The 144,179-nt window shown below is 36.1% G+C and overlaps 1 protein-coding gene, 1 long non-coding RNA gene and 1 pseudogene across 6 annotated transcripts; 1 reads left to right on the forward strand and 2 right to left on the reverse strand.

Annotated features, from left to right (window-relative positions):
* Positions 1–23,007: 23,007 nt before the first annotated feature.
* Positions 23,008–105,045, reverse strand: MACC1 (MET transcriptional regulator MACC1). Of its 5 annotated transcripts, none has more exons than XM_038557062.1 (6): positions 83,579–83,749; positions 60,783–60,902; positions 44,162–44,284; positions 40,668–42,706; positions 36,314–36,502; positions 23,008–23,477 (listed from the first exon to the last, which is right to left on the reverse strand). In XM_038557062.1, exons 2-6 carry the CDS (start codon positions 60,802–60,804, stop codon positions 23,265–23,267), a joined length of 2,586 nt encoding a protein of 861 aa, XP_038412990.1. In that variant the 5' UTR covers positions 60,805–60,902; positions 83,579–83,749; the 3' UTR covers positions 23,008–23,264. The 5 variants fall into 5 exon arrangements, 4 of the variants coding, with proteins under 4 accessions (XP_038412990.1, XP_038412991.1, XP_038412989.1 ...); XM_038557063.1 differs by having other exon boundaries at positions 60,783–60,958; XR_005369519.1 differs by lacking the exons at positions 60,783–60,902; positions 83,579–83,749 and adding exons at positions 24,459–24,576; positions 104,906–105,045 and having other exon boundaries at positions 23,340–23,477.
* Positions 40,142–53,165, forward strand: LOC111098789. The gene is made up of 4 exons (XR_005369520.1): positions 40,142–42,740; positions 43,566–43,660; positions 51,477–51,540; positions 53,054–53,165. It is a non-coding gene; the product is annotated as an uncharacterized LOC111098789 (long non-coding RNA).
* A 24,689-nt stretch (positions 105,046–129,734) lies between the features above and the next one.
* LOC119865828 lies at positions 129,735–131,043 on the reverse strand (annotated as a pseudogene).
* Positions 131,044–144,179: the final 13,136 nt, after the last annotated feature.

Genomic DNA, 144,179 nt, shown 5'->3' on the forward strand with positions numbered 1-144,179 from the left:
TGGGTGGCTCAGTGGTTGAGAGTCTGCCTTTGGCTCAGGTCGTGATCTTGGGGTCCTGGCATAGAGTCCCACATCAGGCTCCCTACAGGGGGTCTGCTTCTCCCTCTGCTTATGTCTCTGTCTCTCTGTGTGTGTGTCTCATGAATAAATAAATAAAATCTTTAAAAATGAAAAAAAAAAGGGATCCCTGGGTGGCGCAGCGGTTTGGCGCCTGCCTTTGGCCCAGGGCGTGATCCTGGAGACCCAGGATCGAATCCCACGTCGGGCTCCTGGTGCATGGAGCCTGCTTCTCCCTCTGCCTGTGTCTCTGCCTCTCTCTCTCTCTCTGTTACTATCATAAATAAAAATAATAATAAAAAAAAAATGAAAAAAAATAAAACTTTCTCTACCTATATATTTATTGCCTTGGAAATGACACCTACATTTTTTCAACTCTGCGATACTGCTCACCAACCCAAGCACGTATGCCTTATTCTCCATCATGTTGGGAGGACTAGACGATCATTGTAAACCCCTGACGGGAAGAGCCATTTATAAATGATGTCTGAGCTGAAAGCTGATCTCATGGTGGCAGGAGTGATATCTACAATATTTAAAAATAAGTAAGGCACAGGTACAAATGAATCAGTATCGATACCTAATGTAATGCAGCAATAACAAGGCATCTTTAAAATGATCATTAAAAAGGCCTAATGGTACATTAAACTTAATCAAATATATTCCTGCAAGCCCTGGCTTTTTTAGGGGCATAACACAATAAGACTTTAGCAAGTCTGCTAGTTACTTGAGAAGCACAGGATTAAGTCATTATAGCCACCCATTCCCCATTGGACAGGTACTCTTTGCAATATCCCTGACACTGTTGGTAGCATTTCTCCATCACAGACTTAAAGCTTCACGAGGCTACAAGAAACCAAATCCTGTTCCTGTCCATTAAGTGGGTGAATCTTAATCTACCGAGGGTTGGTCAAGTAGGTTGTCATCCATTCATTCATTCACTCCACAAAAGTTAACTGAGTTCCAAATATGAACCAGGTTCTATATCCATTTTTTAAAATTTAATGAATAAGTGAAATAATATGATTAAGTGTATGAGCAAACAAATGACTTTAGCCACTTTGCTCACTAGCTCTCTTTGTATCACAAGTATGTAATCTCAAAATAAAAAGCCTTAACACAGAAAATGGGCAGGAAACCTCCTCTCATTCCAAGAGACTAAAAGAAAGGAGAAGAGACATTTGTATCCAAGCTGCCACTATCAGGCTTTGTTTACAGGCTCAGAAGCTGTCATTACTTGAGAGGAAGATCAGGAAACAAACCAAAAAAAAAAGAGTTAATTAATGGGGATCCCGGAGTGGCTCAGTGGTTTAGTGCCTGCCTTCAGCCCAGGGTGTGATCCTGGGGTCCCGGGATCGAGTCCCATGTTGGGCTCCTTCCGTGGAGCCTGCTTCTCCCTCTGCCTGTGTCTCTGCCTCTCTCTCTCTCTCTCACGAATAAATAAATAAAATCTTTTAAAAAAAGTTAATAATGACAACATGTAAGACTATTTGACTCTTATAACTCTTAAAAATATGTGTATATACTTTTCTATTTTCAAATTAATACTGACTAGAGATCTACTGGTTTTCTACAACTTACTCCAGCCCTGCAGAGGCTGATGTTCTATTTTACATATAAAGAAACTGATTACTTTGTAGCTTGCATTATTTCTCAGGTCTTCAGTTGCAGATTACTGGCTTAGCTCAGTGAATTTTGCTGTATTTGGGCCTGGATCTGGAGCCATAATTCCTTAATCTAACACGAGACAAGTCATAAGCCTCTGAACACCTATTTCCTTATCTGCAGAGCACAGACAGAATTAATGGGACTGTGTTAGAGTAGCAGCTGTTCGTGCATTCTGGAATTTCTTCTAGAACATGAACTTCTTGAAGGCAGAAATTATGGCCATATTCACATTTGCCTGACACATGACAGGTGCTAAATAAGTGTTCTAAATAAATGAACAGATCATTATATTCTAAACTTACCTCCCCAAGAAAGGAGTTTAGTACTGGGCAAATATGTGAAAAAGAGCATGGGCAAACCACAGTAAAAGTGACAAATGCAGTGAAGAATCTGGAATTTCTTTATTTAAAATGAGGTACACTAATGGACATGTAGCCTAATGAGGAAATGTGTTAAAGTTGAGAAAGTGTTAGTTGTCTTACATGTCTGAAAGAGCTAAATATAGAATGGTGCTGGTGGAATAGGCTTTTCCCACTGACTGCCAGATCCATGAGAGCAGAAAATATGTCTCATTTATCATTATATCCCTGGTACTCAATCAATACTTATTAAATGGTAAATGAATTAATGAATGAGATCAGTTATGAGATTCAAAAGGTAGCTTTGTGCTTACGCATAGACAGACTTTATTCATAAAAGGAGAAATTGATTGAAAGTAGAATGACCTACCTTTTGAGTGATGAGTTTTTCAGGAATTGTCTGTTGAAACAGAATCTGGATGATCATACAGTGGGTTTCTTTTAATTGTAAGATTTTTTGACCTATGCACTGTATTTCCAATGAGTTACTATATATTTGCTGGGTCCACTGATTCTGATAATTATACCCAAAATGAATGTGACTGATAGTCACTCAAATTGTTTCACCAATGAGTTTATCCAATCACTCATGATATTAATCCAGAAACATCATGTGATTATATATATTCCTACATATTATATAACTTTAGATAATCCTTTCACAGATGTGCTTTGATAGTCTACAATTTCATTTGGTAGAGTGTTTTAGAGAGATATATCAAGCCTCTTGTTCCAGGGATTCTTTCCAATTACTTTATTCAATATCTAGAAAGTATTTATATTTAAACCCCAATTATTAAAATGTTTACTTTTTTTTCCTAAACAGAGGAACAACTGTCAAAGCCACATCTTCACAGTTATTATAACTAGACCTTTCTCAAGGCCTATTTCCTGTACAAAGTACTTTGTTACAGAATTATTTCTACTTAAGCACTGTTTAGTCAGGATTGTAGCTTTTCTAAGACTTTTTTAAACAGTGGAATGTTTTGGAAATACAATCTCCTTTATTAATGTAAGAGCCCTGCCCGTAAACTTGAGTTAATTCTGTTGAGTCAGGACTTACTGATAGATTCCTGAATTTACTCAGAGCTTTAAACGTTGTGTTCCAAGTGCCCTTTGCCCCTAAGGAATCAAGGAGTGCATTAATGTAGTTGTCACTGTAATATTTAATAAAGAACCTTGTGTAAGATTTTAGGAACTTTCCATTTGAAGGTGTTTTTTTTGCTCCTAAATAATACAGACACTATCAATATACAAATAAGGCTGGGAAGGCAGGAGACTGGTCGATTGTACTTACTCTGCATTCCCAGGACGTAGAAAAATGGAATTTAAGAAGTACGTAGTCCAGACAGAAGAAGAGTCTTCAAGTCCACTATTTTTACTGTGTGCAACAGTTGAAATTAACTGTCAAATGAGCTTTGAATCTAGCTAAATGTAAATATACAAAATAAAACTTATGTTAACACAGGCATGTGTGCTGTTTGCCACGAAACCACAGGGGAAGCAACAGGACTGAATTGCAATACTAGTGACAACAGATATCACTACCTTTCATCTTTAATATGTTTTGTAAGTCCTTTAAGATAATAAGCATCAATTCAAGAACTTTCTACATGTGAATTCAACCTCTGACCAATTATTTTTTTCTGCCATGTTTATAATGATTTGTTTACATGCTTAACTCTGCCATCTTAGGTAGAAGATGATATAGTAATGAAAAAATTTCCTATATTTATGCCTCATGCTATGCATAGTGCTATAGACATGGTAGACAATGAATATCGTTTTCTCAGAAACAGTTACTTCATGTCTTGTTTTGAGGATAATAGGTATAATTCCATTCTTCTTGCCAATGAGAAAAAAGAAGAGGGAAAAGAAGAGGAGGATAAAGGTGAGGATGAAGAAGAAAAGAAAGAAAAAAAATCAGAGGAGCCTAGCATTGACTAGAATCGCATAATTAATCAATTCCCATTTACATTTATTTGGATCATTGTTCATACATATGATGCCAAACTTGGCACAAATCGGTGATCCTTAAACGCTAATTGATAGGCTGGTTGATAACTGCATCCAAATTAAGTCACTGTTATGTTCTAGGTAACCCTGAGAAAGATTTCCAAAGACTCTGCAAAAATCATATTTAGATATTTAAAAGCTTTTCACACCTTCTCTATGTTTTAAGTTTAATGTGCAGATGAGTACACCTAACATTGGTCTTCACAAATCACAATAACCATTTTAGCAAATATTCTTTCCATAAATCTGCCAGGAAAGTCACAACTAGCTTGACTACTACATACTCTTTTGACTGAATTAAGTTAATAATTCAGTGTTTTGTAATCAGGAAAATTGGTATTCAAGCAATAAACGTACAGATAGATATACTTACAAAGATTATTCATATCAGCGTGGCATGAGTTTTATCAGGCCTGGTCCTCAGCCAAAATTTTAATTAGCAAGATTTGCTTTCAATCTCTCTCCTCATCAACTTTTGCACCTTGTATTTGCTTTAAACTTTCTCTTTTTCACAAAACAGCCTGTCTTACACCTTCTTGCTACTTCTCATGACTCCCTTCACTTAAAATAGCCCATGTCCCTTCATTAACATGGGTTTAACTACTTTAGTTACTCGAGGTTGTACGAAATGCCAGACAATGATTTCAAAGTGTTCTCCTTCCTAGTTGCTACTTTATTTTTATCAGTGACTTTCAGTGTTTTGCACCTGGGATGACCAACTGTCTCAGTTTATCTGGGACTTTCCTAGTTTCAACAATGAAAATCCCAAACCTCAGGAAACCCTTCAGTCCTTGGCAAACTGGGAAAGTTGTTTATCCTAACCACACTGGAAGAACTCAAAAATGATAACTGGGGAACACTTTTTTACCCTCTCTCTCAAATTGCAGTTCCCAGTTGGAGATTTTTTTCTACTTCCTCTCAAATCCCTGTTTGAAATGATCTATCTGGCCCCCTCAGGAGTCCAGCATATCCTGTCTTTCTTCCCCACCCACCACACTCTTCAAGACAAATTTCCCAGATTTGTTCAGTGTACTTTCTGGGTGATCTAAGCCTTCTATTATTTTTGTTTGCGCAATAAGAGACATTTGCCTTCCCAGGCATTTCCACGTTCACACACAAAAATAAACAAATAAATAAAAGAGTCCAGATTTATATGATAGTCCCCACCCATGACACTTAGTCTGTTCTTAGACTGTCTTCATATTCCCCACCTGTCAAAAGAACATATTTTATCTGCAGCATTCAGAACCTTTAGTGACAACAAAGGAAACCCAAGGGAAATTTTCTACAAATATGTATTATCCACACCAATATTTTTCATTAGCTCTATTAAGCAGAGTTAGATGCTATATCTTGCCTAAACTCTATGCAGTACATCAAGAAGGAAATAAGAACGTTGGATTAGATATTAAGGCTGAAGTTCCTGCTGTAAAGGACATGTTGGAGGCTGGTATTTAGACACTTACTTGGGAAAATACTGGGCTATCAAGCTGGCTACGAATGCTGCCATCACTGTCCTTAGAGTGGATCAGGTCATCATGGCAAAACCAGCTGGTGGGCCCAAACCTCCAAGTGGGAAGGAAGACTGGGATGAAGACCAAAATGATTGACTGGCTTAGTTATTTACTGTAGGTGAAGACTACATTTGTAGTAGTAGTCTAGGAATTGCCTGATGTTTTCATATTTTACTTAAGAAGTATTTTGTGTTTATATCCTCAGATGGATGATAAAATAAACATGTTGCTGTCAAAACAAAACAAAAAAAACAAAAAACAAAAACCTCTCAGTGAGAGTTTCACATTTCCAGCTTTGTTTTTTAAAGGGTCTGACATCTCCTTACAATTCCATTCATTCTGTGGCTCTAGACAACCAATCCTTTCTCAAATATCGATGGTTTATCTGTAATAGAGAAATGAGGAAGCATAATTTTTAAAAGATCATTGCAGAGGATCCCTGGGTGGTGCAGCGGTTTAGCGCTTGCCTTTGCCCCAGGGAGCGATCCTGGAGACCCGGGATCGAGTCCCGCGTCGGGCTCCCGGTGCATGGAGCGGGCTTCTCCCTCTGCCTGTGTCTCTGCCTCTCTCTCTCTCTGTGTGTGACTATCATAAATAAATAAATAAAATTTTAAAAATTAAAAAAAAAAAGATCATTGCAGAATTGTTTAAAATGCACTTGAGAGGATCCTTGGGTGGCTCAGTGGTTTGGCACCTGCCTTTGGCCCAGGGCGTGATCCTGGAATCCCGGGATTGAGTCCCCGTCCGGCTCCCGGCATGGAGCCTGCTTCTCCCTCTGCCTGTGTCTCTGCATCTCTCTCTCTCTCTCTCTCTCTCTCTCTCTGTGTGTGTGTGTGTGTCTATCATAAATAAATAAATAAATAAATAAATAAATAAATAAATCTTTTAAAAAATGAAAAATTAAAAAAATAATATAAAATAAAATGCATTTGAGAAGGTTCTGGGGGAAGATGGCATATTAAGAGGACTCTAGGCTCACCTTGTCTGACAGATACAACTAGATAACAGTCATATCAGTGTAAACAACCTAGAACATGACCCAAAGACAGGTAGAATAAACTCCACAATCAGATGTAGAGAAGAGGCCACATGAAAGGGTAGGAAGGGCAGAGATATGGTCGGGAACTAAACTCCCAAGACTGTCCACAGGAGGAAGGACTGGCAGGGGCACTGAGAGGGGAGAGAAACCGACACCCACAACAGGGAGCCCCTATGGGGAAGACAAACTCCATAACATTCAGGTTTGAAATACCAGAGAGGCTGTATTTTAGAAGTTCTTAAGCTAGAGAGACTTACAACTTAGAATTTAAAAGAATCAGCAGCTCAGCTTGAGGAGAGTGGGAAAGTGAGAGAAAACAGAGCCCCCACCCTTAAAAAGAGAGCATGACAGTCTGTGACATAGAAGCACCAGTTTGAAGGCATCTGGAATATATGGTAGGGAAATTTATTTATTAATTTCTGAGTTTGTCCAGAGGGACAGAAATCTCTGAGGAACTCCTCAGGAACAAAGGAACTGACAAGCTCTATTTCCCTCTTCCCCACACTCCCACCAGCATAAACATGCGATCACTTGCTGGACCTGATACCTAACTTGCTAGTGCTGTCACCTCACACCCCTTTCCCATGCTGTGCTTCTACTAATCCACCCCTCTGGGCAGTATGCCTCAGTCTCAGTGCTGCAGGACCCTTCACACAAAGGAGCTGCCCCACTCAAAGCTTATTAGCACTGCCACCCTGCTACCCCACCCTGATGTGCTCAATCCTGGCTACCTCAATCCTGGCACTATAGGGCCCCTCACACAGAGGATCTGGGACACACACAAAGCTTGCTAGCACTGCTAACAGGCTGCAGACCCCATCTCCCCCACTGTGCTTCATTGGATCTGCCCTCTACAATATGCTCTTGATCAAAGCCAGATATCACAGGCTTCACAGTGTGCAATCAACCCTATACAGTGGGCACCACCACTCCAACAGACTCCTCCATAGACAGACAGAAAGATAGCCACATGCACAAGTGAGATAGATGGAGGCCCCAGGAATAAGCTGGAGGCAGACAACTGGTCTGACTTCAGGCCCCACCCACCAACAGAAGCTGCACAGGGGACAATACAGGGAAAGCAACTTGCCATTTGGTGCAACTGCATGTCTGACAAGTGCCTGGTCTGACTCAATTCAAACCCAAGGAGTCCCCAGACTAGCCCACTAACACTGCAGAGGCCAAACATCGCCCACAACAGGCAAAAAGAGTCATTGCAGAAGATTGGACTGAAGGAAAAAGTGGCTTAGCCACAACAGCAGGATGTATGCAACACTCATAGGAGACACCCTTAAAGCACTAGGTTCTGGTGAACAGGGATGCTGCACAGCAGAGCACTACAGGACCTCTTTTTCATAAGGCCGTTATTTTCAAAAGCAGGAGACATAGCTGTCTTTTCTAACACAGAGAAATAGACATAGAGAATTAGACAAAATAAGGAAACAGAGGAATATGTCCCAAATAAAAGAACAGGACAAAATCACAGCAAAAGACCAAAGAGAAATGGAGATAAGTAATATTCTTATTAATATTAATTAATGTTTATTAATTAATAAGTAATTTACAAATTTACATTAAAATACATTAAACAAATCTATGTATTAATGAGTAAATTCTCCAATAGAGAATTTAAAATAATGATCATAAAGATATTCACTGGACTTGAGAAAAGAGAGGAGGACATCAATGAGACATTTAATAATGAGATAAAAAAGAGCCAATCAGAGACGAATACAATAAATGAAATTAAAAATACACTAGATGGAATATATAGAAGACTAGACAAAGTAAAAAAAAACAAACAAAACAAATCAGTGATACAGAGGACAGAGCAACAGAAAGTAATTAAGCTGAGCAGATGAGATAAAAAATTAGGCAAAATGAGAATACACCTGAGGAACTCAGCAACACCATCAACTATAATAACACCTACCATTATAGGGATCTCAGAAGGAGAAGAAAAAGAAAAGAGGGCAGAAAATTTATTTCAAGAAATAACAGCTGAAAACTTCTCAAATCTGTACAAGAGAAATCCAGAGCCAGGAGGCCCAGTGATCCCCCAATGACATTAATCCAAGGAAGTGCACACCAAGACATACAGTAATTAAGATGACAAAAAACAATGATAAAGAGAGAAGTTTTAAAGTGGTTGCATAGAAGGGAGGCTCCATAAAGCTATCTACTGATTTTCCTGAAGAAACTGAACAGGCCAGAAGACAGTAGCATGATATAGTCAAAGTGCTAAAAGGAAAATATCTGCAGCCAAGAATACTCTATCCAGTAAGGTCATCATTCAATAGAGAAAGAGAGATAAATAGTATCCCAAATGAAAAAGTTAAAGATATTCATGACCACTAAACCAGCCCTACAAAAATATTAAAGAGTACTCTGTTAATAGAAAGAAAAGTGGGATCCCTGGATGGCTCAGTGATTTAGCACCTGCCTTCGGCCCAAGGTGTGATCCTGGAGTCCCAGGATCAAGTCCCACATAGGGTTCCCTGCATGGAGCCTGTTTCTCCCTGTGCCTGTGTCTCTGCCTCTGTGTGTGTGTGTGTGTGTGTGTGTGTGTCTCGTGAATAAATAAAATCTTTAAAAAGAAATAGAAAGAAAATACCATAAGCAAGATTGAGAAAAGTAGAAGGCACAAAATCAGTAAAAACCAGTATTTGTGTAAAAATCAGTCAAGGGATTCACAAGGTAAATGGATGTGAAGTATGACACCATATACCTAAAATGTGGGAGGAGAGGAGTAAAGAATGGATTCAAACATAAGTGACCATCAATTTATTTATAATTTATAAATAATATATATAATTTATATAAATTTATATATAATTTATATTTATAGACTGCTATATGCAGAAGATGTTATACACAAACTGAATGATAACCACAAATCAAAAACTAGTAATAGATATGTGAAAAATAAAGAGAAAGGAATCCAAGTATATCACTAAAGAAAGCTAACTAATTGTGAGAGAAGATAGCAAGAGAAGAAAGGGATGGAGAAAAACAACTATAAAACAAGTAACTAGTAACAAAATAGCAAAAAATACATAATTACTTTGAATATAAATGATTAAATGCTCCAATTAAAAGATACAGGATGACAGAATGGATTAAACGAAACGAAACAAAATAAGACCCATCTATATAGTACCTACAAGAGACTCATTTCAGAACTAAGGACACATGCAGGTTGAAAGTGAAGGGATGGACGGCAATTTATTATGCAAATGGATGTGAAAAGAAATCTGTAGTAACAATACTTATATTGGACAAAATAAACTTTAAACAAAGACTGTAACAATAGACAAAGACAGACACTATATAATCATTAAGGCGTCAATTCAACAAGAAGATCTAACAATTATTAACACATATGCACTCAATATGGGAGCATCCAGATACTTAAATCAGCTAACAACGAATATAAGGAAGTAATCAACAATAGTACAATAATAGAAAGGAACTTTAACACTTCACTTACATCAATGGATAGATTATCCAAACAGAAAAGCAACAAGGAAACAATGGCTTTGAATGACACATTGATAGATTTAACAGATATAATCAGAATGTTCCATCTAACAACAGCATAACACATATTCTTTTCAAGTGTACATGTAACATTCTCCAGAACAGATCACATGTTAGTCCACAAAACAAATTTCAACAAACTCAAAAAGATTAAAGTCACTCCATGAATCTTTTCTGACCACAATGCTATGAAACTACAAATCAACCACAAGGAAAAAAATTGGAAAGAGCACAAAATATTAAATAACAGGCTACTAAACTATGAATGGGCAAACCAAGCAATCAATGAGGAAATAAAAAAATACATGGAGACAAATGAAAATGAAAACACAATATCCAAAATCTTTGGGATGCAGCAAAAGCTGTTCTAAGGATGGAAGCTTATAGCAATACAAGCCTATCTGAAGAAGCAAGAAAGATGTCAAATAAGCAGCCTAACCTTACATGTAAAAGAGCTAAAAAAAAAAAAAAAAAAAGACAAAAAACTAAAACCAGTAATAGAAAGAAACATAAAGATTAGAGCAGAAATAAACAAAACATAAATTAAAAAAGCAATAGAACAGATCAATGAAAAACAGGAGTGGGTTCTTTGAAAAGATCAACAGAAGTGATAAATATTTAGCTACACTCATCAAAAGAGAAAGAAAGAGAGAGAGAGAGAGAGAGAGAGGATCCAAATAAAATCAGAAGTATAACAGGAGAAATAACTGACATCATAGAAATACAATGGATTATAAGAGAATATTCTGAAAAATTATATGCCAACAAATTGAACAACCTAGAAGTTCCCAATCTAGGACAACCTAGATGTTACTAGAAACATATAACCTCCAAAAACTGAATCAGGAAGAAATAGAAAATTTGAACAGAATGACTATCAGCAATGAAATTGAATCAGTAATCAAAAAACTCCCATCAGACAAAAGTCCAGGACCAGATGGCTTCAAGGCTAATCCTACCAAACATTTAAAGAATTGATTTCAACTAATTAATTAATTAATTAATTAATACTTATTCTTCTCAAACTAGTCCAAAAAATAGAAGAGGGAGGAAAACTTTCAAATTCATTCTATAAGGCCAACACTACCCTGATGCCAAAACCAAATAAAGACAATATAAGAAAAGAGAACCACAGGCCAATATCTCTGATGACCATAGATGCAAAAATCCTCAACAAAACATTAGCAAACTGAATCCAACAATAAATTAAAAAAATCATTCACCATGATCAAGAGGGATTTATTCCTGGGATACAGGGTTTTTCAATATCTGCAAATCAATCAATGTCATATATCTCATCAAAAAGGGAAAAGACATATGATCATTTTAATAGATTCAGAAAAAGCATTTGACAAAGTATAACATTCATTCATGAAAAAATCCTAAACAAAGCAGGTTTAGAGAGAACATACCTTAACATAATAAAGTCCTTATAGAAAAACCCATGTGAACATCATACTCAATGGAGAGAAGCTGAGAATTTTTCCTCTAAGTTCAGGAACAACACAAGGATGTCCACTCTCACCACTTTTATTCAATATAGTACTGGAAGTACTAGCAACAGAAATCGGAGAGGAAAGAGGAATAAAAGGCATCCAAATTGGTAAGGAAGAAGTAAAACTCACTATTTGCAGATGACATGACACTATATATAGAAAACCATGAAGACTCCACCCAAAATCTGTTAACTGATAAATGAACTCAGTAAATTTACAGGATATAAAATCAATGTACAAAAATCCATTGCATTTCTATACACTAATAATGAGGCAATAGAAATAGAAATTAAGAAAACAATCCCATTTACAAGTGTATCTAAAATAATAAAATGTCTAGGAATAAACTTAACTAAAGAGGTGAAAGACCTGTACTCAAAATTATAAAAAACGAATAAAAGAAAATGAAGATGACACAAACAAATGGAAAGATACTCCATGTTCATGGATTGGAAGAATAAATATTGTTAAAATGTCCATACTACCCAAATAAATCTACAGATTTAATGCAATCCCTATCAAAATACCAAGAGCATTTTTCACAGAACTAACAATTCTAACATTTGTATGGAACCACAAAAGACTTCAAATAGCCAAAACAATCTTGGAAAAGAAAAATAAGACTGGAGGTATCATAATTCCAGACTACAAGTTATATTACAAAGCTGTGGTAATCAAAACAGTATAGAAATTAGATCAATGGAGAAGGATAGAAAGCCCAAAAAGAAACCCAAGATTATATATGGTCAAGAAATCTTCAGCAAAAGAGGTAAAAATATGCAATGGGAAAGACAGTCTCTTCAATAAATGGTGCTGGGAAAACTGGAGAGCTATCTGAAAAAAAAAAATGACACTGTACCACTTTCTTATACCATACAAAAAAGTAAATTCAAAATGTATTAAAGACCTGAATGTGAGACCTGAAGCTATAAAAACCCTAGATGAGACACCAGGTAGTAATTTCTCTGAAATTGGCCACAGCAACATTTTCCTAGATATGTCTCCTGAGCCAGGAGAAATAAAAGCAAAAATCAACTTTTGGGACTATTATCAAAATAAAAACTTCTGCACAGAGAAGGAAACAATAACAAAACTAACAGACAACCTACTGACTGCAAATGACATATCCAATAAAAAACTAGTATCCAAAATATACTGGACACCCAAAAAACAAATAATCTAATTAAAAACGGCAGAAGACATGAACAGACATTTCTCCAAAGACATCCAGATAGCCAACAGACACACGAAAAGACACTCAACATCATTCATCATCAGGGAAATGCAAATCCAAACTATAAGGAGATATTACTTCACATCTGTCAGAATTGCTAAAATAAAAAACACAAGAAACAAAAAATGTTCATGAGGATATGGAGAAAAAGGGCTTCTCTTACACTGTTCATGGGAATGCAAACTGGCACAGCCACTGGAGAAAACAGTGTAGACGTTTTGCAGGAATTAAAAATAGACTTACCCTACGATCTAGTAATTGCACTCGTGAATATTTACTCAGAATACTAAACACTAATTCAAAAGGATATATGCACATCTATGTTTATAGCAGAATTTTTTACAATAGGCAAATAATGGAACGAACCAATTGTCCAACAACAGATGAATGGATAAAAAAGATGTGATGTATATATAATGGAATATTATTCAGGCATAACAAGAATGAAATCTTGGCATTTGCAAAAACATAGATGGAGCTAGAGAGTATAATGCTAGGCAAAATAAGTCAGTCAGAGAAAGACAAATACTATATAATTTTACTCATATGTGGAATTTAAGAAACCAAACAAATAAATAAAGGGAAAAAAAGAGAGAGAGAAACCAAGAAATGGACTCTTAACTCTAGAGAACAAACTAGTGGTTACCAGATGAGAGGTGGGTTGGGGGGATGGGTTAAATGGGTAAAGGGGATTAAGAGTATTTTAGTCATGATGTATACTGAGTAACGTATAGAATAGTTGAATCATTACAGTGTACATCTGAAACTAATATCACACTGTTACCTATATTGGAATTAAAATAAAAAACTTAAAAAAAAACAATGTAAAGACAAAAATGCATTTAAACAAAGTAGTTGATTTTAGCAAATAAAAAGACAAAAATTGACCAAATCATTTTTGTTATGAACTGTGCCTCCTAAATACTTATGTTGAAGTCCTAAACTTCAGTAGCTGACAGTGTGATTGTATTTGGTGATAAGGACTTTCAGAGGTAAATTAAAATGTGGTCACTAGGATAGGCCTCAATCTTATATGATTTATGTCCTTAAAAGAAGAGATAGGACACAGACACAGGCACCAAGGTAAAACCCTGTGAAGACATAAGAAGAAGATAATCATCTCTAAGTCAGAAGTGAGGTCTGAAACAGATCCTTCCTTCATGGTCCTAGAAGAAACCAATGGTGCCAAAACTTTGATCTTGGACTTCTCGCCTCCAGAATTGTCAGAAAATAAATGTCTATTGTTTAAGCCACACAGTCTGTGGTACTTTGTTATGGCAGTGCTAGCAAATTAATATAGTTTTCTAGTAGGTAAACACAGAATATACTAAGTGGTCAAAATGGAGCTCTCATTAAAGATAGATTTAGAACCTTGCTTGAGGCAGGAACCCAGGGCGGGTGGATTGATTACTTGCAGTGCATTTGCAGCTCTCACATGGAAACAAGTTCATCCCTAAGTACACAGTAATCTTCCCAGCAATCAAAATGGAAATACAAAGTTTCTCCATCCAAGACTGTAAAAGGAGGGTTTTAGATTTTTTTTTTCTTCCAAACTATCAGTGAAACCTCTTACAAATGGCTTTAGGGATATAACATCAAGTCCTCTCTCCTAGTCTTCTCACAAATAACCTTGACTGCTAATCTCTTATTTTGCCACAACCCACAGTATTCCACTCCACCCTGAAAAACAAAAAACAAAAACAAAAAGAACAATATTCTCTCCTAAAGAGAATCTCTCCATACAGAGCAAATTTGGAATATAACTGAACACATTTTAAACAGGAACTATATATCAAGAAAGAAAATGTTTATGGGTTCCTAAAAATGGACAGGGTGAACTGTATGATCGTGTGCATTATATCTTAGAAAGCTATTATGTATGTAGAACAAACAAGCAAACACACCACTTTTGTCAGTGTATTTCTTTCAGTTGACCCTATTTTTCACTGATGTCTTGGAATCATCTAATTCACCTTGTTCATATTGCTGTTCTACTTTCCCCTTGGGCAACATTTAGAAATTACTATTGATCCAAAAGAGGAGATAAAAGTCTTCAGTGAAACATCAGATGGCTGAGAAAGATAAAAATACCACTGATCTTGAGGGGGATCCCTGGGTGGCTCAGCGGTTGAGTACCTGCCTTCGGCCCAGGGCCTGATCCTGGAGACCCAGGATCGAGTCCCATGTCGGGCTTCCTGCATGGAGCCTGCTTCTGCCTGTGTCTCTGTCTTTCCCCAACCCCAACGTGTCTCTCGTGAATAAATAAATAAAGTCTTTAAAAAATAATTAAAAAAAAAGAAATACCACTGATCTTGGGCTTGCTTTCATAATTGAATTCAGAGTATATTAAAAAGATTTTGCCATGCTGTTTTTCACTGGTAGGTAATACCATTCGATTCTAACTTTATAATTTTATCAATCTGTTATTCTGGGAACTCCTTTATCCCTCCCTCCCATTCAGCTTCTTCCTGGCAGTAGGTGAGATTTCTACTAGGTTATGAGTCCTACTTTGAGAGTAAGAAATTAGAGTAATAGAAGGCAGATCGCCCCTGGACCTCCTGGGTCAAATGAACGCATAGTTTTGATGGGGTCTTAGATGGCTCTGTCATGTTATCAGCAATTTAGAAAGTGGTATGTGGAGGATAGATATTATAGGTGAAATTCCATTTACTTAGCATTTGATTTAGTGCAGAAGTTTACAGAAGCAGGCCCATTACCCAGTCTCATAAGGACTCAGATGACTAGCTTCTTGAATTACACCAGAGGGAGAAAGTTTTCCTGTTACAGGAAATAGTGCAGAGGTTAATCTCACCTTACATTTTTGCTGTTGGCCTCTCCAACAGCCGTCTCCTTCCATTTTCAAAAACATAATTGATTTTACCTGGTGATCAAGGATTTCAGTACTCCTTGGATATACTGTCAAAGGAGGAGTATGTGACCGACAGTTCTGGCCCATCAAATGACCACTGGTTACAGTTCTCTGTGATTGGTTGAGGGATGACCACACTTAAATTGGTCCAATCAGAAGGACCATTCTTTTGGGTTATCAGGGATTACTCTCTTGTCCTACCCATTAATCAGTTTTGCTCAGAAAAGCAGAACCATCAGCAATGATGTACATTAAGGATTTATTATGGTGATTTGACCTTCCACATGTATGAGAACTGGTCAAAGTCTTGGCTGGTTCCTTCTGTCTTGCTGCTGAGCCTGAAAGTCATAGATCACGCACGCCATAGGAAAGAAAAGATGGACATGGACTGGGGAAGAGTAGATACAACTGGAATCTGTGCTTGTGGGTCACTAGCACCCATGCTGGTTTCTCTCTGACTCCAAATCTGCAGCCTGGCTGCTGATCATAACCCATGTAAGCGGGGCTCTCGCTGTTGACTGGCATTCACACCTGGCCACGATTTGGAGAAGGGGAAGAAAGAGAACATAGGGAAACTGGAGCTGCAAGCCAGGCAGTTGCCCCTCCATCCTCACCCCTCCAACAAACTGAGTCAGGGTCTGCAGTAGGGCCTGAACCAAACCCACCTTTGAAGAGTCACAGTGGCTGCTGCTCTACTGTGACCTTGCAAATATTCCACAAATTTTTCTTGAGGCCAGCCCTAACTAGAAATATTTAGTGAGGATAACTCTGAGGAACATAGTTTGGTTTAGTTGAGTTGACACACTACAAAGATAAAACAGACTGAATGTGGAACATGGGAAATGTTTGGCTGGACGTGCTGCAGCCAACTTGAATCCTGAGAGGATAGCTCAGTGTGGCAAGGCTGCTTTTGTGCAGCCCAAGGATGAAACCAATGTAATCAAAGGTACAGAAGAGGGAGAAAGAAGAAATTTGATCACATCCTTCAAGCCCTGAATACAGTGAAGCCTGAAACTGCCCTAGAGTTTTCAGATATGAAAGACAATAAATTCTTGGTGCTTAAGCCAGTTTGAAACAGGTTTTCTGTTCTGATATCAACTCTTGATAGCCTGCTAAATGACCATCTTAACATAGGGCTGCTGGGTTTGCTTTAGCTGAACTTTCTGAGTAGCTTTAAAGACCAAACTGAAGCAGTATTAAGTCTATCCTGGAGAAGACCAAGCTGCAGTTAATTTATAAGTTATTACTGAGCAGATAAAGAGAAAGAAGGAAGATACTTTCCATTTTTAAAAAGACCAACACAAAGAGAGGAAGACAGAGTTTCCATTGTCCCTTAATAGTCTCTTTTCCTTAGACCATAATCAAACTCTTTTCCATATCTACCCTCCACTTTCCTTTCTTTACACTGTAATGTGAGGTGCCTGGGTGAGCACTGAGTACATATTTTCTGGGAGTAAAAGAGTATATTTTCCTCCCACAAAATGAATTTTTCTAAGAAGTTTGTTAGCTAATTCTATTATGCCATTTAATCTAATGTGTGTAAGATTAATATTATACCAAACTTACCAATCCCAAAGTCTGTTTAAAAGACTGAGCTTGGTAGAACCAATTTAAATAAGACCAGTAACTTCATCATGACTGTTTTGATTTTAAGTACTAATCATACTTATATGGATATGCTAAATGTCCCAGTATGTACCAAGGGCTCAAATGCAGGCTTAAATTTTAGGAACTTTAAAAATCTGCTTCCAGGATAGCCTCAATTATTTCTATGAACAGAAAAAAAAAAAAGTTGTAGACCCTCCTAGTTACCCAAAGAAACAACTTAAAAAGAAAATGATGTAGAGGGTGAAATACAATACATAATGTTTAAGTGAACTTGTCCAGCTCATCACCCTTCTCAGAATCACCATCCCTTTAAATGTGGAAGTATTCAGGAAAGAAAATGTCTGGCTACCCTATTAACAAGTGCCTATAATCATTTTGGAATTCTACAATGAAAGTGATGCATCTAGATAGCTGTATTGATCAGATTAAAAAATATTTTTCCCAGTAGGGAAAATTAATTCAACAAAAAGTTTAACAAGTGATGGGTCAGTAAAACAAGGATTTCTCAAAAGAAACAAGTGCATTATTACATATATTTTGCAAAATCATCTTAACACACTGAAATTATGAATTATTAATATCAAATTATTAACCTATTTTTACTCAAATGTGTTCAAATGAGATGCAAAGTTCTCAATTATTTAAATTAGCTTTTTTTTTTAAAGATTTTATTTATTTATTCATAGACACACACAGAGAGAGGCAGAGACACAGGTAGAGGGAGAAGCAGGCTCCACGCAGGGAGCCCGACGTGGGACTCAATCCCAGGTCTCCAAGATCACACCCTAGGCTGCAGGCGGCGCCAAACCGCTGTGCCACCAGGGCTCCCCAATAATAAGGCTTTTATCAATAAGATTCACTGTGAAAAGTTCACCTGATATATAGCATTTTTGTTTTTTATTTTATTTATTTACTTTTTTTTTGCATTTTTGTTTTTTATAATTTATAATTTAAAAACTAATTCTCGGATGGAATGACACAAAAACTTGTTTATCTAAGAGCAAGTTTTTCTGGCTTAACAAAAATTTATTTCTAGACAGAGAAAGGAAATTTTAATTCACTGGTTCTCAAAAGTGGGGTTCCTGGTCCAGCAGTATCTATATCACAGGGGAACTTAACAGAAATGCAAATTATTGGTTACCACCATAGACCTGTTAAATCAGGAATTTGGGGGTGGAGCCCAGCAGGCTGTGTTCCAGAAAGTCCTCCAGGTGATTCTGCTGCTGAAATTGGAGACTTCTGCAAGAGAGGTTGCCTGGTCTAAGGCCTTGCAATGATACCAGAGAATGTTTGGCGGTGTGTGTGTTTTAGGTCACTACTCGTAAAACTCCTGCTGCCCTTCTAAGCAACCCTCATGTACCATTGTCTAGTCTGTTTGAATGGTTGGGTGGTTTTCAACTATTCAAAACAGTACATATTGCAAAAACAATTTCACTAGGTTATGTAAGTAATAGTGTAAAGTGCTGTAAAGTGCTTAGTATGTTCCTGTGTGTATGCTATGTGTGCTATGCCTCACACATAAAGGACATTATTTTGACGTAGATCATTATGTTCAAATTATTAGCCTTAGTTCACATTCTCTTCCTGTATAGCAAAACAAATAAAAACACACGAAATATCCTACTTATTATATATTCATAGACATTTAAACCCAACGGGAACTTTAGAGGTTACCTAGTTCAAATTCTTTATTTTATGGATGAAAAAACTGAAGCCCAGAGAGGCTAGACAACAAGTCAAGTCTCTTAGAGGGGCACCGAGTGGCTCAGTCAGTTAAGCAGCTGCTTTCGGCTCAGGTCATGATCCTGGAGTCCTGGGATGGAGCCCATGTCGGGCTCTCTGCTCAGCTGGAAGTCTGCTTCTCTCTCTGCCCCTTCCCCTGCTCCTGTGCTCTGTGATTTCTCTCTCAAGTAAATAAATACAATCTTAAAAAAAAAAAAAAAAAGAAAGTCTCTTAGGAAGTAATAGGCAAAGATTAGAAGCCACAGCTCTCAACTTCTAGACTGCTGTTTTACAGAGGAAGCCCCTCTTGTATTCACTACCACAACAGCAGTACTTGCTCTGGACTTTTCTCCTTTGGCACTACTAATTTTTATTCAGTACTGATCTCTCCTACACTCCCTCATATATGAACTGACACTATTATTCAGAATTGCAAAGCTATTAGGTTCAAAATGTTCTGGGTTATATAAGCTTAGCTATACATAAAGAGAAAATCAATGTAAAAAGTACATGCAGAAGCCACAAATTTATACACTTACTGAAATCTTGATGCTGAATATGAAATAAACAACAGATGCTACACCTGCACAAATTCAAGTTTCTTGTGTACACATAATCGCTTTTTATTTTGTGTTGTGGACTAATATATATGCAAGAAAACAACTTTTAACAATTATTTTATTCTGAAGAATGCCTTTGGGTTAACCGCACCTAGCATATTGGTAATATATGATCTTTGGAACTTCACTAACTAAGCTATACAGCAGTACATGGGAAATAACTTCACATAGAAGAGGGGGAAATTATGTGGGAATAAGAAGAAAACATCTATTTTAATTAGAAAAGTGTCTAGCAACATAATTTTTCATTATTCTCCTTTTTTTATATTGCCTCAAATATTCCTTAGACTTTTATTTTTTAAGATTTTATTTATTGATTCATGAGAGACACAGAGAGAGAGAGAAAGAGAGGCAGAGACATAGGCAGAGGGAAAAGCAGGCTCTCGGTGGGGGGCCTGATGCGGGACTCAATCCCAGGACCCCAGGATCATGCCCTGAGCCAAAGGCAGACACTCAACCACTGAGCTACCCAGGCATCCCAAATATATTCCTTAGACATTGAAAAAATTACAGAAAATATAATTTACAGTAGCATAGCATGAAAACTCAAGTTCTGAACCTTCTAATTATAGCATGGTATGATGTGAATGTATTCTCCCTATTGTATTTCCTTTTTCTCCTACTGTATTTTCATATCATATATTCAAACCTGTTTATTAGCAATGACATTTCTTAGACTAATGCCATCTATTAATGTTGTACATGCTGCTCCTTCCAGAAGTGTAGTTATCCCCAAGGTCAAAACTTCATATGGTATTTTCTACATTACAGGACATGAAAGTGTGCTGTATCCATTATTGGTATGAACAGTTAATTATCCACTCTTGCATGCACCTCCTTAATTGGTCTTCATATTAAGGCTTTAACAGAGGAAGTGGAGGATCAGTGGCTTACATAGAAAAATTGTTACACTGCAAGCTGAGAGCTGAACTAAAATCTCATCCTAACGCATCATTAGAGAAAAAGCCCGAGGTACTGAAAGAACTATCTATGATATTTCCACTTCTGAAATGCTTAAAGAAGTTTTAGATTAATGGCTTTTGATGCTTTTAATGATGTCAAGGATGGGATTTAAGTGCCTTATTAATTTCCTTGATTTGCTGCCAAATATTAAAGGCAATTCAAGATTACTGAGTTAATCTTTCCTGATTATGAAATCCATTATAGGAAGAAAAATACAAAAATCAGAAAAGTAGAAGTGATTTATAAAAATATTAGAATATATTTATAAGAACAGAGTGTTTGTACATGGATTTAAAATTCCTCTGGAAGGATTTGTTATAAGAATATAAGATATCTTTGTATATATTAATATTTAAGCCATTGCTTCATCCTTTAGTTGGACCTCATGTTTTTCATCTTTTAAACTCTTTTTAAACTTCCCAGCCACAGTCACAACACATGATGTGATATAAACCTGAAGTGATTTGTTTAATCTTACTACCCTAATCAGCTAACAAGATCTCTGTCTTCTCAGATCTTAGAGCCTGGAAAAACCCAGTTATTAATTCCGTACTATCTCTTCCCGAAATTCTCTGGTTTGCTGACATGCTAATAAGATTCCAAGAATGTTCTAAAGAAAGCAAAATCACCACTAAAAATGATTGTGTCCTGAACTTACATACTGTATTTTTTTTCCCTCTCTCTGAATTTATTTTCAACTAAAATAAATTCTGTCCTTGAATGTGTGTGCATAACTCCCTGGGCAGGCTATGTTCTCTTATTATCAAATATAAATATTGAAAGCCTTGAAGATTGTTCTTAAACCTAATTCAAATTACCTTTGCCAGCATAACAAATACCCCTGGGTAGGTGGATTAAAAGCTCTAAAAAGATTCTGCTTTTACTTTTTAGCCAAATGGACATGTTTTATTCAGGATCCCCGGACAAAATCCTTATTCAGCTTATCATGTTACCTTTGAGGGTGTGTCTTTCCTTCCTTCACTCCTTTACCCTTTTAGGCCCTTTCTGTTGGCTCCCTGCATTTCCAAAGCTCCCCTTCTGCCTGAGGGAGGAACTACCTCTTTTACCCTCCCAGACTAGAAGCAATGCCCCATCTCCTTCAGGCTCATCACTTCTTTCCCAGGGCAAACATGTCTGATCTTTTGGCTTCATGTGATGGCCCTCCATATAAGGCTGAGATGCCAAGGGGTCTCAGCCTGTCCCTTGCAGCTCTTATTACAGATTCAGTTTTACATTTAACTGTATAATGTTTTAAATTGTTGCTTGTTTCTATCACTTAGCAATACTGAAGTCAGGGATCATGTTTCTTTCCCTATTATTAACCTCAAGCATCTATGTGTCTGCCACAGAATAGGTACACACACTCCAACTGTTGATTAAATGACAATAAATGAATGACTGTCCAAAACAAATCAACGCTGGCAAGGTGGCAAAAGGATTGAACCTATGAGTAAGCCCAAACCATCTTTTTGTGAACTCCACCAGCAGTTAGCGTTTGTACTGAACTAAATTATTATATAGTCTCTGTTTTCCAAAAGCTTTCTGAAAAACTCTGACAAACACACTCACATACACACATATTTGCATGAACACATGAAAATTCACACACACAGGTATCAGTGTTTTGGGTGGTTGAGACTGCTACCCTCAACAGTGATAAATCAGGCTTTAAAAAATAATTTTTCTTATTAAAACTCCCTGAGAGTGAAAGAACTACTGTGCACTATGATCCTGAAGAAAAAATCCAGGTTAAGCAGGATTAGCTATGTCCCAAGTTACTGGAAGAAGATGGTGAAAACTATAGTTCATGGATACAGACAATAGATTTCTGATGATAAATCATATTTCTTTCTGGCAGTCTTTCAAAATATAGTGGAAAAGTATAGCAAGCTTCACTTAAAATGAAGTAGCTACCCTGTCCCTATGAGTTTTAATATGCATTTTTAATTTTTACTATTTTGCTATGTGCTATTTAAAAAAAATAATAAAACCAGGTTTTGCAGACAGAAAACTTAACTCCACATTGGCTATATTGCCCTGAGTGTCTTCTCCAGTCCTTAGTCTTTTCAGATGAAAAATGGGAAGAATGTTAGCAAACTCCACTGAGAAATTAAAAAAAGATTAAATATCGAAAGATTGTAGTCCTGTGCCTATCCACAGAATATGTGTTTCCTTCTCCTCTCTCTTGACCTGCCTACTGGTAAAATTCCAGTGTTCACCCTGGAAGCCTCTAGTTTATCTGGGTATCTGTGTGATACAATTATGCTAACAGTCATTTGTTTTAACTTAAAGAAATTGAATGTAACTTTGAAAAGACAGAGGGTTTTATTTTCCTTTCTCAACAATACAACAGCTTAATGTTTGCATTTGAAACATACATAAAAATACATGCTTGATTGTAAGACCTACCCTTGGATTTTGTGTGAGGCTGTGCTTTCACCAGGAAAAAAATCTTTTTCAAACTTGAAAAAAACAAGTAATACTTTTATGAGATTCTTTACACACACACACATTTTCCCCCTACCATTCTCCCTCCTCCCCAGAACACACCCTTCATTTTTATACTTCCTCAGAAGTGGAGAATGCAGTTGCTCTCAAAAACTCTAAGGAATGTATTAGTATTAAAGCTCCAGTTAAATCTCGCCACTGTTTGGTCACAGGGTTTTTCATTTTGTCCAAAGCTGATTGAAGGTCTTGTAACATGTCTCTGTAGCTGTTTCCATAGTGAGCACCCCAAGTATAGAGAAAATCATAAGCAGGTTTCCACATCATCTATAAAGAAAAAAAATTAGACTGGAGTAGAGCAGAAGTAAAACAGAAGAAAATAGATGCTTTTAAAAAAGAAGTTTTAAAAGCCTTTTAGGATAAAAAAAGGAATACCAATTATATGTAGATTTACTTAATATCATAGAAAACATGCTCTAGTAACTATCACTTCCCTGTTATATCCCCTGTTTCTAAACCTTGCGATTTTTAAAATAATGACTACAAATAGGGCCTCTTTTTTTCTTGATCCATCATCTAAACATTACTCATTGCTTTGATCTGAATATAAAAATTCCTTGCAAAATTTCTGGATGATATTTAGATGTTACTGAGATAAACTTCTCACTCTCTGAGACACTTTTAAGGTAAGGTAATGACTCTTGTAATAGTATCTGTGGTGAGCTTTACAATACCACACATCAGAGAAAGAGCTATATGGTATATTTAATGCTTTAAGTAAGTCATTTTATATGAGCAAGTCTATAAACAAGGAAAAATGTACCTTCATGATCAAGTCAAAAAGAAAGCAAAAATACAGTACTTTAATTTAAAAAGTAATTTAATGAATCACTTTATGACCGAAAGAAAGATCAATATTCAGTACTTCATTATGCTTTCCCTGAGCACCCACCCATACCAATGACATCATTGTTTCCATAGAAATAAATGGACGTCAAAGAGGAACTTCATGTTCAGGCATGTATGTAATGGTAACCTAGGCAACCAGTCTCAGGGAGAATAAAGACAAAGACCAAGCAAATAAGACAAATTGTAGAATAACACACACACACACACACACACACACACACATACACACACAGAAACACATCCAGCTTAAAATAAATTCCCTCTAAGAAAACGACAAAATGAACCATGCACTTATAACTGGAATATTTAGAATCTAAACTTTATTACTTGCTACTAATTTGAGTTCACTAAACTAATTCATTTGTGATTTTATCACTTGCAAAATGCAGGAACACAGACCGTGAGCTCAATATTATGCAAGTTGCCGTCTTAAAGTAGAGCCTCCATTCACAGTAGTAGCACATGAAGTAGGGCCTGGGATATAATTTTTCATCCTGCTTTGATGGCCTCATATACTCTACAATTGAAATTAAAAGAATGAAAGACCTAAATAAAGAGTTCCATTATGTTTCAATTTAATCTACATAAAAGGCTAGGCGTTGAACTCAAAAGATAGTTTGATGTTATTCGTCCAAATTAGCATTCCTGAGAACCCACAAACACTCGTATCTTCATCCCTCTTAAGGAAGCTTGATTCTGCAAGGTACTGAACAGAAAATAATTATCAAAGTTCTACCATGTCCAGGTGGTCATGATGCATTGTCCCAAATGATCCCAGATTTTGGTGGGTAAGCTTTACCCTCTCCAACCTGGCTTATAAAGAACGGTATCTTCCATCACTGATAGACTGTGAATGGGGTGTCCTCTCATATATTTTTCTGAATACTCACTTTGAAACCAAACCTAGTGGTCACCACTAATTGTTCAGCAATGGTGGATGAGTTGAGGCATATTACCAGAGCCTTTTTGCCAGATTCAATCTTGCCTGTGACTGCTTAGATGCAAAGACACACTAAACAAGTAGACTATTCTGTAGTGAGTATATACAAACTCTCTGTAAAAGCTTTTGAGACCTGAGTTCTATATTGCATTCATTTAAAATTCCCTGATGCTCAACTAGCTGGTACGTTATTTTTCAACATGTCATATGTTGTTTAAAATCATGATGTTTATAGCTAAAGGCTTCTAAGATTTTATGCTAAATCCCTTAGTAAGTGAATGATAAAAAGATGTATTTGAAGATATTTTATGATAAATAGCAACTGGGATGTTTTGGTACCAAGATGATGGCATAGTATCACAAAAAACAGATGTTTTCTAAAGAATCGCAGTGGGTAATTTTCAGGTTGTGCACTACTACGTGTGCAGATTCAAAGTAACTTCACAGAGGCAGCCAAAATGGCTCCACTGCTTTTCCTGATAGAAAAACTCTGCATCACATATCTTGCCGCAGCAGCACGGTGGATTGCTATGTATAGAAAAGCCCTGAGGCATATTCAATCAGGCAGCCGTCCCTTGGTGCTGTCTGAAGCAGGAAATACACCCAGGTGATGCAGGAATTGGAAACTACAGATTCAGAAGAAGTCCAATGATACACTTATCTACTCACTTGTGCAGAGAGCCACACAACGCTCTCACATTTGGCAATTTTTACTGATAGAGCATTTCAGTCAGCTCTCGCAATTCAGAGAAATTTCTGAGCCTGAACCCTAAATAAGACATCTGAAAGTATAAAAGGACTCCCCAGGACTACTCTGAATTAGTCAGAAGTGCAAGGAAGGATATTGCCTTAAACTTATTGGGGATTCTCTGGAGTCTAATCCATAAGCTACATAGAAATGGGTACAATAGCTTAGGGCAATGGTAAACATCACGATTTATACTAAAATGAGTATATATTGCATTCCATTTTTGTTTCTCTTTTCAGCAAACTAAACCTGAATATTCCTTCAGTGCAAAACCTGATCTGCTATATAAAACATCATTTATGGCTCTGAATAGAAATGACATAGAAACATTATGGAAGCATAAGTACAATGAATATATTCAAAATACATTGTTGTTCATTAATTAATTATTTCACTTATTAAATCAAGAATATTTGAGTAGCTACCACTACAAATAATTTTGTTACACAAAGGAATAAAATGGTGAATATGGCATGGCTTGATTTTAGAAGCTTATAGCATGGAAGGAAATAGATACTTGCATAAACACTGGCCCGATGCAAGAATAGACAGGATTTGGTCACTACTAACAGTTGTTAAAAACTCAAAAAATTACTTTCATATTTTAATTTAATGTAATAAAAATTATAAAATAAAAATGATAGTTCCATTGACTGAGAAGCATTACAGTGTAATAAAAAGAAAGATTGGTTTTGGTGTCAGAGTCCTGGGTTAACATCTTTAGTTATGTTCCCTGTTGGATGGGTCAATTTGAGTAAATTAATCAAAGTATCTGAGCTTTGAATTTTGCACTCCTTAAAGTATATATAATAATATAGAAAATGAAAATATAGATAATAATTTCCAGGTTTATGTCTAAAGCACTTCTTGAAGGGTCCGGCATACAGTTACATTTAATACTTTTTAATAGGATATGAGTGTGTAGTTTTGGGATGAGAGAAAGGTAAGAAATCTAGTTTTAACCCTACTGCATATGAGGTGAAGGAGGGAGTATCTTTATCTTCAATAAGATATTGGAGTAGAGATATGACCTCCAGGGAACAGTCAAGAGTTTAGCAACACTCATGCTAAGCGATGGTGAAAGCATTAGAGTGGAGGAAAATGCCAAGAAAGAAAATGAAGGGATGAAAAATTTAACCCTTAGTTAAGTCTACAGTTAGGGATTACAACTAAGAAATAGAAGCAATAAAAAGATGAAGAGAAACTGGTGTCAGAGTAATAGAAAATGGAATGGGGTACTTCATGTTGCAGAAGTCAAGGACTGATAGCATCCCAAAAAGGACATTCAGCTCACAGCAGTTTCTCAGAGCCTATTGTTCACATAGCCTTCCAATTCCATGTTCAGTGACATCACATAGAGAGGTTAAAGTCATCAATGTTAGGAGTTGTTATACCATGGAAGCTGGCAAAGTTATACCCTACAGTGTAGGGCTTTTTCTCCCTTGAAGAGTTATTGAACATTTGCCAGCATGCCACTGGCTGAGGACATCTCTTCTCTGTTATCCCCCTCTGCTACCTCTAACATCAAATAATGTGGAAGCATGAAGCAAAACTGAGAAAATCCAGAGATTTGGCAATTAGTAAGTCTTTGGTAACCATGAAGAAGGCAGTTTCAAGTGGCAGGAGGCAAACTGGAGGTATGAGCAGGTGCCAAGGAACTAGAAGCCACAGAAAAAGTGGGTCACATTTGGAATTTCAAAGTTAAAGGAAGAGAGACAAAGTGAGAAGGAGAAGCAGTGGAAAATAAAAGCATTTTTAAAAGGAAAAAATCTGCAAAAACTAGTATTTTATAATTGAAAGGGGAGGTTGGTTTGAATCCTAACTTAGTGACATGAAGAATTTAGTATTGATGAAGATTAAGGAGGTAGCATATATAAAACACTCAAGAAGATAAGTTAACTTACTTCAGGCAGAACACAGAAACATACAAATACTAAAATTATTATGGAGTTAAGATACATAATAGGGCAAATATCAAGAACTATTGAGAAGAAATGGGAGCAAAAGCATAAGCTATAATTATGTCCTTGACAGAAAAGAGAAATATTAAATTTGGGGAACTGTGTTTTAAAATTGTATTTTATTAAGAGAAATAAGCAAATCTCTGTCAGGTATGGTAAATATAACTTTTTCTATATTGAGATTTGCCTTACAAAGCATGACAAAAATCCAGCCTTCATCAATGCATCAGTTGTTGCTGTCTTTTGTGGCATAGCTATATGACATTTGACTCAAATCCTTAAATGTTTACACTTTTATTTCCTCAGCATTTCTTTCTATGTCACTGTACTTCTCTTACTCAGCAAGTGAACATATTCTATTGAAGGCAAAGACACAAAAGGGAACTTGCAAATGTTAATTTAACTACAGACTTTATGAAATTATGTCCAAAAATACTCACTGAAAGCCACAAAGGATTCTCAGCTTTGTAATAATTCAAGAGAAAATGAAGTATTTTTTTTCTGGAAATGTTTGAATGAAAAAAAAAATAAGTAGAATAAACAAATTTCTTTCCAGGATGACCTAAGTCCTCCAAAAGCTGGAAGTGATTGTGGATTGCTTAGGTCTCTTCCAGGTTTATATTATCTTCTATCTCTTCAGTGGTTTGAAATACTTCTTCCACCGAAATAGTTCTTCTGCTTGTGTTCAGTGTTATGATTTAAGGGGTGATATGCAGAATCTCTGCGCTAATGCTTAGACAAATCAAAAGGAAAGCATGCTCCTGAGAGTTTTTGTTGAATTATTCTTAATCACAAAACAAATTCTCTCAGCTTTCTCATCTCAGTCACAATTATTTGACACACAGTTCTCATTCTTACTCCTCTACTCTTATATTTTTTAATATTAACTTTATGATGTTATGGGTTCATCTCTGAATAGGAGCATGAGGCTGTCAAAAGCATAGAGTTGTTAATTTCTCAGAAATGTGTTTTGGTCTCCGTCTATAAGTGGCAGTAGCATCAGTAAGCATTTAACCTATCAAAAGTTAACAGTTTCCAAAGTTCTAGCATTTCTCTAAAAGAATTATGTCTTTGGTTTATCTCCCAGATATTAAAGGACAAAGAAAAAGGTAAAAGAGCAATAAAAGAAGTGGTGAGATGTCAAAAGAAATGAAACAGGAATAGAGATTTAAAAAATAGTTTTCCAAATTTAGAGTGCTTATTCCCAGAAGCCAGTAAGATTCATTAGATAAAGCTCTAGATAATGAAATGCAACATGAATAAAAGCAATTCAGATCTGAGGAAAGCATTCTATGTCTTTTTTTAGCTCATAAAACATGAATTGCATAAAGAATGCAATTGGTTAACTACATTTGGATAATTACATTTTGCCACATTAAAAGATTCATAACCCACCTACTTTCCTCATAAAACTATAGAAGCAATGTTTCATTTTAAGTATAATTAGCTGAAGAAATATTAAGGCAAATTTGCCTTATTAATGATTATTACATGTGTTTTATATTCAGTACATCATTTACAATATCCAAGTGGGCCTTATATCACCTGTAATTGGTAACTATCTAAATATTGTTGAAGATGAAGTTACCATTATTTTCAGAAAAGAAAGGAGGCTAACATATCAAGGGGTCCCTATTCCTTCCAAAGGGAGACGGTACTTGGTTAAAACTTTATGTAAGATTCTCTTGGAAAAGTCTCTTTGGAAATAGCCAGCTCTGTTTCCTCTAGGAATAACCACTTGGAAAATCAGGGGTTAAGCATAAGCCAGAGGATAGAGTACTCATTCCTTGCTAGTGCATCCACCCAGTCTAACATCTTAGGAGAACCTGCTGGACAAGCTGTTGTCACTACCTCACTAACTCATTCACTAACCAGTAAGAGAATTCAGGTCACCTGGCTATAAATCCAGGCTCATTTCATTAAAGTATAGCCACAGATTTGTTTCAATATTAAGAAGTTTTAATAAATGCTGATTTAAATCTTATACTTAGCTGGACTACGGTTTTCTAAAATTCCTGGTTGTTTGTGATCCCTCAAAGTAAGCCTTAATGAAGAAAATCTAAAATCTAAATCAAATATTGGTGTCTCTAAATCCATTTTAAGATACCCTTATAATATTTAATGATTATTATTATTTCTACTTGATTTTCAGATGTAACAAGATACATAATGTAGGATTAAAGCAAAGATCATAAGAATACAGTGTGCTACCCCATGAATTTCACTATGATGTCATTTTTTTCTTTATCCCATCATTTCAAAAAATTGAGTATCTTTTTGGAATTAAAGATGGTAGCAAGAAGCATTATAGTATTATACAAAACAGACTATGGTATCTAAATATTATGTCACTGTGTCAAATCTCTAGTGCAAACAATGAAGAGTTCAGAAATTATTCTACACTTTTTGCTACTGGCAGGGAAATTTCCATATAATACTTTCCCATTTTTAAAGAAATTATAAATATAGCTCTTACTCTAAAAGCCCAGCAAACTATACATTTAAGTACCATGGCTAGACCTGGACAATGCCATACCTGTAAGCAGAATCCAGGACTTACTGTGTGAGCCAGAAAACCATAAGAGTTCAAGGACATTCTTTTTATCTTTTGCAAGAGATATTTTCCAAGGAAAATGAAATGTTGTTAAACCATAAAAAAAAAAAAGCTGACCAGCCAAGATTTTTTTCTCATTTTTTCCATGCATTACCATTCTGCCATTTTCTCAGAAGAGAAACCTTGAAATCATTGCTGACTTTTCCCTTACCTACATTCTTTCTATAGTTACACTCAGTTATATTACTAAAAAATTACTATACTTTATTTCCTTTTCCAAAGTCATTCAATGTCACACAGTTGTCAAATTTATCTCTTCCTCTTAGTAATGTATATTTCACATACATTATTTCATTTAATCCTCCAAGTATCCAATAAGCAAGAAAGTATTTTTCACCTCATTTTGCAATTAAAAAAAATTATTCCTGGAAAAGTCAAGTAACTTGCTTAAGGTCATAGGGCTAGTAGATGATAGAGTTGGAACAGGAATCTAGACAAGGAAGCATAACCACTATGCTCTGGCAGTCATTAAAGGCTCTCTCTACCGACTTCAAAACACATGTATCTCTGACCAAATCTCCCAGTAATTACTAAAATGCTCTTCCCTCCAGCCCACATATTGTCTTCAGTAGTCTCTAGAAGTCATTGGTATCAAAAAGTACTGAAACGCCCTTCCAATCCTCTCCAATTATTCAAATACTATCCATCCCTCAGAACTAGGATGTGTCTTCTGACAGCTCCTCCCACTTGACCTTTTATTAGTTAATTCTGAAAGGACTTATCAATTGTGCATATGGATAGAACTGTGTCAAAACATACCTGGGTCTGGATCACAGTTCTATATTTAATAACCATGTAATTCTGGATAATTTAAATGCATTCACCCTTAGCATACTGTGAAAACTGAATAGCTACAATGTTTTCCTCACAGAGTTTGTTAAAATAAATGAGATAGAGTAAATAAAATGCTCATAATGATTAGCTGACACACACAGTAAACATGCAATAAATTGCAAACCTATTGCTATTCTCATTTTCACTTATTTCAGTATCTAATCATATACTTCCTTAAAATATAGCAACTCAAATCTTGGGGTGGCTGTGTAGCTGTCAGTTTAGCAAGTAACTCTTGATTTTGGTTCAGGTCATGACCCCGGCATCATGAAATTGAGCCCCATGTTGGGTTCTGTGCAGGGTGTGGAACCTACTTAGGATTCTCTCTCTCCCTCTTCCTATACCCCCTACCCCTTCTTAAAAAAAAAAAAAAACAACAACAACAACAGTTTATCTCAATTCCCAGGCCAAATAAAACTTGGCCTTAGGGAGAAAAAAAACAAACACATTTTTCATTCTGCTTGTGATTTTTGTAGCTCTTAATGCTCTAATGCTAAGAACTGATAGTCCTAGTAAACGTGTTAAATGTATAGACGAATTAAATACTGAGAATAAGGATTCAGAGGAAAGATACTAAATAAGTAGGAAGAATTCCATATAGAATTTTAATTAATGTATAAAAGCAAATAAAATTAGCTGTTTGAGGAATACCTACTTGTCATTTTAAATCTAGACCTAAAATAAAATGCTTGGGACACTATAGCTGCTGGTCAAAAATGAGGAGGGGCAAATTTATGTCTAGAAGATAAAACAAGGAATCAGATCCTCATTGATTGAGTGTGGACTACAAAAAGACTTATAAACACACCATACCAGTCATAAGTCTATAGGGAGAGTAGCTTCTGATATAAAAATATATTACAATTAGTAATATTGACTTCCTTAGGTTTCCACAGTCAAGGTGGCCCATTCTGGCAGGACAGTTAAAAAATCAGCATTGACAGACCTACTTGTGCCTGTGGTTGAGGTGGAGCCCAGTGGGATAGAAGGTCATTTAATAAGAAGTGACCTTTTAGTGTCCTTCATAAGTAAGTGCCCTTACTGAATAAGATGGAGAGAGCATAGTCTTTTTTGTTAGGCAAAAGCCAATGGAAGATAGTGGCTATCTATTTGTCATATATACTATTAATCCACAGAAGGATAGGTAAAGAATATCCAATTTAGACCTGAGAATATCTTAGCCCTAAAATCTCCAGCATTTCCTCTTGTAAAATCCAAATTTTTTAAATGAGCTACTTTACTAATATTTTGTTGATTCTGTTTTCTGAATTAAAGCTCTAAATAATAAATAAATAAATAAATAAATAAATAAATAAATAAATAAATATCTTCAGGAAAACTCCAACCAATTTTCATTAAATTTCACATGAAAACCTTGGCAATGATTAAACATCTTTGTATAGCATAAATGTATTTTCTTTCAAAAGAAATACTCTGACAAACGTATTTCCCTTAAAAACAGATTCCAAGTTTTGTAGCTTTGCTTTTATGTAGGAAATGCTATTTCATTAGAAAAGTTGAGTAACATTTCTTATAACTTAGGGAGATGGTTAGTTTAAAAAGTGACATTCTCAGAAATTTCCAGAGAGAAGCTTTTTTTTTTTTAACTTTATAAAAGAATAAGAAATGGCCAAAAGTACTCAAGAAAAATTTGATACTATTACTAATCTCTTCTTTAACTGGATTGAAGCTGAATAAAAAATGCTAAGTGAAATTTTGGTAGTATCATGTGATAGCTTGAAAAAGGAAAAGAAAGAGTGAAAGGAGCCCCTTACCACCCTTCCCCCCAGTCCTGACCACACCTCCTGGTTCTGCCACTCCACAGCACAGTGGATTTGGTGTGGGTGGGCAGAGTATAATAGTTAAAGTACAAGGACTCTAAGATCAAAGCCCATGCTTCAAACCTGGGTCCATGAATTTCTAGCTATAGGTGTTTAAGCAAGTTACTTAACCTCTATATATTAGTATTAGTATCCACCCCAGAAGTTTTTGTTGAAAGTATTAAATAAAGGTAATTTTTGTGATGCTCTTGGAATAGTGCCTGGCCCAGAATAAGCGCCAGATAACTGTCTTTAAGACAGAATAAAAATAGAACAAAAGGAAAAGGGAGAAATTGAAAAAGAAGGAAAATGAGTGAAAGAGCCCCATTGTAGACATTGGCACACATAGAGAGGAACTGTTGGAAAGTGTGCCCTCTGAAGAAGTGAGATAAAGGAAATGGAAGCCACATGGGAACCGCCAGGCCTCGTTATCTCCCTTCCCTGATGCTGGTTCCTTCCCTCTGCATGTCCTACCCAGAACTAGTATCAGTGTGGTTTGAAATAATTTTTTGACTTGTATATTGATCATATTTAAAAATCAACTCCTTCCTGAGAGAAAAAAAATTGTACAATTGGATTTTTTTTCAAGGGAATGAAAATTAGTATACATCTACCCTTTGGTTTAAGTGGTCTAAGAGGTAAAGACTCCCATAGATTATTTGGAATGGCTTTAGGCCCATAGACCATGCATAATTTTCCAAGCATTTAATAACACAGTTCAGAGTGGTGTTTGTTAGCCTTAGCCACAGTAAATTGAATGATAACCTCTAGAAGGACACCTAGGGATTTTCCTCCCTGCTTCTGAGTATTTTATCAAACTCAGACATAGACTTAGTCCTTTGTGATTTGGACTGTGCAAAAGTGAATAATGGACAAGTAGGCTGTTTGTTGGCTTCCATCAAGATTTGGAGGAAGACAAAATATAAACAATCACAATTAGAGAGGTTAGATGCTTAACAAACCTGAGAGAATAAATAACGCTCTGATAAATAATTCTCAAGAAAACATTTTTTAAAATAAGGCCTTACTAAGAAAAAAAGTCTAGCTTTCAATTAGGCAACTTTATAAAATAATTATTTTTAAAGTAGTTTTAGATTCACTGCAAAATTGAGAGGAAAGTACAGAGATTTTCCATATATCTCCCACTTGCACATATGCATAGCCTACCCCATCAGCTTCCACCTGAGGGGTACACTTGTTACAGTTGATGAATCTACAATGATACATTATAAGTACCTAAAGTCTCCTTGGGTGGAGTTGGTGTTATATATATACTGTGGGTTTAGACAAATGTATAATGATATACATCCATCACTATGATATCATATTGACTATTTTCACTGCCCTAAACATCCTCTATGCTCTGCCTATTTATATCTCCCTCCCGGTAGCTGGCAACCACTGATCTCTTTACTATGTCCATAGTTTTACCTTTTCCAGAATGTCATATATTTGGTATCATATAGTGTGAAACTTTTTTCAGATTGGCTTCTTTCACTTAGTAATAGACATTTAAAATTCCTCCATGTCTTTTCATGGGTTGGTAGATCATTTCTTTCTAGCATTGAATACTATTCCATTATCTGGATGCACCAGTGTATTTATCCATATACTTGCAGAAGGACATCTTGTGTGGACAAAAGTTTTTAACTCTTTTGGGCAAATACCAAGGAGTGTTATTGAGAGATCATATGCTAAGAGTATACTTTGTTTGTAAGAAATAGCCAAAGTGCTTTCCAATATGGCTGTACCATTTTGCATTCCACTAGCAATGAATGAGGGTTCTTATTATTCCACATCCTTGACAGCATTCTGTGTCATCAATGTTCTGGGTTTTGGCCATTCTGACAGGTGGTGGTATCTCTTTTTTTTTTTTTTTTTTAAGATTTTATTTGTTTATTCATGAGAGACACACAGAGAGAGAGAGAGCCAAAGACACAGGCAGAGGGAGAAGCAGGCTCCATGCGGGGAGCCCTACGGGAGACTCGATCCCAGGACTCCGGGACCATGACCCGAGCCAAAGACAGACACTAAACCGCTGAGCCACCCAGGCATCCCAGGAGGTGGTATCACAATTAGACATCTTTTTAATCAATTTCTTTGAAATATCAGAAGAGTATATCCCAGCATAATGTCTTTTTTCCCTTCTTAAAGGCCTGTTATCTTTAGCTCATTCAGCAAAAAACTGATTTGTAGACTGTAATGTCCTTTTTAGTGTATGGGGTTAAATATAGTCTATAAGGGGGAAGTAGACTATATGGGAGAAATAAGTCCTGGATGCTCCTGGCTAAAGAGTCTGTTGAGTGGAGGTCTTGATTGGACACCCAGGTTCTAGGAACCCTGAAGCTTCCACTGCAGCTGCTTGGATTCAACTGACTTGATTTGACTCTTCAAGCTTCATGGAAAGGTTGTCTTGTTTTGCCCATCTAGCTGGCATAGTTGCTTCAAAATCAGAAAATTTTCTCAAGAAATTAAAACCCAGCTCTATGTCCAAATAGGAAGTGGGGAATATAGCTTCCAAATCATCCTTTAATCAAAGAAATGACTTTTTCTTAACTGAAATATCTTGAAAATGCTTTCACTCATGTGAGAGAAAGCTACAGGACATTTTATATGTGCTCGTCACCGGAATAGTTTCATTTAAGTCAATAAAAATGGACTCTCTTTATGGTAAATAGAGAAAATATTTATCTAACTTAGGCGTAACAGTTTACATTTGTTTTAATATCAATAAAAACAACATTTGCATGGCAAATATTTACTTTATACCAAGTGTTGTTATTCTGTATTTGATGTCTATAGTTCTTACTGTATACAAAATTGTGAAGGAGGCAATGAAACTCTTAGATATTTCTGGCTCTCATTACCAGTTACCCCGCACTATCTACCTCCTTAATGCTTGTCACCAAACATTATTTATCACAAATGACTAAGTCTATGACTGAAGACTGATAAATACTTACTATTATGTCCTGTTCCTTTATTCTGATTTGGCCCCATTTCCTCCCTTCAAAGTTTATCTCTTCTCTGCCTCAAGTTCTTATAGCCCTGCCTACTGATTGACTAGATATCCAATTTGGTCCATTTATTTGAGCAAAGATCATGTTAATATGCAATCCAGTAGGAGAAACATCAATATATTTTAAAGGTTCTTGATGCCTTTAAAGAGCGATGTGTGTATTCAGATAATGTTGATGGTTATGGGTGCAGTGACTTCAGTTAGTGGATCCTCTAGGACACTCCCTTATTTAATCTCTGTATGTAGTATAGGTTTGATCACATTTGATTTACTTGGTCTGTAATTTTTTTACTATTTAATTAGACAAACAAATCTTACCTCAACAGCAACATCTCCAGCTTTTCCTCGGTGAGGAATTTCATATGCCTCCATCTGTTGCTTTGTGAGTCGTACTAACTTTTCAGCTAGTTCCCTCCAGCCTTTTCCAAGCTTGACAGCTGAAGTCAGAATAGCAGCCTCTTGGATGAGATGTGCTACTAACCCTTGGCAATCCATCTTCAGCAGAGCCTGCAGCAACAATTACATATCATAGTTAAAATCAACTAATTTGGGCTTTCTCTTGTAAGTTAAAATTTTCATTATATTTTCTAGAAACTGGCAACCTCTTTCTCACCACATATATATTTGAGGTTTCTAAATTCAAAAAGCTGATTTACTTTTAAACAAATCCAACCAGCAAAGTACAGAGGATATGACTAGACCAAAATTAGGGGAGATTTAAGCCCAACTCTCTGACTAATTATAGGGCCCTGGGTAGGCTACTCAACTAATAATGTTTCTTAATGTACTAATTGGAAAAGGAGGAAGTTGAACTAGACACTTCCAAAGATACCCTGAGATTCTGAAAGTCTATAATTTATCAACCCAGGGATGATTATTCACCCTACAAAAAATAATTCCTTTCCTTACCAGAGAATTGGCTACAGGATTTCTCTAAAGAATAAGCACACTAGTGCTGGTAAATATTATTCTACTTTTCATCCTAATGTGATCTAAAACTTCCCAGAATAGTTCCTCTTGCATAAAAATGAGATACTTCTACGACTCTGAACAAAGCTATTGATATTTATGACCTTAGAAAATTAACTCTCTCCCTTCACCATCAGTGTAATTGCGTTAAATAGAAACCACAGAGTATTAAAGATAAAAAACTTAGTCTTCAGCAATGCAAAATGGAAAACCATCAATTTTTCCCTCCTTTCTCTCTTTCCTTCCTTTCCCTCTTTCTCTTCCTTCTTTAGTTAGGCCTCTGAGCTTTGTCAATCACCATGTATATTTCAAGCAAATCTATGAGTTTCCTTTTGCCTTGAATATATTTTTAAAACATGGCATTAGGTCTATCTATATCTCTTCCCTGTTCATACAAGCAAATAAACAGGTATGGTAGTGCCTTGTCACTTAACAGCACTTAAAAGCTTTATGTATCACTACGAAACAATAAGTAAAAATGAATGGCCAAAGGGAACTAGTAAAGTCCATAGAGTATTCATTCCTATAAGAACATTAGAAAGACCACCCATGGTTTTTATACACCGACTGTACTGGTCCTTAATTTTATGGTGAGGAGTTATGAACTAAGGAAAAAGCAGCATAGAGCCAGCAGGCCCCTGAAGGTGCTTTTAGTAAATCGTGGAATACTTTTAACAATGCTTATTCCAGATTGCTGTTTTATGGAAAAGAAACCTGCACTTGGAGTTACAAAATCTGAGTTTAAAATTCAATTCCACAAAGGACTTTAGATAAATCACAAAACATCTCTGTCTAATGATTTTTTAAAGTGGATACAGAGGTAATACCATCTTCTCTAGCTGCCTATCTTTGTGAAAATTGAATCAGATATTCAAGCGCTTTAGGAAATGTCAAGTGTCAAATATATAAGGACAACCAGTCTCAATGTCTAGATAGGACTACTTTTTGAACCCACTATCTTTTTTTTTTTTTTTTAAATTTTTATTTATTTATGATAGTCACACAGAGAGAGAGAGAGGCATAGACACAGGCAGAGGGAGAAGCAGGCTCCATGCACCGGGAGCCCGACGTGGGATTCGATCCCAGGTCTCCAGGATCGCGCCCTGGGCCAAAGGCAGGCGCCAAACCGCTGCGCCACCCAGGGTTCCCTGAACCCACTATCTTTATTAGTTCCCTTCCAGCACTCCAAATTAATATATAGTTCAACAAAAAATGTACTTATTGTGCAAATAAAGTTTCAAGAGATGGTCTCTCTATACTCCACACTTCATCATCTTCTGGTCATATAACCAGGCCAAGCCCCTTCCACACAGGAATCCTGAAGCTTCCACTGAGGCACAGTAAGAGTTTTTAGGAACTATTCCCTTGAATGTGTTCTCCATCAGCACTGATTAGTTAGTTACCAAAGCCACTCAATTAATTAGCATACACCAATATAGTGCAGGTATGATTAGGTTTAAACTTCCAGACCATTTGGCCAAAAAATAACTTTTTTTTGGTCACTAGGAGAAACAAGAAGGCAATTTTCAATTCAAGCCTTCATGAGTCCATGCTGAACACGAGCTAATGCAGAGGTAATGAGATGTAATGAGCTGCTGCAAAATGCACATGCAGCTTCACACAGGTACATTAGCCAATGACTCTAAATGGCCTAGATGGAGAATTCAGCACCCCATCATAAAACTAGCTATTGAACAACTGGATATTGGGGCTTGTAAAATTTAACCCCGTCAGTATCACTGTAGAATCATAAAAATAATGAAAGAAAATGTTTTATATATACTATTTATTTATTAAATTATAACTAGTGTCTCAGAATAAATTCCTCTCCAAAAAACTCTCTCCTCCATGTGCACCTCAACACCTCAATTAAAGCTCTCCTTCTCTACATGAACCTACCTCTGTAATCTTACTCATCTCTTGGGGGGCCCCAGTCTTGCAGTTATAATGGTATTTACTACATGCTCAAAATACATATTCACACAAACTTTTATACCAGACCACATAAACACACACACACACACACACACACACACACACACACACATTCATAACTGATTTAGGAAAGTATAATAGTATTAAGTGTGGCTTTAGAACCAAACTCAGGGATCCCTGGGTGGCGCAGCGGTTTGGCGCCTGCCTTTGGCCCAGGGCGCGATCCTGGAGACCCGGGATCGAATCCCACATCAGGCTCCCGGTGCATGGAGCCTGCTTCTCCCTCTGCCTATGTCTCTGCCTCTCTCTCTCTCTGTGACTATCATAAATAAATAAAAATTAAAAAAAAAAAAAAAAGATTTTAGAACCAAACTCAAATCTACTTCTGATACTAACCAACTATGGGATCTTGGGCAAGTTTCCCAGCCTCCCAAGACTATCTTAGTAGGATGAAGCTTCTGGCTAGCTATACTTACTCCATAGAGTTGCTATGGTTAAGTGAGATAGTGTGTATAGGGAATTCAGCACAGGGTCAAACACATAGAGAACGCTAAAGGAGTGTTAGCTACCATTATTATTATTTATGTATTCATATTATAGTCACTTTAGGAATATACTCTTGATTTTTCTTTTTACTTTTATAAAATACTGAATTTCCACTTTAAAGGCAAAATAGTTCTTTTATCTATTTTATATCTCTCCACTGAGCCTTACAATGAAGTAAATGTTATGTTGAAAAAAAATGATCCTGAGAGTTTTATTAAAACATGAAGACTAAGAAGAGAATTAGATCATTTTTGGGGTTGTGATGCATTGCATACACAAGAAGCATATTAGCTTGATAAAATAAAGGACATTGACGATATGGGTTTTTAAAAATTTTAACAGCATGTTTTAAAAACAAAACACTGCGAAGTAAAAAAAAAAAAAAAAAAAAAAACAAAAAAACCTCTAAATAGTGGACCTACAAGAATGGACAAGTTAATCAATCTTGTTTCAGTTTGCCTTTCAAAAAAAAAAAGATGTTTTTATTTATTTTTAGAGAGATTGAGAGAGCAGGTGGGGAGGAGCAGAGGGAGAGAGAAAGAGAGAATCTCAAGCAGATTCCATGCAGAGGGCAGAGCTCAACATGAGGCTTGATCCCAGGACCCTAAGATCATGACCTGATCCAAAATCAAGAGTCAGACATTTAATCAACTGAGCCACCCAGACACTCTAGAGAGAGAGTGTGAGAGGGTATGAGGAGGGAGGTGCAGAGGGAGAGAATCAAGCAGACTACTGAGCATGCAGCCCCACTCTGGGCTCAATCCCACAAGGGCTCAATCTCACTGCCCCGAGATCATGACCTGAGCCAAAAACCAAGAGTCCTATGCTTAACCAACTGAGCCATCCAGGCACCTCAGCAATTTAGTATTATTTACTTCCATGTTATTGAAGCTGCTCTGATATTTTAAAAGCTATTCAACTACTTGACAGAGGAGGAGAAGAGATCTCTTAACTGCTGTACTCTAGCACAAACAGAATCTTTAATGTGCCTTTGAAACATGATCCTCAGGAGCCTAGTTTCTGGGAAAATCACACTTGAATATTAAAACTAAGAAATCAATTATATGATCTTGTAAGAAAATCACTGTATTTGCTATAAAGTGACTCAGTTTATTTGAGCCTGCTGAGAATTTTTTAACTTCTGTCACATGTTTCTATAAATATTCCCAAGTTAATAAAGTTCTCTATGGTAAACAAATTACTGTGATCAAGCAATACTCACCACAGTAAGTTCGTAAAGAAACTTCCTGGTATTTTTATCTGCATGGCAATCTTCCTTTAACTTCTTTACAATATAAGAAACTTTTTCTGATTCTTTGTCTGCTTGTATTTGATCAAAATCTTCTAGTGCCTGATGTGAGTAACCCAAGACATCAGCTAAAACTTTCCAATCATAAACTTTTTCTGAAACCAAAGTCAATACAACTGAGTAGATGTAAGTCAGTTTTTTGAAAGGTAGGGTAATTTGCTCAAGAAGATTTCTGGTTGTGAAGACATTATCTGACATAGATATGACTTGTTCTTTTGCAATCACCTTGACATTTTTGCAATGTATAAGTCCAACCTTACCTCTGAGGACTCCTACATACCATTCTTTCACTCTGGACTGCCCAATGGCTTTTACCTTACCCTCTCCAAGAAGAGCTACTGTGTCCCCTTTGAAATATTCAAGTAAGTAGTCACTCTTTTTTTGCCTTAGCACTGTCTTCAGGGTTACTCCATAGTTGTTAAAGTTCATATTTTTGTCTTGAAATGTGGGATATTTAACACACACTTTTGGTAATAATGGAGCAGACTTGATTTTCTTCTCTTCCTGCAAATCACCTGGCAGATTTGAGAATCTTTTCAGGTTGGGAGCTGGATCAGGTGTAGTGACAAAGAACTGTGTCACTGCTTTACCATCAGGAGGCTCCATCTGAACACGGAAAACACACAAGTGCATTTCTCTGGAGTCAATTAAGGAAAATAAAAATTGTTGATTAACTACTTCACCTGCTAGCAACTGCTTTTGTTTAATTTCTTTCCTTTCTCCTGCCTTTACTTCAAAATCAGGATCACATGAAAAAACAGAAATATTTAAATCTTGTGGCTTGTCAAGTAAGAACGAATGCTTCCCCCAGAGGTGAAACACAACTGGAGATGTATTTTTTCCACCTTTCTTTATATCTGAGATTGTAAGCTTTCCTGGCATATAACTGTGTCCACAAACTATGAAAATAGCTGTGAAACTGGGATGAATATATCTGGGCCCATAAATCCCTACTGACATGGTTTTGTGGATACAATCCCAAACGGTGGCAGCTGGTGACCGAGTAGCTTTAATTTGTGCAGCAACCACGAGATACATCACCTGGCTCAAGTCTATTAGCTTGACTTGGATGATGTCCTTATAAATATAGCAGTTGTTCAACACTTTGAAAGGGCCTTCTTTACTCGGGCTGTGTAAACACACCATTTCTGTCATGACTTGGCTGAAAGGATCCTTTCTCACTTCAGCCCCTATTTTCATCTCCAGCAAAATGGCTTCCATTGTGTTAAGGTTGCCTAACATGATTTCCAACAGTGGGCTTACAGTGCATGAAAGATCATGGTTAAGCATTTGTGGAGGTTCAAGGAATGCCCTTAGAGACACCTCTTGGAAGTCTCCCACGGCTACATGGCCTTGGGGCACATGAACAGTGATATCTGATTCAGGTAATTGTACTGACCCTCCTTGGTGGCTTAATTTACAAACTATCACAGTCTCTGCAACTTGTGTTTGGGCCCATCCAGGACTCTGATTAATTATATTCAAATCCAAGCAGGAACGGGCCAGCTGGCGTTGACTTAACCAAGCCATTTTATAAGCCTCCCTATCATCCTGAAGCCATTCTAAGTCTTGTTCCAGTATCTGGCCAGAGTTATGTATATTCTGATGGCCATGTGCTGTGCCATCTAAAATGTCCAAAAGTTCTGAAACACTTTTAGATCTTCCAGATGTCTGTGCAGAAGACTGCCTAAGCAACTGATGCACATCTAGTTCATCACCAGAAGAATCAAAAGAATTTCCAGTTTCTATTTCTCTAAAAAAAATAAAAGGATCTTCCTTCAAGATGGAAATATTATCTCTCTTCTGGTTATTTCTTAGCTGAGTTATGTCATCCAAAAATGGGTTAGAAGCAGACAGTTCATTCCAAAATGGATTTGTAGCCTTGGAAACATTATTGCCTTGACGTGTGAGACGATCTGACCAATTGAGAAGAAATCCTGGGTCTGGACGTTCTTGTTATTTAGACAAAAATAAAGCAAAACAAAGGTGAGGTAACATTCTGAGATATAAGCAAGACTAGTTCTTATAGCTTAAAACTTCAAGACTTTTTATTTTGCTTTTTGATCATCAGTCTAATAGCTACTACAAAATTAATGTTAAATTTTCTCAAATTGTCATGTTATAAGGGAAGAGAAACTGTTCTACCAGTTTATTTTGTCCATGTTTAATGTTATTTTGTCATAGGACACTGTCATTTACAAGTAAGTGTTCAAAAATTCAGATAATAATCATTTGAACACATTTCCTTGAAAATTACCCAGACTACATATACTTATGCCTTATTGTTTTATATTTCATTTCCACAAAAGAAAACCTCTGAACAAACAGAATAATTCAGTCAACTATCCAAATTTTTCTAAACACTAGTCAGTCTCATTATATGTAGATTGTTCATTTAATGTTTTTCTTTCCTGATAATAGTCCACATGTAAAAAAATCAAATAAAGCATCTGTTAATAGCTAAAATAATTTTTAAAAAACAATATGCCAAGAGACAATATGCCAATTAGACAGTAATGCATTTCTTAAACTATTTCCTGCTAGCTTTATGCTGATAAATTTTAATAACATAAATTTCAAGAAAATGAACATTGAAAAATAGATCACCATTAGATTTACTACTTGAAAGAATTCATTGAGCTTTTCCGAGTTTAAAATGACAAAGAACAGGCTTACCTCTATGAAATGAAAACATGTTATTACTTTGACAAGTGAATATTTTAAGAATCAGCAATACATGACTATATATCTCACAAATATTAGTGATTTTTTAATGTTTAGGGCAACTAATCCTTGGTCATTTCTCAACAGATACTGGTATTGATTCTGAGAACTTTGTGAAACTGGTACTGCTTTCATGAAAACAAAAGCCAAACTGGCCAGCCAAAATTGAAGAAGAAATTCAAGTAAACTGTCAGAGTTTTTTATTTAATATGTATAGAACTATATCTTATTTGAAATGAGTTTTAAGCATCACATATTAAAAGTTAGAAGATGTATTTGAAAAATAAAAGTTGCATTTCTCATTTCCATGTTTCTTCAATATGGTTTCATCTAACTCTCGTAAAACTTACTTTTCCTCTCAGGATCAATTCAATTCTTTTATGAAGGTTTCTTCATGAAGATTTCTTACCGACTCCAAACTCTAAGATATCTTTAACCCCAAAATTCATTATATTTACTGCATATATCATTCACTTAATAATGAATTTTTGCCTTCTCCTAAGGTTTATGTAATCAGGTGGCTATGCTATTTTATTTTGTTCATCTTTTTAATAATAGTGTAAGTATTTCTACAATAAGTTTATAATTTTGTAGTTTTAATTCTTCTGTAGCTCTTTTCAGAGGTAGCCCTCCAATAGTTATCGGTGACGGGTAAAAAAATTACATGTTATAAGTTCTCATACCTGTAATATGGAATTTTCTTGAGGATTTCTGAGCCTCCATGTCAAACAAATTTCCTTCAGATCTACTTTGTGAAATTCCTCCTAGCCAAAGTTGGGCTTTTTCACTGGTTATCATTTTTCCACCTACAAAATAAATAAGTAAATAACAAATTGTATAAGCATACACATACAGGTTGGCAGAGAAACCATACTTAAAGTATTCACACATACTTAAGTAGAAAACTGCAGAGTATAGAAGTATACTATTCTATAGAATTCTATAGAATAGAGTATAAAAATACTCTAATTGATCCCCTACTTCTATTGGGATGTTGGACTAGATATCCTAAAATATGCATTATTAGCACTTCACTGAAAAATACTCACATTCTGAATTAATACTAACAAGCAAAACTAGAATGTATTACTGATCCTATAAAAAAAGTAATGAAAATCCCAAGGATAACAAAAAAGAATAGTAAGTTGAAACTACAATAAACAGGAAATTCCTGTTTGGTGACTGGAAAACAAACATTCACAAAACTGGAAATTCTCCCCTAAATTCTTTTATACATTCATTGCAGTTCCAAGAGAAATCACAACATATCACATATATGTATGTGTTCGTAATTCCTTAAGCTATGTTAAATTTATATAGAAACATGAAAACTTGATATATGACAGAATTTGCCACACAGAGCAGTATAGAAATGATGGATTGATTATTCAATAATTTGAATGAAGATACAATTGGTTGTCCATGCTTAAAAGTATTACATTGATTATACACAAAAATCAATTCTAAGAGATTTAAAGACTAAAAAGGCAAAACTTTAAAATCTAAGAAATTACCTTTATGCTTTCTGAGAAGAATTTCTTAAGCAAAGCACAAGTACAAAATGTAAACCATATTAAAGAAGAATGAGAAATCCTATAGATCAAAGGACATCATTTACAAAAAGTAAAACATAAACCAAAAAAAAATGGGAGAAGATATTTCCATTACATGACTGAAAAAGAAAAAAAAATGACTGGATTCTAAAAGACTTCAACAAATCAGGGATGCCTGGGTGGCTCAGTTAGTTAAAAATCTGATTATTTTTTTTATTTTTAAGATTTTTTTCATTTATTCATGAGACACACAGAGAGAGAGGCGTTCCAAGAATCTGATTCTTGATCTCAGCTGAGGTCTTGATCTTGTGGTCCTGAGTTCAGACCTCACACTGGGCTCCATGCTTGGTGTGGAGCCCACTTAATAATTTAAAAAAAGTGTTAATTGGTATAACTACTTAAAAATCAATCTGGCATTATCTAGGAAAGATGCTTATACTCTAGTACCCAGCAATTCCAATCTCAATTATTTGTTCTAGTAAAACCATGTACATGTATGTCAGAAAAGATATACACAGATATGCATTATATTATATTAACAAAACACTAGAATTCTTTGGCATATGAATGGATAAGTAAATATGGCGTTTTAATTCAGTGAAGTTCCATGTAATTATGAAAACATGAATTACAACTAAAAGCATCAGTACATACTAACAGTAAGCGTCCCATTGCTGAGACTCAGCCTTCTTTACATATATGTTTTCTTTGTCCCATGACAATCCTGAAAAATAGATGTTTTCAGTAAGATTTTACAGAGTAGAAAAATGAATCTCAGCAACAGGACATAACTAACCTACAAGGTCAAATAGCTGGTGAGTGACTGACCCAGAAATAATTCCTCATGAACGTTACAGCTACTCTATACAGCCCATGCATGACTCAGGATGCCATATACCCCATCTCAGACTCAAGGTTCTCAACCCTATATTCTGAGAGTATCCTACTTTCTAGTTCAAACTACCAGTCATGCTAAACTTTTAGTTCTTTTTCTCCTTTAGGTGTTAACTGTACCTCTTTCGCCTTTGATTCTTCTTGTCATACTCTTCTTCCAAGTTCTTGACATTTTATTTCAAAGACATCTATTCTATTTTTTAAAGAAACCAAAAGCCTTTTTTTTTTTTTTTTTTGGTATCAAGAAGTAAAGAACAAAATTAACAAGGAGAGAAGAGGAAAGGGGAAAAAAGGAAAAGAAGTGGGGAAAACATGTTTTCCATACATAACGAATAAACAAATGCAAAAATTATCCCTTATGTGGCATACTTTAAAAATTCAAATGGTGAAATAGCAATTTTTTCCTCTGCTATGTGAAACGAGATGGGAAGTTTGGGTGAAAAGCCAAATTTTGCAATATGCAATTTGTACTTAAACGTCAAGTTTCCTGGCAGATCCTCAAATTTTGTGGTTGATTTTACCAAATTTAATGTCCAAAACTAAAGCCCTTGGCATGCCATATGTATCCAAAACTTTAGGACGGAAAATTAAATACACATCCTTGAGCAAAATTAAGCAAATCAAATTAAAATGAATAAAAATGTTTAAATGAAAAAGTATTTTTCAAAAAGATAAAAGTGCATTTTTAAAGATTTCACCTATCCACTCATGAGAAACAGAGAGACAGAGAGGCAGAGACACAGGCAGAAGGAGAGGCAGGCTCCATGAAGGAAGCCCGACGTGGGACCCAACCCCGGGGGTCTCCAGGATCACGAGCTGGGCCCAAGGCGGAGCCAAACCGCTGAGCCAGCCAGGCTGCCCTAAAAGTGTATTTTTAATGGAAAATCAATTTAGACAGAAAGCTCCCTAAAACTCCTTAATTTCTTGTGGGGGAAAGAGCAGAAAGGAACAAATTATATCTAGGATTCCTTTGAGGCTAATGGTCCTTGATGTAAAAAAATATTTGTAACCCAGTGAAATGCATTTAGAAGTTCTCAGCAACATAAGAATCAGAATGATGAGTTACACAGTTGTGGTCCTGGAGGGTCATAACGTTTCAGAAACAAAGGTACAGGTGGTTGTCAGCTAGAATTCTTTGTGGAGTAGCCTTCTTCTCCAGTCACCCAAGCAGATCATGCCAGTGGTTCTAAACATCAGTGGTACTAGAATCACCTGGAGGGTTTGTTCAAAGACGGTTTTGCTGGACCCACTCTGTGTTTCTGATCCGGAAAGTCTGGGATTCCATCTGAGGTTTTGCATTTCTAACAAAGTGGCAAAGTGATGTGATGTTGTGGTTCTGAGTTAACAGAAAGGGGCAAAATTTTGAGAACCGCATTCTGAAAACCACCACGCTAAGTTCTTTTCTTGGCCTAATAGATTTCTCCTTATTCTCTGGCTGTTCTCACTATCCCCCAACAAATCCTCCCTCTCTGATTCTTTTTGTTTACACACACACACAATCTCGCAGGACTTCACCCTAAATATGAATTTTTTTCTATGAATACAGGAAAGAGATGTGGTATACAGGAAAAACCTTTGACTGAAAGGCCCATGGTGGGGGCCTTGGGCGGAGGGCATTGCTTGTTTACACAGGTGCAAATAGCACTAGCCATATTTGTCATTTCCCTGTGTTTTCTTACAATTAAATGTCATGCTCAATGGCAATTGCTTTCCCAAAAGGGAATTTTTAAAATTTTGTCTAAAGAAGCATGAGTCAGTCTTGGCTAAAATGAATAAGTGGGAAAAGAGCAGCTGACTACTCATTTAATTGGGGACATATTCTTGTCAAACATGTCTTTTTAGTACACTTATTCTGATCCTACATGATCCATTATTTTTTTCTCAAAAAAAAAAAAACCCCACAATGAACAAAGTTTTGTTCTTCATTTATTTTACTGTTTAAACTAGACCTTAAGCAACTGGGAATATTTACCAACTATACAACTTAGCCAAGACCCCAGAAAATTTTAGGAGGGTGGGGAGAAGAATGTTTGCAAGAGTAGCCAGGGAAGCAGTATCATTTAAAATAATTATTCCTTTAAAATGTGTTCCTTTGTTGGGTTAAATAGGTGAGGGGGTTCAAGAGTGCCTGAGTAGAGCCCTGCCTAGAGCCCTGCATCAAGCCCCCAACCACAGAGTCTGCTTGTCTCTCTCCCTCTGTTTCTTCTTGCACTCATTCTCTCTCAAGAAAACTTTAAAATTCTTTAAATAAATACATATACAGAAAAATAAAGGAATAAATAGTCTGAGAGGCTCATACCTCTCAGAAGGTAAGGAACCATAATCAGCTGATGATTCTCACCTGGTATGATTTTATTTAATGTTACCATGGTGTGTGTGACCTTACTGGATGTTACCCCCAGAGCACCTTCTGATGGGCTTGTGGCACTTTCTCATTAGTAATTTACATTCTATAAACCAATAATTAAATAGTTTGTTATCTCTGGTCATTATGATCAAAGATTCAAAAAACCTGATAGGGAATTTTTCCCCAAGGAAAGTGGCTTCATTAGATTCTTTGGGGTGGGCAGCAGGGACCCTGATACTTTATAAGCAGTACTAGTAATGCGCAATAATTTCTATGATGCTTTCAATCTTGGTAACTCAAAATATTCCATCTTGTTAATATTACCACATTAATATGTCTATCACTTCCTCACTTCCTTTGTATCTTATTGCCCTTCCATCAATGATAGTATTGAAGTTCAGGAAAATTATGATAATTGTTCAGGATAACATATTAATGAACACAAATCAGGAACAGAGAAACAGTGATCAGAAATTGTTTTATGTTTAGTTTAATGATGTAGCCAAGGAACCTTCACAGAAGCCTCAGTCTGGAAGGGAAAACATGAAGGCTCTAAGTAGATACACTAAAAGGAATATCTCAGGCCTGTAAACTAATAATAAAAATTTGCCATCATAATGATATTCATTTTAAGGATGGGGGGGCTGTGTGCACAGCTCCCCGCCCCCATACTCCTTTCCTTAATGTAAAAAGAATTTGAAAATGCTTACAAATACTCAACACAATGTGTTTAAATGACAAGCAAGTGCATATTATTCTTCAGAAATTTAAAAAAATTAAAAACACAAGCCAGTGATTAGGGCGATACTTACAGAGAGCTGGTAGGAAACCCAAAATAAGTAATTTTATGAATACCATGCTTTTAAGTTCCATATATGGCCAAGAATAAACCACAAATCTGTCTCTCCCTTTCTCAAAGAGATCACAGCAAGGAAAATATTGCTAGTTACAAGCCTCACAGTGATCATACAATACAAATAAATCACTTAGCAGAAGCACCAGCATCATCAGGACTGCTGGGAACAACATCCTCACCCCACCCTTTACTCTATGTTCAACACCTGTTTTCTCTCATGGAACTCTTTCATGATGTGCGCTGATGGTATCTTGCCCAAGGGCAATTGTGTCAAATCAGATGGAAAGCATTGAGTCCAGCTAAGTAGCCATCTGCCTCATTATCCAGATATGGATCTAAGACTACATGTTAGGTTAGAAAAAGCCAGGATAGGTCATTTGGTCTAGTAAAACCCATCATATTTACTTTCTTTCAACTGTTTCCACTTCTCAACCTTCATAGAGTTAGATGTTTTAGCTCTTGATGAGGACAGAGAGCAGCACTTTCTCTTTAAGACCCAAACAACCGGAGAAGGACAAACATATGGTCTCATTCATTTGGGGAATATAAAAAATAGTTAAAGGGAATAAAGGGGAAAGGAGAAAAAATGAGTGGGAAATATCAGAAAGGGAGACAGAACATGAAAGACTCCTAACTCTGGGAAACGAACTAGGGGTGGTGGATGGGGACGTGGGCGGGGGGGTGGGGGTGACTGGGTGACGGGCACTGAGGTGGGCACTTGACGGGATGAGCACTGGGTGTTATTCTATATGTTGCAAATTGAACACGAATAAAAAATAAATTTATAAAAATGAATGAAAAAAGACCCAAACAATAAGCTAAGTTAAAGATGAGAATCACACTCTTGTAAAAATCGAGACAAGTAGCTCAAATGTAGGCCTTAAACAGAAGATAATTCTACCTTTGTATATGGTAGCTGTGACATAGCCTGAAATGTTCCTCAGAACATGGTTGTGCTATTGCTCCCCCACAAAAGCATATGAGTACTAACCTTATAGTCACAGAACAAGGATTTAGTACTTGCATTGTGAAAACATTTAATAAATTTGTTATCAAATGCCCACTGTTGCCGTATAAGATTCCCAGTGATGTGTCTCTCAACTTTAAGTTTTGCATGCTCCTAGATAGCCTTCAAAGATAAATTAGCTGCAAAACCTATTCATAGTAACAGAACAAGTTTAATTGTTGCATAAGTTCTTGGATACAATTTTGGCTACATAACAGTGACCTTAAGCCTTTTTTTTTTTTTCTTGCACCCTTCAGTGCAAGAAAAAACTTCCTGACTTGTATTTTTCAAAAGGTACCGATTCAAAAGGCATGGAACCAGAGTTGGGATTTACAATGTGGCTAATGAAGCTAAACCTGTAGGACCCTCACTTGCACAACCCTTTCCAAGGCCCTGAGCCTAATTCTTTGTTTTCTTGTAAGCTTCATACACTGCAAAACTCCTCCACTTTATAGAATACTTAACATCATGGGATCTGCTTTTCACCTATCAGCAGTATTGTTTGTTTGTAAATGCATTTTGGGAAAGTTCAGAGAATACAGGCTTTGAAATTAGAATTCTCTTGTTTTAAGACCCTGGGTATAAACTTGAGAAAGTTGCTAAACCTTTCTGTGATTTTATTTATCATCTGTAAAAAAGAAGGAAAAGCAGAAGAAGAGGAAGAAGAAAAGCAGCAAGTATTTCTATGTGTTACTTTTATTATTATATACCGAGCCCACAATCTTCATAGTACTGCTTTAATAGTCAAATGGCTATAAAAAGTGACACAACCAGCTGTCTCCTTTTCTTTTCTTCTGATTTCTTCCTCCTGTTATTCCTGAAAATATAGAAACAATTTCTCCAACTGGACCCACTTGAGAAGCTTGAGTTGCTCTCCCTCAGATGGCTTGAGATTCTAACCTTACTTCCTAAGAGAAAAAAAAAATGACTACTGACCAGTTGTATTTTGGAATTCAATCTCCTTTTCATCACTCTCTATAGAACATTTTAACAATTATTTGCATTATTCCTGCCAAAAAGAGTGCTGGTCTTGTGACAACAGAAGCACTAGGGTATAGTAGAAAGAATACAGGCTTTAAAATTAGACAAGTTTGAAACAAAGGTTACAAATGAATACAATGGTCTGAGCATCACTTTTTCTCATTGATAGAGTGCAAACGTATCTACTTTAAGTAGTTGCAGTGGTGGTAAGTGAATTACATATCAATAAAGTTGTTTTATTTTAAAAAGCTGTTGTGCAGATTAAATACCACAAATCTCCAATTAATGCCAATTACTGTTTAAAATGATAGTTCTTGTTTGTTTTATTTTCTCACATTTATGTCAATTCTGTTGATTCTAGCAAGAGTAAGAGTGGCTACTGACAAAGATACTTAAGGAATATGAGAAAAGAGAAAGGAGGAAAGGTATTGTGAAATTTCATCATTTTAGCTTAACTGAGTATTCAATGTCTGAAATGCTTTTTTTACCTCTTTAAAGATAATTTAAAAACACCATATTATTCCCCAACTATAGTTTATCAGTCCCTTTTCAACAAAAATCTAATGTTTTTCAGCCAATACTTGCCCCACTCTTAGTGGACAGAACTAGTGATAAGATTCCCAATATTCTTTGCCAAGAGAAACATAGCCTCTGACAGACATTTTGTATACACCCACAGTCTTTCTTGTTTTGAACTTAAACACTGGTGTGAATCATCTACATATCATCTGACAAAGTCTACCTTCTTGACAGAAAGCAAATGTCAATGTTCAGTGGCTGTTAAATGAGAACAGAGTGTTCATGGTAATTGCTGTGAGATGGAACACATGAATGAAGTTTGGTAGAACACATGAATGAAGTTTGGTAGATTTTAAAAAGGAACACTATGCCACATCATCCAATGCATAAAGCAAGAGTTTCCCCTAAGTTCTCCACAATTTATCATGTCTAATTTTTAAAGTTCCAGGGACTTACTGTGTTTTTATTTGTCAATTGTAAACTGGGAATAGTGTGCAAAGTAGGGAGTGTTTATCAAAGTACAAACCTAGAAAATTCTAATATGCGTACCTATGTGAATACATGTATTCAGGTAGATGGATGAATGGATAAATGGATAATTTTATAGATATATATGACAGATTATATATATACACACAATTTAGTCAAACAATAAATATTTTTGTTATTAATAATACTTCACTGCTCTCAGAATACTGGAAACTAGAAGATCATTTCCTTTCTGAGAGACAAATCTTCAAAATTTCACTTATTTGAAGATAGTATCAAGTAGTGATGGAGTATACAAGAAGTCTAAAGAAAAAAGTTAAAAGAAACTAAAGTTTTCCTATGTAAGAATGGAAACCAACTGATGGGGTAGAGAGTTAGGACTGCAGGTGATTGCAGCCTAAAAGGGATATGGGGAATAGGAAGATGTAACTAATGAGAATATTCTCAATGAAACACTAAGAGGTATCCATTGCTAACCTTACTATCTAGTTCTTACATATAATCTTCAGAAATCTCGATATGACTCACTGATGCAAAAAAAAAAGTTTATACTGAATAATGAGAGGTGTTGAGTTCTACTTAGAAGGATAAATAACAGGAAAACACAGCTTCCCAAATGAACATATAGGTTACAAGTAGGTAGACCAACCATCCATCTGGGTTCACCCAGGACCACTCAGTGTTAAATCTGAAACTTCTCAGCTCAGTGAAAACCAGGATGGTTAGTCACTGTAATTACAAATATAGGGCTATAAACACATGATCTCACAAGGAAGGATGTAAAATATTCAATGTAAATTCCTTCTTTCTATACAAATTTTTAAAATATTTGAAACCATCAAGAGAAAGAGAAGCAAATACATATATCTGAGCTGTACAAGAATGATTAATTTTAATGTTTTAAATTCTGTTTTATTTTTTTACTTTCAGATATTATTCTAATGGGAACAGCAAATTAAACACAAAGGAAATCATCCAGAATGGAGTGAATAGAATTTTCCATCATTGTCCTTTTTATTTCATTAAATCAGCCTGAAAAATGGAACCCTCTCCTTAGCAGCCCAAACAGACTACAAACCTTTCCAAGAACAAGCCCTTTCTCTCTCTTTCTCTCTATGCCCCCCTTCTTTAAAAACAAGGGTAATACTCAGGTTTAAGAGTTGTGTTTCCCTCTGCTGAAACCCTTGTGGGAGCCTTGGGCTCCTCACGAACAGATGGGGAAAATGGCAGGAGGCTCAACTTGTGTCCACAGCACCACCTGGTGCCAGGTCAGGGTCCTCTAGAATTTTGCTCTGGCCAGCTCCCTAACCATTTGCCCTAACCAGCTTAATGTACAACGGTGGTTCTCAATGGTTCCTTCATCAAAATCAACTTCACAACTTAAAAAAATATATATGTAGATGCCCCAAACCAATCCCAAGATCCTGGGATGGAGCCCAGTATCATAAACTCTCAGGAGATTCTGATATACAATGAAGATTGAGAGCCATGAAATCATGATGTGATAAAAATATATTTGTTTTCATTTTGTTTGTAAGGAAAACATGTTACTGGAAATAATAAAATATATGGCAGCTCAAGATGCCCCACCCCTAGAAGACAACTCTTCTAGAGGCAAAAACATGTATTAGGACATTGTACTAGACATGAGGTATCAGGGTGATAAAGGAAAACTGTAGGACTCTCTCTTCCTTGTGGGTAGCATGGCCGTTCCTGGGATAGCCTAGGAATTGTTTCTAAGACCAATTCTGCTCCAGGTTAGGGAGAAAAGCTTTTTCCTTTACACTGCTTTACCCGGGCTCAGGGCTCCTGTTTTTTATGAGAATTATAAGATCTAGATGGAGACACTTCCAGATATTAAGAAAATGTAAAAACTTGCTTTTAGCATAAGTCTAGGTTCTACCTGTGGCTTAGGAAGAGTTTTCTTGGGCTCCAGGTGGCATTTTCTAGCATTCACTCACTCTCTCTTTCCCTTACACATGTATATCCCAAAAAATATCTCTCTGATTAACATTTTCCAAGTAAAAGCTTCTTAGTATTTAGTACATAAATTTTATAGAAATGTGAATCCCTCATTACAATATTTTGACCAATTATCTTCCTAGGGAAAAAAAATATTTATTTCCCCTAAACTCAAAGGAAAATTTTTAGCTAAAGAATATCAAGAAAACTTAAAAGTTTCATGTCAAATCCAACCAAGAGAACACTGGAACAATAGTAGCCATTTCAAAATCAAGATAGTATATATAAAGGACCTGCATCTTGAAGCTACTGGCACTAAGCAATATTGAGTTTTTGATTTTTTTTTTGTTTTTATATGACTATATTAACTGTGTGGTATTTAATGTGTATGTCTGCTTTACTATTTTTGTTACATATTTAGGAAAGGAGTTGAGGGTTTGGGGTGATACATAATGCATTATCACTTTTCTCATTAAAAGGTTGGAAATATAGAAATACAGAATGTCTGAAATTAAAGGACAAATTACTAAATTCAGGTAGGAAATTTCTGAGTCCCTTTGTGTCTATTAGGTGAAGTTTTTAAACTATGTTGTTCAAGTATATTCTATGCTTATAACTATTATATAAATGGTGTTTTATAAGTTTCTGCTGGTGATATGAAAAAAATTTTCAAACAAAATTCTGAAGATGTTAAATTGTCTTGTGATTCAGTCAGTTTTTGCTTTATAAGGTTCAGGGCTTTGTTGTTAAGCCCATGCAAGTATGCAAAGGCTATGTTTCCTTAAAATGGATTTTCTCTTTATTTTCCTCTGTGTTTCTATTTATCCCTGAATACTTTTTGACCTAAATTTATTTCATGTGATATTAGTATTGCCATACCACTTTCTTTTCATTATCATATTCTACAATTTTAAGATATAAAGGTAAGTTTAATATCTCTAGAAAAGAAGATGCATATGCAACTGATGTCAGATTTTAATTGGCTTTGACTTTTTCACTATGGTATTACATAAAATAAGTGTGCCTTAAAATGTATGGTATCTTAAATTCAAAGAAATACAGTATTTACCTGGCATATCTTTTACTATTGCTGTATTTCAACTCCTCTGGTTGTTAGATATGCCACCTTAAACATCAAATAGCTGGATTTTTAAGAATTTATGCTTTTTATTAACCTCTAACTTTAAGTAGTTGAGTGCTATCCTTCTATAATCACTTAAAAACTCCCAAGTTTTACTCATTTCTGATGTAGGAAAAGATGTTAGGGTTTGAAGCTGATAGCCATGAAAGAATTCTTGAGGTGGCTTTGGTGCAAAAAGGTGATTTTATTAAAGCACAGGGACAGGACCCGTAGGCAGAAAGAGCTGCACTGGGGTCATGAGGAGTAGCCTCATAGACTTTCATGTTGGGAAGGGATTAGGGATAGCCTAAGTCTCTAAGGAATTTTGGAAACAAGGTTTCCAGAACCTTGAGGGAACTAGGTATTATTGGGAAAGGATCATTTATTATTGTCTAATAAAACCTTAGTCATGAGACCTTTCAGATATATCGGTGGGCCATATGTTTTGGGGGATGATTGCCAACATGGATCTTGGGGGCTTAGAGATAAAGGAAATTTCTAAAGGAACTTTTATATGTTAAAGTAGACTTAAAGGATCCTGGGGATTGGGCTAAGATTGCCTTTTGCCCTTTGCAAAGTATTAACATCAAGGCAGTTGAGTCCTTAGAGGAAGGTCACTGCCTATTTCAAGGACTTGTCAATGGGCTGTAGATAGTAAGGAAATTTAATGATTTTTCTTCTGCTTTTGTTTCTCACATCAATTTCTACTATCTTATGTCATATTTTACTTACTTGCTTTGATTTTTCTTTTCCTTCTCTTAGATTTATAAAATTTTCAATATTCCCTTACATTCCCTATTCCACATTTCTAAACACATATCATATTTCTCTTCAACCTCCTACTAAGACCATAGAGGGTAAATAGTTATCGGTCCTCTCTAAGAAGTAGAAAAATCGAATCTGAATCACCAAGAAATTTTATGTGTACACAGGCCTACAGTTTGCCATTATAATAAATGAACTAATAAGAGACAAAATGCTCTTTAAAATTCTATCAATATCCTAGCCACTTATCTCTTATAAGCTTTTTATAAAACGATATTAAAACATTTATTTCTCTAGCATATATCTTTTGGTATTCAAATAATAGCCAAAATGAGCATTCCAATCAAACTCACACAGACAGACATAAACTAAAATGAAAACAACATGTAATCATGGAAAAGAGGCAAGAAATAAGGAAGATTCTTAAAACTGGTTTGGATGTCCAAGCTAAAAATGAGATGGTACTTATAAAATATACAGAAGGGAATAGAAACATTCCTTAAATAGGTTTTAACTATGAATAAAAATGAAATAGAAAATAAATTCTGCTGAATTATCAAAGGAAGAGAATGAAAACAGAACAAAGTGAGAAAAATTCACTTTTAGTATTTTTAAATCATTGCAAATAAAATATAGTAATAGAAAATAAAGATACTGAAAACATGAGAAATCTGACAGAAATAGGGAAAAGACTGTCTAGTATAGATTAAATTAAATTTGTAGCAACTATGGACAGCTAGCACTCATTGGGCATCCTCTGTGCCAAGCATCTATCCAAGTATTTTGTAGCTGTTGTCTCCTCTAATCAGCACAGCTGTGCTAGGGGATACACCATATTATTGTCTTCTTTTGGCAGATGGGGAAACTTGGGTACGTAAAGATTAATTCAATTATCCAACATCATACTCTAGGGAGTAAATGGGACAGGAGCCAAAGCCCACAAATCTTGTTCCAGAGCGCACACTCCCTAATGCTATATGCAGAGTGATCCGTGGGCAATATTCCTAAAGTCCTTGATGAAGAAGACCTGGGGTAGGGAGCTTCTGATGGAACCCCTGCAAGAATTACCACCCTATGGCCAGAGCTCCTATTACATCCACAATGGGGTATCAGTTCAGGAAAGTTTTGCTCATGGGCTCCTCCAGCTGTTTTTCTTCCTTACTTCCTCATGTTCCTTTGTTGCCTCTCCTTGTAATCTAAAAGCGTCTTTGATCCTTATGTACTCAAAGGAACTTGATAATTGGGATGTTAATTTTCAGTTTTGCAATATAAGGAAGATGAAGCATTTACCAACAGCATTCTAAATGATTCTTGAACACTCCTGAGGTGGGTGGTGGGGGTAGTGGAAACTTCCAAAAATATAAAATATTTATTCCCTGTACTAAGAATAGATATAAATTATTATATTAATCAACAATGTGTGAAATTATGGCTGTGGTCAGAATGGAACACCATAAAAATCTAAAACCATACAGAAAAGTGGGTAAAATAATAAAATAAATAAACAGGAGCCAGAAATACTGAAAATATAAGATCAGTCCCAGTGGGAGAATTATTAAAATATGATGTGGAAACTTTCAGGAGATTCACATAAAAATATCTAAGGATTGACTTAGGAATTTGGATTATTTTGTTTGAAGAAAGGGAATGAGTTTATAGAGAGTCCTAAGGAAATCTAAATAATAATAGTTTAATCATACATAAAGATATTCATTACTACACAATTTCAATGCCAAAGTAAATTAATATAAATATCTTGTAATGTAGACAAAATTGAATAAATTAAGAAACATCATCTCACTGGAATATTATGCAGCTGTTAAAAATAATCTGGCTGGAAGTATGTAATAGTGTAAAGTATGTTATAAGACTACAGTAAGTCAGAAAAGCTTAAAATGTGTTCCAAAATCAAATGCATATAATTATTATTACCATGTTTTAGAAAATCAGAGAAAGGGAAACAAGATTGCAACAAACATTTTATTTTTAAAAAAATATTATATTTATTTATTCATGAGAGACACAGAGAGAGAGAGAGGCAGAGACACAGGCAGAGGGAGAAGCAGGCTCCATGTAGGAGCCCAATGTGGGACTCGATCCCGGGACTCCAGGATCACGCCCCAGGCCTAAGGCAGATGCTAAACCTCTGAGCCACCTAGTGATCCCCGACAAACATTTTAAAGTACTATCAAGACGTGTTAGAATCTTAATACCGATTTTCATTTTCCTTTTGTCTATTTTCCAATGTTTAACAAGATATGTTCTCTTCTTATGAAAAATTTTTTTGCATAATTTATGGGCCATGGTGATTAAATTATAGTTTGTTCCCAAAGAGGGACACATTTAGAGTAAAACAGGATGAAGAGGAAACCACAATGGGAACAAAGAAAATTTCTTAAATTCTTAAAATTCTATCATAAATTAGTATTTCATGCCAATCCCTTGATTCCAATAATCATTTCATCTTACAGGACTGGCAACCTAATGATCTTACTATCTTTTCACTGCCCCCCACTTGCCTCCCCCATGAACCAGTCTTTTGTATTCCAAAGTGATTTAATAAAATAACGACATCTAGGACATAGAATAACTATAAATAAGTGGTACTTTAAAGATAGAAGGATAAATATACAGTTAATAGCCAAAGGAAAAGGCTTAAAATGGTAAAAAATAAATCAGGACATTTCACGTTTATTCAAATGTATGTATACCAGATTATTTTTGTTTGCTGAATATCAAAGAAAATTACAATTATGCCAAATTAAATGTTTAATTTTCAAGTTTTCTACTTACTTTCCTTTATTCAAAACATTTTGATCCTACTATTTTAATTACTATTTAGCATTTGTGTAGTATCTGAAACCAGAAATTGGCTAATAAACTAACAAACCACTAACATAACGTTACTGGATCTTGACAATAAATAAAAAAAATTTTTGCTCAAATCAAATTTTGCAGAACTAACTAAGAATATGAGAGTCAAGGCATTAACAAACAAACATTATTCTGTTGATTCTTTTGTTTAAAAAGGAATTAGCAGTGCCTTTTCCCCTTCCCACAGACTGCAGAGATTACATTCTAAAGCATGAAAATTCTGGAGCAGTTCATTTCTTCAAATGCAACAAAGCCAAAATCTGTTAGTTTTTGTAAAATTAAAAAAAAAAAGTGTGTATGTGGGGTTAATCACAAGCTTTTTTTTTTTTTTCCTAATAATAACCCACCTTTTTTTTTAATTTTTGAGAGCCTGCTTGTGGAACTGTTAATGACAGAATGATCAGTGGACATATTACTGTGATTTCTCTGTTAAAAATTCAATTAGACGCTGACAAGAAAAACGAGTATTACTCCCAATAATATTTGCTTTCTGTTTTGTGAAAATACAGTCTTCCCTTGCAAAACACAACTGGTACTATGACACAAAGCCTATAAACAAAGGAGGATAGTAAAAACTCAGAAAAGAAAGCTTCAATATTTCTTGAATGACTCCCTCACCTTTCTTTTTGTCATGCCAGCTGCACTAATCAAAACATTCTTCCTTAGACATTTTATCCATGTCTACAAATGACTAGCAGTAACACGGCACCTACAGGTCCTGTAAGGAAAACAGAAACCATACAAGGTCCTTCACACCTCAGCTGGAGGTAAGGAACCTGGTTCAAGGTGTGTTACACATTGATCTGAAAACATAGCTGGGGCCTCTATAACTGGTACTGGATTTGCCAGGCAGGTACCACTCACCTGGAGCTGAGGCTACCAACAGGCTCTGCTTACAGGTGCTGGCAGAGCCAAGAGGAGCACCACTTGGCAGATGCTAGGATATCTGATGTGGCACTGGTCATGAAACCAAGGAAGAATTCTGAATTATGGGTAATTGGAATGGCCAGAGGATGCTGGAGTCCATAGCCTTTAGCTGCTGTGGATGGAGACCCAAAAGCTACAAATAAGAGGTGAGTCACTTTGCATCTCCTTCACTTCTCAGCCTCTTGCCAGGATATCACATCAGCAAGAGCTAACTGGAATTTTGCTGGCAATAAAAACTGTGGAGTATCAGAAGCCTATCATACATAGAAAAACATAGTAGGGAAAAAAGGGAAACTGAAGGAAAATAGGTGAATGGCTGTAACATCTTTTATCTTCTGTGCCAATTTCTCTGTAGTATTTGTTTAAAATGGTTATATCTAAATTTGCCAGTGAGAATCTGGCATCTTGTTCTTATAATCTTACCAAAGGAATAAAATGATAAACAAATAAGATATAAATAGAAGACAAGGATATAATATACAATATGTAATATATAATATATTTCTATAAACTAGTGATTTTGTTTAAGCCTGCTATTTAAAAAAAATCTGATTTTTCCAACTTTAATAAAGGCACATTTAGCCAGTTTTTGCAAATTACAAAATAGTATCTGTGTTTTCTTACTGCCATGGAGCCATTAATGTTTTACTTAAACCTTTATAATTCTGTTCAAATTCCAACATATGATGTTCATGAACAGATAACTAATACAAGAAGTAAGCAATCAAGAAATGTTTTTTAGTCTTTGGTAAATAAAGTAGTTCAATTCTTTGCTACTCTTCTCATTGAGAATCCCTACAACTTTCTATTAGCCTTAGTGATCTGCGTGACTAATAGAATCCAGGAGGAACTGGGATTGCTGTGATTGCCAAGTGTAGATCATAATAAATCTTGCAGCCTTGTATTCAGGTCTCTCTGAAAACTTACTCTGGAAAAGAAAGAGAGAGAGAGAGAAAGAAGAAGGAGAGAAGGAGAGAGGAAGGGAGGGAGGGAGGAAAGAAGGAAACTTACTCTGGGTGAAATCAGCTGCCATGTAAGAAATCCAACTGCCCCGAGACCACCTTGGTGGAGATATTACACATGGGTGCTCTTGTTGACAGTTCCAGTGGAGCTCCAACTCCTAGCCAGTCCCTGCAAGGTGCCAAACATGAATGTGAAGGCACCTTGAACCCTCCAGACCAGATCATCTGCAAACCAAGAACCACAGTCCATACAATGATGAGCAGAAAACCACCCAACCAATCCCTACCTGAATCTTACAGCTATCAAATTGTGAGATGTAATAAAATGCTTATTTTGAGCCACTAAGTTTTGGGATAGTTCATTATGTAGCAAGAGATAAGGAATGTGGTCTTTCTAATAAGCAAGGAAATGCACACTAAAGCAAATTATCCGTTTTAAAGGCAACCAGGTTATACTGGCTACCGTAATTAAATCACAAAACACAGTATTCAGGGATAAAGTGTTCTCATATCTGAGTTATGAATTTGAAAATTAATATAATATCTGATGGAAAATCTTTGACAATATGAAGTTGATACAAGTTGAGCTTATGGCCCCTTAGTGTGATGAGTTCCTTCAAAGCAATGAGAAGGCCCCTAAAAATTTATGTTTACTATTTGTATTATTTTTCTCAAAGGGTCCCCTTCCCAAGTTGTATAAATTTCAGGCCCCACAAAATAGAATCTGTCCCTCGATAATGTATATTCATAATCCTAAAACTCTTTTAGCCCTTCTCAGTAATTTATATTTTCCCCAGGAATATAACTCAAAAGGAAGAAGGGCAGCTAAGTTTATAAAACTCCTTATCAGAGCATGATATATAATAGAAAAATAAACTGCAAATAACTCAAATGTTCTATAACAGATGAATAATTGAATAAATTATAAACTATCAACTGAGGGCACAATGTCATCTTTTTAAAAACTACTTACAAAATTTCTAACAACACAAGAAGTTGTTTATAGTATGGTTAAGTGAAAAAGCTAATTTGGAAAGTTTATATAAACTATGATCGCAAGTATAAAAATGTATACATTACAGATAAAAACTGGAAAGAAATTTGGAGAAGTGAGAATGGTTGAGATGATGGTCATGAGATGCAACTTTGTCTTTAATTTTTATTCACATTTTTTCTTCTAAGTCACATCCCATTATGGTCATTGTAAGTGATGCAAGCTCTCTCAGAAATCAGCATATGAGGTTTTATAAGACATATCCTGTAAAAGCTGTGGCTAAACTCAGGGAATTTTGTACTGCCCAAATCTCAGGAAAGCAGACCAACTGGGCTGTGGAAGTCCACTTCTCATATCTTTGCAAAATGTGATGTGGGAAAATAAATTTGTCATTAGGAAGGTAAACTCAGACTCATGGGGAAGTTTGTCTTCTTTCTCTTCCTCTTTCACCTCATGAATGACAAAGTAAAACTGTGAGGGGCCAGAAATCGAAGAGCCAATACTGTCACCATCTCCACATCTCCCATCTTTATACAAAAAGGAATGGATTTAAGCGCGCAGACACACACACAACACACGCACACCTTCAAGTACACATATTTAAAGCAAACATTAACTATTATAATAATTTTTTGGATATTATGGCATGCTGGTGGGAAATCTCAAGATCTGGAAGCGAGTTCTAGGTTTGCGGCCAGCTAGTTATGTGACTGCAGTGACACTCTGCTTGCTGAGAGCCTCATGTGTCCATCTGTAAAATGGAAGGATCGTCAAGATGTGATCACCAAGATCCAGTCTGTTGTCACCACACTCCAACTCTGTCCAAAATGAAATGGGGTACATTTAAAAAATAAGGAATTTGTGGAACCACACCGTTAAGTGGGTTTTATCTCTGAAAGGGAAGCCAGGTTTGGACGTAGTTCACTGGTGACAGAAGCAAGGGACCCAGCTCTCCTTCTATTCTCCAAAACAGTGCAACCAAATCCCGCCCCCATGTCCTCTCCTTTTAATTTTCTTTAAAGTAACCCAGGGAAAGCCATTTTAAACTGAACTCGTGGCAGAAGTAAAGAGAGACTCTGAAGTAGCTCTCCCTCTTTCACTGTGCCTCATTTGGGTGATGGCCAAGCCAGCTAAACCTCTGGGCTCTTGTGGCAGAGCTTCAGTAGGCAACTAGGAAGGCAAGACTATGTCAGGTACTTTACTTCTACACAAAACATCACTGTGCTGTGTTCAAGAGCCTCCCTTTCGGGTGTGTCTTCACAATGTGAATTTAAACTCACCTACCACATCTTTTCTTTAAAAGCCATGCTGGGACTGAAAGAGGATACAGGAACCATTTACACACACAGTTCTTCTAGTCTTATCTCTAAATCACTTTCAATCAAGAGACAGTATTAAAAAGTAAAGCATTTTACTCCAGCCTATCAAAATGGCCTTTATAGAGTGATGGCTCAGCACTGACCTCCTTGGGTTTTTACTCATGGTACAGATGAGATGTGACCATATATGAAATTTCTAAATATTTTTGTAAAACTGTAATCAGGGAATTTGTCTGTGGAGTTCTCATATAAAGCCCTGTATGGCAAATTATTTTCAGAGTTTAGGGATAGGAAAAGTTTCTTCCTCCTAATGTTTTCTTTTACTAAAAGACTGCATCACCTCATGCTTTGGATTTTCCTTTGGCTACTAAGGAAGCTTAGGCTGGGCTTTTATACATTTGCAGTAATATCCCTATATTCCCACCTTTGATTTGTTTGATATAAGTCATTTCCTCTTCCAATCCCAACTAACCATACCTTGTCATTATTATGTGAGGCTTAGCTTCTATTGTTAATTGTTTTCAATTTTATTGTGTGTATATTTTTATGATTAGATATTTCGAGTCATATTGGGGAAAGGTAATATATAAATATATAACAGTGTGTATTGGTATATGTATATATGTTTCTGTTGTATGTGATATATATTATCATTGATTATCACAGAAAACATATCCTTAGAACTGAAAAGACTTTAGTAATAATTTAATTGATTAGTTCCTAACATAATTTTCTCATGCATGGAGAATCTATTTCTTTAAAGGAAATATTGTCCAGAACTTAAAGAAATACAGTTGTAAAAGAAATAAATAAAAGTAAAGCCCATCTGTTTGAAAGGAAGGAAGATAAAAGTTCACTACCCTCACCTTGCTACTGCCCTGTTCACTGAATGGGGAGCTCTGGAGTCATTCCACAGAACTTGGTTTTCCATGGTGCGTATTTAAATACTGATCAACTTCAGTTGTCTTCTTTTATAAATATGAAAATTAAAACATTGAAATTATTAGTTACCAAAAAAACTTAACCTAGTTGGTTATGAGGTCAATATCAGATTTTAGGTCCCTGACTTCCAAATGTTTGTTTTTTTCACAACAGGAAGATAAATCCCAAAATCGGTTTAACATTAAAATTGTGGTGCTTGAAAAGAGTTGAGTGATTTGGGATTTTGTTAAAAATTAAAGAGTCTGAGATTTTCTTAAAATCAATGAAGCAGCAAACGCTATTTTCTCTTTCTTCCTCCTCCCAGGCCTATCCCGCAAGGAATTTCTCTCCTTTCTTCTCAGATTTGCTGTCAACTGGTTCTGCCACTTGCCTCATCCCAATACAATCTCCGTAGAGCTAAATTTTTTGACCTTCTGAGTAAAGAATCATGTGGCCATGCATTTTTTTGTATATTAAATAAAGATAGCTAAGATAAAGATTATGTGGAATCTTAGTGACAACTCGTTTTTCTTTCTTGGGCATTAAAAGTTGGCCAGACTTTGATTTTTTAAGATTATACATATCAAATTCTTTTGTCCATTTAGAAAAACCTGCACATATTCTTGTGTAGGTACCATCAATAAACTGGGGAATGAATTAACTGAAGAATTAATTAACTTGGAATAACTGGGGAATGAATTAACTGAGGAATTAATTAACTTAGAGGCATGGTTTATTTTACAAATGTCTCCAGATGAAAACCAAGAAAGTAAAATGTAACTGCATTATGCACAACGGTTTCAGAAAAACTAGATAGACCATGGAAAGTTAAAAAACCCATATTTGAACTGCAAAATTCAAAGTCACAAATCTTCACACTCAATTTCAACTGAAGCAGTAAAAGTTTCAATCAAATTTTGATCATTTAGTAGTAGGCTTAATATCATGGCTTTCAGGAGAAATTTTTTTTACTGTATGTTTCAATTTTTATTCCATACAATATACAGGCTTATTTTTTCACTAGAATATATAGACAATTTCATTTATGGAAAAATTTATTTAACAAAATCCATTTCAACATAAACCATTTAAAGGATCATAAGAAGAAAACATCACTCTCTAGTGGTGAAACCTTGAAATAGCAAGGTCCTGAGGGCAGAAGGTCTTCCTCCTGACTGGCACTGACCCATCCAGATAGAGAAATTAAAAGAAGGGTCTGAAGAGTGGGTATTAGCGAAGAAACCTCAAGAAGACTACAACATCTGGAGGTTCCTGAGGGCATCAGATACCTGAGGCATGCAGTATGGTGGGAAGAGAAGCAAACCACTGACAAAAAGATATTGATCAAAGCAATGTCTGATCTCCTTTCAGGAGGACTGGGAAAAACCTGGCAGTAATTAAACTAGTCCCTAAGTAAAGTCCCAGGGACTTTTCTGAATCAGATTTAGCCATTGAATCCAAATGCAGCATGGGAGATCAAGAGGGATAAAGAGCCAAAAGAATCATGCTATTTCAGGATGTAAACAATGAATAAAGCAGGACTGCCAAAGACTTGAGCTTAATGGATGTTAGTCTCCTAGTGGGCATCAGAGGATGAAAGGGGATCAATTGGCCAATGTAAACACTGAAGGCTTACCCAGACAAGTAAACATTTTGTCCAGGCTCCACCTTTTGATTATCCAATCATGTCTTGATAAGCTCCTGAAGTCAGCCCCTGGTCCTAGCCTCCATTCTGGAGTTCTCCATTCAAATCTCAGCCACATTTTTAATCTTTTCAGTTTTTCTCTAATGAAACAAGATTTTTTTGAGCGTTACAAATTTATAAGTCAAGTTACATATATATTATCCAATTAATCATAAGAATTAATCCCATACACTCCAAGCAGCCTTGATATGAACAAATCTTTCAAATGAGAGACAAAATAGGGCTAAAAAATAATAATATCAATTGGCATGATGATGAAGAGTTCATGAGAAAGGGAGATCTACAGAAGACTCAGTAAATCCTTTGCCCAAAGAAGTATGATGATGAGACTATGCAGGAAGAGGCTTTTCCAAATGATTAAACATTATAAAGTACTTTTAAAAATCCAAAGCCTTCCATAAATACTAGATCCTATATGAGTTATTAACCTGCTGGCTATAAAAGGGGAGGATGGTAGTAATAATAGTAACTTGAATTTTGGAAGGCGTATCATTTCAGACACTTGTGCTTTTGAATGCCACTTTATTAATCCTCAGGGCTATCTTAAGAGTAGCCAGTGTTATTACCTCTTTTTGCAGATAAGAAACTAAGACACAGATTATGTGGCTTATAAAGATTTGCACAGGAAGCTGAGAGTAGAAGGAAAATTCCTTATCTACAAAGGTGGGAATGTAGTCCACATATAGAGTTGGCAGATTGGACCTTTTCCTGTCCAGACATATCAAGAAGTGGGGACCATCCCAAATAAAGTTATCTGAGGTAAATGGGGATTACACAAGAGAAGGGGACCTGAGAGTATGCAGTGGAGTGTTGGAGGCAGCAGTTCAACGCAAGAAGATACCAGTGAAATACACAGGTGAAGGGTTTGGCTTGCCTTGCTCAGCACAATGGACTTGTTGGCATCCTCTTGGCCTGAAACCAATCCCTGCTCTCACACCACCCTCCCTCTCCACACCCTCCAGTAACTGTAGAGAGATCATAGCATAACCATCAGGAAGCAATCACTTCAGAACCATGCTCTGAAATAAGGATTAGAATAAGGAAATAAGTACAATTGCTCAAATTAAATAGGAAGTACACATGACAACAGAGCACTCATTAACACAAGAATTAAACAACAAAATGAATGAAGAGGAAATCACAGAAGTGAGTCAAGAGTACATAAAGTGTCATCCAAAATATTACTGCAGAATTTACTTTCATTTCTACCTCCTTCTTTTAGTAAAAAAAAAAAAAAAAAAGAAAGAAAAAAACCCTAATTTTATTTAAAAATTAGTAATTCTTTAATTTTATTTTAAAATAATGCTTACGATAAATTTACAAATAAAATAAATAAAACTAAAGTTTCTGTAAAATGAATCAATTAGAAAGTCATAAATTATACATATCTTCATAAAGGAAAAAAGCCTTATGAGCAGAATTTTAAAGCAGTTGTGATTTAGCCACATGCTATACAATCATTAGCAAGATAGAGAATAAAGGCAAACAAATGGCAATACCATTTGGCATGCATATGCATACACACATATACACTCATGTAAAAGATGACTAGAAATGGGCACCTCACTGACTCATTTGGTTAAGTATCTGCCTTCAGCTCAGGTCATGATCCCAGGGTCCTGGGCTCCCTGCTCAGTGGGGAGTCTGCTTGACCTAGAGAAGGCTATGCAGAACTGGTGGGGAAAAAAACAACTTATTTAAAGATTTTTTTTTTTTTTACCTCTACATCACTGCATTTCTATTTATATTAAAAGGTGCTAGAATGTTTCAATTTGTATCTTCTGATCCTGTAAGTCCCTGTATACTTACCCACAGAAGTTACTACATTTATAAATACCAAAGATGTAACAATTCTCAAATTTTCTAGATTACTCCAATAAAATATTTTAAGTTTTCCTATGAAAAAAAAAAAAAAGACCCATAACAGATAACATGACCCCTGTGAAGAGATAGTATTTTCCAAAGAGAACCACAAATCCAGTATCTCCCATACTACGTGTTTGGGATTTTCTTAAATGTGAATTTGACATTATTAAATAGAGAGGTGGATATATCCCATACCATTAAACAGTTTGTAACAGTTTTAACCAATAGAGTATGGAAGAAGTGACATTGTGACTTCTGAGGCTGGGTCATAAAAAGTAACATAGCTATGCCTTCCTAGTTGCAATACTTATGCTTGGAGCTCTGAGCCAACAGATAAGCAGTCTGACTGCTCTGAGTCCAAGGTATAAGGAAGCTCAAACTAGCCCATGTATAGAAACCATATGGAATGGTCCTGAGACTACATTAAGAGAAAAAAAATGCCTGGGCATGCCCCCTCCAGCTGTTCCAGCCCCCTGCTGTTCCAACTGTAGCCACTCATGTGACTTCAAGTATATAAGAGACACTGAGTCAGAATGTCCCTGCTGAGTCCTTTCCAAATTCCTGATCTACAGAAACTATGATAGACAATAAAATGATTATTGTTTTAAGCTAAAAAAAAAAGATCTTTTTTTAAAGTATTAGAAAAATAATTTATTAAATCAGAAAGTTCTGATACAAAGACAAATTTCTCATACATTCTATCACACAATAAAACAGTAAAGAAGTAACAAATACAAAATAAAAACAAGTCCTGACTCTCATGAAGTTTATATTCAAAATTTATAGTCTTGTTTCATGCAGGTGAACTCTAAAATCATAATTCCCCCCCCAAAATAGGGACTAAGGTATATTAATAGAAGTTTCAAAAAGTGTTAATCAAGTTTCACTGTTATTGATCAGCTCTTCAGTGAAGATTATAGATATCAAAGCTTTCCTTATTATTTATACCTTAAGTCTACAAAAATAATTATTTCCTCAGCTACTTTCATAGAACCTACTTAAAACAGGGAAAACTACGCAAAAACATTGGGAAAACCTTTTGCTTCTGAAGCAGAGAAGTGCAGGTTCTATAGAGTTGAAACTTGGGTCCTGATAAGAAGGCTGACCCACCTGCAGGGCAACACAGAGGGTCCTGCTCCAAATGCCCTTCTCCACACTGCTTTATTTTTATATATCACCTTACTTTGTTCACTAATTAGTGAGCCTGGGGCGAGCAGTAGGTGGGGGGTGGGGGGAGTCCTTATATTGGAAGGTACAAAGTGGCATTAGGAAGGTACCAGAGGCAATTTTACCTATTTATCTACTACTGAGACAATCATATAGTTAAGAAAAGAGAGAAGGGGGTGACCTCTGCCCTCTGCTCATGCTCTCTCTCTCATTCTCTTAAAAAAATAAATAAAATATTTTTTAAAAATTACTAGAAATGGACAGCTACAGAGAAACATAAAGATGCCTCTCCATTAACAAACAGTACTAAGTTATATTTCAAAATAATAATAACAAAAACTGAAGAAAAAATGACATCCAAGAAGAAAGAAGTTACTAAGAGACCTCTCTTATCAACATTCTCAACCAACTTACTGGTCATAACAACAAATCCTGGAAGAGAAAATAAATCGTCGAATTGCAACAGGCAAGAGTGCATAGGTTAATCACAGGGACTTTGAACTTTAGGAAACTGCCAAACCCAACTGAAGACACCAGAGATCAAGCAATGTAAATTACACAAGAGGGGAGCCAAAGCACTGCATGCAACCATTAGTATCTAATTTCCTTTTTGTTTTGGCCAGGAGAAATATTCCCATTTATGCACAGTTAGGCTTCTAAAGATATCCCTTGACATTATTGCCCAGAAACATGGGTGTTTTCAATATTGGAAGTTTATAAAAATAAGGCAATATTTTCATGCCTATTCCTTGCTTCCAAGCAAAGTAGATATTCAGTGAGAACACCCAGATATCATACACTGGCCAGCATCCATTCTGATAGGTCAGTTTTCCATGCATATCCACTATTGAATATTTTTAATATCATTCTGCATCCAGGAATGTGTTAACCTAAGCCTACCCGACCTAACTGTTCATTTCTCTTTTACAAACCTACCAAGATGACTGGGTATTACTTAGTAAAATGGGTTTCTATTTTTTTTAAAGATTTTATTTTATCTATTCATAGACACAGAGAGAGAGAGAGAGAGGCAGAGACACAGGCAGAGAGAGAAGCAGGCTCCATGCAGGGAGCCTGACGTGGGACTCGATCCAGGGTCTCCAGGATCATGCCCTGGGCTGCAGGTGGCGCTAAACCGCTGAGCCACGGGGGCTGCCCCCAATGGGTTTCTATTTTTATGTTTCTTTATTTAAAAATAAATATTTTAAAGAGAGAGAAGTAATACTGTGTCATCAGAATTGATGATCCAATGTAGAGATGATACTGATGGGTGCTAGCCCAACCCAGCAGAAGGCTCATACCATGTATAGGTATAACAGAAGAGAGGGACGAAAGTAGCAGCTGGGATCCTAAGGATAGGAGACACCCTTCAGCCTATCTGCCCCATATTATCCTGTAGTGTTTATGAAATGGGTTCTGAAGATTGTGCTATTTGGGTTCCAATGACAGCCAAACTGGAGCTTCAGGTAAAAGGAATATGATACAGAGGATGGAGAAATGAGTGTGAGTGTGGCTCGTTCAGGAATTAAGTAGCTGAGGAAGGCCGGGCCATGGCAGTGCAGTAGGGACTGAGGTGAGAGGACAGAGGAAGCGGCAAGAGAAAAGGATGCAGAGGCCAGCAGGGCTGGGCCTGAATGACCTTACAAGACCTGCTGAGGAACTTGAACTTAAGCCTAAAAGAAGGAAGACACAGGGGAGTTTAAATCAAGGGAATGATATGATCCAATTTATGATTTACATTGCAGGGGTATGGAAACCACAAAGTAGAACAGAAATAGAGACAAGGAAAAATGGCAGTGGCCTGAATGAGGAAAGTGGTCGTGAGAGTGAAGAGATGTAGACAGAGCCCAATTCATTCTTTGTCTTTCACTCCTGAGCAACCAGGGACTACAAGTTCTGAACTCAAGACTTCCTTAGATTCAATTTCTGAGTTTCAGCCTCCAAGGGCTCACAACTTGGAGGTAACTCCCTTAGTCCATGCACCAGTTGGACCTTTCTGGTCCTCCTAGAAAGGAAGGGTGTGTGTATTCATACTGACTTACTGCTAATGATCTTTTCCCCCTCCGTTGCTCCTGTATCCCCCCTAAATAATAAAACAGCCATCTGCAACAAACCACTAGATGTTCAGTGTGAAGCAGTTTTATTATAAATTTCATTCATCTTCATTTGTAAAAAAAAAAAAAAAACAAAAACAAAACAAACAAAACAAAACAAAAAGCAAGTCTCAAAAGAATCTATTACGTATCCCAGTCAGTGAGAAGCCTTTTAGAGACCCCTACTGAAGTGAAAGAATAATATAGGTAAGTGCAGATATTTAGGACTTGGTATTGCTATTAATACCTTTCCCATTCATTAAAACTATCTTTTAGTTGAATCTACCTCTATTGATAAATTTCATGGGCTGTAAGATGGCAGGTATTAGAAAGGAGAAACAAAACTGTGTTTCTTCCTAGTAATGACATAGAGAAGGGCAAAGCCTCCCTTCCCTTAGGGATTTCTAGATTTTAGAATATTCTCCATTGCACGGTGAAAGTAGAGTGAAGCTAATTTTATATTTTATACTCAGTTTGAGGGTTGAAAAATGTGGGTTAGAGGAAAGAACATGGGACCTGGAATCAAAGAATGTGATCAAGTTCCTAAATCTCTCTGATCTTCATTTTTTAAAAAATCTATTTTGTGGGAATAATAATTATGCCTTTGCCACTGTGTTTTTTGAGAATTAAATGGTTTAACGTGTGTTATAAGGACCAAAAATTCTATGGTTTTAGGAGTGTTCCAAAACTTTTCCCTGTCAAAGCAGAGAGTCAAGAGCTACATGCAACTACTAAACACTTAAAATACGTTAGTACAACCGAGGAACTGAGTTGTTAATTTTAATTAATTTAGATTTTAAAAGACACATGTGGTTATGATTACCATTTTGGAAAGTGCACCCTGGAATACGGTTTTAGTTTCAATTATTCCTACTGTAAGTTAATTATGTCTCCTCTGCTCTGGAAATCCATGAATTAGTATAGTGTAGTTACTTAAAATTGATTCCTTGTATGTACGCAAAGATGGGTATATGATCATTTTAAAAACAATTGTGAGATGAATTCAGAATGCAACTGCATTTTTGCCTACCACTTTCCTTTTAAAAATGTATTCACTGGGGAAGTTTTTCCCATTACCACCAATAAAAATTCCCCATGTATCTTCTGGTCACTCTCAGCCCGAAAGAAAATCCTGCGGTTACTTAAGTTGCAAAATGCAGTTTTGTTTCATAAATTAGAATGTCTCATCCAGTATTTCCATCAGTACAGCAATCTCCCAGCTTAAGACAGATCTCCTGCCCTGCAGCTTTACAGCCTTTGGGGGAGGGAGTGCCCTGTGCATGCTCTTTTTTCCTGTCACCTCCTCCATCACCCAACTTGCAAGGTCTTGTTACTGAGGCCTCCAAAGTTAGAGAATCGTGAAGGAAAGGGAGAGATAAAACAGAACTTTTTTACTCTACTGGTATGACTGAAAGCTGGGTTTTTTCTCTGCTGATGTTTATTGCTGATACCCTGTGTGTGTGTGGGGGGGGGAGTGTATGTTTGTGCGCTTCTGCGCGTGAGCAACCATGTGCCAGTGAGCCCTGGGGGATCCTGAGAAGCTTATGACTGCACTGCTGGTGAAATGAGCAATGCATCTAATCCTTCTGTCAGCTACGCCTCCTTCAGCTCTGTTTTTCTCTCAGAAAGACACTACAAGCTTTCCAGGAGTTCGCAATAAAGCCACTTCCTCAAAGCTTGAGATAAAAAGTACCATTCTTCACTTCTGCCCCTCTGTATTGGGTTAGCTCTCCAAACTCATTCTCATAAGATCTTCTGTTTTTCCTCCCTATAGTTTTTTTTATAACCTGGAAGTGAGTAAGGAACTCAAGAACTGTAAAAATATCTCCAATTGGGATTTTAGTCAGATACCTCTTTTTGGTATCTCTGGTCAATTGTCTTAGAATCTTGGCCAAAATTTCCAATTTAATATCCTGTTACTTCACAAAAAAATGATCACTGCTGTGGTGTCAAGAGTTAGAAACTAGAAAGTACACAATTGCCAATAGGAGAGCAGTAAATAAGTCTTGACTATATATATATATATATCCATTGTGTAAAAAAAAGTGTGGTATCTTTATATGCAATGATATGAATTAACCATCAAAATATTAAGTAAAAAAAGCAAGGGCACCAGATACTCCATGTGCTTAGAATAATTATTACTGAAAGAATTCAGAAGAAACTGCCATGCTGTGCTTCTGAGGACAGGATTTACAGATGAAGAATCTGAAGCCTGGCCTTTTAACTTACTTCGCATTCTCTAAGCTCGTATACTATTTGGATTTTTTACTGTGGGTATAAATTACATTATGTTTTAAAGTATCTTTGTAAATATATCAGGAGAGATATTAAAGCAACTTGATTGTTCAATGTTTTAATATATTATTTTCAAGTCTTTCTTTCTGGCACAGATTCTCTAACACCTTTTTTTCAGCCCAGGCAACCCAACACAGATTTGTCTAAATGCTAGTCTGAGTGAAATACACTATCTAAACAACTGACCAGCTCATTTATAGCATTTACCTCTGGAAACCTGACTGAAACACCAAAGAAAAAATAAATGAGTCTATGTTTTTGAGTAAATAGGTGAGCTGTAACAAACCTGCTTTCTTTTCCCAGGAGAATACAGAAAAATAGACTGGATTATAGGAATAGCATCAAACTACATTCATTGTTTAAGTTTGTAAGCTATGTGCAAATATGGAGAAATTAACTTTACATCTGGAAAATGATGTTTGATTCTTGATAATTGAAAACAAATAAATTTTTTATTGAATTTTCAGTTTATTGAAATAACCCAGAAAAGAGAATCACCCATTGAGCAGTCTCTGCTGGAGATATGTTACTTTTCAAACAAGAATAGAAGTTCCTCCTAGTAGCCCAGTGTGAGAATCTAGAATTAAATTTAGCTATAGATATCAGGGGGAAATTTCCAGTAGATAAAAAGAAAGTGGTATATGAATTGATACGTGAATTAACACAACTTATTTTCTTTAGAATGGCAAAAGGTAAGAGAAACCCACATAAAGTTTTGCCTTTGATAAATTTTCATGAGGTCAGACTGGTTAGTTTCTAGTAATGTAAGTTTGGTCATAGTATATTTCCTATAACTTCACTCAGGAAGACAAATCAGGGCAGCCCTCATGTCTCAGCGGTTTAGTGCCGCCTTCAGGCCAGGGCCTGATCTTGGAAACATGGAATCGAGTCCCGCGTTGGGCTCCCAGCATGGAGCCTGCTTCTCCCTCTGCCTGTGTCTCTGCCTCTCTCTCTCTCTCTCTCTGTCTCTGTGTGTGTGTGTCTCTCATGAATAAATAAAAGAAAATCTTAAGAAAAGGGAAGACAAATCAAAAGCTGTGTTATAGAATTAAACAAAGGATAGGTATTTAACTCCATGCAAAAGGAAAGAAGAAAAAAGGAAAAAAAAAAAAAAAAAAAAAAACCTAGAAGACAATGTAAGTCACAGTATTACAAAAGATATAAATATTCTAAAATTTTTTTCCCAAGACAAAAAAAGTTGCAAGTAGCCCAGATCCCAAGTGTCTTCCTTGGTCCTCTGCCTGATTGTCTGGCCTGCAGCTGATTTGGCCATGACCATGGCTTCCTAAAACTCTCTCTCCTCTACTTTCTTGAATTAATATCTTACTGGTTTTCCTGCTATTGTTTTGATCACATCTTCCTTGTTTTCTTCAGTGACTCCACCTATGTTACCTATTTATTTAAATGTTCATGGGGGATCCCTGGGTGGCTCAGCAGTTTGGCGCCTGCCTTTGGTTCAGGGCGTGATCCTGGAGACCCGGGATTGAGTCCCACATGGGGCCTCTGGCATGGAGCCTGCTTCTCCCTCTGCCTGTGTCTCTGCCTCTCTCGCTCTGTCTTTCATGAATAAATAAATAAAATCTTAAAAATAAATAAATAAATGTTCAAGGTTTTTCTTATTCTTTTAATTCTCAGTGATCTCTTTGAGCTACTCCAGCTTTTCCCGTGATTCTAAGTCCCATTTTCATGGGAAAAACTCAGTGATCTTTGTTTCTAACCTAGATCTCTGCCCTGGGCTGCAGACCCTTAACAGCTACCATCAGTGTGAATATTACCATACCCTTAAACTTCTCCAGATGTACCTCAAATCAACATATCCATGGTAGAACTCCGCTCTCCTTCTTTACCTTTACCAACAAAAATTCCTACTATTTCCCCCAGAACTTTGCCTTTGTTGATGGTTTTGCAATATTCTCAGTTATATCAGATTAAAATATTGGTGCTCTCTTGAGCTCCATCCTCTCTCCCACATATTATATCCATCTATTTGGTAAACCTTCAGGCCACAGTTTCTTTCTATCTAATGCCATGGCAACTGCCCTGGGTTAGTCCTTATTATACCCTTTCCGGAACCGTAATTCCCTCTCCATTTCACTAGCCTTCCATTTCCTTGTTTCTTCCTTCCCTACACCTTTCTCCCCACTGCACGAAAATCATGTCATTGAAACACAAGTCTAGTCATAGCATTCTGGTGTCTGTCCCTTCTGCTCTACTGAAACTGCTCTGGACAAGCCTTCCACAGAAATTTAAAGAACACCTTTTATTCTTGTTAGGCCTTGCTCTGACATGTGACATTGTTAACTTCTCCCTTGTTGGAAGTTCTCCTCCTTTGTTTTCACTCACTCTACTTACCACCGGATTTCCTCCTATTTCTCTGGCCTCTCCTTCTCAGTTTCCATTATGGCTGTTTCTTCCTCTGATTCATGTTATTATGGATTATTATTATTATTAATTCATGTTATTATGTCAGAAGATACCACCATGAGCCTCCTACTCATCTCATTCTGTAGTCCTCAATACCTCTGGGAGATCCATCCACACCAATGACTGTTGCTATGTTTAGGGATTGCTGACTCCCACATCTTTCTCTAATTTATTTGTACCCCTGATGCCCAAACTTGTCCTATTGCCTAAATAATTTATTCATGTAAATAGTCACAGGCAGGTCAAAGTCCACTAGCCTTAGCAGAACTCCTCTATCTTTCCTCCCAAGCCTGTTTCTCTTGTCTTCTCTATCTAAGGGAAGAAGGATACCACTGTCCATCCAGTTAGTTAACCATGTCAGAAACAAGAATATAATCCACAATCAATTTTATTCCATTCCTGTCCCTCAGCCACTCTCCCTAATCCACTAGTTTCTATAAAATTAATATCTCTAAAAATTTCTGCCATATTCCAACACTAATGTGGCTTCATTTATGTAGACTTTATTTTTTTCTCACCTAGATTTCTGCAATAAAGCGTATCTGGCCTGCTGCTTCCAATCTTTCTGTTCTCCCCACGTAATATTTTGAAATATGATTTTTCTAAAATGCAAGTTTCATCAATTCAATTTCTTGTTAACTATACTATGAGGGCTTTCCTTCTTTAGCATGATAGGGTTAGAAGTTTTAGTGGGTATTATGACCTATAATCCAAATTCTATAAATTTATCTTTATTTTTTTTAAGGTTTCTATTTATTTATTTATGAGAGACACAGAGAGAGAGAGAGAGAGGCAGAGATATAGGCAGAGAGAGAAGTAGGCTCACAACAAGGAGCCTGATACAGGACTCAATCCTGGACCCTGGGATCACACCCTGAGTCAGAGGCAGACACTCACCTGCTGTGCCACCCAGGTGTCCCTAAATTTATCTTTAAAAGTACTCAGATATATTCTAAGATTTTTGTACAACAATATTCAATGTGGCCCTGTTCAAAATCGCAAATATGGGGAGAAACAGATATTTTCAATATTAAAGGACTAGATAAATTATAATACTATATACAAATGAGCAATTTAAAGCTACATTATTGAAGGATATACAATGATAAGGAAATATGTACTATATTATTGCATGAACTAAAATGATCACATAACATTTTTTATGAATTATTCATTCTTAATTTGTATTGTAGTCATAAAAAGGCAGGATACATACACAAACACAAATCTTTAAGATGTATATCCTTGTTAAATATGACTGTGGTTCTCAAGTTTTCTACAGTGAACATGCAACACTTTTGAAACCAGAAAAAGCAAATAAATGCTATTCTATAAAAGACTTTACTCAGATTAATGAAATAAATATGTGGTATACACACACATGCATGCACATACAGAGGAATTCTACTTGGTCATAAAAAAGGATGTGATCTTGCCATCTGTGGCAAGATCTTAATGACCTAAGAGTGCATTAAGCTAAGTGAAATAAGTCAGACAGAGAAAGAAAAAAAAAAAAAACAACATATCATTTCACGTATATGTGGAATCTAAAAGGAAAATAAATAAATAAACCAACAAACAAAAAGTAGAATCAGACCTATAAATACAGAGAATACCCAATGGTCACCAGAGGGGAGAGGAGTAGAGGATGGGCAAGATGGGTGAAGGAGAGTGGGAAATACAAGCTTCCAGTTATGGAATGAGTAAGTCACAGGAATAAAAGGTTCATGATAGTCAATGGTATTATAATGGGGTTGCATGCAAATAGTGGCTACCCCATGAGCATAGCATAACTGATTCCATTGCATAACTGAAACTAATGTAACATTGTATGGAAACTACACTCAAATAAAAAAAAAAAGAAAGAAAGACTAAACACAATTGTTAAATTTCTTCAGACAATTTTCTTTATCCCAAAAACCTCCTTGGAGTATCTCCCACTCCTCACTACACTTTCCCATTCTGGGTTAGGCGTCTCTATTCTGCGCAAACTCCTGTTTCAGTTCTCACACTCTATTTTCAATTTTATATACTTATTTGTCACTTCCTTTGTAATATGAGCTTCTCCATCTCTACTTCCTCAGCAAAGCAAAGCAGAGGCAGAATAAGTGTTCAGTGAATAAATTAATGAATAATGCAACTCACCTCACAGTGACTCATTCTGATTCCTCGCTGCCTTCGGAACAAGTGCACACTTCTAGGACTGATATTTGAAAGTCCTTTGTAATTAGACACAACCTGTCTTTTCAGTCTTATTTTCTTCTTCTTCTTCTTCTTCTTTTTTTATTTTTATTTTTTGGCTCCCATTTTCCCAGTTACTCAATCTCCAAGTACGTCTGTCTATGGGGAGGGATGGTGACTTTCTCATTCAGTTCTGTATCCCAGAACTTAGCTCAGTGCCATAGTGCAGATGTTCAGAAATTACTTGTTGAATTAATGATTTGATAAATTAACTTTACCAAACATTGTATTTTCTACTTCCTTATATTTTATAAAAAGCTACTCCCTTCCTTTTTTTGCCTTTTTTTCTCTCATCTCCATTGCTCAGTAAAGTCTGATAATCTATAAGGATCATTTTCAATTTTCCTAGGCAAAATTAAATTAAATTGTTTCTTTGATGTAATTTAAATACTAACTAGATTCTGAACTTTTAGAAATTAAGGATTATGATACCTAATGTCTCTCTTTCCAGTCTGTTCCCACCTATCCTTTCTCACCTGTCCTAACTGGAATAGACTGAGTATATATTAAATCCACTAACCCTACTTACTAATTATTGATGTAATATTTCCTTTTTTAAAAAAATATTTTATTTATTTATCACGAGTGACACTGAGAGACAGGCAGAGATATAGGCAGAGGGAGAAGCAGGCTCCCTGGGGTGGGGGGGAGCCCAATAAGACATTCAATCCTAGGACCCTAGGATCAAGACCTGAGCCAAAGGTAGACACTCAACCACTGAGCCACACAGGTGCCCCTATGTAATATTTCTGTGAATCAGTTTCTTCATCTCTAAAATTGGTATAATATCATTATGCCCTCCCAGAATTAATTAAATAGACAATATAATTAAAGTCCTCAGGACAGCACTTGGCATATGGTAAGCATTCAATGACATTAACAGTTGTTAATATTATCATCTTTATTATTAATATAATTAATACTAAAGTAAGTGTTAAGGGACAAGTCAGTTAATCTCTCTCATAGGTTGAGAAATAAGAAAGTTGATGTGAAATCAGATTTTGCACTATGTTTTACAGACTGGAATGTTCCAAACACATCTTAGTCTCTCAGATGCCATCAGGGTCTGGTTTTCTGTTATATCTGGAAAGATTATTTATTTAGCACATTTTAGATAAATAGGTGTGTTGAGAATGTAGAGAAACAGCTTAGCCTCATTCATTGTGGTCTGGAATAAAGTATGGTATAAATATTTTGGAAAGCAAGTTATTATCAGTATCTCATAAAATTGAGGATGCATATGCCTATGGCTCAGCAAATCTGTCTTGAAATAGTCTCTACAGTCATTCTTACATTCTTACCCAAGCGCATATGTAGGAATAAATATTGATAGCAAAATACCATACAACTATGAAAATGAATAAGTTGTGCCACCAAATCAAAATGCATTCATCTCAAAAGTGCAATGTTGAGGAAAAGAGCAAGTTGCAGATGAATAATGTATACTCTAAAGTTTATGTAAAATTTTTAAACATTCAAAACAATCTTATATACTGTTTGTGCATATATTCACATAGTGGAAGGAAGAATAAATAAACATACAAATAAAAACAGATAAAAGAATAGAAGCATACAATGGAAAGATAATGTACAAAGACAGGATAGTAGTAACTTCTGAGCTGGAAAAGTGGGGAACAGGATCAGGGAGATTGCTGTCCTTTTTAAAAATTTCTAATTTTTTATTGGTTAAGCTGGGAGTCTTTGTGATATCTGTCTACCTTTAAATATCTATCTACTATGTATTGTACATATTAGGGAAACATATAAATTAAGTGCCTTTCCTAGCAGAAAGAAAAGACACAGAAAACTCTACCATTCCTAGAAATTAAACCTGGTGTCTGATTATTTTCATCAAAGACCCTAGAAAGGAGTCTCATCTCTGAGCAAGGTGGTAGCTACAGTACCTAAGAGAATTCTCAGGAGAAAATAAAATCTTGGGAGGAAACAGTCAACCTCCTCTCCATTCCCCTTCCTTTCCCCAGATACCTAAAAGTTCTCTATTATTCTGTGAATGGGGTAGAGAAAAAGAGCAGGGCTGAGTTTCATTTTAAGGAGAGACGTGCTTGATGTCTCTCCACTTGTTGGGCCAACTCTGATGGCTTTCTAGAATTCCATTCCCAATGTGATTAACAATGCAGTTTCCCTTTCCAATGGAAGGTTGATCTGTCTTATTTGCAAACTGCCCGTAGCCCAAAGGATCATTTCCCCAGGAAACACTAGCTTTTTCTTTTTTGTCTCAGTGTCACTATAATTCTCTTAGACCACCAAACTTAAAAAATTAAGAGTAACTTGATGGTTGTCTTTTTATAATTATTGCTTGGTTTTCTTTTTTATTGAATGACATCCTCGTCCCTCTCTTTTCCATTTTCATTCCCAGAACCCGTTGTTTATTCATGCTCAGGTTATCAAGACGTATGTCCAAAGTATTCTATCTGTATTCATAGTCCCTGTGCTCCAAACCACTAATAAGCCAAGCCTTAGATGATCTCACCACCTAGAAGCTGAAGTCCAAATCTCTTTAAAGATCCACAATCAACCCTATTCCAGCATCACTATCCAAAGATATCCATATAATACCAAATGTCCTTCTTTCCCAGCTATACATAAACATAACTGCTTCAATTTTGCTTCCTAATTTTTGTACTGGATAGCACCTCTACTTCAGTGTTTCCCAAACTTGAGGCATTCTCGCACCTCTTCATGACTTTTCTATTATCAAGTATGATCTGAGAACTTTTTTACTTAGTATTCTCTGTAAACCCACTCTCATTTTAGCTCAGATAAGTCTTTTAAAAGCACATTTCTAGCAGTATCATAAATGGAAAAAAATCAGTGTCTGTTGGAATAAATAGGCAATAAGTCTAAAAATAAATGCTATTCTAAAAGTTAAGTTATAACAATACTTCTTGCTCAATAAAATCATTAAGCCTATTGTTACTCTATAGTTCTTACAAAGAAAAATTAAAAACAAATGTTAGAAGAAAGTGTTAAAGTCTTATGAACAACAATAAGACTTTTTCCTTGAAAAATTGAAAGAAATTTGAAAAAATATACTTTCTCACAATGTTACTCAATGTTATTGATCGTTTGGTCTATCTACTGCCTAAAATCATTTCATCCATGCAAAGTTTGGGAAATACTGCTTTAGATGAGATAGTCTCTTCATCTTTTTCTGCCAATTTCAACTCTGTGCATCCTTCCATGCCTGGCTAAAGCTCCACCACTTCCCACAGTGTCTTCTTCATATTCAGTAAGCCACGGCCTCCTCTTTCTCAGCTATTCTGGGTACATATTTCTTCACTCCATTCTGGTTTTGACTGACTCATATAAAAGCCAAAAGTTTATTCCTTTTAATCTCCAATGATAACAGTTTGAGCAAAGATTTATGGAGTTCTTTTTATACCCTGATTCTAAGCATCACACCTTCTAAGGAGTGGGAATTAATGAACAGTAATGCCACAGTAGCAGGCATGATTGATGTATTAGCACTACCACCCTTTAGCTATTTATGAATACATTTCTTTTTTAATAGGTCAGGACCCCTTCAAGGCCTAAGCCTCAGTCACTCTTTAACCAGGACCCTGCCCAGTGGGAGAACATTGCAGGATTGCTAGAAGTAGTTGTTAGATAAATAAATGATGCTTCCCTAAAGAAAGTAGGCCACAGATGGCATTCAATGGCAAAAATGGTGCTTTTAGGTAGTACTTATCAAGTGCTTCTTCAGCTTTCCTTCTCCTATATTTTCTTCTGATGTTACCCTGGATTTCCTGACATAGCTCCTGAGAGGATTTTAATTCATGTGGCATATCACATGCAAAGCTTTGCACACTCATCACAAACACTTGTTGCAATCACCTTCAGTTCTCACCAAACACCAAGGGGGATAGTCTTAATAGACAACTAGGTATACATAGGCCCTTCAAGAAAGGATTTCCCAAAAGCTCAACAATGACAAGCTTTCAAGTTTCTTTCTTTCTTTTTTTTTTAAGATTTTATTAAGTTATGTGAGAGAGAGAGAGTGAGAGAGTGAGAGACAGTATGAGCAGGGGTAGGGGTAGAGGGAGAAGCAGACTCCCTGCTAAGTGGGAAGCCCAACAGGCTTGATCATGACCTGAGCTGAAGGCAGACACTTAACCAACTGAGCCACCCAGGTGCCCCAAGCTTTTAAGTTTCAAATCAATATAATTCCAAATTGTCTTTTGTCCTCCAAATTAGCTAATACATTTTAAGATTAGATGGCATTTAACAGATTCTATCTTGACAATCTCTGTTATTTCCAAGGCACAGATACATAAGAATAGACTGTTTATAAATAAGCTATAAGAAAGGTAAAAAAAAAAAAAAACGAATAAATGATGCATTTGAGTTGTAACTAGTCATTATGACTTCTTAATTCTAGATTCCATACAATACCCATAAAATCATATTCAATGTCATTATTACAAATTAGAGATAATCATATAATTAAGTTAAAGGGAGTATTAAAAGATGACCACTAAAGTGAAGACAACTTTAAGAATATATCTGAAATTGGGATCCCTGGGTGGCGCAGCGGTTTGGCGCCTGCCTTTGGCCCAGGGCACGATCCTGGAGACCCGGGATCGAATCCCACGTCGGGCTCCCAGTGCATGGAGCCTGCTTCTCCCTCTGCCTGTGTCTCTGCCTCTCTCTCTCTCTCTCTGTGTGACTATCATAAATAAATAAAAATTAAAAAAAAAAGAATATATCTGAAATGCATCATCATCACTATTAATTATTGGTGTATAAAAGCCAGATACTAACATAGGTGATCCAACAGCAATCCTCTGAAAATGGACATAGACATTTTTCAAGAGTGAAGGACACATTAATAAAGTGGAGGCACCAGAATTTTCACCATATGCTTTTTAATCTATATTTTTAAATTGCGGTGAAAAACATAACATAAAATTTACCGACTTGACCATTTTTAAGTGTACAGTTAGGTAGTGTTAGTTATACTTACATTGTGTGCAACCAATCATCAGAACATTTTCAAATTGCAAAACTGAAACTCTATAGCCATTAAACATTTCCTATTTTCCCCTCCCCCAAACCCTGGCACTCACCATTGTGCTTTCTGTTTCTATAAATTTGGCTACTCTCAATACCTCGTAAGTGAAATTCATACAGGTTTTGTGTGTGTTTCTTTAATCTGTTTTTGAAGCTTAGTTGAAACTTAATTAGGAAAAAGCCAAGCTTATGCTCCATCAGTTATTGTCTAATCATTTATTTAGTACTATGCAAATATCCTATTAACCCAATGAGGTAGCTTTCATACTGACTCTACAAATGAAGAAACTGAGGCTTGACAAGGTGAAACATCTTACCAAAGGTCACATATCTGATAAATAGTGGAGTCACCAAATCCAACTTTATCTGACTTTGATGCCCACTCTTCAATACACTTGGCTATCTTTTGCAATACTTAAAATTTTCAGATTTCAACCATCTATGTTTCTGAAGTAAGCCAGAGTGGTGTGTGTGTGTGTGTGTGTGTGTGTGTGTGTGTTTCTAGTTTGACTTTGAATGTTGCATATCTTCTTCCTCTTTTTATAAATTATTTTATTCTAAATCATTTTTCAAAGCATCATCCTAGTGTCTGTCTCAAAGCTTATTCTAAACCATATTCCACAAAGTCACAAAATATCAGTTTCCTTCCCTTTTTTCTTTCCAAGCAGGGCTTAGATTGGAAGAAGAATTTAGTTGGTTCAATTCTTCTGGAAACTACACAGTTTCCTAGTGGGTACTATATATCAATTGTGAAAAAATATTAATTTTTTTAAAAGCAACACTTACAGTTGTGGAAATGAACCCCAGCTTCTTCAGTTCAGGAACATTATTTTAGTGAATGGAAGTCATTCCACCAAAACCAAAGGACTCTCGTCAAACGTGTCTCCCTCTGTGTGTGGTGGCTATTGAACTGCTGCTCTTTGAGACACCTGGGACTAGAAGTCCTCCCACTGTGACTCCAAGGTTGCCCAATCAGAAACCCTAAAAGGCAAAAGAACTACAATACCCACAATTCAGACTCCTCACCTGAAACCAGGAGAAGAGAGTGCATGGCTACAGTTTCACCCTAGGAAAAAAGGGTATAGAAACGGAAAAGCACAACAGTAAGGCAAAGCATTTAAACAATCAGATCAGGTGGGTATATGTAAGAATAATTTGTAAATACAGACCTATTTCTATAACAAGGAAATAAAAGTGGTTTGATGCTTGCCAAGGAGTGAGAAGGCTCCCTCCGTGTTGGCAAGGACTAAACTCTCCTCACGCAAACAAATCCTCATGCAGAGGTGGAACCTGCCCCACTAGATTCTCTTTCAGTGAGTCAGAGCTGAGGATGCCTCACAGCCTGGTGGAGCAGGTGAACGAGAATGTCCCTGGTGAGGCCTGAAAGTCTCTAGTTCTCCTACATTAGCACTGTGACAGGCACTCAGAGCTATTACGGATGCAGTAGAGAACTTTTACCTTTCATCTGACAAAAATGTTCTGGATTTTTAAAAACGTGCTTTTAAAAGTGTGAGCAAAATGGAAAATCCTTTTGATATTTCCATTTTCTGATTTTGTTTCTTCCCTCTGTAAATTCCAGCATTATTTCTGATTGCTCAAACTTCAAGAACAAGAAAATCAAAGGAAAAAAAGAAAAATAGATTTTAAAATGTGGGTAAAATGAAAGGTGCAATAATTGCTTCACTGGGAAGAGAATGCTTAAAAAAAAAAAGGCTGAGGAATGTGTTTCCTCCATTTGCTCACACAGCATCTTTTTCTAGCCTTTTGTTTCCTGTTAGACACAACCCAGAAAATGGATATAGACAAGCCCTGGCTTGGACTGGGCCCCAAAACATAATGGGAAGATCCATCTAAAATAAGCAGGTGGTGGGGGACCTGGGTGGTTCATTCAGTTAAGCATCTGACTCCTGCTTTTGGTTCATGCCATAATCTCAGAGTCCTAAGATTGAGCCCCTTATCCAGCATGGAGCCTGTTTGAGATTCTCTTTCCCTCTCTCTTCCTCTACCCATCTCCCTCTCTTAAAAAAAAAATAATAATAATAATAATAAGCAGATGGAAGAATAGTGACAAAGGAGAAATGTCTTTTCCCTTTCTGTATTTTCTCTCTACCCATTCTACATGCTACCTCCTGAAGGAACCCTGGGTCTTCATGTGCCCAAGCTGCTTAGCCCACCCAGAGTTCTGCTGAATTTTCTCCTTGAGTAATCCCACAATCCAAACTGGGCTGTTCTATCTTCCTTTGTTACAGGTCCTTCAATCTCCTGACTAAAACCTAACTTGTCTTTATGTCATTTATATTCCTTCCAGAACAAACGGCTCTCCATTTTCCCAGACCCTACAGATTTTGTTCTCCATGCTGTTTCTTCTCCCTAAAATATTCTTTCCCCACCTTTAAATGTCCTAATAAATTGCATAATATTTTATCTAGTGTTCTCATAATACTTTTTATACCTTGTTTCATTGTTTATGTGTGTGTGTGTGTGTGTGTGTGTGTGTACAGGCAGTCTTATCTTCTTTTTTTTTTTTTTTTGCAGTCTTACCTTCTAGTATGAAGACAAAACTTTATTTTGTTCCCACTTCACTAACTCAAATAAATATGCAATGAACGAAATAATGAGATATTAAATCTAAGCCGAATGTCACTACCAATACCATTTCTTTTTTCAAGATTTATTTATTTATTTGATAGAGGGACAGTGTATGCTTGTGCAAAAGTGGTTGGCACAACGGAAGAATCTCAAGCAGACTAAGCCAAAATCAAGAGTCAGATGTTAACTGACTGAACCCTCCAGATGCCCCAATACCAACACCATTTCTATCTGTCCCATAAAACAAACATTTGCTTTTTAAAGAACTCTCTAAACTCAGGTAAAGAGTACTGTTATCAGAGTCCCCCCTGTGGTCTAATCTGGTGTGGCTTCCACAATCTTTGTTTGCTGAATGGTAAGGCATTAAATCTACCAGTTTAACTCCTGACAGTACCTGAAATGAAGGCTCTCATGGATCAGCACTAATTATTTCACAGCTCTGCTTCATGTCATCCACTCAGCTTTCCCAACAGCTTCCCTAAGACTGGCCCACAGCCCCGTGACTGCATCCTGGAGAGTCAGCCCTGCCTTTATCTATGCTTTCTGATTACCAGCTTCAGCATCTCTGGCTTACTTCTCCTATAATCTAACCTCTTGGCTCTCAAGATGTAATTCTGAATTTTTGATTACTGTAAATAATTTCTAATCACTAATTTCTTTCACCAAAGTGAGGGAAGTCTCTCAGCACCTGTTAATTCCTTGCACCACCGCTTCTATAGGATTCTCCTGGTCCACACACACTACTGTGTCCTCTAGATCTAGAAGGACCTTCTAGATCCTTCTGACACAAAATGATATTTTTGTGGACCATCATACACAAAGGCAGGCTGCAGAAGGTGACTGTTGTCCTGAAAGTCTTCCTAACTCCTCCTCTATCATGTCATACAGACTGTCAGTCCCTTAGCTTGCCTATGGGAACATAATCTAAACTATCTGAAGTTGAGCAGAGTTCATCCTCAACATCAACATATACCTCACTGTAGTTTCTTTAAAAAGTCTTTTCTGATCTCTTCACCTCTACTTTTTCCCCTTACATGTTTCTTATACTGATTTATGCAGATGTCTGGCTGGGTTAATATTTTGCTCATGCTAATTCAGGATATTTCCATTACCCATGAAATCATGATCATTTGCAGCCATGATATTTATTGCATCTAAAAAATAAGTAAGATGTGGACAAATGTTATTTCCTGATAGATAGAAAAAGGGTATGGAAAGCCAGCCCCATTGATCCAAATGTGTAGGAAAAAGCAAGCCAAAGGTAGAGTGGAACACTAAGGAGGGCTTCTGTAGAAACATATTGGTAGGTATTGAAGAGTCAAATGTACTGGAAGTAGAGCCTCCATGTTTAGCCACACAGCTTACACCATTGTATGCTCTGCCCATTTGGGAGAGCTAACTAACCAGGTACTAACTATACCTATACCCTTAAGTGTGGGAATGTGAAGGTGCCAAAAGGGCTGGTGGACATGCAGAAGCCAGGCGTGAGGCAAAGAGGCTACACTGTGCTTTTGTGACTACAGAAAAATGGTAAAAATCATCCATTAATGGATGCCATGCTTAAGCAATGTTCCCAAAAGGCCCATTGATCAAGCACCAGATCAAAAAGGACAGCTCCACAGCAGGCCAAACAAGACCCAGATACCATCACATAGGCTTCAGGCCCCCTTCTTTTCACCACACCATAATGTTATGGCTATCTTCCTACCATATACTCAGGTACCATCTTGAAGAGAAACCAGAGATTAAAGCAGAGGAGAAACTGAAAATAAAATAGGAGTCAGACAAAAGATTATTTAAGCTAATGACTGTGATGTACTAAATTGTGAATTTCAAATCTGCTTCACTCCATCCACACTCTATTGGTGACAATCAACGTGGAAGCTGAAATGGCAGTGACTCATTGACCCAGTCAGCCTGGTAGATAGGAGCTGAGCACTCAGAATATCTGATCAGACACCGCCATCTGGGAGCTGGAATCAGGAACTGGCAACACAAAGAAGCCAGTACAGGAGAGAATCCACTCCTGCAGTGAACATAAGCAGCAGAGTAAACAATGTCCCACTTCTAATGTGGCTATAATGGTCATGGAAAGCAGGGTCCAGGACTCTTGGTGCTGATCATGCAAACTGCAGTTTCTAGGGATACCAAAACAATTAATTTATCCAGTGGCATTGCTTTGGCGCTGTTCTGGCTTTACAAGCTGGATGTCCAATTCTTCAGCCCCCGTAGAAATCATGGGATGGAGTTTGGCATGTTGCCTTTCAATTTATATCGGCTGAACTCATTTGCTAGGAGGTAAAAACACCGACTGATACATGTATCTAACAGTTCTTCCTTCAATGACACAGATAGTACCTTTGCTTACCCTACTACTATTAGACCTCATCAGCTCAAGGACTGGAGCTTATTTGATCTCTAAATACCAAAACCTCCACCTGGCTATGGTACATATTTGTTTATCTAAATTAAACTGACCAGTAAAATAAGGAAGCCTTGCTTAAACTTCCTTCTGATTTCAAAATTCTCTAAAGAGAATGGAAGCTGACATGGAAGCTATCTCTTGCTTATTAATGCAGAGGTAATTTTTTTTTCTCCAGCTGATTTGGAATTTTGGCTTTATCCCCTCTCTATATCTAGTAAGAGAGCATAGCTTGTGATTTCCTACATCTAGAGGGGGAAATCAAACATACACACACACAATAGGGTGTTACTTAATAATCAAAAGGGGATTTTCTTCAATGACCTATGTTAAATGTCACTCATGTTTGGTCTCTGTAGGACAAATATACCAGAAAAAGTGATAGGAAACAGCCATATTCCCCACATGCTCAGATTTTTCCCAGTATGAGGTTATCTTGGAGAGAAAGGCCACATTTGAAGCTTAGAAGAAAGTTCCCCCTGGAGTTTTTTCTCTGTTGTCTTTCAGTATGTATTGACTCTCAGACCCCTGGGCTGCCTGTGACATCCGTTTTCTGGGTCAGTTTGTCCCTGAGTCATGATCACATTGTAACTTTCCAAAACCAGTTAATAACTATGCCATTTACCAGTTAATTTCAGTGAATAGCTCAAATCATAGTAAAATGTTACAGCCAAATTTAATTTAGGTCAGATTGATCTTATTTCCCTAGATTATGAAAGTAACCAAATTGTTCCTACCATTTCATATTTTCCTTCATTACATCTTTCTGGCTCCTTATTCAACTATAAGATGAATCATCCATAAACTGACCCCTACCAAGCTGTAAAAGTTGAGAAGTTCATCTCTGTTTTCTTTCGTTCGCTACTTTCAGGATAACACACAAGGAAACATGTGCCAACTGTTCTCATGATCATAAGATGTTTCCATCCTGTCCTTTTGTTACCAATCAACAACAGAGGACCCTGTGTGAAGTTTTTGCTGGAATGTATGGATTACTTGCCTCCTAACCATAACCTAAAGAGTTGTTAATTTGTTGGCTCTTCTGTATTCTTATTGGTACAATTGCCACTTTTATACCAATATCACTCTCTGTTAAAATCTTCAACTGTTTTTACATCAACTTGCCTGGAACTTACATAATTTTCCAGAAAATTTCCAAAGTATATATATGTATATTTGTCATTAAACCCTAAGAATGTGCAGAATTTTTATTAAAATAGTGATTGTGTGCATTCACTTAGCAGGTGTCTCTGTGTGTGTGTGTGCATGTGTGTGTACTCTAGGGGGAAAAAAAGAGTTTACTCTGAGTCCTTGGTATACCAGATGGTAAGTTATTTGAGAATAGAATATCAACTTTTAATTTTATTCTATAAACATCACAATCTAAAAGCCAAGACAAGATAGTTCTAATTCATCCGCTAATATGATTTGGATAATATGCCTTACAATATATGTTTCTTGAACATTTTAAAATTTTGTACAAAAAGGGCAGCCCTGGTGGCTTAGTGGTTTAGCACTACCTTCAGTCCAGGGCGTGATCCTGGAGACCTGAGATGAAGTCCCATGTCAGGCTCCCTGCATGGAGCCTGCTTCTCCCTCTGCCTGTGTCTCTGCCTCTCTCTCTCTCTCTCTCTGCCTCTCTCTCTCTCTCTGTCTCTCATGAATAAATAAATAAAATCTTTAAAAAAATTTTTGTGCAAAGAAAACACAAAACATTTTTAATATTAACATCTATCCACATACCGCTATGTGCTATGGACATCACTGGAATTTTCCTGTCAGTTTGAAGCTCTGTAATAAAGTAGAAGTATATATAATATTCTGGGAATACTGCCTCTTTTTTTGCATGTTCCTAATAAGTATTAAAACACAATATTAGGGTGCCTGGGTAGCTCAGTGGTTGTGTCTGCCTTTGGCTCAGGTCATGATCCCAGGGTCCTGGCATTGAGTCCTATATCAGGCTTCTTGCAGGGAGCTTGCTTCTCCCTCTGCCTATGTCTCTGCCTCTCTCTGTGTGTCTCTAATGAATAAATAAATAATATCTTTAAAAAACTAAACTGCATAATCTCTATTCTCTAACTTGGGGCTAAGAGATTGGACTCCATAGAGACACGAGTATACCTACAAGGTACAAAAATCCAGTGTTCTTGACATACAAAAAGATAAATGTCTTAAGTTACTTCTTCATTATCCTATAAGGATTACCATTTGGGATGTCAAAGCCAATATGAGGTTGGCTGCTTATATTTCACATGTTCTGCTGGTGCTAACAAGGTCATTCTGAATGTATTTGGTTTTGATTGCCACCATAACAAATCACCACAAATTTAGTGATTTAAACTACACAAACTTATTATCTTAAAGTTCCAAAGTTAGAAGGCTACATGAATCTCACTAGGCTAAAACCAAGGTATATGTAAGAGTAAATTCTTTTCTAGAAATTCTGGAATCAATTTCCTTGCCTTTTTCAACTTCCAGAGGCCAGCCATACTTCTTAGCTTAGATTTCCTTCCTCCATCTTCAAAGCTAGCAACAGCAGATTGAATCCTCTCACATGACATCTTTCTAATCCTGTCATCACTCTCTGTTTCTGTCTCTCTTTCTCTATGTCTCTATCTGCCAGTCTCTCTGCCTTTCTCTGTCACCATCTGTTTCTGTTTCTCTGTCTCTCTCTCACTCTCTCAGAAGCTGGGAAAGCATCTCCGCAAAGAATTCATTATACTGAGATCACTTGAAAGGCCAAGAATATTCCCTCCTCCACCCCATCTAAAAGTACAGACCTTAATCATATCTGCTAAGTCATTCCTGCCATGTCAGGTACATATTCACAGGTTTTAGAGATTAGGATATGGACGTCCTGGAGGGGACATTACTCAGGCTGTCATCCCAGGTTATCACCTCAGGAAATCCTCTGTGTAATATTCTATGGTTAGAGCTGGGCCCTGCACAGACTTCCCATTGAAGTTGACAGAAAATATTTTTATTTGCATACAGAGCCAATTTTAAGAGATGACATATAATTGAAGAGGCATAAAGAAAGACTGTAGGTCCCCCAAACATCCACCTGCTTCTGGAATGTCACCTGTTATTTTGAGAGACCCATGATTCGGTTCTAAAAGTGATTTGCTTTCAAGAGCAATTAAATTCAATTAATTAAATAAGACCATATTTTTTTTAAAAGGGGGGTGCCTGGATGGCTCAATTGGTTAAGCAAGTGCCTTTGGCTCAGGTCATGGTCCCAGGGTCCTGAGATCAAGCCCACATTGGGGTTCCCTGCTCAGTGGAGAGTCTGCTTTTCCTGCCCTTGCTCCTATGCTCTTACTCTCTCTATATAAATAAAATATTCTTTTAAAAAGGCCATACTAAAATGGAAATACACCTTAGAGGGATTCCCATTGCAAGGCTTCATCAACCAACGTTTTAGAAGGGGATGGTTTATGAAATGGGCAGAATGTGGGAAGAATAAAAGCAGGAGTTTGCCTGTATCAGAGATGCCATACAAAGTACCTCTCTAACTCACATGGAAAAGGAGTGTCTCTCCCTTCTCATGAAAAAATCTAGCCACAGATAGAGTTTTTCATGCTTTTTAATATAGGATTCTACTGCCCTGACTGACCATAGATGACTGATCATAGATAATTAGTTTGAAAATTGATGTCTGGACAACAAAGTTGTCCATATGCAAGCTAGATCCCAGTTTTTCGTGCTTGACTTGTTTGTTGGTTATGAATCAATTCTCCAACATTTTAGAGTAAAATAGAGTATATGGAAATGAAACAGAACAGAATTGAACAGAATAAATGGCATGCAGTGAAAAGAATAAAATAAACTAGAAAAGAATAGACCCGGATGCATTAAACTAATGAAAAGGGTCAGTACTGTTTCATAAAGTGTCTATTTCAGTATGTATGTGTGCATGTGTGCATGTGTCTGTATGTATGTTTGACTATTGGGTTAAACATAAAACGTGTCACTTCCTGCAGGCAAATTTTAAAATTACAGAGATAAATAGTGGTCTGATAAGGTACTCTGGCATGAGAGCTGTGCTCAAAAATAGAGGGGATACACATACACACACACACACACACACACACACACACACACATATATTGGATAGCAACTAACAAACCAATTAAATCATCTCTCTCACGGAATGCCAATGAAAAATTGCAAATAAGAGTTGTAGACTCTGGAGTGTTACAAAACCGAGATGAACACCTGACAAGACGGAAAATAGAAACCACAAGCTAGTCAAAAGCTTGAGTAATTTGCAGAAACTGTGGGAGGAGAGAGCAGCAGGGTGGAGAGCTGGTAACTGACAGTGGCAAGAGAAACAGAAAGAAGCAGAGTAAAAAGAAAGGTCAGTCACAGGAATAGCAGAATCGCAGAGATTGGAAGTATGAGACACTCATTTACAAGGGCAAGGCGAGGGGAGCTGTTCACCATTCCCACATTCAACAAATACTTACTGAGTGTCTGCTATGTGTTAGGGACTCTTCTAAGAGCTGGGGATATTCCTATGAAGAAAACAGACACAATCTCTACCTTCATAGAGTCTATATTCTAGTGACTGTCTACTAAGAGTTGTACCCCAAAGTAGGTTTGGGTTGTTCCTGGTCATACAAATGTCACAGTGACTTCCTGTGCTCCTTCACTCTTCTCTATTCTTCCAACACATCCTCATTGTTGTATTTCTAATTAATGAAAGAGCCAAATTAAAAGTCGACTATTTAGAGTTTTGCCTAGGACTAGTTCTAAATACACAGAAGTCTCATAATGGAGAGGATGAAGTAAGAATTTGTCTTTTTTGCAAATGGCATTGAGACCAAAACAAAAGAATGAAGTAAGCTAAATAAAATAAAAGTTTCATCATTCATTCTGGAATATTCATTTATTTATTAGTAATTACATTTTTGTCCTCCAATAAATTATTCTTTTCATAAGGAACCAGGAATTACTTGTTAGTCAAACTTCGCATAACTCTCTTAGTAGTTCTCAAGGTGTATCCTTCCTGCCTTTTTAAGAAACATTCAGTGTCAATTATCTCTTATTTTCTCTTATATTTTCTTTCATATTCTATCACTTTCTATCATCAGGATCCTATCTTACCTGCACATCTCTTAAGTCTCCCCCATTTTACAAAACAGCAAACTTTTACACTGTTGTTGAGCAACTGTGATAATCTTTGCTTCTCATCATTAATAAGCTTCAGACAGAATCTTTCTATATATACTCACTGTCAGTTAGTTTTCTTACATTCTTCTCGGTCCTCAGCCCTTTCTAATCTGAATCCTGCTTCCATCAAGCTCTCCTTATGGCCATTTTTTTCTAAAATCAATGATTTTTTTCAATCTTTATCTTTTTTGATCTCTCAAGAAATTTTACACTTGTATTAGTTACAATGGTCTAGATTTTACTACACTGAAAAACAGCCTCAAAAACCTCAGGTTCACCATAATAGATGTCTCTTTCTTGTTCAGGCTTCATGTTTATTGTTCAGGGCCTGTGTTTGTGTTTCTTCCCCATTATTTTCCCAGCTAGCATAGTGTCTTGAGATACAGTAGATGTTTGTTAACTATAGTCTGAATGTATGACTGAATGGTAGATTTTATATTCCTTTTGTATAGTAGATTTTAGTGGAAGCAAGATTTACATCTTTCTTTAAAATTGCCCCCAAAATGGAGAGGAAATGAAGTCCTTATCACTAGGGAAATTTATAAAGCAACACTTTTTTTTTTAGCTAGATGAGGTTTTTGTGAAAATGTACTTGTTTGTGGGATCATTGGTGATAACCTCACTAATAAAAGAGGCACAGTAGCTCATCTTTTCCAAATTATATGTCATGGACATTCCCCTAACATGATACTTAGGGTAGAGACTAAATACATATCCAGATGGCCACTGCCGAAAAAGAATAATTAACTGGAACACAGTTACAGTGATTTCCCCCTTTCCATTTAAAAATAAATTTATGAATTTCCAAAGGCAGAGTTTAAAGTCATGGATGCCATACTAAATAAATACAGGCCTGCATATTTCACTGTATTTCTGGGAAATGAAGTTAACCAGCCCCACACGCAAGTGATTAAAGCAATGTGTCACTCTAAATTCCAAGATGATAATTTTTGGTGTCATCCTAGGGACTGATGCTGCCAGCAAAAAAGAAATAATTTATCTCAATTTAGACATATATTAACTCTTTTTTTTTTTTTTTTTTTTTAACTTTTAAGTTACCAAAGTTCCTCTAGTGGAATTTTAAATGCTGTTTAACAAATAATGTTTCTTTTCAATTGAAAGATATAATTCGAATTTGCATTTGAGTAATCAATAATGAACTAAGCAACAGAAATTTTAGACTTTAAGATTGAAATCTGTGTTTAAGGCCCATGTGTCATCAATAAGGCATTTAAAAATGAACATGAATAAAATAATTTCAATATATGTAAGAAAGAAAATATCAAATTTGTTTGAGACTAAAATCAGAGGATGTTATTCACATTAATTACTCTGTGTAATTAAATTATTCTGAGCTTCCCTAAGCACTTTACAGCATTAACTTCTTGGAGACACCTAATCAGTGAATTTTAGTACTATTGTAAAAATGATATTTACATATATTATTTATACCTATAAAATAGATACTATTTAAATTTATAAAATAGATTCCTCCTATTCCATTCATCTTTGCAGAAGAATAATAGTTTGCTAATTATCTAGGAAAGGTCCTGTTGAACATGATTTAAATGATGCTCAAGTAACTCATAAGTATGATGAAAATTATTAGAAAAATGCTAGGGTAGAGTCTAAAAAGAGATTCTAAACATTGAAAGGTCACTTAGAATTTTTCAGGATTAAGATTACCTTAACTTTTTAAAAAGTTTTTATTTTAATTTCAGCTAGTTAACATATGTGCTTTATTAGTTTTGGGTGTACAATATAGTAATTCAACAATTCCACACAGCGCCAAAGACTACCTTTATTTTGAAATTCCTAAAACATTATTTATTCATATAACTCACAACAATGTATCAGGCACTGCAACAGACTGAAGTATTTAAGTGAATCTTCATGGTGGATGAACCAGGCTGGACATTGGCTTTCTGTGCTCTTAATTCAATGTTGAACCACTTTACCATGATGACAGTTAACATAACCTTTCTGGAATCATGAATGTTCCAACACTCTGTAAACTATAGTACTGCATGTTTTTAAATAAATATTTTATATAATGGTTAAAAGGAACCATTTAGCAAAAGGGAAAAAACGATTTTCAAAAAAATTATCTGGGGATCAAAAACACTTGAGGGAAATGCTTTAGGATTCCAAAGAAGAAATTAAACAGAGAAAAGTCCCTTTCATATTCACTGGTGGGTAGATGAAAGTAAAAGTTCTGAAATATGAAAAAGCTCTGGGACTCATTTGGATACATTTGCTTGTATTTCCAAAAGGTAAACCACATAATATAAAAGAATCTTTCTGGCCAATTTAACAGTCTTAGGAGGACAGTTTGTGGTGACACCACACAATTTCCTTTTATATTTGCGCTGCTGATATTGATTTGGCTATTGTTCTCTCTTTGGGCCAAATTTTCCAACATCATTGAGATTTGGGAAGTATCAGAGAAATACAAGATTTGAAAGTTATTTCCAAAAAATCTTTATATATATAATCTTTTAGGGGGGGCATGAAGGAATTGATAGATTACTATCTGAATATACTGAGTCATGTTAGTTTTTAACAATTAAGAACTATAAAGAATATAACTACTGTCTCACACAAAAGTCAGAAACATCTATGCTATCTATCATGGGATTCTTTCAGGAAAATGAAAATGCAGGCCTTCTCTGACTGACAGGTGACCCATCAGGAGATAGAGTGATCTCTCTCTATAATCATCCTCCATCTTTCCTTTCCCAACTGAGCAGGACTTTTAGAATTGCCTGAGAAAGAAAAGTTTCCTCACATAAATCCAGAGAAACTAACAAATCAATAATCTACTGGCTTTCACTAACATTATATTTCCATGCCCCTAAATGTTAAGACTTTTGTGGGCTGATCCAAGAAACTAACCACTATTTGAACATTGTTGCTTTGGGAAACTATATTCCCATTCCAAAGAATTGACTCATACACATTCGATAGGGATTTTCTAAAGTATACATGGTTAAGTCCTAGAATGGTATGAATAATGACAATAAAGTTTGAGAGTGGTTTGAGGAACTAGATAGCATTTCCAATCATTCTTCAAATGCTTTGTGGAATTGTGCAATTTTGCTATGGTAGATAAAACACTGACATAGGAATCCAAAAACCTGGATTCACGTCCTAGCTCTTCCACATAGAAAGCTATCTGACCTTGATCCAAGACACTTAATCTGAGCCACAGTTTTCTCAGCTGGAAATGGGTGTGATTTCCTTCCCCCTACATCTCAGGGCTATGAGGCAGCATAGAGCCATTATGAGACACTGACTTCTAAGTGATACAAATGTAAGTTTGGATTTTATCTTCACCACTTACCATGTTAGTGAATTTCTCTGAGTCTCAGTTTCTTATCTTTTAGAATTTAGAGGAGGACTCAAAAAAATATGTACCTCATTTGTTCTGGGCCAATGAATAATTGCAATGATTATAAGAGATGTGGAAGGTGCCTAGAAACAGAGGAGTATTATCTACTATAAAGTACTATATTGTCAAACATATGAATATGTACACCTATTATGTAATTTAAAACATAACTTGAAACCAAAATGTATACTGAACTTGATGCTTAATATCTTTTGACTAGAATGATTGAATGCAGGCCATGGGAAGTGAAAGGTTTTATCTCCTTTGATTATGACTTTATTTCCTGTCCTTACAACAGAGTCTGCCACAGAGTAGGCATTCAGTGACACACTAATACTAACATAGCACCCATGTGCCAGGTATCTCATCTTCATAACAACCCTGCTATCCAAGTACTATTATTAGCCACAATTTACAGATAAGGAAACAGTAACACTGATCAATCTCATAGCCAGTTAAGACTAGAGACAGGATTTAAACACAGCCTGGCTCCAGTGTTCATTCTCTTCAATGTGACACTTTACTAGAGATAAATATTTGTTGAATAAATGAGTGAACCCCCATCTTCTTGTACAACTGTTTGTCAGCAACTAAACCATAATAACAATAAGAATATAAGGTTAATTAAACCCATTTTTTGAGGAAGAATGATCATTCCCTTCCATCTTCATACAAAGTGACCAAGAAAACCTCCTTGGGGGCAAAAAAGGGAAAATGGGCCCATTTTCTGAGCATGCCTGTGGCCAGATTACACAAGGCACTGAGGGGCAAAGTGGTTGTTTGCCCACTAACTCTTAGTGGGCTTTGAGTAAAATGATGTACAGCATTTTCTCCTTCAATTCAATCCCACAGAATATATTTACACTCCTGGTAAACTGTGGAGGTAAACTCTGTTCTGTGGACAGTTTTGCCTGTAGGGACTCCCTTTCATAAGGACTAGACCCCAAAGAAGTTGCTGGTCTATTGCCAAATTTAGGAAGTAAAAGTCACACTTCCTAGATTGTATTCTGACTTCTCCATTCTGTGATTCACTCATCTCTGAATTTTTCATTTTCTCTATCCAGAAGTAAACACTTTCTAGCCTGGATAGTATTTGCTCTCAAAGTCAGCTCATTTTATAGAAGAGATGTGGAATAGCTGTGTGACTTTACAGAATACAAACCTCACCCTTAAAAAAAAAAATCACCCTTAATTCCTTAATAATACTTGTCTTTTCTAATTTATGCATCTTTTCTGTGTAAATATGAAAATAATGCATCAAGAACTATAAATTGCTATTCAAATATAAGGAATGTTGTTCTTGTAGAGTAGGGGAACAAAATGGCAGAAGAGTTTAAAGGCAGAGTGCTGGTCCATGTGATCTATGACTCTCCTGTGCCCTCATCTCAAAAGTGGTGACAATAATCCTTATATCACTAGCATTTTGCAAGGATTAACAGAGTTTAATACATGTACAGTTTCTACAACAGTGTCTGGCATGTGACAGCAATGTCTTAATAAATGTTAGTTGTTATTGAATCACTATAGTGTGTAATTGGATTGCCATATTGATCACGTATGGCCAAACTGCCTTTCTCCTCAAGGGACACTGCTAGAATGACCCCAAATAAGCCTGGCTGCAGTGGAGGTAAGTGTGAAGTTATGAAGCTAACCAAGTACTTAATTAGCCAGAGAAGCTGATTGCTGTCACATTTTAGTACAGTTCTCTAGGGAAAACATATTTAATCTCTAAAACATTGTCTGAAAGAAACCATTTGGGGTACCTGAATCCTGATTATAGTGTTATTTGATTTACAAAATGTACTTCTTTTAGGAGTCTTAGTGAATTCCAAATTTCTATCCCCTAAATTATATACCAAAAATTTTACCAAGCTGCAATCTGAGTCCTATTCTTGTCCTTTTCATCAGTATGCAAGAAACTAAAAAATGTTGTGGCTGGATTCAGAAAGAAATTATATATATAAAGTATATATATACTTGTTTACAGGACAAAAAAAAAAAAGGTTGGTAAAAGGCTGGATACAAATTCCCATTACTAAATGGCTCCAGGAATTCAAGACCAAATGCATTCCTAGCTTTACTTGAAAGATAGCTATAGGATTATAAATTGAGGAGGCAAAGAATTGTCACAAAATGCTTGATATTTATAACACATCCTGTATGTCCTTCTGGCCTATAGGTTGAATGTTGAATCAGACAGATTTGATTTAAAATCCAGGCTCCAGCACCAACTGGAAGCTGAGAGCAAATTTCCAATCTCCCTAAGCCTTATTTGACCCACCTGTAAAATGGAAGTAATAAAAGTGCCTACTTTATTATACCCTTTTGAAGTTTAAATGACATACTTATAAAGCATTTAGGATATCTGACTCAAAGCTATTTGACAATCACCACATGTGTAGACACACCAGGGATTCCTTGAAAACATACAGTGACTTTGATTTTTATGCCTAATATATTGTGTTTTTTTCCCCCTCTCTCAATAATTTTTAAGATCTTGAGGACAAGGAATAAAACAAGGAGATGAAAGTCAACTAAAAATAAACAGATATGGGATACCTGGGTGGCTCAGTGATTGAGCATCTGCCTTTGGCTCAGGGCATGATCCCGAAGTTCCAGGATTGAGTCCCACATTGCGCTCCCCATGGGGAGCCTGCTTCTCCTTCTGCCTGTGTCTCTGCCTCTCTCTATGTGTCTCTCATGAATAAATAAATACAAATCTTTAAAAAAAAAGAAAATAAACATATAATTAAAAAAATATTAGCATCTTATTGAAAATTTAAAAAAAATTAAATCAGCACAGAAATGGTTATTCAAGTTCTGAAAATTCAGTGGCTCTCCAAACTGGAAAGCTGTAAATCTGCAGCACTAAGTGAATCATAAAGACTAGATGGGGAGGGAAAGAAGGAAGAAGAGCCCACTAAGAAGAAAAATAAGGATGTCCAGGAGTGTTTTGTTTTGTTTTGTTCTAATTAGAACAGACTGGCATAGGGATTTGAAGAGATGAGACAGTTTCAAATGAAAGTTGCCTTCATGCACTTCAGCAAATATTCATTGAGCGTGTAATACATTGAAGACTAGAAAAACAAGGTGATAAAACATGCTCTCTGTCTTTAAGAGAATTTCAAGACCATAAACGAATTATACAGTAAGAATTCATGCAAGGAGAGGGTTGCACAGGAAGGAACACCTCCATCTGTTTGGCAAGAGGATGGCTGTCCAATAGTCTTAACAAAGCAGGTAACAGGTGGATTGAACTAAAAGATGAGTAGTAATTGTCTGGGAAGAATGAAGGACAGAGCATTCCAAGCAGATGGACCAGCAGCATGCACCAAGCCACCAGAGGCTTGAAATAGCCTGGCATGCTTGAGAAATTGCAAGTTTGAGGTCTGTTAGGGCCTTTGCACTCTTTCTGGGTTTCGCTTATTAGAAGGTTCACTTGGCAGCACTTCAGGTACAAATGTGTTCTAGCCATTGAAGTCTCTGCTTAAATGTCACATCTCTAGAAAACTTGCCCAGACAGACCACATAGCTTAATTTAGCCCCTTGTTATTCTCTAACAGGTAACTCTTTTCATTCTGTTAACAAAGTATACCAATTTTTAAAAATTTCCCTTATTAGCTTCTTGTTTGTTTATAGACTATTTGACCCTAACAGTTGCTTGAAAGCAGGAACCCAATTTATTAGCTAGAGTATCTACATTACAATCCTGCCTACCACAAAGTAGATACTCGGTAAATATTTAGTTAATGAGTAAGTAGATTGGACATGTAAACAAGGGACAGAGACTGAAGGGATTTGTAAGCCATCATAAAGATTGTGGATATTAAATAGGTGGAGAGGACCACTGGTGATTAATAAATAGGAAAAAATATGTAATTAGTTTCCTCTTAGAAGATCTCTCATGATTCTGCAGAAGATGCATTTGAGAAGAATGACACTAATTTGAAATCTACTGAATTAACTAATACATGACGTCTACAATGAGGAAGGTGAAGATGTGATTGATTAAAAAACAATTTTTAGTTGGAAGGACCTGAAGGTGAAGATCAGACCAGGAGAGAAGAATCTCTCTGTTGACATTCACAACCTATGACACGTACACAATACAAATACTTCATAACTGAGTTTTCCAAGTTCTAAAGGAGTCTATAGTGCCAAATGAGGGACAGTATACAAAGAAAATGAAAACAGAGGAAAGTTATGGAAAGGACAAGTCACTGGTGGCATTCCAGAGCAGAAATGGGGTAAGAGTCTCATGCTACCAACAATAAATGAATACTGATGGCAGTCATTAGCTGTTTCTTTCTTCTCCTCCAGCCCCACCCTGCCCCATGGGGATATGGTGACAGACTTATGTGAACACACAGCCCCCAGGAGCAAGCTGTGTCCACACTCTTCACAGAAAACTGCCCCTGTTACCACTCAGGCTAAGAAGTACATACGCTAACAGTAGCAGGATACATTTCAGGAAATAGCCCAAGAAGTGCGCAAGCACCTTTCTTTCTGCAAGCAGACTGGGGGGCGGGACATCAAATGGATGATTCCAGAGTCCTGGGTTCCTAGATAAGGGGGTGCTCGATCCATCCCCATGACCTCAGAGGATCCTTGACCAGCCGTAAGAAGCCCCGCTACAGGGATCCCTGGGTGGCGCAGCGGTTTAGCGCCTGCCTTTGGCCCAGGGCGTGGTCCTGGAGACCCGGGATCGAATCCCATGTCGGGCTCCCGGTGCATGGAGCCTGCTTCTCCCTCTGCCTGTGTCTCTGCCTCTCTCTCTCTCTCTCTATCATAAATAAATAAAAATTAAAAAAAAAAAAAAAAAAAAAGAAGCCCCGCTACAGCTAGGACCAGAGCACGAAGGCCCAGGTTAAATAGCAGTTCTACCTGGGTCTAAAGGCAGGATGGAAGGAGCTCCAGAACTTACATCCTGTCATCTTGAAGCCTCACAGAAATAAATCAAGAAATCTCCATCCCCAGGAGTCCTAAGCAAGTCTGGTTGTTCCTCATTCACTCTAAGTGGTCACAAGCCTACTCCATTGTAGACACCAGTCGTCCTGGCCAGGAGAAAGTAGTTGACTACTTGAATTAACCTGGACCTACGCGGTACCCTGGGGGAGGGGTGTGAACCCCGTGGTCTGAGAAGGGAGCAGCGGTAGAGGCTAGGTGGGGATAAGGTGAAAGGATGCTGAGGAGTGATGATTTTTATGTGGGCACTAAAGCTGGACATGAAGACAGGGTGGTATGGAGGGCAAAGCAAAAAGGAATTGGAATATATGAAGCAACACTTGGAAGCCTGCCTGAAAAGAAGGGAAAAATATAATTAGAGCAAAGAGAAGGGGGCAAAGTCTGATGATAGCTTTGTCAGGTAGGTAAGATCTGTGCATGTTTAAATGTAGAGAAGAGCTTCAAACTGTAATGTACATATAACGTTTGTTGTTAAAAATGCAGATTCTCATTCAGCAGGCCTGGGGTGGGGCTTGAAATTCTGCATTTCAAACAAGCCCTCCTGTGATACTGCTGGTTCATGGACCTCACCTTGAGAAGCAAGGATATAGAGAATTAGATATCAGAGAAAATGAAATTTAAGGGGCTGCAAAGAAAGGAGAGATGAGAATAAGATTTCAAGAAGGGCTCTCGTGGCTCCCTATAATAAACCATTTCCCCAACAGAGTCACAAGGCTGTATCATGGAGTAATCTGGGGATGATCCAGTGTTCTTTGAAGAATTGAAGAATATGGGGCACCTGGGTGGCTTAGTCAGTTAAAGCACCCTACTCTTGATTTCTGCTGAGATCATGATCTCAGGGTCCTGGGATTGAACTCTGCCTCAGGCTCCATGGTCAGTAAGGAGTCCACTTGGGATTCTCTCTCTGCCCCTCCCCCAACCTCTCTCAAAATAAATAAGTAAATCTTTGGGGAAAAAAAAAAGAATCGAAGAATATTCTGACCAGATGCTCATCTAGTAGGGGCGTGAAGAAGAAATGCTGAGCCTGTGAATGTCTTGTCCTTCCTATGGCCATGCTTACTGAAAATATGGCTTTCCTGTCTGTGTTCAGGATGCATATGGGTGAGTGTGCCTGCACATGTGTGCGTATGTTGGATTCTTCTGACAAGCTAGCAGCTTAACCACAGACTTTCGATCACATTGTTAGTGCTTCCCTCATGACTTAATTTTTAATCAGTCATATAAATAATGAAACTGAGGAAATTGGGGCTTCACAAATTCTTCTTTGGACAATTCAGAGATTTGAAAACCCTATAAATTTGCCAAGTAATGAGGTGTCAGTGTCTTAGGGTGACAATACAGAAAAGTACCTCGTTAAAATAAGGAAGTAATCATTAGTGAAAACTTATTTCTGCAATTTTTGAGCTGAAACAAAAATTATGTCACTTTTGTCCACAGATATTGACCTCAGCAATGAGTTTTCTGAAACATTAAGTGAAGTGTTGTCATGACAAATATTTTCAATAAAGCCTTTTAACTGAAGTTTCAAAAAAAATTTTTTTATAACAAACCTACCATCCCAGTGTCTCAATTAACTGTTGGGAAATAACATATTTTCACAAGTAAGGAATGTGTATCCTAAGGATTTTACCTTGATGTATTACTCTTTGAAGAGTCATTAATTCTCTGGAAATATAATTTGTCCCACAGTGTCTTGAAGACCTGCTAAAATTTGAAAATAATTTTTTCCTCCTCATGGCTCTTTGGTCCATTTAGTGCTCATGTCACTGTCTTGGAAACAGGAAAGTATAACAGAAATTATAGGAACAAGGCTCTGAAACCTGGTTTTCTTGGCCCTGCAAATAACAATCTTTTTTTTTTCTCAACCTATATTAAGTCACTAAATTCCCCTCTCCTATTTCTCTTACTTCCCATGTTAAGTCTTTCATTTCCTTTGTCTGGACTTCTTTTTGACTGGCTTTTTCCATGATTGTCTCTACCTCATCTTCCCATTTCAGCTTATGTGTCACCTTTTTAGAGAGATTTTCTTAATCTCCCTCCATAAAGAGGAACATTCTAATATTTTCTCTCACAGCACCCTGCTTAATTCCTACATAGGAATAATCATAATCGGTCTGTATTTGTTTAGTTGATTATTTTGCCTCCTCTTTAGAATGCCTCATGCACAAGCTCAGGTACAGATTTCCTTCGTTTTTGTTTGTAAGCCAGGACCAAGCAGTATATTGCATACAATTTCCTCTTATAATATCTGTTAAGGATTAGAAGGAGAGAAGGAACATTCCATAAGTTCTTTTAAAGTAAGAATTTGCTCTTTCATTTCTATAACCTCTCTTTGTAGCTTCATGCTTGACATAGAGTAGATGCTCAATAAATAGTAGCTGAATGAATAAAGATGTGATCAAGGAAGTGTCTGCAAATGCGAATAATTTCACTCTCAGTAGCCACAAGAGACAGAAGAAGCAGCAGAGGCCAGAAAGTTGTTATAAAGCCTATGTACCCATCAACCACAAGTACCCTTTTGATTTTGGTTGATATTTGTGAGGCTTTTCCCTGGTCTTTCCAAACACACCCTACAAATGCTTTACCAAGAGTACTTGTCTAAAATACTGCAGGGAAAAATTATCTAATTTTCTCCAAGGTTTCTGTTTGTATCAACCTATGTGTCTAAAATCTCTGCTGTGCTCATGGGGATCACCCTCAGGAAAAGTGGACAGATACTTAGAAAAACCACAGTCTTTCACCACACTGGAGTACTCTTTTTACTCATCATGACCAGTGAGCACCTTCAGACATTTTTTTGCATCATAGCATGCAGTTCAGGTTTTCCCACTTTTCACTTAGAACCTGACCCACAAGTTTATTTGTTAGAATAAAATAGTCACACAGATGACTTTTGTTTAAGGGCTGAGGATTTAAGTCCAATTGCTAGGGTCCACATTGACTCTCCTGATTATATGTGTGACCTTGAACAAGATGTTTAACCTTTTTAGAACTACTACCCATAACACAAACAATATTTTTAACTCATGGGGGTTTCGTTTTCACTCAATAAAATAATTCATGTAAAGTTCTTTGCATTTGTACTGTACCAGGAAGTTATTAGTGATTAGTGCTTCCTAGTGCTAATGTTAAGAACATGATAAGAGCTGGATATTAGCTATTATTATTATCAAATTGATAATTGTTTTTTGATTATAAAAGCAAACTCTCAGATATTTGAAAAAGTGGAGGAGATAAAAAGAAAATTTGCCACTTGCTTTATGGCCATTCAGAAGCTATGAATACTATCATTACTCTTTCCTGATAAAACAGAATGAGAGGGAGCAAGAGGCCTTTCTTCTTCACAATACACTGGAATTCCCCAGGAATGAGAAAAGTTTCTTCACGGTTGTACTAAAGAGACCCCAGTGTTTTTTCTGTTTTGTTAAGTCATTCTGTTGTTTTTTTTTTTTCTTTTTCTTTTTCTATAGCTTTTGGCCTTTCAAATTTTGGATCAATGATTAGGTGTGTTAATACCGTTAGATAACTATGTCATTGAAATGAATTGGAGTAAAAGAATGGCAATACTCACAAAGATGAATCCGTATTAAAAACGGCATTTGGGGGCATCTGGGTAGCTCAGTTGGTTAAGCATACAGTCTGCAATTTCAGCTCAGGTCATGATCTCATGGATTGTGGGCCTGAGTCCTGCGTAGAGCTCCACACTCAGCAGAGAGTCTTCCTGAAGATTCCCTCTGCCCCTTCGTCCATTTGTGCTCTCTCTTTCTAAAATAAATAAATAAATCTTTGAAAAACACCCAGCATTTTAACAATTCATCAGAAAAGCCATTGTCATGTCAATCTAACTAACCCACTCTGTGTAAGTGTGTGTTCACAAATATGCAAATATACTAAATTAAGTACAAAGGCCAAAATTAATAAAAGCATACTTTTTCTTAATACATTCCCCCAAATGTCTCAATTCCATCTTCACCTGAAAAAGTAATATAGCCAAACAATGTATTCACAAAGTTACTATCCAAAATACTCTTATTTCCTTATACTGCTTTTGAGTATTTATTATTATATTTTAGATTTGTCAGTTTACTTATTGTGCATCTCCCTTACTAGAATTTAAGCCCTGCAAAGTTAAGGAATTTGTCCACCTAAGTCATAACTCTATATCTAGCATGCAACAGATGCTCAATAAATACTGTGAGATGAATGGATATTTCTTAAAATCTGTGAAATATCAAGGCAATCTATTTATATGCAAAGCACAAATTATCATTGGCTGAACTCAGTATAAGCAACAGTGTGGTGTGGCATAAATATTAGTCTGAAGGTCTATGTTTTAGACTTGATTCTGCTACTATATGTGAGACTGTAGACAGAAAGTATGGCCTTCATATATGTCAGATAGCATAGGTGATAAAAAAGCATTTTTTTTCTGCTGCTTTTGATTCAGTTCACTAAAAATTATACCTTGCTATCTATTAACAAACTCAGATATTTTTGTAGGATAGGGTTATGGGGGGATGCAGAGGAGATGGGTAATGGCAGGGAGGCAGCCAATGTCTTTAAACAAATATTTACACCCAGGAAGTTATTAGTGATTAGCAGAGAGGACAGGATAAGCACTGACATAATTTTGTTATTCTGGTCCTACTTATAAAAATGAGTTTCCTCTTTTGATTCTCTGTTCTGCAAAATAAAACTGGTAAAAATTCAAAGCAGAATCTAATTGAAATTGTAGAAAATAATAAAGTTGTTTATTGCACAGTTATTTAAAATATTCAGTTATTAATTTATAATTTGAATTATTGCTAATTTAGGTTTTATTAAAGCTTATGGAAACATCAAAGTATGCATATTAAAATAGCAGAAAATAATAAAGTTGTTTATTGCACAGTTATTTAAAATATTCAGTTATTAATTTATAATTTGAATTATTGCTAATTTAGGTTTTATTAAAGCTTATGGAAACATCAATAATGCATATTAAAATAGAGACCTAATTCCTCAGAATCGTTATTCCATTGGTTAAGATTTCAATTTGTTTTATTAATGGGCTCCCTTCATTCAAAAAGCACAAGCTGTAATTTTCTTATTTTTTGCATGCCGAAAGGAAGTGTGTAGTCATATTCCTCCCATGATAGAGATATGACATTATAGTATGTTTGTGAATAAGTGTTAATGAAGTATATTTAGTTGCTGTCTGAGTATCTGGAAATCTTTAATATGATCTGGAGAGAAATAATAGAAATCAGGGTAATAGATAAAAGTTATTATTATTATTATTATTATTATAGTTATAGTTATTATTTTAAGTAGGTGCCATACCCAGAGTGGAGCCCGACATGGCACTAGAATTCATGACCATGAGATTGAGATGTAAGCTGAGATCAAGAGTCAGGCACCCAACCAACTGAGCCACCCAGGTGCCCCAGATCTTTTAAATTTTTTACACAGCACTCCACTGTTTAAACACCAATTGCAAAGTATTTTGAAGCTTTGAAATAAAATGAAATTCCCAATTCTTTGAAATAAAATGAAATTCCCAATTCTGATCTAGAACTGAATTCCCTTTCAGCAATCTTATATTCAGACAGCAAATCTCTTTACATGATATATAAAAACTGGACTATAATGTATATGCACAAAAGAATGTGAGATATCTGAAAGCTTTAGTAACCACAAAACACATAATAATTTAGAAGAACTGACAATTGGGTGCCTGCATGACTCAGTCAGTTAAGCAGCCAGCTCTTGGTTTCAGCTCAAGACGTATCTCAGGGTCGTGACAATGAGTTTTGCATTGGGTTCTACACTCAGCACAGAGTCTGCTTAGGTTTCTCTCTCTCTCTCCCTCTGTTCCTCCCCTCTGCATGCTCTCTCTCTCTAAAATAAATAAATAAAGCTTAAAAATTAAAATAAATTGTGATTTCTAATTAGTAGACTTAGGAGTCCTATACATTGCATCATAAAAACAATTCTAATAAGTTTCACAGCCTCAGGAAAGAACTAGAAATGAGCTATGGATAGTGAAAAGTGACTCATAGTTACAAATAGAATGTGCTACTGAAACAAAGAGCAACAAGAAGGTCAGGTCTGAAGCGTTATTACTTAAAAATGGCATATTTTATCCCATTTACCTGGGTATTATTCATCACTGGCCTTGAACATTTGTTTCTGAGGCAATATTGCACAGAGAAAGAGTGTGGATGGACTTCAGAGCTCTGAACTCTACATCAGACTCTGTTAATTTCTAGTGAAGAATCTGGGAAATTACCTCACTTCCCTTGAGACCTGTTATCTACTTGCTTCAAGGTTTGAAGAAAGGATTAAAAGAGAAACATCTGACATTATCCTAGAATTTAAATGCCATTCCGTAAATATTAGTTTCCCCCTTTCTTTTCCTAAAAATGCAAGGCAGTCCAAGGAAAGCCAAGTGTTTTCTATGTGCATTGTTAAGTGTGTTTCTATGTGTATTATTGTATTTGAACATTTTAAGTAATAAGTAGTTTGAGTTTGGCAGCCATGAGTTATCTTTAATCAGAGGGTCTGTTTTTGTTTTTAATAATCAACTCAGGAGTTTATATAAAAACAATAATAATCCTTCTTAATTCTCAGTTTAATGACCTACAACCACATGAACCAAACCACTCTCTCCAAAATGTATAAAAACCACTTTGTTCTGTAATAGGCATGTAACAGGACATTGTAATACAATGTAGCAAGTAGCTACCCTTGTGGTGAACATAGCATAATATATAAACTTATCAAACCACTAATTTGTGCACCTGAAATTAACATTGTGTAACATTGTATATCAACTACACTCAAATAAGAAAAACCACTTTGTTCATATGTATAAATAAGAGTTATGAAATACTGAAAGTCAAAGAAACTCTCCGTTTCTTTAAGTAAGGCATCATAGAACTTGTAGACAGAAAATGAATTCTGGCTATTGCTTTGCATCATATAAGTGTATCTTTCTGAAGTGATAATGACTTCAATATGGTAGACACATTAAAAGTAAAGGCAGAATTGTGAAGGCTTTATTCTTTCTTAAATTTCACCATATGTTCTAAGGATTAGCATATTAAAAGCCAAATTTAGTTCCTCTTCAAAGGTTCCATAATATGTTAAGTTTGAAAGCTATCACCACGGACAGTAAGACTTAACATAGGAAAATGGATATCCCTGCTTCTGTCTCCCTGTTTCTCTTCACTTCTCTGTACCTACTGCACTATGGGTTACCAATAAATGCTTGTTGGATAGGTTAACATATGAATATATGTTCTAAAAACACTTCCAAAATTACAAATAAAAATTTAAGAAGGTGAATCACTTAGTTGGTACTTATTGATACCATAACTAAAGGAACCATATAGTAGGTCACTGCAGAACTGTGCAAAAGGGGGTAAGTGCATTTGTGCTTTTGAAGAAAAGGATTAGATGTCGTAAGTAATATATCCAGAAAAAGGAAAATTATCTAAAATCAATGTAAAAGGTAACAGATATTGAATTTGATCCAAGCATTCTGCTAAAGGCTGAGAATACAAAGATGAGTATAGAACTTACTTTCAAGGAATTCATAATATCATGGGAGAAATTAACTCATAAATAAATGTATATGTAAAATAGAGGCATAGGTAAAACATAGATTTTATATAATATTTATATTAATTATACTTGTTATATATATAATATATATATTTTATCTACACCTCTCCCCATACATACACACTACCATGCTCAGAAGCAGGAATAATCAATGCTGCTGGGAATACAAGGCATAGGCAGGAGGGGAAAGCATTGAGATATGCCTCTGGGGAGACAGTTTAATTGTCTCAAAGATAAGCCAGATATTATGTCATATAAGTTGAGGCCGGACATTCAGGCATCCGGTAGAGGATATGAAATAGCAGAGAAGCCAAAAACAAAAGTGACAAGTTTACAGAAAAGGAAAGATGAGTAACATGAAGAGCAGGTTAAAAGGTGGAAGGGTGGGAAAGATTGACAGAGAGGGCCTTGTTTGCCATATGGAGGAATTTTGATTCTATATCATGGGCCAGTGATTTTCAAGTTATAGAATAGAGTACTCTCAGGCTGGCTGGAAATAAAAGCTCCTTTGCTTTTATCTGTTTGGGCTTCTACTTAACAATTCCTTTATTTATTAAAAACAAAAAGTTTGGAAACCTCTGTTACAAGCAATGAGCCTGTGAAAGGGTATTTGTTTGTTTTTGAGAGTAATGAGAACAGATTTACATTTTAAGATGTCACTGACTAGATTTTCAGTGGAGGAGGAAGGAGCTTGAGGTTAGATTCTAAGAATAATTAGATCACCAAAGTCACGATCTGGGAGCCTATTCCCAGATGGCAGCCTGCATGATGAAGAGCAGGCCACTGGAGCAGAACTGAATGGTCTTTGTAACTTCTCCACCTCCCTGCAGTAAATGATTGAACTCCATAATAAGAGAAAGCAGATCAGGATTAGTCCCAGGGTTTAGTTTAGGTTTTTGCATATATAAAGATCTTCTTCACAATAATAAGGAATAAAAGAGGAGGATTAGGCTTGGAGGCAAAAATGTAAGTTGAAGTTGAAGTATTGTATTCCACATAAATGAGTATGTGCATTCAAAGGTTGGGCTTAAAAGTGGGGGCAAAAAAAAAAAAAAAAAGATCTAGACAGCTTTGAGAGCTAGTGGCATAGGAATGTGTCTCCATAGATAAGTATGTACTACATCACTCCGGAAGAGAGAAGCACATGAAAGTTCCAAAAGTAAAATGTGTTTTATCTTATTTAAGGGATAGGCAGAGGAAGAGAAATCTGTGAAAGAAACTAAGTAGGAAGGGAAGAAGGAACCAGGAAACTGTAGAGTCACACAGGTAACAGCAATTCCAAAGGAAGAATCTGTAGAAAGATGAAGAGAAAGACTAAGGACTATTGAATTTGGTAATGTGCATCTCCTTAGAGAGCTCAGCTAAAGCAGATGCACTGATAGAAAGGTGAAAGCAGAAATGGTGCTACGGTTTGAGAAAGTTAGGAAATCACTGAATGGAAAGAAGATACTGGAATTTCATTTAGAGGGAACTCTAGGAGCAAAAATACTGACTGGTTTGTGCAGGGGTCAGAGGCTTCAAGAAAATCAACATGACTGTAGGGCAAAATAAGTAAGTATATAATTTCTACTTATGAGACCAGTACCATCTTCTAAGGAAGAGGTATTGGTTGTAACAACCACAGGATTTTTAAAGGATATTAAGAAAGAAAAAAAAAAGGATATTAAGGAGCAGTTTGGAATAAAAAAAAAATTGATGGACTTCAAGCTTGATAACCGAGTTATAACTTAGTCTATTCATTCTGGATTCATTTCTTTATGTTGCCATAATTGTAAAAAATTAGATCAAACTAATAAAGTCCAAAATCAAAATGCCACTAAATGGCTATAGCCAAGAGAGCTGGTACCAGGAATTGGCAAATCTCTGTGCCTTTCTGTCTTGAAAGTAGAAGAAACACTGAAATATTTAGAAGGCAATAAAGCAGGACAAAGAACATGAAAACAGCTGTTTCCTAACTAGGGAACAGATCCATGAAGAACACCATGGCTGTTCTAGTACTAACAGTGTGATTTTTTTTTTTAAGTTCAAGGGCTAACATATTTAGTTAATTTGGTGAGGAAAGCAATGACCTACTTTCTGCAACTATGCTCAGTGAGAGTACAAGTGAACCTTACTTTTCAAGGACTGTCCATTTTTCCCCCAAGAAGAAAAATGCTTACTTATAAAACAGAGTTTGTTTTGTAGGCATGGGGAGGTGAGGTAGGGGTGGTAAAATGAATATAATTTAAGGATTTATGTTTCTTTTCATTTTGATGAAAATTCTATGATCTTTATGAATTAACATTTCTAGATAGTTTTAAAAGTTTAATTCTTCTCTGTTTTATTTAACAGATTGTAACCTATCCTACCCCAAATTCACAATCTTATTGCTGGTTTGTTGAAAATTGACTGAACTTGTAGCTATTCTCTACTCAGTAGAGAATAGCTACAAGTTCCTTGAAAGAAGACGGCTTCATAGATAGATGTTCCATACATTCTTTATGAGCTAAATTAAGTCATATATGAAAATAATATTGGCCAAAAGTTCACTTATTTCTACTGTAATGACTTAAAAAAAATACTTCCCAGTACTTATAGATTAAAGAACGCAACAGCTATTAATCTTAAAAATAAGTTTTGTTTGGATCCTTTTGATTGGTTGACAGAGATATCATTATTTATTCAAACAGGAATAGTTTAGCCCAGATAAAAAGAAATCAATGTCCATGAGTTTTGAGCCCATGTCAGGTATAGAGCTTACTTAAAAAAAAAAAAAAAAAAAAAAAAAAAAAAAACCATAAAGAATCAAAACCAAACAGTGCCAAGAGAGCTAAGGAGATAACACGAAAGGGGGAAATGTGTGGGTGTAAGGGACTAGAGATACTTGTGCCTGAAAGGAACCAGGCAGCAGCTATATCCCTCTAGGAGATTATGCTGCTTAGGCATCTGTCTCAGATCACTTAATTTTTCAGATCTCAGAAATATATATTTTGAGGCTAAATCTCTTGATTTAAAAACTTTAACGCATTTGCTTTTAAAACACATGTGTTTGACTACCTCTGCTCTAGGTAGATACTTGGCAGTTAAGGCCTTCAGACATCAAATCCATTAAAAAGTGTGAATGAGCACAATGAATAGGTTATACGTTCAGTCTGTGCCACCTGAATTACAAATAAACTTTCTCAAGTAACAAGGGTATAAAATACACTGTGTACAGCTGTAGGAATTGTTGTCAAATTCTCTTTTCTCTTTTCGGCTGCAGCAGCCTGTAATGCTACCATAATCTAAAAGTTGAGCATCCAAATGATTAAGAAGAAAAAACACTAAGACTTTTGCATAATTCATCATTACAGCGGAGACTGAAAGATGTATTGTCTTGTAGCACAAATACATCATAAATTATAACATATAATAAAATTTCAGTTAAAATATACTTAAGGGAAAAGACTTAAAATGTAATTTTCTCCATTATTAGAAACACCCACAAAACACTTCGTTCCTCCCAATCTAAGTGAACAAGTTGCTAACTTTTAGATATATTTTATGGAATAACATTGTTTCATTGGGAGAGGCCGTTTTGTGCAATTCACCCATGACCTACTTATTCCAAATGGCTGGTTTGTAGGTATTATTATTATTCCATCACATGAGAAATGCATCAGGGCCCATTCCTCCCACAAAGCACACTGCAGTAGGAACACCACATGTGGTGCCAACTTTTGTCACACTTCAGTGAAGGTATTTAGAATCATTTACTTTAGCTGTGGATCATTCCCTAGCTAGACTTTGAAGACTAGATTTTTAATACCTATGTATTTAGGTGAGTGTGCGTGGGAGTAAGAGGTAGTATTTCTCAGCGCAAGACAAAAAGATGCCCCACAGGCACAAAGAGCTGGATTTGAATCCCAGATCTGCCGCTCATTAGCTATGTATCCCTGGATGAATAGCCAAAATATTTTTGAGCAGCTTTCATGGGCCAGGCACTACGCCAAGCACTGGGTATACAAGAGTGAACAAGATACAGTGCTTGCCGAAAGGAGTTTAAAATTTAATAGGAGAATCAGAAAAGAAGAAGCAATTTCAACCTAGAATCTTAAGGGCTAAAGTAAATGTTAGCAGAGACTATATTCAGAGCACATAAGAGTAACATCTATCCCAATCTTAAGCAGTAAGGCTTTCTAGAGGAAGTGATATTTGAGCTGATATCTGAGGAAGGTTAGGAGCTGGTGAGTGAAAAGTGAGGCAAAGAATATTTTAGAAGGAGGAAATAACAAAGGTCAGAAATTGAAAGAGAGGCTAGAATTTCTGAGGAGGTTTGTGTGTCTGTACAAGTGTACATAATGGACTATCAGCTGGACAATCCTCAGTATTTATCACAGCCAATAAAAAAGATTAAAGGACAAGTTAAAAATTCAAATTAAAAAAATTAAAAGAAAAGTCAAAAATTGTACCTTATTACTATTAATTCATATACTCCTCCAGTTAACAAATTATTATTTCAAATCTACTATGTTTAAGAAACTATCGGTTGCCCCAGCTTTGACCTCTTCTCACGTACTTCCGTTCCAGTGAGGAAGGCATGAAGAATGAGAAAGACTTGGTGTGTGAAATGCTTTAGTGTGGAGGTTGCTAAGGCTGCTCTTCTCATGTTTCAAGAAAAACTAGATTTTAAATGTGGAAAAAGATCCCACTCTGGAGTAGGGAAGGAGAGGGAGAGTGCAGATGCGGCATCATCGGAAGCCATAGGCTCCAGGCACGTGAGAAGATAATCCGGACTGTTATTCTATTTTGGTCTGAAGTGAAAAACAAATCTCTACCTTTTAAAAGCGGATTTGATATTTAGAAGCAGCCCAAAGAAAGGAGTTCCTTAACAAAATTGAAGTCTCTTCTATTTGGCCATTAAGAAACTTACACTTTCTGATTTCAAATTATACTACAAAACCATAGTAAAAACAAGATACTGATGTAAAAATAAACACACAGACCAATGAAACAGAGTTGAAGGCATGGAAAGAAACCCATGTGTATATAGTCAAATAATATTTTACAAAGTGGCCAAAAATACTCCATGGGGAAAAGATAGTCTCTTCAATAAAGAGACTAGATACAGTGATGGGAAAACTGGATCTCCACATGTAAAAGAATGCAACTGTACCCCTGTCTTACACTACTTGCAAAAACTAATTCAAAATGGATTAACACCTAAAACCTTAAAACTCTTAGAAGAAAACAGAGGGAAAAAACTTCTTGACATTGAACTTTACAATGATATTTGGTTAACACCAAAAGCACAAGCAACATATGCAAAAATAAATGAGACTACATCAAACCACAATGTTTCTGTACAGCAAAAGAAACAATCAACAAAATGAAAAGGCAACCTATGTAAAGGGAGAAAATAATTATAAACCATATATCTGATAAGGGTTTAATATCTAAAATAGATAATGAACTTCTACAACTCAAAAGCAAAAAGAGGAGAGAGAGACAGAAAGAATGAAAGAAAGAGAGAGAGAAAAACAGTCTCATTTAAAAATGGGCAAAGGATTTGAAAAGGCATTTTTTCAAAGACATATAAACGGTGAACAGGTACATGAAAATACCTTCAATAATACTGATCATTAGGAAAATCTAAATCAACACCATAATGAGATATTATCTTGCACCGATTAGAAGCAAGTGTCAAAGAGACAAGAGATTACAAATTCGGTGAGGAGGTGGAGAAAACGGAACTTTTGTGCACTCTTGGTGGCAATGTAAATCAGTACAGCCACTATAAAAACCAATCTGGATGTTCCTTAAAAAGGACTATCATGTAATCCAGCAATCCCACTTCTGGATATATATATCCAAAGGAAATTAAATCACTTTCTTGAAGAGTTATCTGTACCCCTGTGTTCTTTGAAGCAGTATCTAGTCAGTAATAGTCAAGACATGAAAACAATCTAAGTATTTGTATACAATAGAATAGGTAAAGAAAATGTGGTGTATATATACAATGGAATCTTATTCAACCTTTAAAAAAAGGAAATCTTGCCTTTGGGGATAGCATGGATGTCATTGAGGGCATTATTCTGAGTGAAATAAGTCAGACAAAGACAAGTACTGAAAAAAATCTCACTTATATATAGAGTTTAAAAAAAAATGTCAAGCCCAGGGTGTCTGGGTGGCTCAGTTGGTTAAGCATCTCCCTTTGGCTCAACTTATGGTCCTAGGGTTCTGAGATTGAGCTCCACATTGTTGAGTGTGGAGCCTGCTTCTCTGCCCCTCCCTCTGCTTGTGCTCTCTCTCTTTGTCTCTAATAAATAAATAAAATCTTAAAAAAAAAAAAAAAAAGAGTCAAGCCCATAGAAACAGTAGTGTGGTGGTTGCCAGGGGCTGCAGTTTGGAGGTAAATAGAGAGATGTTGGTCAAAGCATACAATTTCCAGTTGTAAGATGAGTAAGTTCTGGGGGATGTAATGTATAGCATTGAGACTATAGTTAACAATACTGTATTATATACTTGAAAGTTCCTAAAAGAGTAAATCTGAAATGTTCTCACCATACACACACATACACAAAAGGCAATTATTTAAGGTGATAAAAATTTTAACTAACCTTACTGGGGCGGCCATTTCATAATATATACCTGTATCAAATCATACTGTATACCTTAAACTTACACAGTGCTATACATCAATTATATCTCAGTAAAGCTAGAAAAAAAAAGAAATTTATTACCATTGCTTTCATACAGTCTATTAACTTTCACATTAAATGTGGCAATGCTCTCGACACTATTTGAAATAAAAATAATTGACGGATTTTAGCAGAGAAAATGCTCGTTTCTAGATCAGCAACTAATTTCGTGATGGTCATTGTGCAGAACATTAGTATGAACAAATCCCATGAGAAGAAGAAAAAATGCCACTTGTCAAATAATTTGAGGAAATGAAATATACTATCCCTATTGGACATTGACTATACAAACATAGTTAATAATCTGAGAAGCCCTAAAGTAAAGAGCAATTGACAAACATGCCAGGATTAGATAGAAGTTAATTAGCATAGATTCAGTCAAGCGATGGAGGCATGAGCTGAGTGCCCTTAAAGTTGTCATTTTCAAAGGAAATCAATCATTTCCTTTACAAAGGACCTAACTCTCTTACACCATGATATAAAGAGAACTTTTTCTATCAAAGGAAACTAATGAGACTGACCATCATGATTGCTGTCTGCTGTCTGTGCACTATGTATGTCAAGAACTGTGACTCTTCTTAGAAATAACCCACATATTCAATAAGGAGGAAAAACACAACACACTACAAATCCTTTATAAAAATAAGTTTCATTTTGCCTGGAAGTCCTACTTTATTGTTTGCCTTTTAAGTTACTTTAATAGAATATGTGAAACTTGCTATCAGTATCAAAATTCATATAAACAAGATGTGACTTTTTTTGTTACCCAAAAAGAAAATTTCCTCTCTAAAAAGAGTAATGAAAGAGTTCAGAATTTCTCCCCTTTCTTAATAAGCTTGCCTGTTTGTTTTCAGGGTACCTCAAGCAACCTTTGCCATCAATCCCCATGGCCAAGTGAACCTTGCCATATTTCAGGGGCCAGGTCTTTTCATATACTTGAAAAGGGACTTCTTAGGCAAACAGTAGAAGCAGTGCCAATGATAGAAGTGTTACTTGGTACTGAATATGTTAGAGAATAAAACATAAATGAAACTTCCATTTATTTCTTAAAAAGAAGCTTCCTAAGGATTTGTTTCCTAAACTGACAATAATGCAAACAATGTCATAGTTTCTACCTCATTGTCTGGCATAATATATCTATAGTATGGTCTTACCTAGAGAATAGAAGCATCTATAATTTTGGTAGACCTTAGAACACCTTTCTACCATTTCCATAACAAATTTATAATAACATTTAGAAGTATCTATCAGAAACAAATTCATGTCAGACCTGTTCACTACTGCATCCCTTGCACTTAGCACAATGTCTGACACAGGAGGGACTACCATAAATATTTGTGGAGGGAGGAAAGGAAGGGAGAAGAGCTTAGAAGTTAAACATGAATGCTGCCACATTTAAAGAAGCAAATCTCTGTCACTGTCTTAAGAAATTAAAGATATGTTCTAAGAAAATTTTGGTCTCTTTTGGGGAACATACTGCTTTCACATTATTTGATACAAAGAATTTACCTGGACCTACATTTAGAGGAAGATCTCACATAATTTTTTAAGATTTATTTATTAGAGAGAGAGAGAGAGACAGAGAGACAGAGAACATGAACGAAAGGAGCCGAGAGAGAGGGAGAGAGAATCTCCAGCAAAGTCCACACTGAACGCAAAACCAATGAGAGGTTCCATTCCACAGCCCTGAGATCATGACCTGAGCAGAAACCGAAAATCGGACACTCAATCAACTGTGCCACCTAGGTGCACCCTCATATAATTTTAATTATAAATAACATTCATTAGACTTCATTGATCTTTAATTAGTATTATTTGATCATTCTCTGCTTCCCCTGCTATTTTCAAAGGAAATTCTCCTATTTTTTTTTTTGTGTGGAACACTAAATAGGCACACCTAGCACAGGTATTCTATACTTTGTTACCAGAAGTTATAGTTGAGAAAATGAATCCCTGTTACTGTACAACATATTTAAGACCATAATATATACTTGAGATTCAACATACCTTCATGAAATTTTCTAAGTTGTTAACTCTGAACTTACTCATGGTGAAGCACTAAAATCATCCATCCACACGATGTAATAATCAGCACATTTTTAGTTACAAGTAGCAGAAACTCCAATCAGACGGCTTATGAAATAAATAAATGGATGGATGCATGCATGAAATCACAAGTCCAAAAGTAAGAGCTGGCTATGATTGATGTAAAGAAATAACATTAGGAATCTCTATTATTCCATTTCTTAGCTTTCCTTTTTTCCATGTAGATTTCTTTCACTAGCAAGCTCTTTCCACCTGGTAACAACATGGCCTAAGACACTTGAAGCTTAGCTTCCTCCATCTTTGCAGACTCAGTATGAGAAAGAGCTCTTCTTTAGCGCCAAAAGGATTTTTATTGAGTAGGCCTGGAGTGCCCATCTCTGGAGCCTAAACTTAAAGTAGGGAAGAGCAGCTCCCCAAAGGAAAGTCAAGATGCTATTATGCCAGAAGAAAAAGACATGGATACTGGATATGTAAACATGCATAGCTATCTGCTATGCCCATGTTCTAAATTCTTGTGGAATCAGTCAGAAGTCATGGTTACTGATGTATATCAGGGTTACTGAATTACTAATCACAGACAATTTATTAAGTTTTTATTTTAAATATTATTAAAAACAATTTTTCAAGCCTAGAGAATAGTTGGGTGATTTTAATTCATAAAAGTTTACCATTAAAAAGAACTGAGATACAGAAAGTTAAGCCTTTGATACCATTTGTGATGCTTCATTATGGTAACTTACTGATATAGCTCCATTTTTCAAATATGATAGTGACTCACATATCAAGCATTCTCATTTAAGACACAAGCATAGGAAAAAGTAGATTTGCTAAGTGTGAATGTTTATGAGCATAATCAATAAACCATTGACTAGATAGTAAATTTGAACCTGCCAAAATTACTTGATGAATATAAATTTTCTATTTTTAAAAAGATGAACAATCCATTAGTTACAGAAGCAATCCCAGTTCTATGTGATTTTATTCTATCCAACAGAGTAAAAGAACAGTAAACACAAAGTCAGGATATTTTGGTTTTAATAAAAACTCTAGCATATTATAACCATGCAAGTCTGGGGCAACTAACTATCCTCAAGAAGTTTCACAGTAGTTGAAAGGATTCTGTATGGAAAGTAGTTATTAAACACAACACAGATTCATGAGACAAAGGGTTTTCTCCATATAATGCACTTATAATTCTGCTTCTCACATAGACATTCTTATCTAGCTTCTGTTTCATTATTCAGTTATTTTGTTCTGATGAATTGATTTCTCTTTATGATTTATTAACTAATTATGATTATTTTATATGTAACATATTCATGACCAGACTAAACTGACTGTGTTCTCTAATATTTTGTACTGTGGTTTGACCTTTTTGATAATGCTGAGGGAATAATAGAAGGCAGTAAGAACAATAATGAGGGAAGTTGTTACTTTGGTGCCTTATTTAGAAAATAATTATATATGGGGTTTAAATTCTTACTTAAGAATTAAACTAACTTGGGATCCCTGGGTGGCTCAGCGGTTTAGCGCCGCCTTCAGCCCAGGGCGTGATCCTGGAGACCCCGGATCGAGTCCCACGTCGGGCTCCCTGAGTGGATCCTGCTTCTCCCTCTGCCTGTGTCCTCTGCCTCTCTCCCTCTCTGTCTACCATGAATAAATAAATTAAATATTAAAAGAAAAGAATTAAACTAACTTAAACTATTTAATTGAATCAACCTATACTATTTTAAATACCAGTAGTTATACTTCTATCATTTTATTTGAAATGAACTCAATTTTCCAGGCAAGATTTAAAAAAAATATATAAGATATTTCCTTAGTTAAATATGAAAAATAAGTTCTTGGAAATTAAAAGGTCTCATATGCACATGCATCTCTAACTAAAAATCATGATGGTCCCAACATTTTTTGATATCATATATATCCCCACATCAGAATAATTAAACCTGCAGGTAGGCACATAGAGTATTATGCAGAAATGAAGAGTCAGCTTGGCAGTTACAAATAAATAAGCCAAGCAATATATTCTTTTCTCATTCAAAAGTTTGGAAGACATGCTGCTACCTTTACTTTTACGTCACAGTGTGTTAATATTTCTATGCTCACTTTTTAAAGAATGTATAGTTTTATCATCATGCTTTATTTTCTTAGAGTTTACTTTCTCATTTTCAAACAATATTATCTGTTTTTCTCATTATATGTGTTCATTTATATTACCTGTTATTTATTATAACTCTTTATTCATTATCTGTGTTAATAAATATCTAATTAGAAAAAAGCATTCTGGTAGAGGAATAATTTATAACATAATTTTACAGAGCTCAAGTCCCTGGAGCTTCAAGTCTATTTTGACATTTTCCTAATTCATCTGTTTAATAACCAAGTTATGATGAAACAGTTGTGCTGCCAAAAGAAATGATCAGTGCTGTACTGTTATTAGTTGCATTGTCTTCTGTTTCCCAACTTGTAGGCTTTCATAGAAATCTAACAAAAGATACAAATAAGCATTTAGGGTACAGGATCATAAAATGCCTTCTGCATTATCTGGACAGTTCTTTAGGTATACCTTTAAAATACTGAAGGTCTGGATAAAATAGGAAAAGTTCTATGATCTCAGTGTTCTTTTTTCTTAAGATAAGTTTGCGCAAATACTTATCTTTGGGAATGGTTGGTGAATAGAATACTATTATTAATATCCTATTGAAGCAGAATTATTATACATTTTATGTGAAAGTTTCAATAAAAATTAGATTTCAAATCAATTAATATTTATGGGGTCTTACTCTGTACCAAGTGTGCTATATATTTCAATTTATAAAGTCTGATTTAAACTGCAAAATAAACCAATGTCATTACTATATTTTATAAATAAATGGTCAGTAAAAAAAAAAATTTCAAAGAGGTCCAGGAGTTTGCCCTAGGCCCCAAGCTGGTCAGTAAAGAGATCTAAACCTTTGATTCTAATTTTAAAATACAGATTCTTATTATACTACATTTAATACAATTTAATACAATAAATGGCAAGAACTGTGGCCATTAGATATTAGCATCTGTTATATGCTCTACACTCTTCCTGTTTGTCACAATCCAATTAGATTATCTCTTTCAGTTAAGTGGATAATCAAAGTTTGTAGTCATCCAGCAGGTAAGTGGTAAAACTAGAATTCAAATTCAAACCAGGCCACCTGATTGCAACATTTAAACTCTTCCTACAATAACACACTGACTTTCAATTGAAACTAAAACTTGCAAAAACTACAATCAATCCATATGAGATGATTAGATGATAATTCAGGAGCTAACATTTCAAGGTCACCATTAAGGACTTCTTTTCCATTGCTTTATATATGTGAGGTACTGGTTTAAGAGGTTTTTGATTAATACAGAGTGAATAAATATGAGTGCTTGATTCAAATTTTCATCTTACTATTTGAATATTTGGCATTATGCAGTATATTTTGAAAATTCTGGCAGTACATAATTTTTCATACAATAAGAATGTAAAAACTGTTTTAACTCATGCAGTCAGCAAAAAAAAAAAAAAAAAAAAAAAAGAAAAAAGAAAAAAAGACCAAACAGACAAACATAAGAAAACACTAAACAAAAATATACATAATTCAATTTTGTAAAGTAACCTAATCTGTAAGCAGGTAAATACACTATCTCATAAATAAATTAATACATATTACTACATACATACTAGCTCAAAGTTCAAAGAAGTAAAGGTTGGGAATCCCTAGGCAGTAGGGACTAAACTACAGAAAACAGCAAAATTTTAAATCAACTTTATTCAGGAGTAATTTAAGCATAGAGTTTATGACCATTTTAAGTATACGGTTTAGTCAGTGAGTTTTGACAAATAGGCAAACCTGTGTAACCATGATGAAATGAGGATATAGAATATTTATGTCATCCAATATTTTAATCATTCCCCTATAGAGTTAATCCTACTTTTCCAGTAGTAGTCAACCACTGATCTGCCTTATATCACTAAAGATCACTTTTGCCTATTCTAGAATTTCACATGAATAAAAACATTCAGTATGTGCACTTTTTGTCTGTCCTCTTTTGCTAATCATAGTATTTTTAGTCTTATCCATGTTGCATCAGTAGTCATTCCTTCTCAATGCTGAGTAATATTTCATTGTATGTATCCACCACAAATGGTTTATCCATTCACCACTTGATGGACATTTGAATTGTTTCTATGTTTGAATATCATAAATAAAGCTAGTATGAACAATTTTGTACCAGTACATTTTCATTTCTCTTGGTTAATACCCAAGAATGGAATCATAGGGTTGTGTAAGTGTATGCTACCTATATGTGGAACTGTTGAACTCTTCTGCAAACAGATTGTGCCCTTTAATACCTATACCAGCAATGTATAAGAGCTTCAGTGGCGCCATATCCTAGACACATTTGTATTACAAGTCTTTTTAAATTTCAGCCATTTCTGTGAATATGTAGTGGTTTATTGTCGCAATTCTAAGCTGCTTTTGGGAAACAGCTTTTGTAGAGGAGGAGATTAGCAACTGAGAATCCCAGGTAGACAGGGTTGACTAAGGGTCGTACATAGATCTGAATCCCAGATCTGGTACCTACTATATATGTGACTATGAATAAGTTGTCTTAGCTTCTCCATGACTCAGTTTTCTCATCTCTTTAGTCACAATAAAAATAGTAATTGCTTCAAAGTTTTAAACTTTGAAGAAAAAAAAATGTAAAGCACTAAACATGGTGTCTGGGTCAGAGTAAGTCTTCAGTAAAATTTGTCTAATATTACTATTTATATTGCACAGAATGTACAGCGTTATAAATTTTTAAAACTTAAGTTTACTTCTAATGACCATAACAATAATGTTATGTCTTTATAGGATCTACCTTACCCCACATATGAACTTGCTTTAAAGTACTTTTTTTAAATTAAATAAATCATGGTGCCTGGGTGGCTTAGTAGTTGAGCTTCTGGCTCAGGTTGTGATCCAGGGGTCCTGGGATCGAGTCCCGCATCAGGTTCCCTGTAGGGAGCCTGCTTCTTCCTCTGCTTGTGTCTCTGCCTCTCTCTCTGCGTCTCTCATGAATAAATAAATAAAATCTTTTAAAAAATTTAAATTAGATAAACCTATTTTCTTCAAAGGCAATCATAAAGATATATTAATCTGGAAAATATTTTTACATCTAGTTCTCTTTTCTTTTTTTTTTTGAAGATTTTGTTTTATTTTTAAGTTGGGATTTCATCCCAACAAAGTATGCAGACAGCATTGTTTTACATGGCTTTAAACCTAGAAAGTGGCATTACTGGGTGTTTAAAGCAACCTACAATAGATCATAGGCGTCCTACCAGCACTACCTCTTCTCCATCCACAAGCAATCTTTGTGGTCTCAATAACTTCCTAAAATGCCAACTTTCCTTTTATCCTGACATCAGGTGAACCAATGTGTTTTCTCTTTCCCCTGGGACAAATTTCCTACCCAGCTGCTTCCACTAAGGATGTAGGCAGTTCACTAGCACTGCCTGTAACCACTCTTCTGTCCTGGCCTGGCCTAGTGACACCACCTCAGCTTCCCTTCTGCTTGTCATATGGCCAGATCTCTCCTCAGGTCTGATAGCTCTGCCAAACCATCTAGCCTTTGCTTCTGTGTGGTCTGAGGGAATTGGCACAGAGTGAAGCAGTGAGTTCTGTGACTTCCTGTTGGGTTTTCTTTCAAAATTAGGAAAAAGGGTTAGAAGTAGCCAATAGACATTAATTTTATAAGAAAGTATCCTTCTAAAAAAACCAAAAGGGTGCCTTAAAACTCTGCAAAGTTAAAAGTCTAAACTAATAACTGTTTAGTCATTGATTTATTTGGCGACCCCATATGTTAATAGCTTGAATACCCAGTTTTTTACGAGCTTATTGTTACAGAATTTTTTAGCTATTATGTTTATCTGTTAACATCACAAAGCAATTAACAAATTCATATACTGATTTTGTTTTCCCAGCCTCTCATGTAAAATCTCATTTGAATGTTACAACTATTATGAGTTTGAAAGCATTAGGTAATAGGACATCTTGCCACTTACCACTATCAATACCAAGAACAAACAGCTTTGAGGGCTAGTTTGGCTGAAATTACAGCAAGAAGAAAATAGAATCCTGGCAGTAGAATACAGCTGGAATAGGCAGTTACTAACAAAGGGCTTCAGGGATGACAAATAGGCAGAAGCCTGTTAAGCAGCCTTGGAAATAGATATAGGTCAGGGACAGGTCAACAACCAGAGTTTTAAAGGGATGCAGAAATTCTAGAGAGTGGATCACGTTGGCCTATGAGGAGGTCTGCCTTCAAAGCAGGAGGCAAATGAACTCATGCCTCCAGACACACACCATTTGGGATAAAACAAAAAGAAGCCATTTACCATGTTTATAGAGTATGCCATTTTTTATGCCTCATTTCTGGTATTTTTTTAATCAGACCCATCCATACTCAACCCATCTCTACAGCTGAGCAAGAAGCAAATTGAGTATCACTGCTTTCCACAGCCTTTTGCTTACTATTAAATGTAAGTCAACGCTCACTATCCAAATTTCACAGCTAGAGTTGGATCTGTTAAGGGCTAGACTTCCCTAATACTTGGTTACTCCTTCTGTCTTAGCATAGGTTTCTGGGGTTTACCTTGCTTGCCTGCCTTGGCCTGTTATTTTCCAGATCCTCTGTGTCTAACTAGAGCTCTATTTCTGGTTTTGCCTATTGAATCAAGCCCTATAGCCATGCACATATTACAATTACTTTTAGCTTCTACTCTCTAACCTCTCAAGAGACTACAATGGGATGGCTTGAGGGGAAGATAGCATTGCCATGAACATTATCAAGGAATGTCATATATAAATACGCAACACGCAGGTCCCTTTAAGACTGAGCAGATATAAACTCTAGGAGATTCCACAAGTGAAGTTCCCAAAGTGCTCCACAGACTATACTGTGGACATCAGCATTTCCTCACTTTGTTTCCTACAAGCTCATATGTAGTCTGTAAGAAGATATTAATCTCCATTTTAAAACTTAGGCCTCAGATATCCTGGCACACAGTGGATAAATGCCAAGGAAGAAATGAAAGACACCAGTTATAGAATGCCTTAATAGCTTTTGGCTAATTTTCCATATTTCCATTTTCAGGAGTCTTGTTCAAAGGCAAATTCTATCCTAAAAAAATCTGACCCACCTTCATAGCCGTCTTTCTTGTAGGAAAGATATGAATTCAGCAAGTATACATTCACATATCAAAAATACAATTTAGTTTTATAAAGAATATTCTATACTCTAAAAGCCTCCTTACCACAGAAGTCAGAATACATATATTTATCTCATATTTAGGATTCTCTCATGGTTTTAAATTATTTCTCTTCTCCTTCCAAATACAGTATCTGGGTACAGAATGAAACTGACATGGGGAAGGAACATCCAAGTCTCTAGGTGATATATCATCACATCCTTCTTGGTTTCTGAGTTGACCTCTGTTGTGGCTGCTTCCCTAATGATGTAAAATCACATGGCCACTTACTATCTTTTTGAGTTTAGATGGTCCTGCTCGATTTTTAGAGGGCATCCAATTACCATTGCTGATGTCCGTGGACTTCACCCTAGCCTCCAGTCACAAGGATCTTACACCTTCCATTAATATGGTTACAAGAATCCTCCTAATGATCACTAGGGTATTAGCTCTTATAGAGACCTATGATTTTTTTATTTGCTTCCTCCACAACACCAAAATGAGACTTCATTCAGGCCCACCCTCTTTAATTCCTCCTTCAGCTATTGCTTCAGCTATTTATTACATAAATGCTCCTGATATTTCAAATGCATGGAACGTTGTGAAACTTTCCATTTTCTCAGGCCATGCCCAAGAAAGTAAAGCTTATAAGCTCCAGTGGTCTTTAGAATGCCTAAACCTACTTAGATATTATTTATTCCTTCTTTGGGATTTGCCCTTAAGGGGAAAACCAGAATAATAGGGCCTGATTTTGGTTGTTGTTGTTGTTGCTGTTGTTGTTGTTCTTCTTCTTCTTCTTCTAATTTTTTTTTTTTTTTTTTGGTCTCTCCCAGGCCCCATCTCTCAATAATCAGACAGGTATTACATCCTTTTCCTCCTATTCCTTAGCTCCATCCTGTAAATTGCCTGATCCTCTTCAAGTTGAATGTTTGTTTTGGAGTTTGGAGAATATCATCCCTTTCTCAAAGCAAGCCAGCATTTGCAATAATCAAAAGTGCTTGCTGTCAGACTATAGAAAAAAATTCCATTTTTAAATTCAAAGTCAATGCATTCCTAATTGCAACTAGGTCATTATTTTCCTCATGATGCAATGTATTTTATTGATCCAGTGGTTTGGAGAGCTGGATAACTGGAAAGTAGGGATGGCTGGGATGTAGAACACACTGATTTGATGTCTGAAAATCAATATCAGTGTAATTTCTCCTATCTTCCCATTTAACTCTCTATGGCATATATTTCCCACCATATAAGTACAATCACTGGACATCCTTGCCCCTTGGGGTAGGACAAAAAATCAAACTCCAGCCTCCTCCTCAGATTACTTCTCTGTAAATGACAGAGATCCAGATAACAGCCTCTTTCTCACTAACGTATGTGACCTTGTCTATTAAAAGAGCACAGTTTAATAACTCCTTAATTGGGCAAAAAACACAAAAATAATTAACATATAATACATACATTTTTAAAGCACACATATGGAAGGGTTATTCTGCTACACAAGATAGACTAAAATTAAAATGAAGCCCATACTTGAATAATAGGCATATGAAATGACAGTCTTAACTCTTTCTAGAAAAAGAAAAATGCACTAATATGGGCAAACTTGCAAGGAACAGAATTCCACCTTTCCACTGTCAAAATCAATTAGGTTTTAGAGTTGCCCCAATGTTTAGTCCTGAAGTGTGTTATCTGATAACCCTGTCTAATCTAAAGGAAAACCCAAGACTACTATTTACTGAATGCCTGCTAAGTACCCCTGGATGAATCTATGGTATTTCATTTAGTTCTTACAACAACCCTGCTGAGTGGGCAAAGCTTCATTTTTAAAGATGAAGAGATAAAGTTCTCAGTCACAAGCAGAGCTACAATTTGACTCATTTCTGATGGATGCCAAATGCTGTTAAGGTGGGATTGAAGCAAGTTCATTGAATTGCTCCAAAATCTTTCTGTGGGGGCTGAGGATAAAAACACATGCCACCACCTCCAAATATAGTGTCAATAAAAGTTATACTTTCACCTCTAAACTTATTCTTTATATTCAGCTTTCAGTTCTTGTTATTAGAGATTTAGTATTGGTTGACTCCCATTCAAGACAACTGAGACTTCAGTCAGGTCATTAGTGAATAGACAGGCTTATATTAAAAAAGATGACTCATTAAAGAAAGTGCCTCAGCCAGATTTGAATGGGCACTGACTGGAAAGAAGCAGAAATAACTGGTTAAAAAAAAAAAAAGGAAGAGGGGGGACACTCAGAAGTGATCTCTCCTTTTGGTCCTTCCTACTCAGAGTTACATGCAATTATGTATCTCTGTGCCCTACTTCTCTCAAATTCATTTTATTTTTTTTAAAGATTTTATTTATTTATTCATGAGACACACAGAAAGAGAGAGAAAGAGGCAGAGACACAGGCAGATGGAGAAGCAGGCTCCATGCAGGGATCCCGATGTGGGACTCGATCCCGGGACTCCAGGATCACGCCCTGGGCCAAAGGCAGGTGCCAAACCGCTGAACCATGAGCCACCCAGGGATCCCCCTCAAATTCATTTTATATACACGTAGTAGCTTTAGCAGTTTTTAGAATTGGCTTGATGTTTATGTTTTTAAGTGATTTAAAAAGGTAGCACTAGGAAATGTTGCTCTGCGGCATGCTACTATTGAAGATCCAATAGGGAGCAAGGATAATATCTAAGTTTTTTTTTATGTTTTGCTGTATTTATTTTATTGAATCCTATAATATCCCCTCAGGATGGTGAAGGTCAGGTTTTATTATTTTCATTTACAAGCCGGAGGTAGACTTAAGCTTAGTTAGGTGTTGAACATACAAAATATATATGACTTAGGCTTCTATCCAGGATAAAATACACTAAACCAGCATTTTCAAAGAATTACCCATGGATTCCAAGAGGCACTTTTGTAAAAACAGTTTCTTAGTAAAATGTATTTAAGTAATCTCCCATACTGAATGTGCCTTCAAAGATAAACAGTGCACACATTAAAGTTTCTGTGAAATCTTGCAATTAAAGGTACTAACAAAAATACTTTAACTCAGCTTCATTTTCTATAGTACTGTGTGTTTGTTTAGTAGTATTTGTTTATATTAACAAAACATATTTTGGAAAATGCTCCATTAAACCATACCAACTTTCTTTTACCTTTTATTATAGTATAAGTGAAAAAAACCACTTGTTTCAGTAAAGGAGGGCACATCTAAATTATCACCAAGAAAAAAGAGAGGAAGAGAGAATGGAGGGAGAGGCCCTTGAAGCCTGCCAATAGCAACATGAACCATGAGTGAGTTTGAAAGCCACCAAAATATTCCAAGCAACCCTTGAGATGATTGCAGTTCCAAAAGACATTTGATTACAGCCTTGTGAGAAACTCCAAACCAGAGACACTCAGCTAGGGTGAACCCAGGTCCTAGATCCTCAGGAGTCAAAATAGTCAATGTTTGTAGTTTTAAGCTGCTACATTTTAGGGTAACTTATTATACATTCATAGAAAACTAATAAAAACGTCTAAAGTAAAAGACTAAAAAATAAATATGAAATAATTCTGGGGACAGCTGGATACATACATGGAAGAACATATTGGAAATAATTGATCTAATATTTATTGAATGAAGGAATCCAAACTTGGATATTCATAAAAGTTCTTACATGTTTATTTTGGATTAAATAAAACCACAACTGATCTTTATACTATACATACCCTCTTGCTTTTATCCTTTCGTTTATTTCAACCTGAGAAATAGGTTATTACTACGAACTTCTACTTAAACATTTTCTGAATTTTTATGTGAAATGCAGGATTGGGAGGCTCAGCTGGCTGAGCTTCTAACTCTTGATTCTGGCTCAGGTCATGATCTCAGAGTCCTGCGATCAAGCCCCACATCAGGCCCTGCAATGAGTGCAGAGTCTACTCATCCCACTGCCTCTGCTCCTCCTCCTTCCCCCTCTCTCCAATAAATAAATAAAATCTTTTAAAAAAAGAAATGCAGGGGATCCCTGGGTGGCGCAGCGGTTTGGCGCCTGCCTTTGGCCCAGGGCGCGATCCTGGAGACCCGGGATCGAATCCCACGTCGGGCTCCCGGTGCATGGAGCCTGCTTCTCCCTCTGCCCGTGTCTCTGCCTCTCTCTCTCTCTCTCTCTCTGTGACTATCATAAAAATTAAAAAAAAAAAAGAATCTCTGCCTCGCCCTCCCCTTAAAAAAAGAAAAAAAGAAAAGAAATGCAGGATTGAGAGACACAGAAGATACAGCTAACAGGGTGTACAGCTACTTACTCACATTTCACACCACTTATGCTCTTCTCCCACTGTCATAGCTGTTTCTATAGAATGATGAGAACATCTCCCAGGAAGGCATTTATGGAATCAGTATACCTGGGACCTGTGGTACAAGAGGGAAAGTGGGGAATCCATTTAAGGAAACAGGGCATACCATCTTTTCCATAAGTGGTAACCATGAAATGTACTGTTGATTAAAAGATTTCTCACATGTTTGTCTAAACTATCAAGTTCTTGAGCTACAAAGGCATTCCACCTAACTGCTTTTCCTAGAGCTCCTTTCTTATTCCAGTGGAGAGAGAAGAATGAATCTGCTGAATACTACCATCTATACTTCAGTGTTGTTTTTAAGATTGTATTTATTTATTTGTGGGGGGTTGGGGGGGCAGGGTTGGAGAAACAGACTCCCTGCTGAGCAGGGAGCTTGATGCAGGGCTTGATTCCAGGACCCTGGGATCATGACCTGAGCTGAAGGTAGATGCGTAACCGACTGAGCCCCCCAGGTGCCCCTGGTTTTGTTTTGTTTTATTTTGTTTTTAATGTAACAGTTATTTAATTAGTTTTTTGTAAGAAATTTGGAACATCAATTTGTGAAGGTAAATTCCATTTGTGAGAGAAACCACAGAGCAGAGGTAACCATGGAGCTGAGGAACAGCCTTTATTTTTTGCAGAATTTGTGAGTCCATAGCTTTTTGCTCAACCCTGTGCTGGTGTTGCTCTTTCTCTGGGTCAAACATTTCACTTCCTGGTGTCTGAGCTTTCAAAGCTTCTTCTTCCTAAAGTAAGGATCAGTGAGATGTTCAGGGATTTTCACACTACTGATAGCAATTTTGGTGGAGGTGGCAATGATAAATTGCCGGTATGTTCTGCACAGAGAAACTCAATTGAATATCAGAGGCACAGTCACAAGTAGCAAGCCACTGCTCAGCTGCTTCAGGAAACCATCCTCTTGCTTCTGTTGTGCCCACTGAGAATGATCAGAATGCTGTTGAGAGTGGAACTAGCTCAAAGTTTTCTCACATGCTAACTGAAGAGATATTTGCCGCAGCTCAACACCTTTCAAGACACATCTTCATAAAGTAACATCTAGGCATTTTGCAAAGTTTAACTACTGAACCACCATGCTTATCACCACCAACTGGAAGGAGTGCCCAAATAAATGGATGCTTTAGATAACACAGGAAAGAGAGGCAATACTAACATAATTTAAATAACATTCCAAACTGTATTCCAAAATTGCATGACATAAAGTTTAGAAGAATTTCTGGTTCAAGTTAAAAAAGAAAAGATATACAAAAAAGGAAAAGACCAACATCAGAATTTCCACCACTAGAAGCAAAGAGATTCCTGCCGAAAATTCCTACTTTATTATTATTATTATTATTATTATTATTATTATTATTATTTTCAATCTCATCGTCTAATGTTTATTTATTTCATCATTTTCACAATGTATTATGGATGATACAAAGTAAGTCTGTGTAATAACAGGGAAGATGGGATCTATTTTATACTTATAATAATAATGCACAATCAGACGGGTTGTCTTTGTTGGTCAAGTCAAACATTTAGCAAATGGAAGAACTACGTTAGCATCCATGTCTCCTAATGCTTAAAATTACACTAAGTTGATAAGAGCTATGCTAATAGTTGAGTGATTTATGGGATGGAAGGGATCATTTTAATTTAATGCCACTATTAAGTAATTGTAACATGGGGGGAATAAAAAGTAAGGTGGAATGAGACAAATTTTCTGAAGAAAGAATTAATGTTAAAGGAAAGAAGAAAAGATTTCAAGAATTATCTGTATAGTGCTGATTCAAACAGATCCACTTTTCCAATATCTCTCCTGTCCATTGGTCCGCAAAGTGCTGGTAGCAGGTAACAAAAAAAAAAAAACTTGATAAAAAGACTTTATTCAGTATGGGCTGGTTCATAGAATGAGGGGATACAAAAGGCCCCCAAAGGAAGAAAGATATTACTAATTCAAGGATTTCAATGAATCATTCTGAATTATTTCTCTAATCAGAGCAATGAATGAACTGTCTAATCTATGAGTAAAAATTAGGTGGCTAAATATTCCAGGATTACAAATAGCCAAGTTATCTAATTTCCTTGAATAATTACTTATTCATTTATTCAATTTCCAACTAACTGAATAATCATTATCTAGAGAGATTATAAAAATAAAAATTCTAAATTTTGATATTGTACTATGGTTATGCAAGATGTTACCATTGGGAGAAACTGGCTGAAGGGTACAACATGGCACTCACTTAACATTTTTTTTTTGCAACTTGTAAACTTACAATAATTTCAAAATAAAAAGTTAATGGTGGACATAGATAAGAGAGAGAGAGAGAGGATAAACAGATATTCCAGGCTTCACCCTAAAAGACTCTTATTCAGTAACTTTGGAGTGGGATCCAATAATCTATATCTTTTTAATCAGCACTTTGTACAATGTACTGCTATATTTGGCAAACACTGAATTCCACAATACAATACTTTTATAGAAGTTAGAGAAAGTTTTCAGATAATTTATTTTTGATAAAGTGTTATTTAATTGCTATGACATTTCTGGGAGTGGTAGGACCTAGGAGAACACTAAGTATCTATTCATCTCCTATCCCATACTGACTTCTACCTAGGAATGACTGAATACATTTGCCCCTGTCTCCCAGTCTTCTACTCACCTCCGTGTCTTATCTCTATCCTGGATGTCATCAGGTGTTTTTTTTTTTTTTATAAAGATTTTTATTTATTTAATCATGAGAGACAGAGAGAAAGAAAGGCAGAGACATAGACAGAGGTAGAAGCAGGCTCTACACAGGGACGCTGATGTGGGACTCGATTCTGGGACTCCGGGAACACGCTCTGAGCCGAAGGCAGACACTCAACCACTGAGCCACCCAGGCATCCCTGTCATCAGTTTTTATAGAGAATCAACACCTTGGCCTCACAGCCTCTGAATGTCCTCAAAATTAACAACTTCATTATTACAAAGTGGTCTATATAAGTTGTCTGGAATGAAAGTGAATAACCTAAATATTGCTTTCCATAGTCCATTGTGAAGTCCAACTTCACAGCCTTTTGAGCCTATGGACTTTAGCTTCTGGGGCTAAAGAAGTCTGTAGTAAACCTTCATGCAAAGTTTCCAAGGTCCCTAATAACAAAGGTTTACATGTCCAGGTTAATACTCCATTCTAGACTGTGTTAGAACCAATGGAAAATGTCATTTAGGGCTAGAAGTTACCATATTAAAATGTAAATATCTATTTGGGGAAAACACTAAACTCTTGTCAACTAGGCAAGCAGTTTAGTATGGGAGAAAAATGATTAGAAATGCAGGTTTATGGATCCTGGCTCTCTCAGGATTGATTCAGTAAGTCTAGAAAGGATCCAGGAATCTATATTTTGACACATTGTCTACTTAAAATATTCAAAGAGATTTTCACTTAAATGTTTAAATGCAGATAAATTAGATGCTTACCTAGAATAGATGCCAGATGTAAGTAGCATCTGGCACTGACAAATAAACAAAACAAAGTATGAAAGTTGTCCTTTGGATATTAGATTTCTGAAGAGGTACCAAATTAAGGAGTCTATAGGGGATAAAGTGAGGAACTGCAAAGGAGACAGCTTAAACAGGAAAAGAAAAGAAGAATCAAGAAAACTTTAGTTTATGTACCAATGTTCCTTGGGATTGGCTTTGCTTCTGGGTGGGACTGGCATGTAGGTAGAGTTTTGGGAAACATTCATCTCCTCCGACTACAAGATTAAGATCGTCTTTGCTTTATACATAGATGAACCAAGAAAGGAGGGGAAAAGTCAGAAAATTCTAATGGAATTATATAAATAAGTCTGGCTAATATTTGAAAGAACTAAGATATAAATAGAACTCAAGCAAGATTTTCAACACTAAAGACCAAAACTAGGAAGCTTCTCTGATGTCCTTGTTTTCTCTAGGAGGCTGAGAGAACTGAGTGTTTTCTCTGCCCCACTGTTATTGTTAACAAGAATTCCCAGAGGTAGTCTCGTACACAAAAGGGATCATGTTCAGAAGTAGAAAATGATTCAGTAATTTCATTTTAAGGCTTACCCAAAAGTCTATTCAAGCCCTGGGCTCTTTATGCTTATAAAAATTGATTTGCCTATCAGATAAAATGTTTGTTCTTACTTCTCTGCTGTATTAGCTAAGTTCCAATCAGAAGAGAGAAACCACACAGCAATTTAAACAGTAAAATTTGGTATAAAGATATAGGACCCGAGGATTGGAGTAAAGAACTGACTCAAATTGGGGGGCAGGGGCTCTAAGTGATACACAAAAGAAGGTTACTGAGGGACAGTATTCAAAGGAACAAACTTAGAAAAAAAGAATACTCCCCAGGGCTAGGACTCGGATCTCATTGGAAAGTGTATCATCAAAGCCCATAGTATATTGGAAAAATTCACTGGGTTGTTCCAGGCCAGAGTCTCCAGGCCAACTGAGAATTCTCTATCAGGAAACTGATAAAAGTCACCGAGAAGCTATCTGTTTAGATTGTTATTGACTTGCTGGAAAGCCAGCTTAGGCACCATCCCAACTCATGGAAAACCACCTGGAAGCTGCAGGGGTGTAGGAGGGAGGTACAGTTGATTTACTAGAAAATGAGCTGGTTAATCCATAGAACTTGTTAGCTGTCCTCAGGAGTGCCATTGAAATTACTGCTGGAAATCATTCAAGGTAGAGTTTGTGCTGAGGTAAGCTGGGGACATGCCACCTGCTGCTTTATGCAAGAACACTGCTAAAATAAAGCCATTCACTCTCCAAGAGCTCAACTAAATGGGCACACCTCACATAATTAGGAGGAAGAAACCTCTCTCCTCCAGGGTCCCTCCAACATTCTACACTGACAGTGCTTAACAAGGCCCAACTTTGTTATCACAGAATAGGAAAAAAGGGTAAGTTTGGAACGGAGAAGTAATAAATTGATAGCTTGGCACATCTGCCTACTAACTAAATCTATTTCTTTTCTAAAAGACAGTTTTCAAATATATATTCTACTATACATACTCAACATATGGGAAAAATATCATTTTCTTGAGAACTAGGTAAAAAAAATGCTATCTGAATAAGCAAAAGTCAACTTTCATACTTACTCTTGTTTGTCAAAGTTTCCAGCTTTTAGCTTGGGCAAATATCAGTACTATCAGAAAATAAATTCTGATTCTTTCTAATTTTGAGAACGAGAGGCTTAGAAGCTCATGCTACCCATAGATGATATCAGTATATAGTCATTTGGTAAACGATAGGTCCATTTGTCCTCAACTCATTCTTTCCTCTCACTCTTTTTATAACTTTCCATCATTAGAGTTATTTCTTGGATTAATTAGCTACTTATAGAAAGCACTTTTAAAGAAATACAGATGTAATTCTAAAAAGAATTATACACTAAGTAACATCCATTAATACACTAGCAGAGGCAAATAACAAGGGACTGGTATACTTTGATGGCAACAGAAGAAAAGTTTTTTTGTTTTTTGTTTTTTTGTTTGTTTGTTTTTTTAATGTAGAATAGAAGCCAGCAATCTTTTTCTCTAAAGGGCCAAAGAGTAAATATTTTAGGCTTCATAGGCTGTGCAGTCTCTACTGCAACTGCCCTTGTAGCATGAAAGCATTCATCAGCAATATGCTTCAGTGGAAGTTTATTTAGAAAAACAGGCAGCAGGCAAGATTTGGCCTGAGTGATATAATTTGCCAACCCCTGATGCAGAGAAACAGGAAAAATGAGTGAGGAGGACACTGTAAAGGAGAAATGTATAAGTAGCATAATAACCTTTGACATCTGAAGATATGAAGGCTGTACAAATAGTAAGTCTTCACTCACTACTCAGTTTTGAGATGTTAAGAAAGATGTAGCAGAGAAAGCATGGAATATGGAGTTAGACCAAACTGAGACCGCTGCCTACAAACTAAGCCTCAGTTTTCTCATTTGTACAATTAAAGATGATGTGAAATAGAGAAAAAATAATATTTCATCACCGAATTTTTCTTTAGAAACAAATATAAAGCTGTTTTGTAGGTGTTCAGTAGCTATCTTATACTTCATGGCTCTCATCCTTTATTAAGGGGCTTGGATTCGTTGAGTTGTAAGATCCTTTTCAATATTTAAGTCAATATACCATGAATGAACATCAGATTTTTGGAACTGTTAGCATGGGATGTATATTGTGATTTAACCTTGCAAGGAGGGCCTTTTGCTTTTTCTAGTAAAATAATCACATGAGAAAAAATAATAATAATAAAAAAAATAAAATAATCACATGAGGAAAGAGCCATGTCCTTCTACTGAACTGTCTAAACAGTGGTTCTCCACAGGGAGAGGGGGAACAAGGTTTATTGCTCCCTTGAGTATGATTTTTTTATATCTTCAAGGTTGGGAAACCTACTGGCATTTAGTAGGCAGGAACCAGGGATGCTAGACTTCCTGGAATGCATGGGACAGTCACATATGATGAATATTCATTCTGTGTTCTATATGGATTTATATTTTCCCACTAGACATTCATGTGAATTTAAAACTTGTTTATAATTTTCTGAGCCAAGAATCTAATCCATTTTACATATAAATGCAAGGCATTTTTGAACTGTTTTAATATACATTGAGTTTTCTAGAAGTGCAAATATCATGTAAACTGATGGAATATTGTACTTTGTTTCCATTAGTACTTTTCCAAGAATAAAATAAATCAATTTCAAGAAAAGCACATCATTGATGTCAATGCTTCTCATGACATTTTAGCCATAAGTATAATGCACTTGGATTAGTCTTCAGTCATACTCACAGGGTTTCTGTATGTGGAAACCTCTGACTTATCACATTTTGTTTTCTGGTATAGTTTTGTCCTCATATTTGCTTTAAAATATTCACAATTTTATTAGAAAACAACTTTTCATTTATTTCTACTTTATTAAAGCAAGATATTAATGCTTTAGTAATTGTGTGTTCAAATAGGTCATATTATTTATACATTTATTTTCAGGTTACTAGAGAAGATGTTGATAGATACTATTAGAAGACAGCCTCACTTCTGATAAAATTGAGAACTCCTCCACAAAATACCCTAAGTAATCACTGTCCTAGATTCTTTTTTGTTAATGATCAGTGAACAAAGGATACAATGTGACTTTGTTTCAAGTTCCCTAGAGCAGATGGATTCTCATTAAATGTCTTACATTTGCAGATGTCTCCACATTATTAGGAAAATGTAACTTCAAATAAAACATTTCCTAAAGCCATGTGATTGAGGGTCGCCTGGGTGGCTCAGCTGTTGAGCATCTATCTGCCTTTGGCTCAGGGCGTGATCCTGGAGTCCAGGGATCGAGTTCCACATTGGGCTTCCTGCATGGAGCCTGCTTCTCCCTCTGCCTGTGTCTCTGCCTCTCTCTCTGTGTATGTCTCTCTTGAATAAATAAAATATTTTTTAAAATTTTTAAAAATAAAACCATGTGATTGAAAGAGAGGATTCTACTACTATCTCCCTAATTTGTAGAAAGACGATTACTGCCTTTCTGGCAATGAACAATATAAGACTTTCTCCTGATGTCCTTACATTTACTTTTCTCTTAATTAAATATCTGAGACTCAGAAAAAACAGTTGTACAGCAAGAAACAGCTGACATTGTCCTATCAGGTGTTCCTGGAGAAACGTTTAGTTGTCTATAGTGATTATTATTGGCACTATTAACAATTTTGCCTCTTCAGTGTTGAATTTGTAGACCTACAGCTTTTCTGGTTGATTTTTTTAATAGTAATTTTTCAGCTAAGGTCCCTACCAGTGCCTGTGCAAAAACAGAAACCTAAGCAAAATTTCTTCAATGGTCCTCTTTAGTTTCTATCTGAAACAGAGAGAAAGGAGCTCTTCAATCTGCTAGAGAAGAAGATCCAAGATTTCTTGTGGCCAAAAAAAGCACCCAAAGTTTCTTTCTTGAAAAAAAAAAGGAAAATAAATATAAATTATTTCTATCCACTAAAAATGGCCAAATATACTTTAAAAAGTTCATAAAGACAGGTATATAGGATTTAAAATGAGAGCTTTTAAATTTATGCTCTTCATTTCCTTCATAGATGAATGCTGGTTTTTCCAGAGAGCTTCTATAATGCTTTGCTTATGGTATCTCTTTGATGCCACTTGAAATGATTTAGACTGACTTTAGAAATGTCTTCTTGCTATGTACTTGGCCTTTTCTTAAATTGTAGTCAAGAATAAAAGTGAATAGACATTCCTTCCATTTCAGGTAAACTACCAGATCAGGTTCCATATTGAAATCTATAAGGGAGATTTCTGCTTCATCCCTTGTCTTCCTTGATACAGATTAAGTGATCAATTCTCTAGGTTGTTTTTGACTTTTTTGTTTTTATAATTAAGATAGTTCTTAAATGTAACAATCTGTGTTAACTATTTCTATTTTATTTTATTAGCATCTAGAGCATTGAATTTACCATAGCAAATATAATCCTTAGCTTTTGAAAACATTTGCCAAAAGATATACACTTGTTTTTTATTGATATGCAATTTTCATTGCTGTTTGGCAATATTTCTCCGCATGTCAAACAACTTGTTTTCCATATTTGGTGTAAACATTTTCTAAAGATATAGAGCAAAGTCATCATTTAATTAAACTAAGTCTCCCCTTCCCAGGTTTTCAAGTAAGAGGATAGACTACAACACTATCTAAAATCATACCCAGTGCTACTGAGATTCAGTCAGGTCTTGAGCACTTCTGATGACTAGGGGCTTTATGACAGTTTTGGTTCAGAGGGAGATAAAAACTGTTAACCTCTGATAGAGGATACAGGGGATTAGAACGGAGATAACTACAAGATCTTTCCTTCATTTTTGGTCCTCTCTCCCAAGTCAGATATTTTGGATGCCTGAATCTTACTGAGAAAAAGAGGTGGAAACCAAGGCTGAAGGAGTTATTGTAGGACTTGGTGACATTGTGGGGGCTTCTTTATTCAAGTTATGGCACAGAGTGGGGAAAAAGGGCCTTTAAAATCTCTATGTGGGGCAGCCTGGGTGGCTCAGTGGTTTAGTGCCACCTTCGGTCCAGGGTGTGATCCTGGAGTCCCAGGATCGAGTCCCACATCGGGCTTCCTGCATGGAGTCTGTTTCTCCCTCTGCCTGTGTCTCTGCCTCTCTCTCTCTCATGTCTCTCACAAATAAATAAAATCTTTAGAAAAAAATTTTTAAAATAAAAAAATAAAATAACATAAAATCTCCATGTGACTCTGGTGTGGTTAAGTTAATCAAGAGTGTAACTCCAAAAAAAAAAAAAAAAAAAAGAGTGTAACTCCAGTTAATGAAGGATAGCTCTACCTGCTTTCAAGCTGAAAAGAAAGCATCAAGAGACAACCAGCTCCTTGATGTACTGGGCTCCACCAGTGGGGACTCTGGAGAAGTACCATCTTTAAGAAGTATCTTGTGAGGGGACACAACTCAACAACAGTAGAAAAAATGTGAATTTGTATGTGCCATCCTGGGAATTCCAAGAAATGATTAGATGAAGTTCAGAGGGTGGCTGGGCTTCTGCATTATTCACAGAGGAACAAAAGCCACTTGTCTCTTACAATTAAGATGACTCTCTCTCTAGCCAAAGCTGAAAAAGTTCTCATGGCTTCACATACCATTCTAAAGTCACATCCAAGTCACTATTCAAGACCAATCTTTTGAGTTCAGACCATGTTTCCAACTTCCTGCTTGACGCCCCTCGCTATCACAAGTATTTCACAGATACCTCAAATTCAGTATGACCAACATAAGACTTATTGTATTTCTCCAAAATAGAATTTTGTATTTAGAATTTTGTATTTCTCCTGATTATCTTCCATATCTCAGGGAGTACCATAATGACCCTGCCCAATAATTCTCAACTTTGAATATTAAATATTAGAGTCAATTTAGTTTTTAAAAAACTAAAGTCTGAGCCCCATCCAAACTAAGTTAAAATCTCTAGAAGTGGGGCCCAGGTATGGCCTCTTTTTAAAAGCTTCCAGGTGATAATATGTAAGTTGGAGAACCATTACTCATCAGTTTATCCCAGAAGCCTAGAAATCACCATTTCACCTAACCTCTCCATTTCCTCATCCACTGCTCAGTCAATACATTACTAAAAGCTATTGCTTCCACTTCCAATATAGATTATGAATCTCTTCACATTTTCCCCATACTACTGCCAGCACCCTAACCCAAGTCACCATCATTCCTTACATGGATTAATGCAACAAGTCTCCTCATGGCCTCTATCCTCTCTTGTCCACCTCCAAGCAATTCTACTAACAAATGGATTTTGTGCATGCTGTTCTTGTTACTTAAGACTTTTCCTCTACTTTGTATCTGGCTTATTACTATATACTCTTCAAGTTCTAGTTAAAAAAAATATATTTTCTTTCCAGAAAACTTCTTCAAATTCTCAAACTAAATTACTCCTCTCATTTATTACCATAGCATCTAAATATTTTATTTATTGTATTACCCTAATGAGTCAAATAATAATTTATGTAATTATTTAACTTTGACTCTCTCACTAATTATACACTAAAGGTAGAGCAACTGATGAGGACAGTAATGATAAATGTGAGAAAGCAAAAAAAATTTCAAAACATCTGAATCTATGGCTTTTTAAAAATTAATCATAATTAGGGCTAACACTAAACACTTAATGTGTACTTAGTACATTATATGTTATCTCTATAAGCCTCACAATAATTCTATGAGGGTGGTGCATTCATTCATTTATATATTCACTAAATAATTTGCAAAGTGTTATATGTGCAAAAAATTTAGGGTCACATTTCTCAAAATGTAGTAAGAGAATATGAAATACAGGTCGATCAGGGCATTTACATAAAATGCAGATTTGGCTGTTCCACCTTGAAATTACTGCATGAAGTTCACTTAGATAAAGCCTGGATACCTTCATGGTTAGTAAGTCCTACAGGTGATTCATAATTCAGCTTAGATTTCAGAAACTGTGTTCTAGATCAAAGATTTTAACAAAGATGGCCTATATATGCCATCTATATACAGATACCTGACCCCCTTCCTTCACCTACTGAGTCATTATTTCCATTGGGTATAGCCCAGGCAAGCATAACTTTTAGAAATTCTATAAGTGTTTGTGAAACTAGACATCTCTGAATATTAACCGTCCTTTCAGATATTAAGATTCTAGTCCAGAAGTGCTGTAGGGTATGAAATTTTGTATAAAAACAATCTCATGAAACAAGATAAAGCTATGGTATAGGTAAGTATATAATTTTGACAATTGGTTTATTAATACTGCTTCACTACTTCCTAGCTTACCACAGAGAGTGTTAGCTAGCTTTTAAACAAGTTGTGATTTAGTGAATAGTGCAGCGCCATCATCATCCTCATGGCATGCACAGAAAGACATGCTCCTGCCCAAGTTAAATAAAGACATCAAGAATATTTTGGGAACCCTGGGTGGCGCAGTGGTTTAGTGCCTGCCTTTGGCCCAGGGCGCGATCCTGGAGAACTGGGATCTAATCCCACGTCGGGCTCCCAGTGTATGGAGCCTGCTTCTCCCTCTGCCTATGTCTCTGCCTCTCTCTCTCTCTGTGTGACTATCATAAAAAAAAAAAAAAAAAAAAAAAGAATATTTCATCATGTGGCAAAGGAACCAGGAGACTCTTGGTAGGAAAGAAGTTGACTAATAATTCATTAAGACACTAGATGGTTTCCTGGGACTGCATCTGTTTGCAATAGAAATTTGCCTAGTTACAGGTATTTTTTGAAGAAAATGTATTCTCTCACAGTCTAGAGGAGAAAGATGAAAGCAGAAAAAAGGGGAAGTGAATTTATTTACTCATTCATTTATTCATTCAATAAATAATTACACAATTACAGAGTGATATATGCACAAAAAATTCAGGGCCGTATTTCTCAAAGTGTGGTAAGAGAGTCTAACATGCAAGTTCACCAGGATCAGATAGAACTTTATAGTACTGAACCAAAAATGAACTTTCAAAGTGCAGATAAAAATACATGAAAACAGAAAAAAGTAACCTCTAAAACTTATCTGGAATCTCTTGCTCTTTTTGAATTAATAATAACCACATCTAACATTTAACGCTTAGTAAATACACTGAGAACTTTAATATACATAATCTCATTTAAGTTTCACAACAATTCTATGAAGTAAATATTATATTCTTCATGAATTCATGCATTCAACAAGTGTATATTGCATTAACCACAGCTGCTCTGTTTAGCACTAAGAAATGTGCATGAAAATATAAAAAGATAGGTAAGCTTCTAGCTTTTGTGAAGACAAAAACAAAATACACATATTTAGTAAATATGCAAACTGAATGCTTTGGGCGACTGATATCTAAACAGGCCAAACAAAAAAATAAAAATAAAAATAAAAATAAATATAAATATAAATATAAATAAACAGGCCAAACAACGCTCACAAGCACTAAAATGCAGAGCCAGGATCTAAACAATTAACACAGGTTAACTGTGGAACTGCAGCTCTTCATTACTACTTTATGTTCAAGGACCAAAACTACTACTTGTCAAACTATGTGAAATAGACATTTTCAGGTTAAAAATAGCAAATTTTGGCAATTTCACATACACTGATCTATACATATCATTTCCAAAATTCATAGTTCTTTTTTTCATTCCCAATGACTCTTTATCCCAGAAGTGTTTATGGTTGTAGAGGACACAAAAATTGCAAAGTTGAGAAATTAAATCACATTTCAGAAGATTCATATTACTAGAAAGTCTGTTAGGTCGGAGGGGATTGACGTGACCTGTTAGTCTTTTGAATATGTGAAATGTGGTCTGCTGTAGAGAAAGGAGATGGCCTTGAGCAGTTTCAAAGTGGTAGATGATTGTGTAAAGAAGACTTGTTCATTTAATGCTGGCTATCATGTCGCTTTCTCAATACAATATAGATCAAATCATGTCAACTGGGCCAAGACAAAGATGACTTTATAATAGGTTTCTTGTCCAAGCTTGAGGGGTTTATATATAATCTCTAACACCAAATCAAGACATTTTGGACATATAACACAGTGGGGTATCAAGGACAATGTGGCAGTACTGTCCTCTGAATTGGATAGAAAACTATTGTTTTGTGAGTCAAAATAACCTACCAGGAGAATTCTAAAACATTCTGAGAGTGATTGTCTCTAACAACCTAAAAGGGACCCCTAAAGAGAAATCACTGTTAACTATACACACATAAATATTTATATTTCTCTTCAAATATATGTCTCTACAGACCAAAATTTCTCATTATTGTCACTACTAACATACTGGGCCAGATAATTCTTTGTTGTGTATGTGTGTAGGGCTGGGGACATGTCCTGTGCCTCGCAGGATGTTTGCATCATCCTTAACCTCCGCTGTTCATAACTCAGTTATTAACAGTTACAATAACTAAAAATGTCTTCTCAATTATGATAACTAAAAATGTCTTCAGACATTGCCATATATCCCACAGGGGCAAAACTGTTCCCAGCTGAGAACAACTGCTCTTCACAGGCCAGGAATAGATAAGTATAGGGAAGTATTGTGACATGGAGACATGAATTTGCATTTAGGTGTGGAAAAGGAAAAGAAAGTCTGTGAGTCATTATCAACCATGTGGTGCAGTGGTTAAGAATGGCTGGAATTACACTGACCAATGATATATTTCGATTCTATCACATACTAGTTGTAAAAGCTTTAAAAAGAAAGTAACAGGTGGATGTTAAAGGGCTATGAGCATTTAGCAAGATAAAGCATTTACTTAGTGTATTGTTTAGCCCTGAGTGAGTATTCAGCAACTTTTCAAGTCTTATTATTTTAGAAGATCTTGCTAAAACAATTTTCTCTGTCTCTTGGTGCCTCTGCTTCTCTTTGTATTACATTTACATACACAAACATATTATACGAGTATGAGCATACATAGCTGTATGTGTATGTATAAATGCAGCGTAGGTAAAACATACCAATAGCATGTATGAGTGTGAGTTCCTAAGACTGTGTGCACTGGGGGCAGGGGCCCAGAAAAAGAGTGAGCCACTCCATAATACAAAGCAGAGGTTAGTCTGATCATTTTTTGGGCAGATTTTAAAAAGAGCAGTTAAGTGAAATTTATCTGGCATGCTTGAAGAATAAGGTAATCAAATGCTATAATTAATAGAGTGTTAGCACATAAAACCAAATGGATTATCAACTTTAAAACATTTCAAATACAACAAAATGTACTTAACACCAAAACTTACTAACATGATTATTCATTTTTATTTCAAAGATTATTAATCAATTCAAAGATTATTAATTTTCTTAACTGCTAAGCATTGATTTATCTTTTGATGACATTTTAGGAACTTAAAATTTTTCAAGATAATGGTTTTAAATATCTCTTCTCTTCAGAGGTGTAAAAGTTGTAAGAGTTTATGTTAACTCCATGATCTGAAGGTGTTTTAGAAAATGCTGAAATAAGTAACACTTATCTATTTCCATTATATTTGCCTCTTTCATATAAATTTAGAATATAGAGTGTAGTATAAAATGACTACCCTTCTTCTCCACAAATTAAACTCTTATGTCGAAAGCTAAGAAGCACTATTATAAATTTAAACTGGTTTTCTTTTCTTTCACTATGAGAGCTTAGAAAATACCTAATGCTTCTCTACTACATCCTTAATAAAAATTAATTCTACCTCAGCATCTGGTAAAGGAGGTATTTATATGTCAACAAAGTAACTATCATACTTAATGAGTAGCTGAGATGCTGGAAAATTCTTCCTTTTATTAAGCCAAAGCCTGGCTCAAGTTTATATACAGTATATTGACTGTCTGATCACTGAAAGCAAGAGGAAATTAGTTGAGTTTTTCCATATAACAATCCTATATCCACATGACATCAACTTATATCCTCTTGTATATATATGCACACACACATACACATACAGGATACATAT

Source organism: Canis lupus, chromosome 14 (assembly GCF_011100685.1).
Source record: "Canis lupus familiaris isolate Mischka breed German Shepherd chromosome 14, alternate assembly UU_Cfam_GSD_1.0, whole genome shotgun sequence".
Lineage (NCBI taxonomy): Eukaryota > Metazoa > Chordata > Mammalia > Carnivora > Canidae > Canis > Canis lupus.

What these genes read in the sequence shown, in the direction of transcription:
- MACC1 (XM_038557061.1), bottom strand. Translation starts at nt 104,933, where the DNA reads ATGCCGTTTTTAATACGGATTCATCTTT. An exon ending in TTTAATACGGATTCATCTTT is followed by an intron (nt 44,285 to 104,905) that starts GTGAGTATTGCC and finishes TTTATTTTGTAG; the next exon opens with GTGGAAAAATGATAACCAGT. An exon ending in AAGAAAATTCCATATTACAG is followed by an intron (nt 42,707 to 44,161) that starts GTATGAGAACTT and finishes CTAAATAACAAG; the next exon opens with AACGTCCAGACCCAGGATTT.